Genomic DNA, 144,179 nt, shown 5'->3' with positions numbered 1-144,179 from the left:
CCCGTGAGCCATGGCCACTGAGCCTGCGCGTCGCGCGTCCGGAGCCTGTGCTCCGCAACGGGAGAGGCCACAACAGTGAGAGGGCCGCATACCGCAAAAAAAAAAAAGAACAACAAAATATCATTTGCTTTAAGGGTTGTCTTTCCAAAAGAAATTACTTTAACCAACACCAAAGTTTTAGAAATGCACATCACCATATTACCAAAAAAAAAAAAGTTTTTAAAAGAGAGTTTCAGTTAGTTTGCCTGACAGATGCTCACCCTGGAAATAAGTGTTTAATGGCGGTTTTTTCACAGAAACTATTCTGCTATCCCCATCAATGGGGTTTAGTCAATACCTCTTGAATATTTCGCCAAGTAACTTGTGAATACATTATCTTAGAATCCATCAACGTCATACCTGAAAGCTCTCAGGTATCTCAGGAGCTCCAGGCTGGATGTCTGCGCAGCTGAGCAGTCCCTGCTGAATCCCAGGTTCCTGACCAGCACTTACTGAGTACCAGGAGCCCTGATGGCCCTGGAGGCAGAGCAACAGGCATGGGGAATCCAGGGCTCCATCCATAAGGATGCACCAGATTGGGAAAACATCCTCCAGAATTTCAGTATTGATGGAATTTATGAACTGGGACTGAGTGTAGGCTAGATATAATTGGAATGCTGAAGAGATGCAGATGACCCATCCTTTGCCAACTGCCCAGACATCCTGCTCCTGCTTCCTCATCATTAAAACAGGACAATAACCTCCAACTCACAAGGCTGTCGGTGATGGCAGAGACCATTTAGCAGGGCTGTGATTAAGAACACTGTTGTCAGATGAGGTTTGGATTTTGGTTCCACCACTGTGATTCTGCATAAGTGACTTAATCCCTCGAGGCTCCGTTTACCTCATCTGTAAAATGGTCACAGTAATCTCTTTCTCAGGAGACTACGGTGGGGATGCATTTCAAGTGGTTGACACAGTGCCTGGAGCACAGTAAGTGTCTGTCAAGGGACAGTTATCATCTGGTGAAGGTACCAATGCTAGGCCAAACCCAAAAGAGGGTCTCACTTGGCAGGATTTCTCTCCCCTTCAAATTATTTCACATATGTTATCACCTGGGCACCATTTTCTTCCTCACAGTTCTCTCTTAGATACTCTCCATCTTCCTATAACAGCACAAGCTTCTTATTGCCTCAAAAAGTCTTTGCTGAAATCTTACCAGAAGCCCAGCATGATGTCTGGGTCTCTGGATAGAAAAGAAATACCAGCAGTGGCCCTGCCCACCATGCACAGAGGATATCCACAAGCAAACAATGAATGCACCAGACTGAATTGTCTTAGTAACAGCTTGAGCTGGCCACAGCAGCCTTGTCCCAAGGCAGCCCACGATTAATTGCCAAATGAATTGTGTGGGCTATAATTGCTGCCAGAAGTACGCGGAGGGAAATCTCCCTTCTGACCACAGTGATCAGGAAGAATAAACATCCACACCCTGGAGATCTGGCTGAGCCACCCGGTGAGGTCACGAAGCAGCCTGGAAGCAGAGGGCACAGGACTGGTCAGGCTCTAATCACCTGAACACTGGGGGCCCCCAGCCCTCCCCCAGTGCCTGGTACAAAGGCCCAGCTCTTCAGCTGCTCCTGCAGTCAAGTTTCCCATCTGAGGAATGGGATTTCACAGGGAGACTGGAATGAAAAGAATTCTTCCCCTATTTCCTAGTGCCCGCCCCCCCCCCCCCCCCCCCGCCCCGTCAAAACACATGCCAACCCAACTACCACAGCCTTCACCAGTGACTCTGGTATAGCTGAACCACTGGTTTCTAAGCCCCTCTTTCCTCTGTCCTATTTTTACGATTCTTTTGTGGTTCTTGCTTACTTCTCAGTCTACAGCGTGTGGTAATCATATCTAACAAATTACTGTACCTGTGGCACTCTGAGGTCGTTAGATGAAAGGAATTCAAATAACCCAGGGAGATCTTTTTGTTAATTATAACTTCAGTAGGCAGCATAAGGAAAAATTAGCTAACACCGGGGGAAGGACACAGGAAATGAAAAGAATGAAACAACTGGGCATCATTAGTAATTATTTTCTTTGAAGTCCTCATGATTGTTTTCTAACAATACGGTCCATGTAGAAGAACTTGCTATATTTTATAGACAAAACAGAGATTTATCAAAGTCTTCCATTCGTTTGATAAAAATGATAGGACTTGAGGAGATGGAAGGAGTCTCGTTTGCCTTTCTTCCTTAGATAGAAGGGAAGTCTGGGCTCATCTGGGATGTTCTTCCTAGTCATTCAGCTTGCCCTGACTCATGTCCCTCAGTGCTGCTGGGTGTCAGGGTTTGCGAGATCAATTCAGTCTTCCAGGCCAAACTCTGCCCCGGCAGGTGGTTCCCCATGGGACCTGGCTCCTCCACCAGTCCCGGGCAGGGCAGGGCCAGGTGGGCGGCTCCAGGCCTGCAGGCTGGTAGGGGCTACGTGAGTCTTGTTGCTGTGGAACTGGCGTGGCTCTGTCCATCTCAATTCCCTGACTGCTCCCCGACATCCTGCCTGCTGGGTTGGCCCAGTCTATTAAATTCACTCATTCATCAGCTAGTCATTGAACCCCTACTATATGCCACGCACTGTTCCATTGAACAAAACAGATAAAGCCCTGCTTTGAGGCAGCAAGCATTCCAAAGAAGGGACAGACATTAAACAAAGAAGAAAAACCTACGGTGTGACGGCTGAAGATAAGTACCAGGAAGACACGGAACCATGCACAAGAGGATGGAGAGGGATGGGGATGCTGGGAATGGGTGCTGTTTTACAGGACTGGTCCGGAAAGGCCTCTCTGGGGAAGCTGACATCTTAACAGAGATCTGTGGGAAGGGAGGGAGCAAGCAAGATAGCTATCAGAAAGAATGGCATCCTAGGCAGAGGAAACAGCATGGGCAAAGGCTCTGCGTCTGCATTTGCTTGCTGTGTTCCAGGAATAGCAAGGAAGGCAGTATGCCTGGAACAGAGCCGGTGAGGGAAAGGGAAAGTGGTAGGAGATGGATCAGAGAAGGGACCAGGAGCCAGACAACTTAACCAGGTCTCCGCCTGTAGCTTGGGCAGAATTCTTAACCAGCAGGCCAACTCACTCAGTCAGCAACTGCATGTTGAGTGCCCTATGCTCCTGGCTGGACCCCAGATCCCCTCTGGGCTGAAGGGAAGAACACAAAGTGATAATGGCTGTAAAAGGTAGTGGGACTTCAATTTCCTTTTTTTTTTTTTTTTTAAGTATTAGTTGCACATTTAGAGAATACGAAGATTGCAGAAAAGAGCAGAGAAGTAAAGAATCAGGTAGCCGGGATTCTAATGGTTTCCTCCACTGTTTTCCAATCTTTGTCTAATGCTGTTATAATATGTTGGTTATATATATATCTTTAAAAAGAAACTCGACCAAAAGTTTTTATCAAAATGAAATTAGAATTACACCATATATTCTTTTAACTTATGCACAGACTTTGGTACCCAACCTCAATAAGACAAGACACAACTAGTTCTTTGAAAAGCACAAACTTTCGAGTCAGTGGAGACTGGACTGATATTCCGGTTTTGCCACCAGTTGCTGTGGGGCCTCAGGTGGGTTACTCACGCTCTTTGAGCCTCAGTCTTTTCACTGTAAAATAGGTATCACATCCATAGGATTGTTGAAAAGAGTAGAGATGATGTGTGTAAAACACCTGGCATGTGGAAAGTACTAAATAAATGGTGGCTGGTCAGAGCTATTAGCAAACAGGCAAATTTGTCCAATCAACAAACACAGCCTCTCCCCTATGCTCAAGTGCTTCTGCCATTGCTGGTAACACAGAAGTAAACAAGACCGAAAACAACGTAATTTTATCTTATCTTCCCAAATTCCAATTGCCCCTAAAGACAGCAAATCAATCTAGAACTGTGTGGTTGTCCCTCTGAACGAGGGTAAGGTTTTGGAGTCCTACACGTGCTGGAAAAGTGGGCAGAATTCAGGTTCCTAGGACGCAGGGCAATGGTGGCACAGCCTTGCAGCTAACTATTTGGCTCCCCAAGTGGCTCTGTGTCTTCTTCCTTTGCTGCTGCCTCCCTGCTGCTCAGACAAAGCCAGCAAGCTCCCACCTCTGGCTGAAACCCTGGAGAGCATCACCTACTGTCAAAGACAGTGGACTCAAAACCCACCCCTTGAAGACTGGGCCTCTCTCAGCCCTGAAGATTACCTGAGGCCCCTGTTCTTGGGCTGTTCACCAGCCACATGGCTCAGACTAAAACCGCTCTGCCGTATCAGACAATAAATTCTGTTCCTGGCATGCAAGTCTAAAAGGAAAACTAACTTTTAATAAAAGCACGAAAATTCACATTGTTCTCTCTGGTAGCTTGCTTCCCAGCAGAAAAGTGACGAAGGCTTAAACAAAAGGGAGTCCCATCCCCTCAAGGAAATTCATCATTTCTGTAGAAACCAAGGGTCATTCCAGACAGCCAGCTCGGGCTAGACTGATAGGAACTACATCTCATCAGCCAACGCATGAGCACCTCTGTGAACAGATGGACAGACACTGGGTTGAGTGCACTGATCACAGCAACCCCGCAAGGCAGGTACCACTGACCCCACTGTTCAGATTGGGAAGCCAAGGCCAAGTCAGAATAATAACTTGCCCAAGTGGAAAGAAGGCAGGTAGGTTTGCGACCTATATTTTGGAGCTGTTTTTACATCTTCCTCAACCTGGTTTGACTTATTGTTAGAAACAATGGATAACTCTGCCAGAAATGTAATCAGCCACCAAGCCTAGCGATGTAGTTCTGTTCAGGAAATGGAGCTGGTTTAGACGGAGTGCCATTTCGGTGATGGCCTGTTTCTGCTCTCTCCACCCCTTCCCTCTCAGACTCAGGAATAGCTGGTGCTCACGCAGCACACTGGCTTCAAACCACAGGGGTATTCTCTTGGAGCAGCATCAGTGAATTTTTCTTACCAAGTGTAAAAGGCCAAACTGCTAGGAAAGTGTTTTTTAAAATATAAATCTGATCTTGGCACGTTATTCTTGACAGGCCTTCCTCCACTTAATATCCTAACGGAGATGAATCTTCCCTTGAACAGACTCTACATACAAATCTTTCATAAATACGTGCTCATTGGACTTGCCAGACAGGGCCTTGCACATGAGGAGCTGTTTCCTGGGAATGAAAGTCCTTATCAGGAAACCCCAGAGCTGCAAGGTTACGGGGCTCACATTCCCACCCGACCCTCTCCACCCCAACTCCATAGAGTTCTTGGAATTTTGGGGTTTGCTTGCTGTGAGAATACCAAGCGGATCTATTGTGTTGGAGGTACATTAAAAACCCGCCAAACTCTCCGGACCTAAGAGTCACTCGTGGCCAGGAGTTCTGGTTCTGGCTCTTGGGGTGGCCTGGGAAAGTCTTTCCCCCTCTCTCCGCCTCAGTTTTACCTTCTGTAAAAGGAGCGAGGTCCAGGTGAGCACTAAGGTGAGACATCTCAGGCCCGCCTCAGGCGTGACAAAAGCCTCCCTCCGAGGACGCCATTCCCTCAAAGTGCCTGCGCCGCTTGGAGTTGGACTCCGGCGGTGTGGCGGGGCCGCCAGGGCGCGTCCGCAAGCTTCGCGAACCGGGCCAAGCCACCCCACCCCAAACTACCGGAAAACAGCCACAGAAGCGACCGTCCGGGCCCACGCGCAGGCCTCGGAGTCCCACCCCCGCAAGCTGCCGACACCCCTCCCGGCCCGCCCGACCACGCCCCCGCTCCCGCCGCGGCGCGTGCAACCCCGCCCTCCCCGGAGTCTCCGAGCCTAGCGGGCGGAGGGCGGGGCGGGATGGGGCGAGGCGCGCGGGAGGCGGAGCCGAGTCGGGGAATCCTGCTCCCGGCGAGCGCAGGGCCCAGCAGAGCCGCCTGGCCGTCCGAGGGCTCCCGCGTCGGGGGCGGCGGGGAACCCCAGACACCGCCGGGCCGGGAGGGAGCCACGCGCCAAGCGAGCCGCCGCCCCCGCCTCCGCGCCGCCCCCGTGGGCTGAGGGGGGCCCGACGCGTCTTCACTCCGCCCGCCGCCAGTCCCCGCGGTCCCGCCGTCCGCTCGCCGGCTCGTCTCCCGCGCGCCATGCAGCCACCGCCTGCCCTGCGCGCGTAGGCGCCCGCCACAGGCCATGCTGCCCCTGCTCGCCGCGCTGCTGGCCGCCGCCTGCCCGCTGCCGCCCGCCCGCGGCGGGGCCGCGGACGCGCCGGGCCTCCTCGGGGCGCCCCTCAACGCCTCGGTCAACGCGTCGTCTGCGGACGAGCCTGCCGCCCCGCGGCTGCTGGCCTCGGCTGCGCCCGGGGCCCCCGAGCGCCCCGGCCCGGAGGAGGAGGCGGCGGCGCCGTGCAACATCAGCGTGCAGCGACAGATGCTGAGCTCGCTGCTCGTGCGTTGGGGCCGCCCGCGGGGCTTCCAGTGCGACCTGCTCCTCTTCTCCACCAACGCGCATGGCCGCGCCTTCTTCGCCGCCGCCTTCCACCGAGTCGGGCCGCCGCTACTTATCGAGCACCTAGGGCTGGCGGCGGGCGGCGCGCAGCAGGACCTGCGCCTCTGCGTGGGCTGCGGCTGGGTGCGCGGCCGCCGCCCCGGCCGCCTCCGGCCCGCCGGCGCCACCGCCGGGACGCCCACCGCGCTGCCCGCCTACCCCGCGGCCGAGCCCCCCGGGCCGCTGTGGCTGCAGGGAGAGCCGCTGCATTTCTGCTGCCTGGACTTCAGCCTGGAGGAGCTGCAGGGCGAGCCGGGCTGGCGGCTGAACCGCAAGCCCATCGAGTCCACGCTGGTGGCCTGCTTCATGACCCTGGTCATCGTCGTGTGGAGCGTGGCCGCCCTCATCTGGCCGGTGCCCATCATCGCCGGCTTCCTGCCCAACGGCATGGAGCAGCGCCGGACCACCGCCAGCGCCGCCGCCGCCGCCCCCGCCGCCGTACCCGCTGGGACCACCGCCGCCGCCGCCGCAGCCGCCGCCGCCGCCGCAGCCGCCGCGGCCGTCACCTCGGGGGCGGCGACCAAGTGACCCGCCCCACTCCTCCCCTTGTCCTCCCTATGTCCGCGCTCTCGGTGCCTTTCCCGCCGGGAGACTCGGCCGGTGTGCTTCGTGCAGTAGTGACCGTTAGTTCTTCCGGGGAGGGGTCCGCGGAAGAGGCCCCAGCGTGTGGGAAAAGCCAGGTTTGTGCCGCGCTTCTGGCTCCGAAAAGCAGATGCAAGCCCTTGCCCTGCAGGGTGAGATCCGCAGCTTGGAAGACGGAGAGGAGGGAAATGGGGCCCTTTCCCCTCTTTGCGTCCCCCTGCCCTCCTTCCTCCCCGCACCCACGTGCCCTATATCCATGGCAGAAAATGACCAAATCCTGTGTATTTGTTTTATATATTTAATAACTGTTTTAAATGAAAGTTTTAGTAAAAAAAATCAAATTGCTATTGCTGTAGTAAGGGAAGCTCTTTGTATCTGAACATAGTAATTGAAGTTTGTTGTTTTTTAATTTATTTAAAAGGGGGAGGAGGCATGGGAATGATTTAACACTGATATATTGTTACCGCTGAAAATGAACTTTATTAACCTTTTTCCAAGTCGATCTATCCAGTGACGTGGCCAGATGGGCATTTCTTCTTGTACTTCTGTGTTTTTTTGGCTTTTAATACAGACATTTTCCTCCAGAGATGCGTATGTGTCTTTATTTGATTCGGAAAAGGAATCCAAGAATTACAAGATAATCCCCTGAAACGTGAGGAAGGGAATCTTCAGAAAGTGAGAGAAGGGCTAACTCTGTCTCCCTTACCTGTCTGGGAGAGGCGGGAGATGGAAACCATACTACTGACCCTAATGGCAGTGTTTTTGCCTCTCACCACGCGGCCACCCCCACCCCTCAGCCTCACTGACACCGGTCACGGCGGCATACAGGGTTTTATGTGATTTATCTTTTTACGCATTTCCCTCAGGCCCTGCAAAACACCAAGTTAAGTGCCAAAACGGTGAAATCGGTAGTTCCTCTGAGCCAGGTGTCTTTCATGAAAATGACTCATTTTAAAAGGCATGTAGACTTCCTTTTCATATGTGTAACCTTTAGTATACAAACACATTTCAAAAGCTGGTTTTAAAGCCTGAGCTATTTTGGCATTAAGATTTTTTCAAGGTAAACTCTTACAGACTAATTAACACCTTAAAAAAAATTTAAACTACTTTCTCTTGTTCCATCTCCTCCCCATCCCCACTTTTGAGTGAATACTTGATAACTGTTCTAGAGCATACTGTTCTAGTGAATACTAGGTATCGTTCTTGATAGTTCTCAAAGTGGTGTCCCTGGAACAGCAACATCAGTAACACCCGGGAACTTGTTAGAGATGCAGAACTGGGGCCCTGCCCAGGACCTACAGATGCAGAAACTCTGGGGTGGGGCCCAGCAATCTGCTTTAACAAGCCCTGTGACAAATTCTGATGGGATTCAAATTTGAGAACCACTGTGTACTAGTGGAAGAGAACCTTCAAAATATGTAGCCTCCTTTTATCTCAAGATGTCTCTATTATATCAAAGAAATGGGACCCTTTTTTCACAGGAATCTGTCTGGAGGAGAGTCTGGGTCATTGCCCTGTAGCTTCAGTTGTTCCTGTCTCTTAGGGGTCCAGGATATCTCTAGCAGAAGCCAGCCTCTTAAGAGAGGAAAGCATGAGGGTGGCAGTCTTCCTCTATCTCCTGATCCAGGCATTGGAGAAGTTCAGTATAATGCAAATCCGCTAGCCTCATGCGTCACTGTAAACCTTCTTATACCCCAAAGCAAGGTAGGTTGTGAACTGCTCTTTTCTCTAACCCTGTGGTAACTAGCAGGGGAAAATCAATAACTTTCCTAACCTTGGTCAATTTTAATATAGTCATAGCATTTGTAATTCTGGAAGGCATATTAAGAATTCCTAGGACAACACACACACACACACACACACACACACACACACACACACACACACACACACACACACACACACACACACACACACACACACACACACACACACACAGTCACCTGATTTTTCCAAGATGAAAATTGAGGCTCAGGTTCAGCATTTTGCCTACAATCACACAGCTACACAAAAAAGCAGAGCTGAAACCAAACCTGGGTCTTCTGCCTCCCTGACTCTTATTTTTTCATCACCAGAAACTGCCCTTTCTAGGTGAATTAGGAGCTAGCCACTCAGAGTCTGATCCTCTGTTGACCCACCCCTGTCACTGTCAGATTCTGTGTAGTCACAAATGCAAAGGAGCCGGAGAGCATCAATTTTTTAAATGAGACACTCAGGCACTTGATAAAACTTTCTATCTATGTATCTTTACACACACACACACCTAAAACGTATTTAGATCTATCGATCAATCGTGCTACACACACACACACACACACACACACGTTGGATGATCGGTTAGTTCACTATGCTGACTTTGGCTGCTTTCTAAGAGCCAGAGCTCTAAGCAGGAGACTGCAAAGTGAGGATGGAGCCTGTGTCCTGTTGGTCTCTCTAAGTTGGAACCATCCACTGGGTAAAGGAAGTAAGATGCTGGCAGGCTCAGCTTCAGGGTCTGTGCTCCTAGTCAGTTTGATTTGCATCATCTCAGTAGTGAAACACTTCCAAAAATGCAGTTTACTAAAGTACTAAATCAGTACTTCTTTGACGGGACAGGAAGTGTGCCACTGTAGCCTGTGTGCACCTACGTGTGCAATTCCCACATTACAGTTCATTCTTTAAGTCTCCTGAGTGATGGAGGTCATCAGCCTGGTGGCCATTCCAATGTTTGGGTAGAGTGGGTCCCAAAAGAACTCAACTGGGGAGATTTAGACAAAAATACACTCTGGATCTCCATGACCTAGGAGTCATCAAGGCAGAAGGATGGAAGGAGTTAAAATGAAAGAAAGGGGGCTTCCCTGGTGGCGCAGTGATTGAGAGTCCACCTGCTGATGCAGGGGACACGGGTTCGTGCACCGGTCTGGGAAGATCCCACATGCCACAGAGCGGCTGGGCCTGTGAGCCACGGCCGCTTAGCCTGCGTGTCCGGAGCCTGTGCTCCGCAACGGGAGAGGCCACAACAGTGAGAGGCCCGCATACCAAAAAAAAGGAAAGAAAGGAATGGAGAGAAGGTCAGAGCAGGCGTCCCCTCACCTGGCCTAGCCCCTCCCCCACCGCACAGAAATGACTCGTTCATTGACAACAGGGGCAAGAAGAGGGCTGGTCTTCACTGTTCCAATTCTCTCCTTTCACTGGGGAAGAATCATCCATTTCTCAGCTAGGTTAAAAGGTTTAAAGCTACAAGGATTGGGAGAGTTAAGAGCAATATAAAGACACTGAGTGCATGGCTGAGCCTTTCCCTGGGAACACTGGGAGAAAAAGTCACTAAGAGAGGATGAGGATGACAGAGGGCAATGGCCCAGACCCACCCAGGTCGCTGTGGTCTGGCTGCTATGCTGTACACCTCTCACCTCATCCTGGGTGCTCCACAGCGCCTGTTCGGGTCATCAGCGTCCCGTCTCCTGTCTGGTCTCCTGCTGTAGACCTTCTGTTGCCCCCAGCCCCCAAACCAGGGCAGTCTCTCCTTCAGACAATGCCTTTGCTTTGCATCTCCTGGGACATCTCTCCCAGTGCAACACTTGGCTCCTTCTGGGCTGGGAGTGCCAAACCACTTAAGCACGTGGGGACCGCCTGGGAACAAACCGGAAACCGGAACTCAGGTATTTACCAGATACCACCTACCACTCTCTCTGGCTCTTCCCTTCTGGGTCTTTGGTTTTAGTGCAAAACTGTGCTGTGCAGTGTGCTCACACTAGGCATCAGCAGACCCCGAGGTCCCCCAGCTCCTCCTTGCCAACTCTTGGTTCTCTGGGGTTCTTGTTCTCTAGATCTTCACCTTCCCTGGGTCTTACCCTAAGGACAAGCATTCCTAGCAGTCTCCAGCTCTCAGAAATCTTCAAGAACCTCCCTCTTCTCTGGGCCTGCAACCTCCCATCAGCTCTGAGTAATTTCTTAAATTTACGCGATTTTTCCTAATGCCCCACCTGGCAGCTCCATCACTGGTCACCTCCTGCTGTTCTCTCCAAAGCCAGGGTCTCTGCTACCAGCAGGCCCCTTACCATTCACAGCCCTCTGCTTTTCCTCTACCTTCTTCCTGAGAAGCTGCCATCTCTCCCTCCTCACCTCTAGCTACCAGGATCGCACAGTCTGCAGCCCAGCCTTGGCATCCCCCACACAGGTGCTGAGGCGTGGTAATTTCTGCCATGCCCTGGGAAAGGCCAGGGTCCAAGCATATTTTGAGGATGATGGGGATTTACTGTGGTTCTCTGAGGGCTGGTAGCATGGCTGCTGCTCACCCAGGACAATTAAAGGCCTCTCTCCTCCCTCACCCTGAGCATTTTCCTGGTGTTCTTACTGCCTGAGTATTCCCAGAACTGTCTCCTTAAAGTACCGGGGTGAGTTAGTGTGCCTCTGAGGACCCATTATTTTTTGTGCTTTCACAGGGGCAGTGATGAAAGTCAAAATAATTGGCATCTTGATAACATCCTAAGGCCTCATTTTGACTCTTCATACAAATTGTCTCCTAGAAAGCTTTTTTGGCACTTGAGAAAATAACTTACCTTGGGGGTACCCAGCAGGCCCCACTTTACTCTGTGACCAGAATCCTTCCTGGGCCCCTGGGAAGTTTTATCAGACTTTCTGAGGGTCAGCAGGCAGGGAGGGGGTGGGGAAAAATTGCTGACCGCATAGCTCTCTAACCCACCCCGGTCTGACCCTGGACTGCAGGTGTGAACCTTGTTCGGAACCTAGAAGAGCTCCCCAACCCCTCCCAGTGGCTGTGCTACAGTGTCTCTGAGTCCCTGCTGTTTTCCCGGCAGTCCAAGGCTCCGTGTTGTTCTATCCCAGAGGATATACTTGTGAATTGCAGCCTAGCTCTTGGCCTTGTACACTTAGCCACTCTGGACTTAAATCATGATTCACACTGTGTAATGATCTAGAATTGTGATTTTTATCATTGTAATAATTTGGAATCTTATTTCAGAATATTTTATGATCATAGGAGTACCCTCTCTTGAGTTAAATGCCATATTCTTTGGTTCTCCTAGTACGAAAGATGCTGAGTTTCTTAACATTATACCCTAAATCACCTCCTGTGTTCCTAGATAATTCTGCAACCTCTAGAGGAGGACTACACTGGAAATAATAATAATAATAATCATCATCAAAAATACTATTGTTATTAATTGTTCTTTTGAATTAGAGAGGGAGAAGTAGAAGGGAAAACAACAACTAACAGGAGAGGAGACGTGAATTTAAAACACCAGCTTTAATTTTGCACAGCAAACAAAACCATAAACAAAATGAAAAGACAACCTACAGAATGGGAGAAAATATTTGCAAACAATGTGACCGACAGGACTTAATTTCCAAAATATGCAAACAACTCACACAACTCAACAAAAAAAAAAACCCCACAAATAACCCAATTGAAAAATGGGCAGAATATCTAAATAGAAATTTCTCCAAAGAAGACATACAGATGGCCAACAGGCACATGAAAAGATGCTCAACATGGCTAATTATTAGAGAAGTGCAAATCAAAACCACAGTGAGGTACCACCTCACACTGGCCAGAATGGCCATCATTAAAAAGTCTACAAATAACAAATGCTGGAGAGGGGATGGAGAAGAGGGAGCACTCTTACACTGTTGGTGGGAATGTAAGTTGGTACAGCCACTAGGGAAAATGGTATGGAGGTGCCTCAAAAAACTAAAAATAGAGTTGCCATATAATCCAGCAATCCCATTCCTGGGTGTATATCCAGAGAAAATTCTAATTCGAAAAGATACATGCCTCCCAATGTTCATAGGAGCACTATTCACACTAGCCAAGACATGGAAACAACCTAAATGTCCATCAACAGAGGAATGGATAAAGAAGATGTGGTACATTTATACAATGGAATACTACTCAGTCATAAAAAAGAATGAAATAATGCCATCTATATGGACCTAGAGATTATCATACTAAGTGCAATAAGTCAGGAGATAGCCTAATCCACCAGAGGGCAGAGAGCAGAAGCAAGAAGAACTACAATCCTGCAGCCTGTGGAATAAAAACCACATTCACAGAAAGATAGACAAGATGAAAAGGCAGAGGGCTATGTACCAGATAAAGGAACAAGATAAAATGCCAGAAAAACAACTAACTGAAGTGGAGATAGGCAACCTTCCAGAAAAAGAATTCAGAATAATGATAGTGAAGATGATCCAGGACCTCAGAAAAAGAATGGAGGCAAAGATCGAGAAGATTCAAGAAATGTTTAACAAAGATCTAGAAGAATTAAAGAACAAACAAACAGAGATGAACAATACAATAACTGAAATGAAAACTACACTAGAGGGAATCCATAGCAGAATAACTGAGGCAGAAAAAAGGATAAGTGACCTGGAAGACAGGATGGTAGAATTCGCTGCTGTGGAACAGAGTAAAGAACAAAGAATGAAAAGAAATGAAGACAGCCTAAGAGACCTCTGGGACAACATTAAATGCAACAACATTCACATTATAGGGGTCCCAGAAGGAGAATAGGGAGAGAAAGGATCCGAGAAAATATTGAAGAGATTATAGTCGAAAACTTCCCTAACATGGGAAAGGAAATAGCCACCCAAGTCCAGGAAGTGTAGAGAGTCCCATACAGGATAAACCCAAGGAGAAACATGCCAAGACACATAGTAATCAAATTGGCAATAATCAAAGACAAAGAAAAATTATTTATAGCAGCAAGGTAAAACTGACAAATAACATACAAGGGAACTCCCATAAGGTTAACAGCTGATTTCTCAGCAGAAACTCTACAAGCCAGAAGGGAGTGGCATGACATATTTAAAGTCATGAAAGGGAATAACCTACAACCAAGATTACTCTACCCGGCAAGGATCTCATTCAGATTCAATGGAGAAATCAAAAGCTTTACAGACAAGTAAAACCTGAGAGAATTCAGCCCCACCAAACCAGCTCTACAACAAATGTTAAAGGAACTTCTCTAAGTGGGAAACACAAGAGAAGAAAAGGACCTATAAAAACAAACCCAAAACAATTAAGAAAACATACATATCGATAATTACCTTAAACGTGAATGGATTAAACGCTCCAACTGAAAGACACAGGCTCGCTGAATGGATACAAAAACAAGACCCATATATATGCTGTCTACAAGAGACCCACTTCAAACCTAGGGACACATACAGACTGAAAGTGAGGGGATGGAAAAAGATATTCCATGCAAATGGAAATCAAAAGAAAGCTGGAGTAGCAATACTCATATCAGATAAAATAGACTTTCAAATAAAGAATGTTACAAGAGACAAGCAAGGACACTACATAATGATCGAGGGATCAATCTAAGAAGAAGATATAAGAATTATAAATATATATGCACCCAACATAGGAGCACCTCAGTACATAAGGTAACTGCTAACAGCTATAAAAGAGGAAATCGACAGTAACACAATAATAGTGGGGGACTTTAACACCTCACTTACACCAATGGACAGATCATCCAAACAGAAAATTAATAAGGAAACACAAGCTTTAAATGACACAATAGAGCAGATAGATTTAATTGATATTTATAGGACATTCCATCCAAAAACAGCAGATTACACTTTCTTCTCAAGTGCACATGGAACATTCTCCAGGATTGATCACATCTTGGGTCACAAATCAAGCCTCAGTAAGTTTAAGAAAATTGAAATCATATCAGGCATCTTTTCTGACCACAAGGCTCTGAGATTAGAAATGAATTACAGGGAAAAAAACGTAAAAAACACAAACACATGGAGGCTAAACAATACGTTACTAAATAACCGAGAGATCACTGAAGAAATCAAAAAATACCTAGAAACAAATGACAATGAAAACACGTCAACCCAAAACCTATGGGATGCAGCAAAAGCAGTTCTAAGAGGGAAGTTTATAGCAATAAAATCCTGCCTCAAGAAACAACAAACATCTCAAATAAACAATCTAACCTTACACCTAAAGGAACTAGAGAAAGAACAAACAAAACCCAAAATTAGTAGAAGGAAAGAAAACATACAGATCAGAGCAGAAATAAATGAAATAGAAACAAAGAAAGCAATAGCAAGGATCAATAAAACTAAAAGCTGGTTCTTTGAGAAGATAAACAAAATTGATAAACCATTAGCCGACTCATCAAGAAAAAGAGGGAGAGGACTCAAATCATTAACATTAGAAATGGAAAAGGAGAAGTTACAACAGACACCAGAGAAATACAAAGCATCCTAAGAGATTACTACAAGCAACTCTATGCCAATAAAATGGACAACCTGGAAGAAATGGACAAATTCTTAGAAAGGTATAACCTCCCAAGACTGAACCAGGAAGAAACAGAATATATGAACAGACCAATCACAAGTAACGAAATTGAAACTGTGATTAAAAATCTTCCAACAAACAAAAGTCCAGGACCAGATGGTTTCACAGGTGAATTCTATCAAACATTTGGAGAAGAGCTAACACCCATCCTCTCAAACTCTTCCAAAAAATTGTAGAGGAAGGACCACTCCCAAACTGATTCTATGAGGCCACCATCACCCTGATACCAAAACCAGACAAAGATACTACAAAAAAAGAAAATTACAGACCAATATCACTGATGAATATAGATGCAAAAATTCTCAACAAAATGCTAGCAAACAGAATCCAACAACACATTAAAAGGATCATACACCATGATCAAGTGGGATTTATCCCAGGGATGCAAGGATTCTTCAATATACGCAAATCAATCAATGTGATACACCATATTAACAAACTGAAGAAGAAAAACCATATGATCATCTCAATAGATGCAGAAAAAGCTTTTGACAAAATTCAACACCCATTTATGATAAAAACTCTCCATAAGGTTGGCATAGCGGGAACCTACCTCAACATAATAAAGGCCATATACGACAAACCCACAGCAAACATTATTCTCAATGGTGAAAAACTGAAAACATTTCCTCTAAGATCGGGAACAAGACAAGGATTGTCCACTCTCACCACTATTATTCAACATAGTTTTGGAAGTCCTAGCCATGGCAGTCAGAGAAGAAAAAGAAATAAAAGGAATACAAATTGGAAAAGAAGAAGTAAAACTGTCACTGTTTGCAGATGACATGATACTATACATAGAGAATCCTAAAGATGCCACCAGAAAACTCCTGGAGCTAATCAATGAATTTGGTAAAGTTGCAGGATACAATACTAATGCACAGAAATCTCTTGCATTCCTATACACTAATGATGAAAACTCTGAAAGAGAAATTATGGAAACACTCCCATTTACCATTGCAACAAAAAGAATAAAATACCTAGGAATAAACCTACCTAAGGAGACAAAAGACCTGTATGCAGAAGACTATAAGACACTGATGAAAGAAATTAAAGATAATACCAACAGATGGAGAGATATACCATGTTCTTGGATTGGAAGAATCAATATTGTGAAAATGACTATACCACCCAAAGCAATGTACAGAGTCAATGCAATCCCTTTCAAATTACCAATGGCATTTTTTATAGAACTAGAACAAAAAATCTTAAAATTTATATGGAGACACAAAAGACCCCGAATAGCAAAGTGGTCTTGAGGGAAAAAAACGGAGCTGGAGGAATCAGGCTCCCAGACTTCAGACTATACTACAAAGCTACAGTAATCAAGACAATATGGTACTAGCACAAAAACAGAAATATACATCAATGGAACAGGATAGAAAGCCCAGAGATAAACCCACGCACCTATGGTCAACTAATCTATGACAAAGAAGGCAAGGATATACAATGGAGAAAAGACAGTCTCTTCAATAAGTGGTGCTTGGAAAACTGGACAGCTACATGTAAAAGAATGAAATTAGAACACTCCCGAACACCATACACAAAAATAAACTCAAAATGCATTAGAGACCTAAATGTAAGACCGGACACTATAAAACTCTTAGAGGAAAACATAGGAAGAACACTCTTTGACATAAATCACAGCAAGATCTTTTTTGATCAACCGCCTAGAGTAATGGAAATAAAAACAAAAATAAACAAATGAGATCTATTGAAACTTAAAAGTTTTTGCACAGCAAAGAAAACTACAAACAAGACGAAAAGACAACCCTCAGAATGGGAGAAAATATTTGAAAATGAATCAACGGACAAAGGATTAACCTCAAAAATATATAAACAGCTCAATATTAAAAAAACAAACAACCCAATCCAAAAATGGGTAGAAGACCTAAATAGACATTTCTCCAAAGAGACATACAGATGGCCAGGAAGCACATGAAAGGCTGCTCAACATCACTAATTATTAGGGAAATGCAAATCAAAACTATAATGAGGTATCACCTCACACCAGTTAGAATGGGCATCATCAGAAAACCTACAAACAAAAAATGCAGGAAAGGGTGTGGAGAAAAGGGAACCCTTTTGCATTGCTGGTGGGAATGTAAATTGATACAGCCACTATGGAGAACAGTATGGAGGTTCCTTAAAAAACTAAAAATAGAATTACCGTATGACCCAGCAATCCCAGAGAAAACCGTAATTCAAAAAGACACATGCACCCCAACATTCATTGCGGCAATATTTACAATAGCCAGGTTATGGAAGCAACCTAAATGCCCATCTACAGATGAATGGATAAAGAAGATGTGGTATATATACACAATGGAATATCACTCAGCCGTAAAAAGGAACGAAATTGGGTCATTTGTAGAGATGTGGATGAATCTAGAGACTGTTATACAGAGTGAAGTAAGTCAGAAAGAGAAAAACAAATATCATATATTAGCGCATATATGTGGAACCTAGAAAAATGGTACAGTTGAACAGGTTTGCAGGGCAGAAATTGAGACACAGGTGCAGAGAACAATCGTATGGACACCAAGGGGGAAAGCGTTGTGGGGTGGTGGTGGTGGTGTGATGAATTGGGAGACTGGGTTTGACATATATACTCTAATATGTATTAAATGGATAACTAATAAGAACCTGCTGTATAAAAAAATAAATAAAATTAAATTTTAAAAAAATCATCAAAAATAAATGTCAGAAAGACAAATACCATATGATATCACTTATATGTAGAATCTAAAATATGACACAAGTAAACTTATCTATGAAATAGAAACAGACTCACAGACGTAGAGAACAGACTTGTGGTTGCCAAGGGGGAAAAGGGGTGGGGGAGGGATGGAGTGGGAGTTTGGAGTTAGCAGATGCAAATTAGTATATATAGAATGGATAAACAACAAGGTCCTACTGTATAGCACAGGAAACTATATTCAGTATCCTGTGACAAACCATAATGGAAACGAATATAAAAAAGAATGTAGATATATGTATAACTGAATCACTTTGCTGTACAGCAGAAATTAACACAACATTGTAAATCAACTATACTTTAATAAAAGATTAAAAAAATAAAATAGCTTTAAGAACATAAAGATTATCTCCCACCTCATCCTGCCCTCACACACAATAAAAGACCCCACATAAAGGCACAAAGGACATTAAAATGGAGTGGTTGACCTGGAGCCATAGCCTGAAGCAGGTGAAGAATGGGCCACAGGAAGGCCATCTGGGGGACCTACAACGGGATGGGCACTGGCGGGAGCACATGGGGACAACAGTTGGGAACAGATTCTGCTGGTCTCCCTCTTATAAGAGCTAACCCCTGGGGGACTTCGCTGGCGAATCAGTGGTTAGGACTCTGCACTTTCACTGCCAAGGATGCAGGTTCAATCCCTGGTCAGGGAAATAAGATCCCACAAGCTGTGCGGCGCAGCCAAAAAATAAAATAAAGAGCTACCCCTGAGTGGACAGCCCAACCAACTCTCTCCTCTGCCCTGAAACACTCTTCTCTTTTGGCCCTGGAAGGGGCTTGAATCACTGAGTTCCAAATTGTGTCTCACCCAGCCTGAGAGGCACATCCCACAGTGCCAGCTCCAGGTTGTCACCATGACCCCGTGGGGGTTAACACTGCTCAGAAAGGACAATTTGCTGTAGAGCATCATCCTTATATTCTTGCTTGAACACGATACTATCTATCCATTGTAGAAGTATTAGAAATGAGGACACACAAAAAAGAAGGAAAAGAGAACTCATCTTCCTACTACCCAAAAATAAGCCCTGCCAGCATTTTGGTGAATATACTTCCAGTCTATTTTTACACATGTATATGTGTCTGTGAGTAGTTATTTACATTAAAAATGGAATTGTTCTGTACCTGTTTTGAAAACTTTTCTTTATTATACAAGTGCTACATCATAGAAAACTGAGAAAACACCCTCCATAAGATAAAGAAATCAATGGCAGCAACAACCCCAGCATCCCCAGTGACTGTGACTAATATTTATCGACAAATGTTCATGCATATATTCTACATATTTTAACCACAGCAGGCACCTGCTTCTCAGAGGCCACTCTGCTTTCTCTACTCAGGGGTTCTTTGGGGGTCCCTCCCTCTGCAGAAGGTGATAGAGGGCTTCTCTGGGCAGTGGGTATATAAAGGCTGTATTCCTGATGTGGGTCAGAAGTCAGCTGCACAGGATATTGAAACCTATCTGAGGGCCAAAGGCCTGATGGAGATTGTTGGCAGGGAGCGGGCTGGGGAGGTCTTCTATCTTTCCCATCCCAAATCTATCATCTCCGACACATAACAAAGCAGACCAAACTTTCCACTCCGGCCGGAGAAACATCTCTACTCTGAGCCTGAGGTTTCAGATGAGGCTGATAAGGAACAGAACACAACTTTAGAGGATGAACAATGCAATTCATCTCCTCCAATCATAACCATGGAGCTGCCTTGTATTGTCTGGGTTTGTTTGATGCCTTTGGTGTGAAATGAATTCTGAGATTCAGTAAGCAAGAAGGATATTGCTCCTGTATAATGCTGCCCCCAAAGCTGTCACAACTCCACATGGCCAAGTAACAGCTGCATTCAGATGCCTCTGCTGTCGGGGTCAGGGACTGAAGACAGAACCTACCCAGAGAAAGGACAGAGCTGGGGCCAGAGGTGGGGGAATCAGCCAAGGACAAAAACCATTACTGGGTCAAAATGTATTCAGCACCACTCACAATAAATGGACCATATTAAGGCCTTCCAGGAGGGATCTTGTCTAGGACTGGGGTCCCTGGAAGCGGAGCTTGAGATGTAAAGATTCACACAAGGGATTGATTGAAGGGTGCACTCGGGAGGAAGGGAGTGGAGGAATCAGGATGGGGCAGGGAAGGAGCAAAGCAAGGATGTGGTCTCAGCTGGAGTCAGCTTCAGCCTGATCCCATGGGGGCTCTCGTGCAGGAATTGCACCACAGAGTTGTACCCTCTCTTCACTTGATGCAAAGGGCTGGTCTTTTGTCCTCCCATTTCAGTCGTTGGCCAAAGTCTGGGGGTACGGGCTGCAACACCTCCCTGGCAGCTCCCATTTAGCTTGGCCCAGTTCTCCATAGAAAGAGGCAACTGGGAGATATTAGCAACCACACCCTCAGCAGCCGGAGGATGGGTGTGCAGGCCTGTAAAGGGGGTCTGGGGTGGGACACCCACAGGATTCACTGCAGACCTCACCTTGCTCTTGAGTCCTGTACCCAGTAGTGGCAGGTGGGGAGTGAAGCTGAAAGGCACCAAGTGAACTTTAAACTCCCCGTCCCACTCGCCAGCTGACCTCCAGGACTCTGGCCTGTCTCAGATGATGTCTGGCTAGCTGGCCTTGCCTCCGGGTGTCCTGCACTTGTGCCAACTGAGGTGCAGCCAGCTCTAGCATGCTGGCCCTTCCTGATGAAGTCTGAAGTCCCTGCCATTTGCCTCTGTGTTCAAAGCCCTGGATCCCAGGTACTTGCATTATAAGGGAGGTCCCACAGTATTAGTATCAGCATTAGATACAGTATTAGCATCCCCAAGACTGCCAGGAAACTGGTAGTAACATGAGACAGGGCCCTGGGCCACCTGCTTAGGGTTCTGGCCTTGCCATTAATAAGCTGTTTGGTCTCGGCTTCCTCACCTACAGAACAAGGTTGTTGGACAAGACAAGGCCTTGGTCCTTCCAGGCCTGCAGTTTCGTGTTCTGGCTTCCCCTCCCCATCTTCCAGGCTAGTCAGACCATACCAGCTACAAAGACACACCCCTCAAGCATTTCTTCATTGTACCATTGTGCCCACTCATTTTTCTGGGTGACTTGCAGGGGAAAAGTATAGTACAAATTAGAGAAGAGGGGTTTTAAGATATGAGTGGTTTTTACCACCAGACTGTCTATACTGGCTTCTTGTGTGGGTCTAATAATCTATAAAATTATGATTTTTATTTTCCTGTATTCAAATGGCCACAGCCATGGAATAAAGGTTTTTCAAGACAATGAAGCAAACAAAAAATGAGAAATTTTTCACATTAAAAAAAATGACTTCTTTGACTTTGTGAGTTAACACTTGGTATCATACTCTAAGGTGGTCTGCACAAGGCAAGGAACAGGAGAAATTAACATGGGTTGTGCACCTACTACATGCCAGGAACTTGACCTTCCAAATCCTCACCGCAATCTTACAAGGGAGGCTATGTTTTCACTATTTTAAATATTTATGGACAGACTCAGGCTCTGGGAGGCTGAATAACTTTCACGGCTCAGACACAGGAGAATGTCACAAAGCCCACACCCCTCCTTCGAATCCACACCCCCTTGCTAAGGTTTACTCGGTTCATTAACTCTCTGCTGGAAGTTATTTTAAAACAAACAAACAAACAATTGTGAATTCATTCAACACTTGCATCCTTTTTTTCTTTCTTTTCTTTTTTTTCCCCATGTAAACCATATTTAGAAGATTTACATCTAACCAGGCATATTTTCACTTAGGATAACCAGAAGTATATTTTTAGCATGCCTTTCCAAATTAAAAATTAAGTGGTCAGTTAGGGAAATTGTCTTATTTTTTAAAATCAGAATCTTTGGTGCCAGACTAAAAAATATGTGTCGCATGGGGAACAAGACCATTCTTCCATGCACCAGATAAGACTCTGAGTTTGGGTGCAAGATATCCAGGAGAGTCCCGGGAGAGCTGGCTACCTAGAACCTGTAGACTTGGGAATGGTGAGGTCATGTCCGGCCTTCCCCACTGGGGGAGAAACCACCAATGTCGTGGGAAGCTGAATTTGGGAGCAGCACGCACACTCTACTGAGGGAGGAGAGACAGCTTGCCCTAGACATTGCTCCTGGGTCATTGTGACTATCCCCCCTACAGGATCCCTGTGGGCTCTGAGCAAAACACCCAGAAGGGGACTTCCCTGGTGGCACAGTGGTTAAGAATCTGCCTGCCAATGCAGGGGAGGGTTCGATCCCTGGTCCGAAAAGATCCCAGATGCTGCGGAGCAACTAAGCCCATAAGCCACAACTACTGAAGCCCGTGCTCCACAACAAGAGAAGCCACTGCAATGAGAAGCCCGTGCACCGCAATGAAGAGCAGCCCTCCCACTCCCCATGTGCAGCAGCGAAGACTCAATGCAGCCAAAAAAAAAAAAAAAAAGACACCCGGAAGTTGGCAAAGTTTTCCTGTAAAGGGCCAAGTAGTAACTATTTTCAGCTTTGTGGGCCATGCGGCTCTGCTGGTGTAGCTCAAAGACAGCCATAAGGAATATGTAAATGAATAGGTGTGTCTATTTATTTATTTATTTATTTTACAGTTATATATGTTATATAAAGTTATGTATTTATAAGTTTATATATGGACACAGAAATTTGAATTTTGTATACATTTATACAAAATTTGAATTTTGCTTAAATTCCATACAAAATGAATTATGCTTTTGATTTTTTTCAACCACTAAAAATGTAAAAATTATTCTTAGCTCACAGGTCATACAAAAACAGGCCCACGGTCCTTTGCCATAGTTTGCAGATGCCTGCTCTACACCATCCATCTCCCAGGTTCAGATGACTGAGGAGTCCCATCATCAGGCAGGCAGAGAGATGGAAGCAGTGTGGAAAGGAGTGTTTGCACACAGCATTTGATGAGCAATAAAGGCCATGGGGAAACTCTTTCTGATCTTCCCTGAAATGTTCATCTCATGGACATGGAAAGAATCAGAGTTCTGATTCTCTGAGTTGATAGACCCTACAACATAAAGTGTGATGGTGCCTTATGCACCACGTTTAGAAGTTCCATGTCCTTTTCTGTCTACCTGGTAGATTACAACAGGGAACACAGCAGACAACCACACACACCCCCTCTACCCCAAGGGCAGGTACCAGGCGTGCCTGACCCTGAGCATCAGACTAGAGCCTGCTTGCTCAGTGAGCAGAGCAGGCCAACAGAGGAGAGGCAGGAGCTGGCGGCCAGGTGCACTGGCATGGTGGTATAATGATGCAGCGAATTAATTCTCAAACCCTTCTGCAAAAGTCTCCTGGCCACAGAATGCCCCTCCACCTTGGGCATGCTGAGGTTGTTACCTAATGCTGCCTCTTGCAAGGGGCAATTTTTAAAAATATTATGTTTTCTTTTTAAAATTCATGCGAAATTTATCTCGTACACAATGGTTTGTTTGTTATTATAAAATTTATTTATTTAAACTGATCTGCAAATTGTTCTCTTCTGGTTGATAAGTGCTTGTCCTACGAGGAAGGCAGCAAAAAACAGACACGGGGTCCTCCAGGAATGCCCCAGCCCCAACTCATGCAGCTCCCAAATCCCTTCTAAACATAGATGCATGACTAGTGGGGTTACTAAGTTTGAATGAGCCCGCGTTTATTATGATTCACATCCACATCATTCAGGAGCCCCCAAATCACACTTAATTAGCCAGATGAGATGGCAAAATTCCCACAGACTCACTTCAGTCTTCCAGTTACATTCGGAGGGAAGCCGAAGCCCCAGCAATGCTTGACATTTCAGCTCGTTGAGTGACTCCAGCAGAACGAAGTGAGAAACAGGGCCAGTCCAGTGGGGCAGAGGCAGTGGGCAGTAAGGCCAGACTGGTCAGGTTCTAATATTGGCCCTGGCACTTGCTAGCTGCTTTTCAGGCCTCAATTTTCTTGTCTGTAAAATGGCAATAGTATCAGTACCTCTCTCCATAGGTATTGTTGTAAAGATTTTAAAAGATGACCTAGCGAAGTGTTTACTTCCTCTTCACACCCTTCCAGGAACACAGATTCCAACTGGGACCTGGCTCTGCCCTCTACTCCCTTGGGTTAAATACTTAACCTCAACTTCCTTGTCTGTAAAATGGGCATGATGATGCTTACCTTTGCAGGGCTGTTGGGAGGAAGAGTGAGCTTTAAGCACCAGGTACATGTCGGTGCTCAACAAACAGTACTAGCAGTATTATTACTCCAGGGCAGCAATCCACTCCAGCCCTGTGGACCAGCTGTCTCAGTCCATATTCAGAAAATACTCATTTAGTATTACTGTACTACATGCTAGGCAGGTCAGAGTGAGCCCTGGGTACAGAATGGAGATCAAACGATCGTGGACCTTGCCCTCATGGAACACACAGCCCAGTCTGATCACTTCCAAGGACCAAAATATTAAATCCATGCTTATGTGTAATTGACTGAAACGTGTATGTTATTCTTACTGTTAGCTGCTGTTCTCAGAAGCGTTACCGAAGAGTGTCGGTGACCAATGGTATCTTTGGTGGCCGGGCAAGCCAGGCCAGTGCTGTGAGAGGGTCATATGGGCTGGGTGCCCTCTTTGTTTCTTTCACAAGTGTTCTTTTTTTTTTTTTTTTTTTAAAGGGCACAGTGGATAGAAATGTAAGGGAAAGACTTGCCTCCATCAACAGATGATGGGATAATCTCACTTAAAAAGGAGGGAGATTCTGGCACATGCCACAACATGAATGAAACTTGAAAACATCATGCCGAGTAAAATAAGCTAGTCAAGAAAGAACAAATACCGGGACTTCCTGGTGGTACAGTGGTTAAGAATCCACCGGCAACGCAGGGGACACGGGTTCGATCCCTGGTCCAGGAGGAGGATCCCACATGCCACGGAGCAACTAAGCCACAACTGTGCCACAACTACTGAGCCTGCGTACCTAGAGCCTGTGCTCTGCAACAAGAGAAGCCTGCGCACCACAACAAAGAGCAGCCCCCACTTGCCGCAACTAGAGAAAGCCCGCGTGCAGCAACGAAGACCCAATGAAGCCAAAAATAAATAAATTTTAAAAAACAGGACACATACCCACTAGTATTATGAGGTACTTACAGTAGTCAAAATCATAGAGACAGAAAGTAGAATTGTGGTTGTGGGACTGGGAGTAGGAGAGAATGGTGAGTTGTTGCTTAATGGGGACAGGGCTTCTGTTTGGGGTGATAAAAAGGTTTTGGAAACAGCATGAGGATAGTTGCAAAACATTGTGAATGCAATTAATGTCACTGAATTATACATTTCAAAATAGTTAAAATGGAAAGTTTTATGTTACATATTTTACCACAATAAAAAAAATTTTAAATAATCATAACAAGAAAAAGGCTTACCTGACTCCATCCAAGAACTGACCATTAAAGATGGGTTTTGTCCTCTGCCCAGTGGAGTCACCTGGAAACAGCTCCTTGCCCCCAAACCACGATGCTCTTCATGGCAGCCCTGCCCAGCCCACTCCCAGGCTGCTCTCCTGCTAGTACCACATGAACCCTGTCACCAGCACTGACAGATGTGGCCGCAGCACTTAGAAGGAGAGCTGAGCAGACCCTCTATTCCAGGCTATGATGCTGGCAATGAGACCCTGGGTCTCTGGCTCCTGGTGGACAGGAAGCAGGCCCCATGGGCAGGCAAGCTCCAATATTCCATGTGGTCACAACTGGAAATGAGAGAGAGAGCAGGCCCCCAACCTTTTCCTGTTTCCACCAATTCCCTCTTCTCCTCTCTCAGGTCTAAGTGGTGCAGGAAAAGAATGATAAGGCCATTCCCTCACTCTCTCCAACCATTGAGAATTAGTCCTTTTGTTATTATTCCAAGGCTCCCAATGAGTCTCAGGGGCTGGAGGCAGCCGTGGGGCTTGGGTGGAGTTCATTATTGGGCGCAGACCGAGGGCAGAACATAAAAGATTCAGCCTTGACATTTTACAGAAGGAAACACATTTCTGCACAGTCATGGCTGGGCTCAGAGAGAGAGAGCATTTTTATTCAGGCACAGAATGAATTCTTTACAATCCTGGCACTGGTGGGAGCAGCGGTACCTGCCCACAGGAGACCAACACTGATGTCATCTGACCCAGGACCAGGGCGAGGCTCTCATACTCTGTGAGCCCCAGCTTCCTTATCTACAAAATGGGGAGCATCAAACCCCTGCTGGTAGGGCTGTTGGCACCTGTGCTCCCCATGGCACAGTCTATCTGTCCCCCTTCTAGTTTGTCAGCCACATCCCACTTTGGTGGAGAAGGGGTGGGCTACATTGGGTCACTGATGTGTACTATTATTGAGAACTATTGTTTATTGAGATGTTACTAGTGTCCCAGTCTGTTCTGAGAACTTTTAAATATGCATATAGAAGATTTTGCGATTCACCCCTCCCACACACACTGAACATTTCCACACATATTGGCCCAACTTCCAAATATCATCATTTCTGACTCTTCAGACACTGGCTGCTGGAGCCTGCTATGTGCATGCACTGAATAGGCCAGAAGTGCTAGGGAATTAAAGCACCCCAGCAGGACCTCCCCCGTAGTCAGAGACAGATGGGAATCAGTGGAAATACCCCAGCTCTATGCCCCTCAGGCCAAGTAATGCTGAGAAGGACTAAGCACCACCCAGTGCCCCAGTGGCAGAACGCCTGCTGGATAAATCACTCTTGCTGTTTTCTTCCCCTCAGCTGTCGCATATCCTCCCCAAGTGGTATTTCCTGAGATCACCTCCAAAATAAAGTACTTACATCTGAATCTCAGGATCTGCTTTTGGGGAACCCAGACTCAGATAATGCCTAATCTCATTCATTCTTTACAAAGAATCAAGGGAGGCAAGTCCCTTGATCTCCCTTTTATGGATAAGAAACTGAGGCTTGGAGAGTTCTAGTAGCTTGTCTAAGTTCCCACAGTGGTGAAAATGGGGCTTGAATTCCAGCATCTGGCTCCACTGCCCCAGGAAGCCCTCAATCACAGCTAGTCAGCAAATGTGCCCCAGGCAGTGACTTGCCAGGGAAGTCTGAGGCTGCAGGAGGCAAATCTCCACCCCTTCACCTCTGTTTAGTCTCCATCTCCAAGTGCCCCAGATGAGCAAGAGAGAATGCACTCCCATCCCTAGAGTGCCCACCACCAGGTGGCGCCCTTCCCAGGAAGCCGAGGCTGGCTCTGCAGACTCTAGACGCTATGAGCAAGTGGTCATTAGTTGTGACCCAGCTAGTTCGAAGAACCAAGGTGTCCACCTTCTGCCTCCCCACAAAAGGCAGAACCTGAATTAGGAGGCCTCTCAGAACTCCCAGGACCTCTGAGCTGTGTAGAATAACCCACAGTCATACTTCCCCAGCTGTTAGCAGTGGGAGGACAGAGTGCTCCTCTCTCCAAAGCTGCCAGGAGGGTGGAGAGTTCTAGAAACCCTCTCTGTGGTCACTCAGGGTGGCAAATCAAACTCCATCTCCACTCAGCCCTCTGTACTCTGCCTCCTCCTTCCCTGTGGCCTGTGGGTGGACCTGGGGTGTGGGGCCCATGAGTCAGGTGCAGCAGGACAGTTATTTCGGTTGAACTGCCCCTGTTCTGGTCTCTGGCCTCACCCATGCACTTGGGAGGGCAGCAGGGAGGGAAGCCTGCTCCCCATTCTCTGAGATGATCCCAACCCCCATAGAAGTTCTTTAGGATCTGGCATCAGTGTCCAGAGGACACAGTATGAGCACCCATAATGCACAGGGATCCCCCTCCTATTTCCCTGCTGCTACAGTTGTGACTCCAGACTGATATGTCAAGGGAAGTAAGTCTGGCTTCATTTTTTACTTAATAAGCTGTACAGCAGACTAACTCAAATTTCTGAGTATACCTACAGAAACTGCTCTTTTCTTTCAAATTTATTTTACTTTAAAAATGTATCACTGCACAAACAGATGGAGAGATATACCATGTTCTTGGATTGGAAGAATCAATATTGTGAAAATGACTACACTACCCAAAGCAATCTAGATTCAATGCAATCCCTATCAAATTACCAGTGGCATTTCTTACAGAACTAGAACAAAAAGTCTTAAAATTTGTACAGAGACACAAAAGACCCCAAATAGCCAAAGCAGTCTTGAGGAAAAAAACGTAGCTGGAGGAATCAGACTCCCTGACTTCAGACTATACTACAAAGCTACAGTAATCAAGACAATATGGTACTAGCACAAAAACAGAAATATACATCAATGGAACAGGATAGAAAGCCCAGAGATAAACCCACGCACCTATGGTCAACTAATTTATGACAAAGGAGGCAAGGATATACAATGGAGAAAAGACAGTCTCTTCAATAAGTGGTGCTGGGAAAACTGGACAGCTACATGTAAAAGAATGAAATTAGAACACTCCCGAACACCATACACAAAAATAAACTCAAAATGGATTCGAGACCTAAATGTAAGATCGGACACTATAAAACTCTTAGAGGAAAACATAGGAAGAACACTCTTTGACATAAGTCACAGCAAGATCTTTTTTGATCCACCTCCTAGAGTAATGGAAATAAAAATAAACAAATGGAACCTAATGAAACTTAAAAGATTTTGCAAAGCAAAGGAAACTACAAACAAGATGAAAAGACAACCTTCAGAATGGGAGAAAATATTTGCAAACGAATCAACAGACAGAGGATTAATCTCCAAAATATTCAACAACTCATGCAGCTCAATATTAAAAAAAACAAACAACCCAATCCAAAAATGGGCAGAAGCCCTAAATAGACATTTCTCCAAGGAAGACATACAGATGGCCGAGAAGCACATGAAAAGCTGCTCAACATCACTAAGTATTAGAGAAATGCAAATCAAAACTATAATGAGGTATCACCTCACACTGGTTAGAATGGGCATCATCAGAAAAATCTACAAACAACAAATGCTGGAGAGGGTGTGGAGAAAAGGGAACCCTCTTGCACTGTTGGTGGGAATGTAAATTGATACAGCCACTATGGAGAACAGTATGGAGGTTCCTTAAAAAACTAAAAATATAATTACCATACGACCCAACAATCCCACTACTGGGCATATATCCGGAGAAAACCATAAATCAAAAAGACACATGCACCCCAATGTTCATTGCGGCACTATTTACAATAGCCAGGTCATGGAAGCAACCTAAATGCCCCTCGACAGACAAATGGATAAAGAAGATGTGGTACATATATACAATGGAATATTACTCAGCCATAAAAAGGAACAAAATTGGGTCATTTGTAGAGATGTGGATCGATCTAGAGACTGTTATACAGAGTGAAGTAAGTCAGAAAGAGAAAAACAAATATATATTAACGCATATATGTGGAATCTAGAAAAATGGTACAGATGAACTGGTTTGCAGGGCAGAAATAGAAACATAGATGTAGAGAACAAAAGAATGGACACCAAGTGGGGAAAGTGGTGGGAGTGGTGGTGGTGGTGGGATGAATTGGGAGATTGGGATTGACATATATACACTAATATGTGTAAAACAGATAACTAATAAGAACTTGCTGTATAAAAAAATAAATTAAATAAAATTCAAAAAAAAAAGTATCACTGGCTGTCTTAAGTCATGTTCCCCAAGCAGACATTGAGATGAGCTTCGTATGCAAGTGACTTATGAAGGATGCCATCTCAGGGAAGCCACGATAAGGTGCCATCTCAGGCAAAGTCCCATGGAGGGCGGCTGTAGCCTGAATCCATAGAGGGTTCTGCAGTGTAAGCAGCACCTCAGAATCCCCCCGGTTCCCGCCCTCAGGGCACCTAAACAAAGCTTCCACTTCTTACACCCCACCACTCAATGGTTAAGGGCTGCCCCAGAGGGATGTTAATTCTCAGGCAATGCCTCCCCCAATAGCCTAAGACTAGATCTCCAGAGACTAGACAGGGGCCAGCTATTGGAAGTGTGGCAGCGGGGAAACACACACACACACACACACACACACACACACACACATAAAACAGTAAAAGGGATCTGAGAGATCTGAGCAGAGCATTAACATTGTCCTATAAACATGCCTTATTCCATAGAGGGTTCAGGATGGCTTAACAAAATTAGGTACAATACAAAAAAAAATTAAATGATTAATTGTTGGAGTTGAGGCCATGGGGAAACAGAGATAAAAAGGAAATATATCCAGAAGGAAACTTAGTATGGTAGGATATTTCTAGACAAGGATCACAATAACAGCACTGAGTTTCCCAGGAGCCAAAGCAAAGAGGAGAAATTAACTGAATGCAAGATTTAGGATGCCCACACAGTTTAGACACTCTTGCTGGTCCCAAGGTTAAGAATTTTCTAAGTACATAGTACCTGCATACAAGACAGTCTAGATCAGAGCTGTCCAATAGAAATACAATGCATGCACAAATGTGATTTTTAAATGTTCTAGTAGCTACATTAAAAAAAAGAAGCCCACTCAAAAAACCTCACAACAATGGGGTATGTCAAAGGGACATAGGACAAACTGAGAGAGCTTCCAATCAATGGCCAAAGCTATAGAACAATTAGACTAAGAACGTAAATTTAAAGTTGTATTGGATAATAACCCAAAGAATAAAAATAAATATCCATGAGTCCATACTGACATAAATAAATGATTGAATAAGTAAATATATGAGAAGAGACAACTCTTCCTTCCAGAAGCATTCCAAATGATCTATGCAGATCTCCACTCCCAAGGGGGTGAAGCACAGCTCCTCACTTGTAAGTGTGGGCAGAGAAAGAGTCACTTTACAGTGGAGAACCTGACAGAGGCCACCTTGGCCAGGTGACCAAGGTTTGCATTGACAATGATGGCTATGTTGACAGTATATACTCTTGATATGATATGATGAGATGGACATCTTACCTTTATGGTCCTTCTCCCCAAAACCCATAACCCCAGTCTAACCATGAGAAAATATCAGACAAATTCCAACTGAGGCTCATTCTACAAAACACCTGGCCAGTACTCCTCAAAAAACTGTCAAGATCATCACAGCCAAGGAAACTGTGAGAAATGGTCACAGCCAAGAGGAGCCTAAGGAGATGTGATGTAATGTGGTATCTGGGTTGGGATCCTGGAACAGAAAAAAGGCATTAGGTAAAAACTAAGGAAATTTGAATAAAGTTCAGTCAATAATAATGTATCAATACTGGCTCGTTAACTGTGACAAATATATCCTATTAATATATATACTTAATTTTGAAAAACTTTTTTAAATTGAAGTATAGTTGATTTACAGTATCATGTTAGTTTCAAGTGTACAGCACAGCAAGTCAGTTATATATATATATATATATATATATATATTCTTTTTTAGATTCTTTTTCCTTATAGGTTATTACAAAATATTGAGTATAGTTCCCTGTGCTATACAGTAGGTCCTTGTTGGTTATTATATCCTACTAATATTAAGATGTTGATAATTGGGAAATTGGGTGTGGGGCATATGAGACTTCTCCATTTTATCTTTGCAATTTTTCTGTAAATCTGAAAGTATTCTAAAATTAAAAGTTTATTTTAAAAAAGGAGAACAAGGTGAAATTAATTTTAATGACATTTTATTTAACCTTACATATCCAAAATATTATCATTACAACCTGTGATCAATATAAAACATTTACTAATGGGACAGCTTACGTTCTTTTTTCATACTAAGTCTTTGAAATCCACTATGCATTTTACATTTATAGCACATCTTAACTTGGATGCTAAATTTTCTCTGGAAATATTGACCATATTTAGTTAGGTTTCATAAAACTTAGAGTCAAAAAATAAATTCACATGTTCAAGTTGTTCCAAACACCATTAAAAGTTTTCCAATAACTGCATCAAATATCAGCTTTTAAATTTAAATTAATTAAATTAAATTTAAAAATTCCATTCCTTAGTCACATTAGCTCAATATCTGCATGTGGCTGATGTCTGCCATATTGGACAATGCAGGGATGAATAGCTAATTATAATACATTCCAGCTTTTCTGGAACAGTCCTAATTCCAAAGATTCTTTTCCATTGTCCATTAAGTATGCCTGGACTTGTCAGGCTGAGTCTGAATTGTTAGTTTGAAAAGCACAGTTACCATATGTGAGTAACCGGGCAGTGTTTGGAAATCTGGCATGGATCTTCCTTCACCAGAACCTCCAGTAGTGACGCTCTCCTCTGACAATTTGCTCTCCCATGTCTTCTCTCTTTTTTTTTTTTTGGCTGCATCGGGTCTTAGTTGCAGCGTGCGGGCTCTTCATTGCGGCGCGCGGGCTTCCCTCTAGTTGTGGTGTGTGGGGGGTTTCTCTCTCTAGTTGTGGCCCGCAGCCTCCAGAGTGCGTGGGCTCTGTCGTTGTGGTGTGCGGGCTTAGCTGCCCCGTGGCATGTGAGATCTTAGTTCCCTAACCAGGGATTGAACCTGCGCCCCCTGCATTGGAAGGCTGATTCTTTACCACTGGACCACCAGGGAAGTCCCACTCTGCCATGTCTTGATTTCTCCTCCTTTAAAGAGAGACAGCAGTGCCTTCTCCTATCCTATGTGGGACCACACCAGAACAATGAGGCCTACAGAGCCATTCTGGAAGGCAATTTGGCATTATGTATCAAAAGTCTTAAATATCTTCATAACCATTGACCCAGGAGGTTCCCTTCTATGAGTTTAACCCAAGAAACTAGAAAGGCACACTGAGATTCATAAGCGTACATTGTTCAAATGGAGATGAGTTTAACTGAAAACAAACTGAACATCATCTAAATGCCCAACAATTAAGTAACCAGGTTAAATAAATGGTGGCGCATCCATTCCAGTAAATGTCAGGCAGCCATTAAAAATTTTTTTTTGAAGAAAACTTAATCACCCATGAAATGCACATGAAATGAAGAGGAAGAATAGTGTCAACATTAGAGGTCAAAATAATCAATGAGAAAGAGAAGCTGTACTTTCAGTGTGACAAGTTTTTATCTAAATCAAGTCAGTCTCCCCATCTGACAGGACTACAGGAAAATCATATCATATCTAAGAAGTCAGAGCTGATAATCTGAGCAGTCCCTGACCCATAACACTTTCTCCCATTTCAGCCAGCGAAGAGGCAGCCAGATCTCTGGGCTAAGGAAAGGAAGCCAAGCCTCTGGCAAGAAATAAACACAGGAGTAAGAATGAAATGATGAGATAAAATGAGCACTTTTGTAACTGCTGCTCAGTGTAGAAATCATTGTCATTGTGGGTCTGTTCTGTCTGCATTTTAAGGCATTTACAGCACATGAGAGAATCTGATAATATTGGAGATTTATAATCAAATGTTTACAGAAGTTTAATTGATCACACTTCTATCAATGTTTAAGCATCTGGGGAAATTGGATTTGATGACTTCTTACATTTTCAGTTTGGTGGTCATGAGTGCTGTGAACATTAAGAATTGTTCATTATTTACAGATAATAAACAAAGTACACAAAGTGGTGGGTATTCTTTTCCACAAACAAAAGTGCCTCAGACATTAAAGACTGTTGTCAACAAACAAGAAGCACCAGCATACAATCACAGTAACACACACACACACACACACACACACACACACACACACACACACACGTATACGTAGAAAAAAGACTGGAAGGAAATACACCAAGATAGCACAGTGGTTATCTGTGGTTGGTGAGATCATAGGATGATTTTTATTTTCTTCTTTATACTATTGTTCTCCAAGTAAAAATAAAGTATGTTATTATAGAAGTCATGAAGGTGGAGTGTGCTGAGATGTGCAAAACACGACTGTCAATAAGATCCCCAGCAGCTCACAAGCCCCCTTTTTCCACTGGAGGCAAAAACCTCTTGTTTGTGCCATCATGGTATCTCATACTTTTCTGGTTTAAAATCATCTCCTTTTGGGTAATTACTTCATCTTTAGTCTCTCGATCACTACAAGGTTCTCCTTCCTCCTCTTCATTCCAAGATAACAGCTCGTTGCAGAGGAAGCTTACAAGTCTTCATGTCTTGTGGCACAACTGTATGCTGCCTTCGAGGTTGGAGGTGCTGCCTTGCCACCTAGGTCTCACCTGGCTCTCACTGAGGCTACTGATGCCCTGAGGCCTGCATGGGAAAGCCACTTGATCCCTGGTATGAGAAGTCCATCCTGTAGCTCTCTGTGTTTTTTGTTTTTCTGTGGGGGTTTTTTTGGCCGCACCAGACAGCTTGCCGGATCTTAGTTCCTAGACCAGGGATCGAACCCGTGTCCCCTGCAGTGGAAGCGTGCAGTCCTTACCACTAGATGGCCAGGGAATTCCCTGTAACTCTCTGTTAAAAGGTCACTTTGCTTTTGCCATGGGTGACACCCTAGAGAACTCACCAGCCAGTACCTCAGCTACTATTTGGGTCCCCCTGTGGCACAAAGCAACTTCTAGACCTCCTCCACATCTCATGCTGGACCAGACGTTTCGAACCAGGGCTGCCGTCTCAGGCCCAACCCACCGAAGCACCCCCCTCAGTCATTTCTATTCCATGGCTTGGGTGCCATGTTGGAAGCAGCGTCAGGCTGACCCAAGGGTCCAGTGAAATGTGTGAAGCCTTCTCAGGGGACACCCAGGGAAGTGCGGACACCAGCCTAGTGTTCTTGGAGCCCTTAAAACTACCGGGTGTTTCTATCTTCCCTTACCCCTGGGGTTTGATTCCGATGGGTGGGTTGGAAAGCATCAGCACACTCACAGCCTGACCCTGCCTGCCTTTTCTTGCCCTATTTCTCGATTCTTTCCCCAAGTCCCAAAATAGCTGTACTTCCTGTGGAATAGAAACTTCTCTTTTGTCATATCTGTATTCTGCCATCCTCTATGATTCACTGAATGATCACTCAGCTTCTCTCAGCTTCGGTTTCTTGATGTGTGAAAACTCCAGCCTTGGGAGTTTTTTTTTAATATTAATATGTAATGCTGGCAAGGATGTCTTCATGAAGGCACTGATGAGAGTATAAATTTGTGAAAGCAATTTGGAATGTAATTTGGCAATATGCATCACAATAGGGGTGATACATATTTCCAGTAGGGGTTGGCAACTGCCCTTTGCAGGAATGGATCCTCCTGAGAAATAGGCTTTTACTTCATCTATTACTTTCAGGGTGAACACTCAGGAAGGTGCTAGAGTTATTCTGTCCCATCCCTCGTACCTGGTGAGTAGGCAGGTAAGTGGCCAGAGTCTCCAAAACATCTGGGGTTGCAGAGGAAGTAACAGGAGAAAAACCCACTCACTCCTCCCATGAGGATGGCAGAGGGCACCTCGTGGTGCCCTGGCAGAGCCTCACTCTGAAGCTCGCATCACTTGTGGGGGGCTGTCCTCGTGGGGACTCTGGGGACATGGGAAGCTTCACCTCTCCCTTGAAGCAGGCTGCCTCCTACTTTCTGTAACCATTTCCTCCTACTTTCTGTAACCTTCATCATTAAAGAGACTTCACTTCCTTCACCCAGGTCTGCCGCATCTTTCCATCAGACACATCACAGCCTGTGGTGACATCCATGTCACAGTGGGTTCTTCACATAGGCTTCCCCAAAAGACCCTTTCGGCTGCTGCTGGAAAGGCTGTGCTTCTGTAAACACTCAGACAGGTCATCAAAATCCAGAGCTGTAACCACGGGGAAATGCTGAAGACTAGGTCTGCCCAGCAATCAAAACACCTTAATCCGCTTTCCTGACAATGCCTACATTTCCGTCGCCCTGTGAGTTTCCCAGAAATGCTTCATCAACCCCCTAAGATAAATCAGCACCTCAGATGATACATCCTGGGTCAGTGAGTATACTTCCTGGTGTTACCATGCCACATTCATTTGATCTGTTTATTGAGCAATAAATAATTCGTTGAGCACCAACTGAGTTTTGGGCCCTAACCTTTGTGGAGGATGGTGCTCACGCTAAGTCTTGAGCCCAGCTTTTTGACCACCTTGATGATCAGAGGGGAAGTGGGTGAAAAGGTGGGCAAATTTGATTTAGTCTTTTTTTTTTTCCATTTCTGAAGTGATTCTTTTCTATAAATTTATTTATTTATTTTTGGCCGCATTGGGTCTTTGTTGCTGTGTGCAGGCTTTCTCTAGATGCAGCGAGCAGGGGCTACTCTTCGTTGCAGTGCGCAGGCTTCTCATTGCCGTGGCTTCTCTTGTTGCAGAGCATGGGCTATAGGCGCATGGGCTCAGTAGTTGTGGCTCGCGGGCTCTAGAGCGCAGGCTCAGTTGTTGTGGTGCACGGGCTTAGTTTCTCCGCGGCATGTGGGATCTTCCCGGACCAGGGCTCAAACCCCTGTCCCCTCCATTGGCAGGCGGATTCTTAACCACTGTGCCACCAGGGAAGCCTGGAGGTACTTTTTAAAATCATGGAATATTAGGGTTGGGAAAGTCTTGTAAGTCTTGCCTTTCATCAGTTTGATTCAGGTCAACAAATACCTACTGAGCACCTCTCTGTGCCAAGCTCTCTGCTGGGAATCAGTAGTGTGAGAGGAGCCTGGCAGGGAGGGCAGTGTGCACCCAAATCATCAGGATGTGGATGCCGAGGGAGAGCTGCTGTGATGGAGGCGAGTCACAGGCATTAGGAGGCCCCAAAGGAGAAAGTCACTGCTTGAGAGGGGAGTTCTCAGGGGAAATGGAGGATGTTTTACCCCAGGGAGAGGGAATAGATGATCTGTGGTGTGTGTTCATAAGGGGCTGGACTTGAATAGGGCATGTGCATCTGCCTTTACAACGCCTCTGTGTGCCTCACAGACCCAGACTCATAGCAAAACCCCCAGACAGCCCTTCCTAAACCTGTGATGGCAGCAGGTGAAGGGCTGGGAAATCTGGAACCCTAGATCCAAGGACAAAGGCCAGGATGCTGGGCGGGCTGCATTCCCAACTCGGTAGCATCTCGGAAGGCCCACACATGAAAAGGAAACCAGGAGAAAGGACTCTTCATTTGCTGAATCCCCCAAAATGATTATGGCCTGCCATTTAGTATAACCATGTTTTGATTTTTAATGTCTTGCTTTCTTGCAATAATGCACGCCTATCAAAAGAAACAAGTTTGAGACTGGTTACAAAATGAAAAAAGATGCTATTTGGATAATTAAGAGGGAACAGAAGAGAACAGACTTGATTAAGCACTAATTGGGTCCAAGGCTATTCTAAACACTTGATTCATATGATCTCATTTTATCACAACACAAAGGTAAGGTATAATATTCCCCATTTTACAGTTTCCGTGAGCAAACAGAGATTCAGAGAGGTTAAGTGCCTTGCCTAAAGTTGCACAGATTAATAGTGACAGAGCCAGAATTCACACTTGGGTTTGAGTGCCACCTTCTCTGGCTAGAATTACTGCAAAGAAACGGAAACGCATGATGCGTGTGAGGCCTGGTTATTTCACGGCCACATAAAAAAGGACAAACACCCCAGGGAGGAGAGGGTGGCAGCTTAGTGTGACTTCAGGGGACCTAGCTGATTCTATGAACAGGTCTCTTCTGGCCAGAAGCTCCATGCTTCTCCATGAGCCTGCCCTTCCTCACAGTCACATAGGAATACCCCTGTCTTTCTGCTGTCCTGCCTCCAAGTGTTCCCATCTTGACCTCTCCTTTTAGATCATCCTCCAGGCTTCTAAACAGATTCTCTTTTCTGTTGATTTAAAAATAATATTATTAATAATAATGATATTATTAATAATATCATTTTTAAGGCTTTGATTCTAGGCCTATAGCATACAATTATCCTTAACTGGGCTGCATGATAATTGGTGATGATTCACTTATTGGCAATTAGGGAGTGTCCTTACATGCCTGCAAGCTTGGAAAATATTCCCTGAGAGCCTTTCCTGGTTTCCAAGTCCATTTATTATCCTGGCGTTCTCCCCCAGCCCTTTACTCCCTCTGTCCTCCCTGGTGTGTGCCTTGCTCAGATCAAAGAACTCAGGGATGTTTCAATCAGCCAGCGTCCCACAGCTGCCCTGCATCTTAGTCAGTGCTCTGATGGATTTCTGCACTCTCTTTGCTCACGAGAACTGCCAGTTCAGTGCCTTTTTAGGAAAAGATCCCTCAGCAGGAAAGCAGGAGACCTGGAGAGGTTTCCATCCGAGGCCCTGCATATTAAATAGGGCTTGGGAGGAGATGAGCCAACATGATTGAGGAGCTGGGAGAAGAGGGGAAGGGGCAGAGATTCAAGCACGTAGAAAAGGTGGCAGAAAGCTGATAAGGGAGGAAGATCCAGATCAAGGCTGTCTTAAAGGAAGCCAGCCTTGGAGGGAGACAGACTCGGAAGAATGATTTCACCCTGCGTGGAGAAGGTGGTTGTGGGTGTATTTTCCAAAGATGGGTGCAGCAAAGTCTTCCACCTCTCCTCAACCCCCACACTCTTCTAGAACCTTGCCACTCCCTCATCAAGAAGTGGGGCCTAATTCCCTTGCCCTTGACATTAAGTGACCTTTTGTGACTTTGAATTAGCAGCTCACCCTTGAAGTGATGCTACGCGAGACTTCAGAGGCTCGGCCATAAAAGACATCCATATTCCACCCGTGGTCCTCACTCGTGAAGCCTTCAGCCCTCTGGAATATTTTAACTGCCCTGAGGCCTCCATGCTGTGAGAAAGCCTAAACTAGGCCACATGGAGAGGCCACACAGAGGCCCTGACAGCACATGAAGAGACAGAGGTGCCTGGCCAGCTGCCTGCTGCTTCAGCCCAGGCTTTCTGAGCTCCGGCCACTGTCTGACCGTAACCACATAAGAGACTCAAGCCAGAAACGCCCAGATGAACTTTTCCCAAGCTCCTCACCTACAGAGATCACGGCAGGTTACAAAATGATTATTGTCTTAAGGCGCTAAATAGTGGGGTGATTTGTTACAAAGCATTCGATAGCTGGAACAGTGGTTCGGGCCAAGTTTGGATTAGACAGGAAATGAAGTGGGGAGGTGAAGTCATTGCAAATCATTTCAGGAAAGAAACGTTTGCTTGCCTTTCCTGGACCTTTCCTTAAAATAAATTGATAGAATCCTCAGCAGCCTATGACTTCAAAATGATGCTAACCTTCCTTATCGCAGCCAGATGGTGACGGACCAAGCTCCAGCAGCTTGATCACTGTGGTTCAAACTGCTACTTCTAGGCGTCCCAGAGGGGTGTCCTCTTGGTCTTGCTAAAAATGCTGCAGTTCCTACCCTCCACTGCCCCACTTCCTGCCCCAGCCCCCACTCTTCCTGGTCAGGAATCACTGCCCACAGGGCCATCTGATAACCATCAATATCAAACACCAAGGTGCAGGCCAAGGGCATACCCTCAGTGGTTCTGGGGCAGAGGCAAGGTGACAAGTCCGCCCCACAGCCAGCTCCCTGCTGTACTCCCTGGACCCTAAGGCAGTTGTGCTTGGATCCAGGGTCTTAAAAGCTCTCACTTCAGCAGCTACAGTCTTGAATCCCTTTCTCTACATGGGTCAAAGAACAGGTGCCATAACATTCCTCCTGTAGTCCTTCTGTTTCCTTCAGCCCATCCCCCAAATAAAACTCATCCCTCCTCCCCTCATTACAGATCAAAAGCTCTTATGTACCCAAAGAGATGCTGGGTGGGAGCAGCGTGTTTTTTTAGACATTGAAGCCCTGAGCAGCCCACCAAAACTGCTCTCTTAACTGGAATCATCTCAACCAATGCCCTCATCTCCACAGTGTACATCAGACCTTTCATGAGACAGAAATTAAGAAAAGGACTATTTAAATTGCATTTCAGTGAAACAAGGGTGAAGGAATGGAGACACAAAAGCTGCTAGCAATAAAACTCTTTCAGTTACAGGAATCTTTCCTAGCAGATGTTGTGGCAGCATTATTGCAAGTTTCATTCTGGACTTGAGCAGACACCAGTGCCATTATGGGAACATATAACAGCAGAGTTATTTGCAAAACACTTTGACTTAAAAATGCACTTAGGGGGCTTCCCTGGTGGCACAGTGGTTAAGAATCTGCCTGCTAATGGAGGGGACAAGGGTTTCAGCCCTGGTCCGGGAAGATCCCACAGGCCACGGAGCAACTAAGCCCGTGTGCCACAACTACTGAGCCTCTGCTCTAGAGACCGCGAGCCACAACTACTGAGCCCGTGTGCCACAACTACTGAAGCCCACGCGCCTAGAGCCCGTGCTCCGCAACAAGAGAAGCCACTGCAATGAGAAGCCCGTGCGCCTCAACAAAGAGTAGCCCCCGCTCGCCGCAACTAGAGAAAGCCCGCACACAGCAACGAAGACCCAACGCAGCCAAAAATAAAAATAAATAAATAAATAAATGAAATTAAAAAAACAAATGCACTTAGGACTTCCCTGGTGGCGCAGTGGTTAAGAATCCGTCTGCCAATGCAGGGGAAACGGATTGGAGCCCTGGCCTGGGAGGATCCCACATGCTGTGGAGCAACTAAGCCCGTGCACCACAACTACTAAGCCTGTGCTCTAGAGCCAGCGAGCCACAACTACTGAGCCCGTGCGCCCAGAGCCCGTGCTCAGAAACAAGAGAAGCCACCACAATGAGAAGCCCGCGCACCACAACGAAGAGTAGCCCCTGCTTGCCGCAACTAGAGAAAGCCTGCACACAGCAACAAAGACCCAATGCAGCCAAAAATAAATAAATTAATTAATTTTAAAAATTTTAAAAATAAATAAAAATGCACTTAAATTATGCCATGCAGACGGAGATGACTTTATACCATAGACTGGAAATCGGCTAAGAGCTGGTTATCTGAGGCAAGGTCTACATGATTAGTTGAAACCATTAGTAGAAAGGTATTTCCACCTGGGCACTGGGGGCGGTCTGAAAGGACTGAACATTTTTATAACCATGCAGAACAGAATCTGAGCTGAAATCTGCAGCTGCTTCCCTACTTAAGAGTGTCCAGAGAAAACATTAATGATGAGGAAACTACTTCTTGAGAACTTTGGAAAATTAAAGACTTGGTAAAAAAAGAAAAAGAAAAAGAACAGAAAAGATATAGCTTTAAAGATTCTGAGACAAGGAAAGACATGCTCCGTATTAGAGCAAGTCAATGGAAAAGGAATTGAAACAGAAACGTTGAAGCAGAAACAACTGCCAACACAGCATGCAAATGAGATCTTATCAGAGACTCTCCCAAGAAGCAGAGTATTCAACAGAGCCTATACTCATGGCCACTCAGATAATACTTTCCCCAGCCCCTATTTGCCTTGAGGTTTTTTTAGGGAATCACCAAAATGTCCCAACTGACAGCAGTACATCACCCCAGAAGAGAGATCTGTCTGACCCACCATCTCGTGCCTCCCCCGCCAGGGAAATGACACCCTTCTTTGGCTGTGCCCTCCTTTCCCTCTGTCTTCCACGACTCAAAGCTCAATTAATCTCAATTGTCTCACAGTGGCAGACACATGGCTGCAAGTCCAGTCACTTGTCCAACAAACTCAGTTTTACTCTGGTATCCACCCTCCACTGTGGCAGTTAGAAGATTTGTGGGGTTTGAGTCCAGCCTTACCCCCAGGAGTGAGTCCTAATTAGTCTAAGCCCAAGTTGGTTGTACCATTACCTTGCCTGTGCTTAGTTTAGACAGGAACATATGATAAAACAATTCTAATGAGATATTAGTGAGAGTTTATGGGGGTGGCTTTTGGGAACTATTTCTTTGAGGAAAAGAGACACACAGGAGGAGATGCTGCTCCCTTTTGAACGACAACCAAGTGGAAAAGGGAAGAAGGTCTGGAACCACCCAGACGGCAGATGGTTGTGGTGTGTGATGAACTCCTCCATATAACCCCTCAAGTCCATGAAGTTTCCAAACTCAGATGTTGAGAAAGATTGGGTTTCCTGTGGAAAAAGAGCGATGGGGCTAAAGTTCACATCAGGGTTTGATGTGAGGCAACACACAGACATGGAATGTGGGGAAAGAGAGCAGCATCAAGGAAAATGTTTTTTTTAAAAAAACAGTAGGGATCAGAATTTGCAGAAACGATGAGGAAAACTCTGGATTACCTAATCCACTACACAGGATGTTTAAGTCAAATGTGCCAAATCTCCAAGGGGCAGGAAGGCCCCATGGGACATTCAGATCATGCACAGTCTTGAGTTAAGCATCATGCCCAGAATGACACAGTTAGTAAGAGATGAGCTAGGATCCCAAGCCCATTCTAACTCAGATCCATCAAAGTAAAGAAACATGTCTTCCATGTTATTTTTTAAACTACTAGTATTGCCACAATATCGTCTGCTACTTTTATTATCACTGGCAATAATTCAGCTACATTCATTATACTTTCACCCATATTAATCAAGAGTCTAGGGAATTCCCTGGCGGTCCACAGGATTCTGTGGTCTCACTGCCAAGGGCCTAGGTTTGATCCCCGTTTGGGGAACTAAGATCTCGCATGCCGCGAGGCACGGCCAAAAAAAAAAGACAGTCTATTACATATGTAAGGTATTCAAAGTTGGGTTTTGGTTTTCAGATCCTGACTTTCCTCTCCTCTCCCTCTGTGATTTCTCACCAAAGGAGCTGTACTCCCCAGGAATGAGAACCGAATGGGAAATAAAGTACTACTGCATGAATACAGAGCAAGAGCCTGACAACGAGGGGGCCCAGGGGCCCTGGTTGGCCTGGAACGTGCCCTGTTTGTGACTCTTTTCCCAAGGTCAATATTAATAACCTCCCCTTTCATTCTCAAAATGCCTAACTTGGATGATGGATTATATGATGTCCCAAACGACAGCCTCAGGGACAAGCTGGTTTGGAGAAGGCAGTTCAGGTTAGTGGTCACTAAGTGGTCCCTTGATTCTCACTCACCTCCCAACCCCTGAATCTCAGATACCTGCATCTGCAGCTTCCAGCCTCAAGTGGAGAAAGTGGACCAGAAAGGGAGGCAGACCTTGCCAGGTGTGAGGTCTGCGTGGAACAGAAAGTGAAAGAGGACAGCTGGGCCTGCCCTGAGAAAACAGGTTTTTCTTTGTCATACTCATCACCCGGAGACGGAAAGGGCAAGAGGAAGTTCACTAATGTGCCCACACTTCTAACACCCAGTGAGCCTGCCCACCAGTAAAACTTGGCCCAATGGATGTCTCAGGCTCTGACCAACCATTCTGCCAATACTTCCTCACTTGGGAGGAGCTAGATGGGGAGACAGCCTAGGAAGACCCCTCTCTCCCTGTGACAGGCATAGAGTCCTAAGAGGGTGCATTCAAGATAGAATAAGGCAGGTTCCTGTACCCTAGATGCATCTATGGTGCAGCCAGGAAGTCGGAGGTGTAGATCATATCTCATTATTTTACACATTGAAGAGCTCTTGGCGCTGTATCTCTTCGCTGGGCTTCCTGACTCTATGGACATCATGCCGTTTATCTGGGGAGGGGAGGCTTGTGCACAAGCACCCAAAGTGTGAGGTGGACAGTGGGAAGAGGCCTAAGGGAGATTCAGACCCTGCTCTGGGTGCTTAGAGGTAGAGATGTCTGACGAGAAACCCTGACAGACTTCACAGAAAGAAAGGCTCATGTAGACTTGAAAGAGAGGGCAGGGCTTCAATGCATAGAAGTGGGAAAAAGGGGTTGTTCTAGACCGACTTTTTTGGTAGCAAGGGAAAAACCCAACTCAGACTACTTAATGAAAAGAGTTCTCCTACAGGAAGTACATGGACTAAACTGAAAACGGGAGACTTGGTAACTGAAACAATTCTAGGGACCTGTCCTTTCCTCAACAAATTTCTTCCTTTGCAGATTTTCTGTTTTCCCCTCTAAGCCTTCCGACTCCACTCTGTCACATTTTTTTCTTCAACAGACACAGAGCATGGACTGTGTGCCAGGCACTGTTCTAAGGGCTTTAAACAATATTACTCATGGAACCCTCCTAGCAACCCTCAGAGGCAGGCTCTATTTTCATCTCTGTTGTATAAATGAGAAATGGGGCACAGAAAGGTTCAATGACTTGGCCAAGGACACACAGCCCATGGGTGGTGGAGCCAGGACTGGAAACCAGGCAGGCCAGCCCCAGATTCTGCTCACACCCGCTGTACTCTGCTGCCACCTGGTTGGCCCAATGGCAGCTGATACCCAGTCTGGTCAATAGCCCAGGATGTGGTCTGATAGCAAATGGCTTCCCAGCAGTGTAACAGTTATTAGTTGTGCCGGTCAGATTTCCCTAGCTGCCAAGTATGAACAGAAAAGGCCAGTGAATGGAGAGGAGAGAGGAGGGCAGGCCCCATGCAAGTACCCAGATCCCAGGTGGAGATTCACAGCTCCTCCTGCTGTGGTCCCAGAGGTACTTATAAGGATTCTGGCCTCAGTAGACCCAGTTCCATGGTTTTCCCAGGACTGGATCTTGGGCTTCCCTGGCTTTCTGAGCTCGTGAATCCTTGCAGTAACTATACTTTCCCTTAGTTGATGTCATTGAAGGGAGTTTGCTTTTCTTAGAATCCAGAAAGCCCCACCTCTCCCCCTACCCTGTGAGGCAGTCGAGCCAGAAGAAGGACACTGGTCCTGGCTTGGTTATCCACTTGCTCGCTGAACCGGGCAAGTCACTTCCTCCTTCTCTCTGCCTGGTGGGCTATAACTGCACAAATGCTAAGATTTTCATGTGTTCTTCATTGGGATGGGATACGGGTCGAAGGGGTGCACTGGCTCATGTTATGTCTCAGGCATGTGAAAAATATGGAGAGAGAGAGGATAACTGTAAGACTGTTGCTGAACACCATTCATGCTTTAGAGAGAAAAAATAATAGACTGAGGGCAAGTATTAAGTTCAAAATGTGAAAGCCAGAGGGCCTCGTTAGCAGTGGTTAAGGCAATCCTCATCTCCTGTAACCAAAGGGCAGACCAAGCTGAGGAGCAGCCTTAGGCTCTAACTATAAGAATAGCAGAACTTCAGAGAAGTTGATTTCTCCACCTAGTCAAAGCTCTGGTAGGGAAGGAGTGGGACTCTGAGACCCGGGATGGGAATATCTAGGTAGATGTACTTGGAAAACTTGACCTCTGATTCTCCTGAAGCCTCTGTGCCTGCAGGGGTGGCTCACTGCCCCTTGATAGAAGTACCTCCCCTTGCTCGGTGACTGTGCAGAAGCTTCAGATGAGACAGAGGCCACACAAGACAATGTCTGCCCTCCTCAGAATCTGCCCCACCTCCCCTCCTGGCCACCAGACGTACAACTAGGGTTAACTTTTAGCCTTGCTTGAATCTTAGCATAGCTAGTTTGTTCGGATGGGGAAGTTCTGGCCACGCTAAGGAAGGAGACAGATTGTGTTGAAGGAGCTGAAGTTCTCGCCTAATATGTACGAACAGGATCTGGGAGAATATGCCTGGAAGGAGATCCTCTTGGTGCTGGATCAAGGGGGCCAGAATCTAAACTAAATAAGGAAGAGTTTGTTGATATGAGCACACTCTCCCATGACACAGGATTTAACACCCAGAGAAGGTCCTAGGAGCTTGACCTGATACTCTGCTGAGATTAAGACAGGCTGGGACCTGGGACCTGGGATCTGGGACCCTTCGCTGCAGTGCTTGCACCTGGACAAATGTCTCCTCAAGCAACAGAATATAAAGAAACTAAGAGGGACTAAAAATAACTGCGTGCATGCCCAGTTGGGGCAAATTATGAAAAACAAGATACAAAAAGATCAAAAGCCCAACTGCTGCTTCTGAAGAGCCGGGAGCAAAAACAGGGTATAGGGAGCAAAAGCAGGGTATTATCCTGCACTCACCACCACCAAAAGGGTGAGCAAACCACTTAAGTCACCCCTCCTGCCTGATCCCTGGACATACCACATATAAGGAACCAGCTCGCTCCCCCCTTGGGGAGCAAGGAAGGGAAACTGTTACCTGTTTTCACTCCCCCCTGCTGCAGCAGGGGCCCCAATAAAGTCTTGCCTGAATTTTTTGTCTGGCCTCTTATCAACTTCTATTTATTAAGGAGGCCAAGAACCCTGGTTGGTAACAAGATGACCCTTGGAAACTTGGAAAAAGCAATACCTAATACATTAAATTAGGTTGGAATGCCAAAACTACCAGGGAAGACTCTAGGGAAATGGATCAAAAGATTCAAAAAGTGGGCAGCTAGAATGGGACTAATGTATAAGACTGAAAGATCCCCTAGCTAATTGTGTTCCTTGGGAGGGCCTGGAGGTCACTCCATTTACCAAAGCAGTGCTCCGGTAAGGGGGCACCAGAATTGTTGAAAATCTCAGAGCTGGCTGTCTGTCATAGGCAGGGGATAAATGTAAGAGGAACTATTACAGAACTGGGCTCCTATTAGTAACTATGAGGATGCGGGGATCTAGGGATAGCTGAGGTCAGTGACAACACATAACCATCAGAGTCAAGGTGGGAGTAATTACCATTATGGATGACAATTTTGGAATAGCAGCCAGGGGTGCCCAACCTGCACAGATCTATGGATATGGATAATATGAGATGATGCTCCTAGTGGCAAAATAGACAGGCATCTAACAAGGGTATTGATTCATACACAAAATCAAGAGTGATCAGGATGAACAGAAGGCCAAGTTTAGCTACGTCAATATACAGTCACAATCCTTTGCTCAATTTCCAGACTTGAGCCAGTTCTTAGACTCAGAACCCATCATTTGAAGGAGATGCCAGGTCTCTATGAGGGAGAACCCTGCAAAATCATGCCAACTGAATACAGGAGTGAACCCCCGAGTCCTTCCCCAAAGGGACCCATGGATATTTACTCAGGTAATACACAATGGGAAAAGGGAAATGCCCAGATCTTTTGGCACCGAAGAGCCATCATGCTCCCCCTATGAGACTGAGGCTTGTAGGGGTCAGTTAATAAATGGAGCTCCAGCCCAGGTTCATCTCACAGTGGGTCCAGTGGGTCCTTGGACTTATCCAGTGGTCATTTCTCCAGCTCCCAATTGTTTAATTGCAATGGATTTACTTCAAAATAAATCCTCTCATTGATTCCTTGATCAGTAGAATAAGAGCAATAAGAGCAAAGACTAAGTGAAAGCTCCTAAAACCATATCCTCTCCTGACAAGGCAGAAAGTCACAAACGATATCATACTTCAGGGGGATGACAGAGATCAGGCCACCCACAAAGACGAAGGTCATCCCCAATCTATCCCCATTTAATTCGACAGCCTGGCCTCTGCAAAAGCCAGCCTGGCCTCTGACCATAGTCTGATGACAGTAGTCTACCACAAAATTAGTAAACAATAGTCATATTGCTGCTGCTAAACCTGATATGGTACCTTTATTTGAGCAGATTAACATAGCCTCTGGTAAGGGGTGTGGCAAATGCATTGTGTTCCATACAGATCAGTTTACAGTCACTTGGGACAGACAACAGTGTAGACTCAAGGTTTTGCCCTAGGGCTATGTTAATTCACCTCTGCCACAATAGAGGCTAAAGCTAGCTAGATATTCCTGAGAACATCATATTGATCTACTCTATAGATGACATTATATAAATTGCACGAGATGTGCAAGATTAATGGCAAGTACCTTGGATGCACAGTCACTACAAAGAATGGGTCATACAAAGACTCGAGGGTGCAATGGTTCTGGGACACAGGGAGACATTCTGTTCAAAGTAAAAGATAAAATTTTGTCCTTTGATCTTCTACCTGTGTGAAAGTAGCACAATACTGCATACGCCTCTGGGTTTTGGAGGTAGCATTTTGAGAAAAATGCTATGATCCATCTTTGGGGTGAAAGATGAAAACTGACGGTTATGAGTGGGGCACAGAGCAAGAAAGGGCCCTGCAGTAGGTCCTGGCTATAATATATACTTGCAGCCCTGCTTCATGGGCCATGTGACCCATAAAATCCCATGCTGCTAGAGGTATCTGAGGTAGAAAAAGATGTTATGCAGAGCCTCTGTGTGCCTCAACAAGAGATGCACAGCACAGACCCATGGGGTTCTGGATCAAGGTCATACAATTGCAGGAAAGAACTACATGCCACTCAAAAAGAAGCACCAATCATATTACTGCACCCAGGTAGGGACTGACCAAATGGCCATGTGGCAGGACTGGCCATCATGAGCTGGGTAGTGTCAGATCCACCAATTCATTAAGTGGGCAGGCCTAGGAACAATCCTTCATACAATGGAAGGATTGACATCCAGGATCAGGCATAAACTGGGTTGGAGGGGAAAATTAAGCTGCGTGACCAGGTGGCATGGACTTTCAGGCCACCCATCACTGTTGCACAGACGTCTCTCCCTCAGCTCACCCCTTTGGCCCCATGAGGGGTCGCTATGGCCAGCTGAGAGAGAGGAAAAGGCCTGACCTTGGCTGCTGGGTGATGAACTCAGTGCGTGGGTACCATACGGAAGGTACTGCTGTCATGCTAACACAAACAGGAAAGAAAAGACAGGAGAGAAAGGGAGTGTCCCTGATGGGCAGGGCTTTGGGCAAAGAGCACCTGGTCATCCATCCACCTTGCTTGAGGTACGAATGTACACAGATGCATGAGAGGTGAAGAAAGACTTGGCCAGTTGATCAGAGGCCTGGGAGGAGCAAGACTGGAAGATCAGGAACAAAGAAGTCCCAGGAAAGGCATATGGTGGAGACAATTTGTGAAGGCACAAATTGTGAGGATTTCTGTGCCACCTGTTAGTGCCCATCATCAAGATCTGCTCCAGAAGAGGCACTAAATTATTAAGTGAACAGGATGACTTGGCCAGTAGATGAGTCAGTCTCTGTCCCTGACCATCCAGTGTTTGCACCCTGAGCTCATGAATGGAGTAGCCATGTGGTGGAGGTGGAGTCTGCAGGTGGGCCACTAGCATGGGCGTCCACTTAACAGGGTCACCTAGCTCTTATCACCGCTACTGTTCCTACCTGCCAGCAACAGACACCACTGAGACCCCACCATGACAAGCCCCATCACACTTCCATCTATTCCCTCCCTTGTACAATGAGGGCTACGCTTAGCACTTCCCATGGCCTCGGGCATTATTAGCTAATGATTGTCTTCACCAGCCAGAGATTCTACACTCAGTGGTAATTACAAACTGCAAGTTATTTCTCCAGAGGCCTGCTCAGTGCAGCTCACTTTGTTTTTAAATAAATAAATTTATTTATTTATTTATTCATTTTTGGCTGTGTTGGGTCTTCGTTGCTGCGCATGGGCTTTCTCTAGTTGCAGTGAGTGGGGGCTACTCTTTGTTGCGGTGCGTGGGCTTCTCATTGCGGTGGCTTCTCTTGCTGCAGAGCACCAGCTCTAGATGAGCAGGTTTCAGTAATTGTGGCACGTGGGCTCTAGAGCACAGGCTCAGTAGTTTTGGCGCATGGGCTTAGTTCCTCCACGGCATGTGGAATTTTCCTGGACCAGGGCTCGAACCTGTCTGTGTCCCCTGCATTGGCAGGCGGATTCTTTTTTTTTTTTTTTGGCTGCATCGGGTCTTCAATACTGCACGCGGGGCTTTCTTTAGCTGCATCGAGCGGGGGCTACCCCTCGTTGCAGTGTGCAGGCTTCTCATTGCTGTGGCTTCTCGTTGAGGAGCATGGGCTCTAGGCGTGCGGGCTTCAGTAGTTGTGGCACGCAGGCTCAGTCGTTGTGGCTTGCAGGCTCTAGAGCACAGGCTCAGTAGTTGTGATGCACGGGCTTAGTTGCTCCGCAGCATGTGGAATCTTCCTGGACCAGGGCTCGAACCTGTGTCCCCTACATTTGGCAGGTGGATTCTTAAGCAGTGTGCCACCAGGGAAGTCCCCCAGCTCACTTTTTAAAAGGACAGAAAATTGTCTGCTCTCCAGGGGTGGAGCAGTGTCTGGGAAAATACCAACATGGTGGAATTAGGGGTCATTTTACCATATTCTGAAATGGTACCTTTTGAGGAGTGTTTGTGTGACTGTGACTTAATTTCCTGAAATGCATCTAGCAGGGCCTCAAATCGCTCTGTATTCCCCCTGCAGATTGGAGTCCCAAGATCCTGATCTTCATTTTCCTGGAAGGCAGAGGGGAGCTAATTGTAGTGAGAGCCCCAGTACCTGGTACCTGGTATACTCACACACGCATCACCCCGGCCTTGGGACAACTCCACAGAAGACAGATTTTCCCTGTGTTACTGGGAGGACTTGAAGTTCCAAGATGGGTAGCGACTCGCCCAGGGTCATCGGCTCCTGTGGGCCACATTTTGCCAAATCCCCCACCTGCAGAGTCACTGGCCATGGCCTGGTTCTGCTAGCAGTGTCCTCCGGCCACCTTTGGTTTGGGCGTAGAAACCCATCTGTAGTGTCATCACTCCTGTGTCTCGTATTTAGAAGCCTAGGGTTTAGGGGTTGCTTCTTTTTCTTTCAGTAGGTGAATCCCCATTTGAAGCCCCTCTCGAAAATGGACCAAATGAACCTGCTCAGAATTGAACCTCTACTTCCCCAGCCCCACACCCTTAGATTTGGAGTTCTGTTTAAAAGAAGTGCATGTCCCTAGGGCTGATGAGAACACTGGCCTTGGGACTTCCACAGTGAAAGGCAGGAGATCGGATGCAACACAGATGCTCCTGGCTCCTAAGCAGGTGGGGTCACTCTGGCCAGTTAACCCCTTCTGGGGGTGGCTCTGAGCCAGCAGCCCAGGGCTGGGCACATGGAGAGATGCCTGGACAGGGTCTATTCCCACCAGGCTTCTATCAGCATGTCCAGCCATCACACTGCCAGGGGAGGAGGAAGTGATGCCAGCACACGAGAAGGAAGACACTGGGACTCAGAGCCCCCTGTCCTCCCCGCCAACCCCATGCACCCATTCAACAGATGGAGCTCAAGTAACCTACCCCATGTCACCCAGCTGAGGCTAACGAGCAGGGAAATGGGAGGAAGGATGCCTCAATCCTAAACAAGATCCTAAAACAAGCACTTGGTGGCCTGAGTCTCTGGGGTGGGAGATATCCTGGGGCCCTAAATCCAGCTCCTAGTACAGAGCTACTCTTTGTAGGTCTTCAATAAGTGGTTAGCGGAATGAAAGAGGCCTTGAACCCTTGTGGCCAGGGCTCCTGTTCCCACAGGCTTCATATTAAGCCCCCTTGTCCCTCTTTTCCTTTCCAGATTCCTCAGCCCCTGGGGGCAGCCCTCCACCCTAAAAGAAATCAAGAGAGGGATGAGTCAGGACATTCCTTCCCTGCCAACTCACCCTGCTGCATGGGATCCGAATCAACCAACACCCATTCCAAACACACTGGTTACACCGGCCAGCCACCACCCTCATGTTGATACACACCCAGCTCTGCCTTTAAGGGTGGCACCCGGCTTGCTGTTCCTTGGAGGCCCACACCCTCTCTGCAGCTTTACCCTCTACTTTAAAACTCCCACAGAAACAGATGATCCTGGCCCCTGGGAAGCACCTCCAGTTCTCAGGAGTCAGGTAAGTGAGGACTGGTTTGTACTTTGCATAATTCTGAAAGGACTGGGGGCCGCTGTTTAAAATGAGAAACAGACAAGTCTACTATTACTGCCAGGATTGAAACCACAGTAACAGTGTAATGAAGTCCCTGTGTGTTTACTTGGCAGGGGGCAGGAATTTCTTGTATCAGAAATCCTGATTTAGGAGGAGTACTGCCACTTACACAGAAATCTTGCTCAGAGCCTCCTAGCAGGCAAGGGGAAAAGTGATTTATTATCACTTTTACTATCACTCTCATTATCAAACAAAAGAAAGTCTACCATATCTTCTCAGAGACCCAGACCCTTGGCAAATTTTTCTAACCCAGAGAGAGCCTTCAGAAAAGTAAGCATGAAGGGAAAGAAAGGAAAGCAAACTTACTCCCAGCTTTAACAACCTGACTACTAAATGCTAACCAATTATCACCTGGAGAGAGCATTGAATAAGCATGGGCAGTAGCATTCATGGAAAGTTTTACAAAATATCCCAAGTTACCTTCCCTGTGCAGTTTTAAAATCAGTTATGAAGCCTGCAAAAAATGCAAGTTTCTGACCCCAACTGTAGACCTATAGAACTGGAATTTCTGAAGGGAGGGACCCAAGAATCTGCACTTCCCTTGTATTCCCCATGCAGTTCTTGAGCACCCTGAAATTGGATAAATGATTTAGAGCTTCCTTACACTTGGAAAGTGCATTCCAATTTGGACCAAAGAGTAGTTCCTCTTCCCCGACTACTACAGCTTTGAGCAGCAAAACATGGCCCCACTGCCAGGACCATGCCAGCTATAGTGAAACGTCTGTAAGCCAAGGCTGCCTACTTGAGCTCCCCACTCCCAGCCCTGCCCTGCTGTATTAGTCCAGATCCTCTGAGATATAGATGCCAAGAGGGATTAAACATGCAAGGATTTTATCAGAGGAAATGCATGTGTGACAAGAAATAGAGAGGGAACAGAGGAGGCTACAAGGTGAGCCTGACCCCAAGTAGGGTTACCAGATTTAGCAAATAAATAGCCAGTATGCCCAGGTAAATATGAATTTCAGATAAACAACAAAAATTTTTTAGTATCAGCATATCTCATGCAGTACTGGGGACATACTTATACAAGAATTGTTTGTTGTTTGTCTGAAATTCACATTCACCTGGGTGTCCTGTATTTTATCTGGCAGTCCTAACTCTGAGCAAAGGAGAAAGGTAGGTTGAGTGGGAACGTCCTAGATTGCTGTGCTGTCTAAGGAGGTTCAGCAAAGCTACTGGGGAGTCCTTGAGCTAAAGTTAGGGGACATCCGAAGAGTCTCCCCAAAACGGGCTGGCCTTAGTATCTCTTTTGCACTCAGTATTGATGGGTCATGGGAAGTGCCATGGCCTCAGCACAAATGAGGGGGCGGAGTCAGGATCCAGGATCTGTGGCCCTGGGTTGGTTAAGCTCCCCTTTGTTGGAGGTCTTCAAGGCACATGCTCACAGCTGCCACACCCCAATACAAAGCCCAGAGTGGCAGACGGGTCAGCAGCAGCTGCCACTGGACACCTGTCTTCCAGCCCCAGCTCAACTTCTTTGAAATGAGGTCACGAAAAAACATCTCTGCCCCAGTTCCCTCCCCCTCCCTCCCGACCCCACCTCGCAGGTGCACTGGAAAGAGAAATGGATGATGTGGTCAAGTACTTCTTCATCCTCAGATCAAAGGGTGGGTGTGTGCTGAGTGGATCAGGCTTCATACAGGCTCAGATCTCTCATGGGGACTGGGACACTCTGCCTCAGCCCCACAGAGACTCCTCCCCAGCATCCTTGGCAGATGTGACCACACTGAACACCCCTTTCCCACAAAGGTCAAATCACAGGTCTTAGAGCAACTCACATCCGTCTCTGGGAAAGCAGAACGGAGATGCCTAGAGAAGAAGAGAAGAGATTTGGAGGGAAGAACCATGAGTATTACAGGTCTGGGGAAGGGTGCGTGCAGCAACAGGTGGGAGAGAGCCCCCCCAACCCCAGGGGCAGAATGACACAGGGGCCTTCACCACCCAGGGATTGAGGACAGAAGTCTCCAAGCACACCTGCAAGGTGGGGAGCAGCTGTATAACAATGCAGTGGTTGTAAAACATGTCCCTAAATTCTTTGATATTTCTCCCTCTAAAAGGCACTTCCCCTTCCACTGAGCATGGCTATACTTAGTGATTTGCTCCTAACAAATAAGATGTGGCAGAAGTGACAGTGCGTGATGGTGTGTAAGACGGGGAAATAAAAGACATCGTGGCTTCCTCCTTGCTCTCTCTTGGACTGCCTGCTCTGGGGGAAGCCAGCTGCCATTTCGGGGTATACTCTAACAGCCCTATGAAAAGCCTAGTGGTAAGGAACTGAGGCCTCCAGTCATCAGCAGTGTGAGTGAGTCTGCTTGGTATTGGATCCTCCAGCCCCAGTTGAGCCTTCAGATGACTGCAGCCCCAGCCAACAGATTGAGTACAACCCCACGACAGACCCTGAGTCAGAACAACCCAGCTAAGCTGCTGCCAGATTCCAGGCCCACAGAAATGGTGAGATAATAAATGTTTGTTGTTCTAAGCCACTAAGTTTTGGAGTGATTTGTTATGAAGCATTAGGTAGTAAATATAAGCACTGCAGTTGCAAGTTCAAATCCCAGCTCCACTTAACAGTTCTGTGTCCTTGGACAAGGTATCTAAGCCCTCAGTTCCCTCTGGCTGCCCCCAAACAGCAGAGGAAAGCCTCTGCCTGATCCCCACATCCCAGAGAGAGTGCCAACCTGGAGTCAGATCTGGCCAGGTGCCTAAGGGCAGGCAGGCGGCCTTCCCAGAGGCTGGCCAGTTCTCTTGGGGAAAGGAACTCAATCACATTTCCTTCCAAACATCTTCTGTCTTACACCTGACAAAGGCTTCCAGACTTAAAAGTCAAGATTTTGTTAACTTTGTTCTTTGGCAAGGGAATGGGTCCCGGTCCCAGCAGCCTGGGCTTCAGAAAGCACTTAGAGCACAAGCGAGGAAATTCAAGATTGCACAAATCTCCTCCAATCCTTCCCCCAGCTTCTGCCTGCTCTGCTCCTTGGGGCCGGTCCCTGAGACTCTCAGGAGATTGCACTGGAGCTGCCTCACCCTTACAGAGAGCTGGAAGGGCCTGGGAGCTCTGCATCCCCCCACTCCCCAGCAGCCTGTGACCAAGAACTCTCTACATGAGAGGACAAATACCAGCTCCTTTGCCTCCAGCTCCCAGGGCTCCCTGATGCCCAGGATCAGGCTGAGGCTGTGCTTCACCTCAACTCTCCCCCTTGGGCAGAGGGAGGGTGGGGTTGGGGGAGTGTCTCTTTCACCTCCCTCTCCTGCTTTCCCCACTGCCTGACCTGGTTCTCCTGAGAACACTGCCTTCAGAAACAGCTGGCATCAAGTCCTTGGCCAGGTTCTAGAAGAATCTGACCTGAGACTGTGAAAACACAGGACCTTCCAAGAGTCATGCAAGAGTTACCATCACTGGACACACACTTATGAGTTGGGCTGTGCCCTCCATCTTCAGAGCCAGATGTCAACAGGAGTATTTTGGGTGCCAAGTCACACCTGGAGAAATTGGGAATTCAGGAGATTAAGTGACTGGCCCAAGCCTCATGGCAAAGAAAAGTGCTGGGACTCAGTCTCAGATCTGTTCCTCCAAGGCCACACTCCTGGCTGTACCTCTCTGCCACCCTGATCTAGGCTGGTTAGGAGGTGTTTCTACTTGTTTTGTTTTTTTTTGTTTGTTTGTTTTTTTGCGGTACGCAGGCCTCCCACTGTTGTGGCCTCCCCCATTGCGGAGCACAGGCTCCAGACGCGCAGGCTCAGCGGCCATGGCTCACGGACCCAGCTGCTCCGTGGCACATGGGATCTTCCCGGACCGGGGCACGAACCCGCATCCCCTGCATCGGCAGGCGGACTCTCAACCACTGCGCCACCAGGGAAGCCCTACTTGTTTGTCTTTTTAACCCAGAAACACAGACCCACTTACCCAATTACCACTAAGACCACACATGTTCCAAAGAAGAGGCAGCCCTCAAAGCTCACCCATCAATGGCAGTGCCAGGATTCCAACCCAGAGTGGTTGGTTCCATCCCAGGCAGAGTTCTGGAGGCAACGCTGCAATGGAGCCTGGTGTAAAAATGTGGCTGGTGGTGATGGTGGATGGTTGAACACTGCCCCACAGGTCACCTTCCTGGCATGGGTAATGGACCCTGGTCGTCAGGAGACAGTCAAGTCGCTGATACACAAGGGGGGCAGGAAAGAATGTTTGGCACCCAAGCGGTTCACTGGGATGGCTCTTGGTTCTCCTGTACCCAATTTCAACAGGAAATAAACAAATGCATAGACCAAGAAGGACCTGGTGATGAGGGGAGCAGACCTCTCAAGGATGAGGGTCTCAGTTACCCCATCCAAGCCACCTAACCAGTGGAGGTGCTAGCTCAGGGTATGGGGATACGAGGATGGTGGTAGAGGAGAGGATGATGGGTATCAGTTACACCCTCAAGACCAGCTGCAGGGAGGAAGGAGCTGAATTCCATCCCTCTAAGCTTCCCCCTGTAAGCGTCCCCTGGAAAAGAGGTCCAGTGGAATCTGGAGGAGCTGCTTCTCAAAACTTATCATATGAAACTAGTGAATCTGAGTAGTGCGAGGGGCAGTGGACACTGTGTGAACCACCCAGATACCTCCTCCCTCAAGAACTGGAATCTCACTCCTCTGCCTGTTGATGGCTCCCGCTGAGTCTCTCTGGGACTTGCCTTCTGCTGCAGAGAACCCCCTTGCCCAAGGCCGAGCTCTGTTCACAAGGGCAGCCTGCATTCAGTACCTGGTCACTGTGGCCCAGCAACCTCTTCCCCATCCAGGTCAACTTGGAAGACCTCCGAGGAACCCAGAGCTCTCCATAGGCTGGACTGAGGTCTTTGTCAAGACTGAATCATTTTCAACCTTGCCCTCTGGCCAGGTCTGCTCTCTTTATCTCCTAGAGGTCTCAAGAGCTCTCTCCCACAAGACTGGATTTTGCAGATGAAACTATGCCAAATCTGTTTCCCTGGGGAGCTGACTTGAGACAGGGACCCTCGTTCAGTGAGCCTCCGCTGAAGGCTTTGGAGTATGAATCTCACCCCAAACTCAGGGGAGCAAGAAGTAGGATTTTATTTTTCTGTAACTGAACCCAACTTCCACAAAAGCCCCATTCTGCTGAGGTTCTGTATGCTTCCCCTGGTGTGAAGTCCAAGTTCGGAAGCTTACATTGGACTGAGGCCCCTTGAGAACCCTCCAGAAGTTCCATCCTCAACAGCCCCCTCAACTCTGCCCCCGCCTGGGGAGTTCTCTCCAGCCTCCTCCCTCCCTCCCTCCCAAACCCTTCTCTCTGCCCCAGATCTTTTCAGCCAAAAGTTGTGAACTGAGGTGGGGCAAATGTGGCCCATGGAATTAGCTTGAATTCTAAAATTTTAAATTAATCATCAATAATTACAAATTAAGAAATCCCACATAAAAATCCATATTTTTCTGCTTCTCGGGAAAGATTAGATGATCTGTCCTTCAGTTCCCCTGGTAACAACTTGCTGAAGCAAGAAGGAGCTGCCCCCTTTGGTAGACCAGTTGGCTGTGGTCCTTCCTGTGGTCTAGCTGGCCTCCAGCCTGTTTCTCTCAGCCTCCTCACCTGCCTGGTGCCAGGGCTTTTGTCTTTGCTGCCCCTGGGCTTCCTTAAGGACTCAGGACTGCAGCTTTGGGAATTAAGCCTGCTTTTCACTTCTCTTGCCGAGGAAATGGTGGGGAAGAGGTTGGTGGTGGTAAGAGGGAAATGCCAAGAGAGAAAGTTCCTTGAGCTGGGTCATGAAGGCTGGGTAGCAGGTGGAAAGTATTGATAGAAAGGAGAGAGGGCATCCCAGAAGATGAACCCACCTGGGTAAAGGCTGTCCCCACTGGGACAGAGTTAGGGGACCTGTCTGATTAAAGCATGGGATTGAGTTTATGGAGCAGTGGGGGAAAGGCTGGATGGGAAAATAGGGGCAGATGACAGACAGCAACCTTGACCCACCCAGATCCCAAGCCTGTGGGCAGCCAGAGGCAAAAAAATCATGGCTTCTCCAAGTGTTTTGTGTTTCTGAACAACATAAACAGGAAGCAAGTGGGTTCACACCAAACTATCCTCTGCACCCAGGTCTGCACCAACCCGAAAGGCAATTCAGCTCTACCAACAATTCTGGCTAATGTTTAGTTCAAGGCTCTGTGTCAGGCGCAAGGAAGAGCGGGGTACAAGGAAGGCCAACAGTGGTGGTTAGAAAACATACGTGCAAGCTCTTGAACATTCCTCACATCAAACGGCGAATTCCAACTCCCCTTCCCTTGTATTTGGGTCACCTTTAGTTATGCGATTCTATTCAGTAAAATACAGTGGGGATGACACTGTGTGACTTCTGAGGCCAGGTCATAAAAGGAATACAACTTCCTCCTGTCTGGCTCTCTCTCTCTATCTATCTCTCTACCACCCTGCTGTGAGGAGGCCCAGGCCATACAGAAGGAGGCCAACGGTGGGTCAACAGCCCCGGCCGTGGTCCCACCCGAAGCCAGTATCAACCACCAGAGTGTGACTGAGAGTCCTTCAGACAATTCTTGCCCTGCCCCAGCTATCACCATAAAGGTGAACAAAACATAAGTTTCGGGATGGTTTGCCGTGCAGTAACAGGTAAGTGGGCACAAATACGCAGACCCAGTCCTCGGGGGACAGACAAGCCCATCTCAGGACAACACGCAGCCAAGTACAATATCTGGCACATCCTAAATGCTCCCTTAGCTGCCAGATGTTTATTCTGTTTGTTTTCAGATGGAACAAGTCAGTTCTGAACTGGGTTTCAAACACTGTGGACACACAGACTGAGGGATGTGCAGTCCAGGCAGGGGCAGGGAAGGTCCTGCAGGGGTGAAGGCATTAGTGCCACACCTTGGAGTATGAGGAAGAGAATTTCAGGAGCAAAGGGCAGTACAGATCGCAGACACTGGGAGCTGGAAGGGGCCTTGGAGCCCCCAGTCAATCCCGGGATCCTTGGTTCAGGACTGGTGGTGAGGACCCCAGAACCCATGTCTCCAGGGCCCTATTCTGGGTGTCTCCCGTCTGCAGGCTGCCTGCACACTGTTTCAGCCTGGGCATCCATGACCACAGTTCTCTCCCTGACAGGTGTGAGGGCTTTGTCAGCTGGACCTGGTTAGTGAACTGATTGTTTTAACTGTGTGCTCTGCACTCCTTATCTCTTTTTTTTTTTTTTTTTTTTTTTTTTGCGGTACACGGGCCTCTCACTGCTGTGACCTCTCCCGTTGCGGAGCACAGGCTCCAGACGTGCAGGCTCATGGGCCCAGCCGCTCCGCGGCATGTGGGATCTTCCCGGACCGGAGCACGAGAACCCGTGTCCCCTGCGTCGGCAGGCAGACTCCCAACCACTGCGCCACAGGGGAAGCCCCCTTATCTCTTCTACTTATCTCATTCCCCACCTTGACCCCTGCAGGGCCCAGCAATTTCTATTACCTACTCAGTGCTTCATCACCCCTGGAGTAAATAACTCAGACTTCATCAGGCCCTCATTGATGAACACTTTCCTCTTGTCGTCCTGCCAACATCGGGGCTGGGTCTCCACCCGCCTTCCCTGTGAGATTGTGGCTTAGCAGGTACAACTTGAGAACCAACTTCCCAGATGAACAGCTATTTATCGTGTTTTTTAAGTTACAAAGGCAAGGTAACTACATTACAGAAAATGTTAGAAAATCAAGAAGAAAAATTATTGACGATTCCACCACCCCGCCCTGCCAGCTCATCAAGCTCATCTTTGTGTATTTTCCCCCCAAACCTACACCTTTTTTTAAAAAACCTGTTAGAGTCATATTTTACATTTAATTATGAATCCTGAGTTTTCCGTTAAATGTTGTAGCACATACTTTTGTCATAAGTTTCTTTCCTAATGAACACGTAGCAGCATTGAGCAGCTGAACCACATTACTCCACTGTTTGGCATTTAGGTGGTTTCCAGCTTTTCCCTGCAGTAAACTTCTTCCTGCCTAGAGATTTGCCCCAAAGCAGAATTCGTTTCTCAGGACAGATTCCTGGAAGAGAAATGACTGGGTCAGAGGTGTGGAATTGTATGGTTTTGGATATGCATCCCTCGTCAAATTATCACAGTGACTTTTAAAAATCTTGAATTGTGATTATTATAGTTGTTGCTGTTGTTATTATGAACATATTAGTAGATCAATGTAGAAAATCTGGAAATGTTGAAAGAAGCAAATCAAAATCACCCATATTTCACCCAGCTAAAGATAATCATTATCAGTAACATATTGGTATATTCCTTTACCATATTTGTTTTTCTTTACGTAACTTTAGGGTTTTTTTGGTTTGTTTCAGTGCATGTATGAATTAACATAATTCTGATGATACTCGAAATAAACTGGAGATTACAATTTTACTTGAGCATTACAGCTAAACATTTTCCAGTTTATTGCACACTCTTCATAAATATCAAGTTTAAGAAATACATAATTTTCCACTGGATAGATGTATCCTCATTTACTTGCCCATTATCCTATTTGGGGACACTTAAGCTGATACCAAATTTTGGCTTTTAAAAACATTTGTCATGAATAAATTTGCAAATTATGATTTAAAAAGCAATTTGTAAGTGAGGGAAATCGAAAAATTATGGAAACTCATGACAGAAGAGCTGACTAATTGGTCTTGATTGTGGAAAAGATTAATTTAAAAACGTTCCTATCTAAAAAAAAAATGGTTCTGAAGAACCTAGGGGCAGGACAGGAATAAAGACACAGACGTAGAAAATGGACTTGAGGACACAGGGAGAGGGAAGGGTAAGCTGGGATGAACTGAAAGAGTGGCATGGACTTATATATACTACCAAATGTAAAATAGATAGCTAGTGGGAAGCAACTGCATAGCACAGGGAGATCAGCTTGGTGACCTGTCACCACCTAGAGGGGTGGGATAGGGAGGGTGGGAGGGAGACACAAGAGGGAGGACATATGGGGATATATGTATATGTGTAACTGATTTACTTTGTTATAAAGCAGAAACTAACACACCATTGTAAAGCAATTATACTCCAATAAAGATGTTAAAAAAAAAAAAAACTTTCCTAGACTCATGATTGGAATTTAAATAACCAGGGGTGTTTTTGTTTTGTTTCATTTTTGACAATCAAAGCAAACCCAGAGGAAAGAACAGTGATTGGGAGTCGGGACACCTGGTTTTCTGATGGCTTTGCCTCTTGCTGTGTGACCTTGGGCAAGTCACACAGCCCCTCGGGACTGGATAAAATGAGCAAACTAGATGGTGCTGGCCCTGGTGCCCGCAACCCGGGCTGGTTCTCCGTCCTGCACCCACACCTTTGTAAACAGCGCCTTCCTTGGTCACCAGGTTTGAGTTGCCACTTGTTTCCTGCCCCCTGAGTAACAGAGCAGCCTGGGGACATGCATTGTATAGTCTGCAGGCCTCAGGGTGGGCTGGCAGCAGTGCCCTAGAGCAGAAGTGTTTGATTAACCATTGAAAACGACTGAGGACTTCCCCGGTGGTCCAGTGGTTAAGACTCTGCGCCCCCGATGCTCCCGGGTTCAATCCCTGGTCAGGGAACTAGATCCCGCATGATGCGACCAAACATCCCGCGTGCCGCAACTAAAAGATCATGCGTGCTGCAACTAAGACCCGGCACAGCCAAATACATAAATAAATGTTTTTTAAAAAGAATAATCTAGTGAAGTGGTTTAAAACAAAACGAAACGATTGATGTTGCTTCCTATGTACAGACACACTAAGATAATCAAGACTCTTGTTAGGATGAAAGAAAAAAAATCCCGAGGGCTAGAACAAGGTGATAATATGCTACTATTTGTATAAAAATACAATATAGAGCCAGATACACATATGAAAAATACATATGGAGCTCGGGACCCAGAGAGCAGCAAACGGCTACACAATGATCCGTGGCAATCACGAAAAGTGTGGATGCTTGTTCCCCAGATAATCACTTTATTTTACACATGGGTAAGAGTTTGCTCACTGAAGAGGCCACCTGGTGAATGACACAGACATGGTTGGATGAAGTGAAGCCAGTTTCCCCAAACACTTCCTGGGCCCCCAGGCTGACCTGTGGCTGAGACCTCACCCGCCACCCCATCACCCCTGACCCCTACTCAGCCCCATCAACAGACCAGCAAGGACTGAGCCCTCAGAAGCTAAAAAGAGAGATGGAAGGAGAGCGAAGGGACAGGGATACAGAGGGAAGGGAGTGAGAAAAAGAAAGAGTGGCCATCTTCTGAACAACCAGGAAGATCTTGGCAAAGTTCTGATGATGTTCCATTTAGAATGAGCCTTTAAAAAATGATATTCTTTAAAGCAGCCTGCCTCTCGGATGTCTTTCTGTCTCTTAGCAACTCAGAAAGGCAAAGGACTGTCCTGCCTGGGATGGGACCTGAGGCCCAGATGGCCCTGCCTCCAGTCCCAGCTCTGTCCTTCCAGCACAGCAACAGGTGGCCAGACCCTGACAGCCACCAGCCTCCGGGAGCACTGGGCACCAGAACCCCCGAGAGCTCACCTTCTGAAATGAGCCACTCCAACAACCTGACAAGGCATTGAAGCGAAGCCACTGAAAGTGTGAAGGCCCTGGGAGGGATGATAAGAAGGAGCAGAGTCAATGTTTCCAGATGTCTTTTTTCTTATCTGTCGGGATTAATCTTTGGTGACAGAGCAATTAAATTGGATGGAGCCCGTGGGGGAATGAATATGAAGCAAGATGTCCTGAATAATAAGGGGAGGAGGAGGAAACTGCGGAGATTGCATAGAGTGGACAGAGTCCTGCCCAAGGCGGCGCACATGGCAGCAGGCAGCGGGGACCCTGGAAGACAACCAGTCGCCTGGGGCCTGAATGCCACTCACTGCTTTTGAATCTTCAGGCTGTTATTTTGCCAGGTTCCTCTGTTCTAGGGGCTGGGCTGGTTGGAAGAGAATCACTTTCTTGCTCTCTCCTCTCCACCTTCTGGCTGGGGTCAGTAACTCCGAGCAGCAGGCCAAGGCCAGCTTGACCACAGGCCGTGATTTATTACAGAAAATTTCTCTTCTGCCCTCCTACCAACTGCCTCCTGCCACCATTAGTACCCAAGCTAGTCAGTGTCTCCAAGCCTTTTTTATTCCTGAAAAATGACCCAGGAACCAAAGATAAAAATGTTGTCTTTCTAGTAACAGCCGATGTTTTACAGTAGCTTGCCAGGTGCCAGGCCCTGGGTTCAGTGCTTTACGTGTAATATCCCATCTGATCCTCACAACAACCCTATCAAATAGATGCAATTATTTATCCCCAGTTTACTGGTGAGGAAATGGACACAGAGAGGTTAACTGACTTGCCCAAGATCACACAGCAGGCTAGATTTCAAGCCAGGCAGTCTAGGAATGTGTTTCCTTAAGGACAATAGTGCACCTCATTAATGATAAAGCTGCTCAGAGTACAAAGCTTAGATCTGTGGCCAAGGGACTCCTTAATACCTCACTCTTAAGTTAAACTGGCCTAGCCAATCAGTCATGGCTGGCTGTGCCAGAAGCGGGTGGGGAGTGGGCCCTGGGGCACATCTCACAGAGGAAGCAGAGGACATCTGTACCCCAAACTGAAGAATACCTAAGATCAAGGAGGCAGGTCATCCAAGTAGGAAGAGGTGGGGTTTGAGGACCTGGCAGGCTGAGTTTCTTAATTCAGTTTCCACTTTTCACTGGTTCTGAAGAATATCTATAGATGTGCCGTGAATACTGTATGTCCTCAAATCTCAAATACCATCAGTGTATCTGACACCATTATTGCAGGTACCTCTAAGAAGAAACATACTATTTTCTTATCTAATGATCTGTAAGATGCAACCCAACTTCAAAAATGTTAATATGTGAGAAAAAAAAAATGAGTGTCTCTGAGTCAATGAAATATGGTAAAAGGTTTCAAGGTGAAATAGGCTTGAGAAACCTTTGAGTTAATCAGGCCTCTTTATTGCCAGACTTGTCAGACCTTTTATTATGCTCATGTGTGCTCTGAGTCTCTAAGAAGGGGTAAGGAATGAGCGTTTTCCGCATGCATTGGTCCAAAGAACCTTTTCTACCAGAGTGTCCCAGAGAAAGGGCGATCTGTAGCACCAACTCAGAAAAACCTACTTTAAGGAAGAGAGGAGCATGTGGGAACTGAGCCCCAAATCCAGGAGTATTTAAATCTGAAGAGAAAAACATCAAACAGACATTGGAAGAAAAACCTCAGAAGAAGACTTTGGGAGGGAACTGAGGTGAGGGCAAGGGAAGAAGAGATGAGAGAAACATAGGAGGTTGACTCTTAAAAAGAAATCCAAGCTCCACCCTAAATGAGAGGAATTGTAACTTTCCATCACCTAATGTGGGACTGAGCCTAGTGACCCCCTTCCAGAGAGTCCTGTATGGAAAAGTGGGGGCAGGGAGAGAAACCTGATGAGCACCACCCCAGCCACGTGATCAAGATTAATATCAACAGTGATAAGTCATGTTGATAGTTGGCACTCTTGATGAGATGTGATGAAAATGTCATTACCTTGAGGTCTTCCACTTTCTTTCTTCCAAAGAAACAGAAAGGCTACCAATATAGTAGTGGAAAACTTCAACCTGGCCGAGAACAGCTACAGAAATGTGATGAGAATGGGGAAAAGCAAATTAACATTTAAGAAAGGGAATTGGTTTGGGTTCTCAAGTATTTATCCCAACTAGACCTTGTTCCTGGTAAATGCTCAATAAATATATATTGCTTACCGTTGGTTTCATTCCTCCACAAATATTTTTGAAATAGTTGTAAACACTGAGCTAAGGTCTGGGGAGATCACCCAGATAAATAAAATGGGATTCTTGCCAGCCACTTAACCAGAAACTCTGTGTTTCATCAACTGCAAGGCACATGTCTTAAAAACTTTTAACATCTCTGTAACTGCAGCACTTCTCACAGTCGTTGCCCACCAGTGGCAGCGCGGTCATCATGACTGGACACACTCACACTTGACCATCACTGTTCATAATGCATCACCTTCCATTGCATTATATGCATGGTTGGTTCTACGCATACGGGGTCTAACTATCATTTAAAATATCGTCAAAAAGATGACAATATAATTCACCGTGGAAACAAACAGTTGGCATGGGCACAGGAAGGCATGGAAACAGGGCAGTGGGACACAAATGTAACAGCCCAGTAGCAATTATCTGCCTTTAGAGGAATGACTACAATTTTGTATTTTCTTGCAAAGCTATAACCAAGTGCTTACAGGACTTAAGAAAGGACGTAGAAGAAATAGAATTCCATTAAGCTGTTTTGTCACTGAGAAGTGTGCAAAAGGATGGCAGACCACACAGCAAGCGACAATGCAAGGGAGTGTAGAGGAAACTGAGTCCCAGGGATTGATGAAGGTAATGTGACACCTGAACCACAAAAGCCGGTGTGAGCGATGCCCCTGCAACAAGGGCTGCCCAAACATCCATCCGCCAGCAACCGCTGATTTTGACTGAACTTCTACAATTCAGCCGAGGAAAGAATAAAACTATGAGGTTAGTGGAAAAGGAAAACACTACCTTGGTATTCTATGGCTGGCAATGTGCCATAGGTGAATTCACAGCATTTTTTCTTTCTTGGTTGTACAGAAACAATAATGTGTCTTACCATGGGTGCTATCTTTGATTTGCTGAAATCTATTATGTGTATTGAAGGAAGAAAAGGAACTGTCTTCATGTAGGAAAGGTTACCTGCATGATAAGGTTAGTCCTGAGGAATCTAAAGGTATCAGAACTGGGTAACACAGTGGGCATCAGTAGTTGCTAATGTTACAAAAAGGAGACAATTGGTGCCTCCTGACAGAAGCCCACAGCCCCACCCGTGCAGTGGCCCTGCTGAAAAAATCAAGCAGGAGGCAGATCGGGCTTTGAGATCCAGTTTAAAGGAACTGCAGAGGGCAAAGGAATAGGATAAACGGCCCAGTTTCTTCAACAAATAAATTTTGAGAAAAAATTAAGAGATGGGGGAATCTACTGATTAAAATGAATTTGAAAGACATACCATGAACTTAATGGTTCACTTCCAAGGAACAGAGCAGGGAAAGGGGGAGATAGTAACTTTAGGACGGAGAAGCCAAGAGACACCACTTATCCCAGAAATGAAGGTGAGCATCACCAGTGATGTCCTGTGGATGTCACCCACCCCTGATGGGATGTGATGAAGTGCTCTGCCTCTGTGCTGTCCTTACCAAAATCCATATCCCCAGTCTGATCATGAGACAAACATTAGACAAACCCAGACTGGGGAACCCTCTAGAGGATACCCGGCCAGCACTCCTCAAGACTGTCAAGGTCATGAAAAATGAAAAACTGAGAAAATGTCACAGAGCAGAGGAGTCTAAGAAGACATGATGACTAAATGCAATGTGGTATCCAAGATGGAATCTTGTAACAGAAAAAGGATATTAGTGGGGAAACTGGTGAAATCCAAGTAAAGTCTAGAGTTTAGTTAATAGTAAAGTACCAGTGTCAATTTCTTAGTTTTAACCAATCTCTCATGTTATGGAAGATATTAACATTAGAGGTACCTGGGTGAAGAGTACATGGGACGTCTCTGTACTGACTTTGCCACTTTTCTGTAAATATAAAATTATTCCAAACTAAACAGGTTATTTTATTTAAAAAAAAGGCATACCAGGGCTTCCTTGGTGGTGCAGTGGTTGAGAGTCTGCCTGCCGATGCAGGGGACACGGGTTCGTGCCCCAGTCCGGGAGGATCCACATGTCGCAGAGCGGCTGGCCCGTGAGCCATAGCCACTGAGCCTGCGCTTCCAGAGCCTGTGCTCTGCAACGGGAGAGGCCACAACAGTGAGAGGCCCGCGTACTGCAAAAAAAAGAAAAAAGAAAAAAAAAGGCATACCAATCAATTGCAATACAGGAAAGATGTTTTGATTTTGATTCAAACAACTAAACTATTAAAAATGATTTTAATGAGACAACTGTAAATTTGAACACTGACTAGATATTTGATGCTATTAAGGCATCATCATCCATTTAGTTGTAGGTGTGGTGATGGCTTTGTTGTTACCATATGATCAAGCAATTTTGCTCTGGGTACATAAATAAAAGGACTGAAAGGAGGGATTCAGATAGATACTTGTACACCCATGTTCCTAGCAGCATTATTCACTATAACTAAAAGGTGAAAACAATCCAAATGTCCATTGATGGATGAACGGATAAACAAAATGTGGTATATCCATACAATGGAATATTATTCAGTCTTAAAAAGGAAGGAAATGCTGACACATGCTACAAAATGGATAAACCTTGGAGACATTATGCTAAGTGAAATAAGCCAGACACAAAAAGACAAATATTGTATGATTTCATTTATATGAGATACCTAAAATAATAAAGTCAGAGAGACAGAAAGTAGAATAATGGTTGCTCAGGGGACGGGGGGTGGTGGTGGTGGAGGGAGAATGGAGAGAGGTTGTTTAATGAATACAGAGTTTCAATTTGGGAAGATCAGGAAGTTCCGGAGGTGGATGGTGATGGTTACACAACAAGTGCAACCTGAGCCACCTGAGGATATGGATTGGATTCTCAGCCCATTAAGTGGGGTGGGAGGGCACTGCAGGCAAAGGCAGTGACCAATGGCTTTGGTGTTGTTGGGTTAGCCCAGTCTTTGCCCGTCCAGCTCTCAAGCCAGTTCTGGACTAGGGAAGTCTCAGAACCTCGGCCCACACCCCTTCCCCATCCTCTCCTCCTTCTGAAACCATCTTCCTGTCACCAGGCCTGGTGTGACCATGGGGAGGGGCATTGGCCATTCTGGGGAGAAACATTTCAGCAGAGCAGTGGGGGTGGAAGCCAGGCTGCCAAGGTCAGAGGCAGGTGGTAGTGTGCTGAGTGGGTGGTGGGCATGAGGATGCCGGCAGAGTTGGATCAGGTTTTTTTTTTTTTTTTTTTTGCGGTACGCGGGCCTCTCACTGTTGTGGCCTCTCCCATTGTGGAGCACAGGCCCCAGGTGTGCAGGCTCAGCGGCCATGGCTCACTGGCCCAGCCGCTCCACGGCATGCAGGCATGCGGGATCTTCCCGGACCGGGGCATGAACCCGTGTCCCCTGCATTGGCAGGCGGGCTCTCAACCACTGCGCCATCAGGGAAGCCCTGGACCAAGTTTTTTTTAGGAAGGAGAGCTCACAGACTCCTGGCTGGACACCTGGCTTCCGCTGTGAAGGTGACTTGCTGTGTGACTTGACGGTGTCACATCCCGTCTCTGTGACTCCATCCAACAGGAGGTGACAACCAGATGAGCTCCAAGGCTCCAGCTCAGTGGTTATGACTCAGTTCCCTCTCCCGGGGGAAGAACATCTCTGAAGGCATTCTAAAGGCCGTTTTCCTCCCACACTCCAAGTGAAAATATAGGAAAGAAAGAAACAAGGCTGGCAAGCACAGGCCTGACGTGGGTATGGGTCATATCCGAGGGCGGTGCTCTCCAGGGAGGGCAGGGTCTGGCTTTCCTCACCCTGCGGGCAAGAGACTTACAGGGAGCTGGCTGCACAGGCTTAAAAAGGGAGGAGAGGAGAGCTCTGTCTCCTGCTTCACGTTTCCTCTTTCCTCCCCTGTCATTTTACCGTGACCTCCTAGGTGCCATGATTTGGGGAGGTGATGAAGTGCAGATTCCTGGGCTTCAGGTAACTTTGGGGTGAGCACAGAAGGTGCCTGGCGGCCTGCTGGCGAGTTCCTGAGTCACGCAGATGCACGTTCACGCAGCCCTGGTCCGCAGCATGACTAGTTGCTCCTTGAGGATTTTCCTTGTCTTACTCATCCCAGGACTGAAATTGTACCACATGGTTCCCCCTTGGGCAAATTACTTGTCAAACTGGGCTTCCCTGGTGCTGCAGTGGATAAGAATCTGCCTGCCAATGCAGGGGACACGGGTTCGAGCCCTGGTCTGGGAAGATCCCACATGCCATGGAGCAATGAAGCCCATGTGCCACAACTACTGAGCCTGCACTCTAGAGCCCGCGAGCCACAACTACTGAAGCCCGCGTGCCTGGAGCCCATGCTCTGCAATGAGAAGCCACCGCAATGAGAAGCGTGCGCACCGCAACGAAGAGTAGCCCCCACTCGCCGCAACTAGAGAAAGCCTGAGCACAGCAACGAAGATCCACCACAGCCAAAAATAAATTAATTAATTAAAAAAAATTACTTGGCAAACTAGGAACACCTATCTCATCCCCAGACCACAGCGAACTCCTCTGTTTCAAGGCTCACAAAGGGGCCTCTGCCCAAACTGTGACTGCGAGGTTTTCTCCTTGAAACAGTGGTTGGCATTACAGTGACAGTAAGGGCTGTTTGTGCACCGAAAGAATCTCCCCGTTGTTAACTTGCTTAATCCCCTGGAAAGCAAAGTCTCAGAGAAGCTGCCTCATGCAGACAGATGTTCTTTCCACCCCTCTGTTCAAACCAGATGAAGTCCTGGCCCACCAGACACTGGCCAGTCCCACAAGGCCAGGGTCTCTGCCAGACACCTGGCATGGGCCACAATGGCCTCTTTCTGGAAGCCAGGGGCCCACCCCTTTTTAAAATGAACACTTGCCATTCATCTTTTCAGGGTCCCAAGTTACAAGGAGCTCCCCAGGCTCAGCTGGCCGGGTTAGCAGGGCCATCCACGCATTCATCAGCTTGATGAATCCATTCATTCCCCAACTATCTGCTGAGCAGTGACTACGTACCAAGCACTGTTTTCAGCACTGGGAACATCCAGATGAGTAAAGACGAGACAACTTCCTGTCCTGGGGAACTGACGCTTTCGTGCTTGAATGAGATCATGAAGAAGTTGGTCTCCAGACCTCTCTTTCCAGAGTCCTCCCCTCCACCCCCACCAAGCTGATACCCTCTCCTTTCATACCAACCCCCATAGCAAAGGCAATCACAGCCACCTTTATTATGCATTTACTATGTCCCAAGCACTGTGCTAAACCTGTTACATACATTATCTCATTAATCTCTACAGCACTTTCTGAAGGACGTCCTCTCATAGCCCCAATTTGCAGGTGAGGAAACTGAGGCATATATAGAGTTGCACAAGCTGGTAGGTTGCAGAGCCTGTATTTGAATCCAGGACATCTGACTGCAGAATCGCATTGTTAGTCATTGAGCCATTCCACCTCTCTCATTTAGGTCAAATTCCTTTTTGCAGTGAATCACTTGGGTCTGCTTTCCCTTAACATTCCACGGCACCGGAAAAATATCCCGTGCTTGCCTAAGGATGAGGTTCCATTACAAGGGACTGGAAGCCCCAAATCACAGAAGCTTAAAAAAAAGTTTATTCCTCAGGGCTGCTGTGTCACTCCACGGTGCCAGCTCCTTGTCTCTGGTTGCTCAGCCGCGTGTGGCTCGAGTGCATCTGAAGAGCATGGGTATGCTGAGGTGTGGAGTAGGCACATCTTGGCCAAACACTTATTATTTGAGGATCTCATCAACAAATGTAATGACGCCATTTGATTTTATTCTGTGCAATGGTTTGCTCGGGAGGGACTTCCACAATCCTTGGCCATACATTTTACAACTTGACTCAATCTGGTCTCCAGTTTCTCTAAGCCTAGTGCACATCAACCTGGAAATTCCTTACCTCTCCCTTGAGCTGGATCTTGTGCTTCTTGTGTCCAGAGGCAAATACATCATAAAGATAAGAAAGCTCAAATATCAATGTGCAGCCCTTCCAAAGGCATGTACTCATCTGGTCATGTTTCTTGTAAAATTTGCAAAGGCATGTATTTCAACTGCAAAAAGAGTTTTCCCCCACCTCCCCTCTATCCCACCTCCCCTGATGCAATGCAGGATTGAGTGGCTATGGGCATTTTGGGATCTGGCTAAGGAGAAGTTGAATTGGAGATACATCTAATTGGGGGTTGCTAGGATATCTTTACATAATGCACGGTCACTTTCGTGTCGTTGCCTGCCCTCATGCTGTAGTAGCGGCTTCCAGGAATACTCCTCCCATCCACTGGGCTGACTCATCAGGTGAGGTGACCAAAAGGAGCAAGGTCAGAGATGGTATTATATTATGAATGTGTCCTACCGTGCCCAACCAGAAGTATGTGGATAGTGGAGGAGGAGGAATCAAAGAAGCTAGTCTGGAAAATTCTTCCAATTATCAAAACTAAAATTTGAAGCAGAACATGCAGTTCTCATCATGTCTTATCAAAAATGAAGGTTTCTATTTTCTGTCAGAAATAAATGGATAATGCAGCATATAAAATTATAAATGTCCCACACTATTTTGGTCTTTAATAAGAATCACACATATAGAATTTGTAAGAATTCCTGTATTTGTAGGGCACAACACTGTAATGTTTCTATAAACACTGAGTATTTCTATGTATGAATTCACATGTCTAAGGTGTGCCAACAAATAAAGATTGCATCTTACCTTATCTGATGCATCTTGATGAAATCTGGAAGTTCCAGAACAGATAGTACACACATCAGTGAAGCAAAATGAACTGAAGAAATGAATGAATGAATGATACAGAGCTGTACCAGTGAGTTAATTGTGAAGACATCACATTTTTTTTTTGATTTTGTGACATTTGGGGTATTTTTCAATTTTTTCAAGTTTGTGATTTGTTGTCATTTCTTTACTTATTCTAAATAAATAATCATTTTCCCCACTTGATTTTCTATTTGTAATTCTGTATTCTTTTTCTTAAGGTCATTAAGTTCAGCCCCACACACCTGCATTCACCCCTCTCTGTGTCTCATGCATTTCTTGTTTTAATTGAACACATCCTCCAGTATTTTCCTGAGAAATGTGTGTGGGAGTTTGTTGTTTGGAGGTTTTGTTGGTTTTGTTTTTGTTTTAGATTTTGAATGTCTAAATCAGAACCTTACCACTTAACTGGTAATTTGGCTGGGTATAGAATTCTTAGTTGGAAGTTATTATACCTTCAGAATTTTGAAGGTATTGCTTCATTGTCTTCCAGCTTCTAGAGTTGCTGTTGGGAAATGCAAAGCCATTTTGATTTTCATTTCTTCTCATGAGACCCTGGAAATTATCTGGAAATCATAAAATGTTCTCTTTGTTCACAGGTTCCTGAAATTTCACAGTGATGTACCTTGATGTGAGCCTATTTTATCCATTGTGTTGGATGCTCCATGAGTCTTTAAATCTGAAAACTCATGTCATTCGGGCCTGGGAAATTTCTTGAATTATATTACTGATGATGTCGTCTCTATTTCATCTGCTCTCTCTTTCTAGGAAACCCATTATTCAGATGTTGGATCTCCTGAACTGGACCTCTAATTACCTTAATTTTTCTCTCCTATTTTTTACCTTTATCTTTTTGCTTTACTTTCTGGGAAATCTTCCAACTTTTCTATTTATTTTTTAATGTCTACTATAGTTTTAAAATTTTTCTAAGAACTCTTCTGTGGGTCCCTGAATATTCATTTTTTATAAAATCCTGTTCCTATTGCATAGATACAATATTATCTGCTACCTTTCTAAAGAAGTTAGTAATTGTTTTGCTTTGCTTTGTTTTGTTTTATTCTCCTTATATAGTCTCTCTTCTCCAAGTTGCTTTTTTCTGTTTAGTTAGTTGGTTGATTTTGACTCTATCATGTTAGATGCTTTCCTCAGATGTCTTGAAATCCTACCGCCTGGTCATATTTAAATGTGAGAGATCAAAAAGCTGAATTGGTGGGGCTTACCAACTGGAAACATCATTGTAGCAATATGGTCAGCCTATTGATGGGGATAAACATCTGTATCTTTAGGTCTTTCCCCTTGAGCTGGTCAGATTCTCCAGAAGAAGACTCTTTCTATCTCCAGAATGGACTGAGACTATTGCAATCTGGGAGGCAAGTTGGGGCCTGGCGGCTAGGGAGCTCAGCATAGAGAATGCATATGTTCCTTTTATCTACCTATTTTTCAGAATGTTTCCTAGGCCTTCAGCTATGCCTGGCACTCCTCAGCCCAGTTCCCTCAGTTTTAACCTCTTCAGAAAACAATGCTTCAGACTTCTGCTGAGGGACAGTTGCCCAGCCAGAAGGAATGGAGTACAGTTTCCAGAGATCTAACTATAGTGTTTTTCAAACAGCTTTCTCCCGGGCTTCATTGTTTTAGCCTCTCCTTCACCCTCCCATTCCAGAATACCTTGTGCTGCCAGTTCCTTAGGGTTGGTTTATTGTTTTGTTTTTGTTTCTTTTTGAGAATTCTATCATATAAATCATGCTACTTCTCAATTTTCCCCATTACTGGCTTACAGTTACCACTTGTCCATCTGCTTTCCAGCTTCCAAGAGGATCCTGCTGTTGTCTTCTGTCTGTTCTCCCTGTCTTTGTAGGCTTATGTCTTTTTTTTTTATTTCCTGTTTTGTAGTTTTTGTAGGGTTTCCAGAGGGGTCAAAATTAGATAGAATAGTCTGTTTTAAAACTCATCTTTCAATGTCATTTTTCTCTGGCAACAGACTGAAGCTGCCTGGATTTCTTCCAGTTCAGAAATAACCTTTTAAAATGGACTCCTTCCATTCAGCCAAGTTTGTAAAGACAAGACATTTCCAAAATTTGGCAATGCTTCGATTACACTCTACTCCAAGAACCAAGCTATTACCTCAAGACATCTTGAATTCAACTATGTAGCTGGGTTGTCATGCAAAGGATGCTGAAGTGCCTCCCCACTTTCCTCATCTCTTTCTCTTTGCTGCCATTATCTGGAAGCATCACTAATCCTTCACATCTGAGAATTATTGACTCATGTCATTTACAGAAAGTTAGTTTCACCCTCCCAGCGAGACAAGTTAAGCAAACTTCAGAAAATTATACAGTAAAGAAATGACTTGTTCCTTAGGCTTAAAGCTGTCACAAAGTATTTCCAGTATTTTCAATTCAACACGTTGCCATTATCATCATCATCATCATATGTGGAAAACAATGGTGTTATGGATGCTAGGAAAAGATGCTGGGGTATATATGCCTGCTTAGAATTAGGAAAACAGACACAATCTGCTTTACTCTCCTGTTACCATAAACATATTTGAAAGATGTTTATATTTTCTGAAAATTTCTTTCTCTTGATGAAGCTGCCCTCAATTCCTTGGGGAGCACCAAAAGCTTTCCTACTTTTCTCATCCTCTTCCTTCCCTCTAGGCCTCAGTTTCCCCATCTGTCTGCCTGAGGCAGAAAGTGAACTGGAAGGTAAACTCTGATGTTCCCCCCAGCTCACAGTCCAGGCCCTGCCAGAGATGGAAGGGTGGGGGGGGCAGTCATGTCCGCAGCCTGGACATCCCTGCCTCCCTCGTGGACTGTGGGCAGAGTTTGCTTTATTCTCATCATTGAAGATACACAGAAGGAGGGGATGAAGCTCCTAAGAGATGGTTTCTCAGCCCTGCTCCCAATGAGTGTAGGGACAGCCTGGAGAAGCTCAGTTCCCCCAAGAATCAAACAAAAGTGGGAGCTGAACGTAGACCAATGCTCTTTCATGTGTTTTTCTTCCAGGTTGTTCTGGGTGACCCTGGCCCAGCCTCTGGCTGCCCACTGGCACAGACAGACCCAGGGGGGCCCTTGGAGTCATTTTGGCAGAACCTTGGTCTGCTAGCTGAGAGTCCCTGAACCATCCACTGCCTCTCCTTGTGGCCCTGTGACCCTGGACATGGTGTGTGGTCTGCAGGGGGTAAGGAGAATCTATAGGACCTCGGAAACCAGAGAAAGATGGCACACCAGCAGCTGGGAGGAGGAAAAGATACCCAGCGCCATTGATTTACAGCCCAACGACTGGAGTAAATGCCTCACCCTAGTACCATACATACTATTCACAACTCAAGGAAGGGGCCTCTGTGGACCTGTTCAGGTTTCTTCTCTTGGTCCTCTGCAGCCTCATGCATTTATTCACTCATTCATTCACTCTTCAAAAATGTAACAAAGCAACCCCGTTTGTGGAAACCCCTTCAGGGGCTATCAAATCCTGCCTCCATAAATTACTAACTGGCCTGGTGACCTTGGGCAGGTTGAGTGACTCAGTAAATGTTTCAACTGTTATATGGAAGGGTTGCTGTGAGCACTAGAAATACTGTCTGTGAAGTGCCTGGAGTTGGCTTCAGGCTCACAGTTTGGCAAAGAATAGCTGCAGCACCGGCGTTAAAGTCCAGCAAGCCACCAGCCCAAATGAGGAAGCAGAGGCAGAAGCCAGGACTTGATGATCCACAGACATGATCCCCCGGAAAAATGCGCGGCACAGTGGCCTCCTTTGTCGCCCGGAAAGTAAAAGGAGGCCTGACTGGGTTCCCCAAGGGCGACCTTCGCGCCCGTAGACAAAGTCTTGAGAGGAGCGCCAGCTAGCCCTCGGAAGGTGGCTACAGGTCCCACTGCTCTGGACGAGAGAGGCGGGTGTAGAGGCAGGAAGGGGAGGAGGAAAGGGAGGAGGGGACTGACCCAGCCAGCTAGGGCTCCCGCGGCGCTAGGCGGAGCCAGGGCCACTCCGGCCAGCGCTCAGGTGAGCGAGACGGGACGGAACTAACAGAAGCCCGTGCCAAGGTTGGGCCCGGGCCCGCCGCTCCGAATCACGGGCTACATTCGCTTTCCCCGCCGAGACCGAGGGGCCACGGAGCCATGGCCGGCCTGAACTGCAGGGTCACGGTCGGACTGCTGGGGGTCCTGCTGCTGGGCGCTGTGCGCCTGGCCCGCGGATGGGGTGAGTGCGGCGCTGCCAGTGCGCGGAGCGCTGAGGGGGCACTGGGCTTTGAGGGCTACACCGCCCGCCACGGTGGGGGGCGGGGGGCACAGACGGCTGGGGCCCCCCGGAAGCCCGGCTCCGGGGCGTGCCGCGTCGGGAGTGGTGGCCGTACCCTCCCGCATTCCGCGCGACCTCGCCCAGGGCTCAGACCACGGCAAGTGGAGGTGTCCCCGAGCGGGGAGCACCGCGGTGGTCGGGGCCACGAGCCGGGCGCCGTCAGAGAAGGAGAGAAGGGCGCGCGGACGCCGGGCCCGGGGAACCTCGCTGAGGTGGCGCGCCGCGCGCTCGGGGGCTCTACCTGGATTATCGATGGCGCCGGGCTGGGCGTGAGGAGGGAACTTCACTCTCTGGCGCACCCTCTACCTCAGCGCCTGGGTCAGAGAGACGGGGCGAGAAAACGGTGGTTTGGCGCCACAACATCCCACCTTTTTTCTCACCTTTTCCCCTGTCCGTCCGCTCCTTTCTCGCTCTCCCGAAGTTTAGGAACATTAATCCAAAAATGAAAGCACTTCTGTGCCGCGGAGGCTCTGCACGACCCCGCCCCTCGCACCCGTGGGTAGTGGACTTGGACAGCGGAAGGGGGTCGGCAGAGGGGGCGGTCCACAGTTGTGTGGGAATTCCGAGTTCCGGTGGGGGGTAGGGACCGCCACATCCCAGCTACCTGGGCCTACGAGGAGCCCTGTGGGCCCTGGAAGCATTAAAACCGTACTGGTCTCTTCATGTAAGAACTTGATTTGAGGCCTTTCCTGAGACTAGTACAACTTTTGTGTTTTTAAAAGAGCTATCCAGGAAGCGATTTGGGTTTTTGATTACCCTTTGCTGCATCTAAGGGGACGTTTGTGTTTGGCAGGCAGGTATATTAGAGGAAATTAAGTTAAAAGAATCGATCTAAGCAGATGAGTTGAACTTGGGCGTTCCGGCAATTGCCATCATGACAAATCCGAGACTGGAAAGCTTCCTGGTTCTTTTCTCCAACAGCAGTGAGGTGACATATTGCTGCACAGAAGATGGGACGTTGAAAATATTTACTGTGTTTATTGTAATTTGGACTGAGTTTTCAAGATTCCCTTGAAGAAAAAGTCAGTTTAATAATAAAGAGTAGAGGCTTCCCTGGTGGCGCAGTGGTTGAGAGTCCGCCTGCCGATGCAGGGGACATGGGTTCGTGCCCCGGTCCGGGAAGATCCCACATGCCGCGGAGCGGCTGGGCCCGTGAGCCATGGCCGCTGAGCCTGCGCTCTGCAACGGGAGAGGCCTCAACAGTGAGAGGCCCGCGTACCGCAAAAAAAAAAAAAAAAAAAAAAGAATAAAGAGTAATTTAGCTAATGAAAGTAGGTGTAAATGTATGTGTGAGGAAAAATAGTGTGCCCATCACACTTGAGCGCTGTCTTGAAACTCTGGGAATTGTCTGAGATGTTTCCGGTTGTCTGTGATAACAGTTGAGAACTCCTCCAGTAAGAGTATGGTGTAAATCAAGGCATCAGTGCATTACTGACAACTATGACAGCTTATCCTGAACTGGCTTGTGTTACATGTCTGATTCCTCCCTGTGGCCTGGAGAGGCTGCCGTTTTGGTCTCCAGTGAGTCCAGTGGAGTCTGTTCTTTCCAGGAAGTTCTTGACTGTTGGAGCCGTGTCTCTTGGTTCATTGTATAGATACAGGGAAGCCCAGGAACTTTCCCATTTTACCTTCTTAAATCTTTCCTGTGGTCTTAAGAAGTGGACCTGTGAGGCCACATCTCTGGGCTGAACTAAAGGTTATCCCTTTGTGGTTGGAGCAGTCACAGAGTACATTTGCTTTGCCCAGAGTCTTGGGGTTGATCTAACTGGTGGAGACCTTCGAGAAGTTAGTAGAGTCTGTCCTGAAAAGATGGAGAGAACCAGAGAGCCTAGCACAGTGGATTTATTTTATAAATCCCTGAACTCTCTTAAGACTCTGCAGAGTGAAAATGATGTTGGTGTCACTGCAGAGATGAAGAGTAAAGGAAAGTTTGCATCTTGGTGGGGTGTGTTTGTTTGAGTTTGGTATTCCCACCAGCTCTCCCACTTCTAAGAATGAAAGATTGGTTAAGTTAAAATAGCCTTGTTAAAACCTCAACTTAGGGACTTCCCTGGTGGTGCAGTGGTTAAGAATCTGCCTGCCAATGCAGGCGACACAGATTTGAGCCCTGGTTCTGGAAGATCCCACATGCCACGGAGCAACTAAGCCCGTGCTCCACAACTACTGAGCCCACGTGCCACAACTACTGAAGCCCACGAGCCTAGGGCCCGTGCTCTGCAACAAGAGAAGCCACTGCAATGAGAAGCCCACCCACTGCAACGAAGAGCAGCTGCCGCTCACCACAACTAGAGAAAGCCTGTGCGCAGCAACGAAGACCCAACACAGTCAAAAATAAATAAATTTATTTATTTTTAAAAAAAGTTTAGTCTAAGAGATTCAAGTAGGATAGCATTTAAAAAAAAAAAAGAAAACGAAAGAAAAAAAAAAACCTCAACTTAGTGGCTTTCCAAGAACCACTCAGGTACCAGAGTCTGGGTCAGTGACCCCATTCTTGCCGCCATTGTTTCTTGCCAAAAATATGAGTAGGCATCAAATGACGTGTTCACTCACCCTGGTGAGTGTGTGTGTTCATCATTCTTCAGATTCAAATGTGTAACTGGCAGAACTGATGAGTCCTCCCTCCACTCTAACCCCCACACCCACACAGACTGTTTCTCTGCTGGCTGTAGACATGTGCTCGAGTGCTGACCCATCAGCCTCAGGGGTCACTTCATATGTTACCGTTTTGTCTGCAATGACTGTACCCTGCCCCCCCACATTCTTCTAGGGGTTCTCCCATGCTATCAATGTGGCAAAAGGAAGTTGAAATTACTTAAATGTTTTAAGTAATATATATATAATTATTGTAGAAAAATTGGCAACAAATATAACAAAATATCTGTGAGCAAACCACCTTGGTCATTTTGGTGCACAATTTGAGTGTGTGTGTGTGTGTGTGTGTAAAACCAAAAATGGGACCATCCCTTTGTATAGCTTTAACTAGTCCCCTATTGGTGGACATTTAGATTGCTTTCAATTTTTCCTACTAAAAATAGAACATGTCCAGAGTTTCCCTTGTGGCGCAGTGGTTGAGAATCCGCCTGCCAATGCAGGGGGCACGGGTTCGATCCCTGGTCCGGGAAAATCCCACATTGCTGCGGAGCAACTAAGCCCGTGTGCCACAACTACCGAGCTTGTGCTCTAGAGCCCGTGAGCCACAACTACTGAGCCTGTGTGCTGCAACTACTGAAGCCCGTGCGCCTAGAGCCCCTGCTCCACAACAAGAGAAACCACTGCAATGAGAAGTCCACGCACCGCAATGAAGAGTAGTCCCCACTCACTGCAACTAGAGGAAGCCCACGTGCAACAACGAAGACCCAACGCAGCCAAAAATAAAATAAATATATATATTTTTAAAAAGCTTTAAAAAAATAGAACATGTCCAACAATAGGGGTCTGTTCAGTGAAAAGACGTTAAAAATTATATAGCACAGATTCTATAATGACATGAAGTGATATTATCTTTGCATTGCTAAGGTTATAAAATAGTGTCAACTGGATTATCCCATTTTGATATATCTGAGAATGTGTTCCTGTGGCTCTATTCTGCACATTCTTGACTATTTGCTCCAACTAAAATTCTGGAAATAGAATTGCTGGGATGAAGAGTGGAGAAGAGGTTAAGGTTTTGGACACACATGTCCATGTTGCCCTGTGGGTAGCTTGTCCTGTTGTTCTGGTGTACCTTCCTGCCAACAGAGTATGAATGCCCTTTTCCCACGCTCCCTGGGCTGTCATCATTGTTGTTTCACTAGCAACTATGGGAGAAGCATTCCTCCCTCTAGCTCAGCAAGCAGGGTCTGAACGGTGTTGGTGGGTATTCAAGAATCTTAGGAGTGCCCCAGCTAGGTGGTACTAATAGTCCAGCAGCACTTTTTTTTTTGCTAAAAACAAAAACCCAGAACTGAGTCCCTTGGCTTATAACACAAGCCTCACCTTCGATTTTGCTCAGTGGTGCTGACTTTGGTTTGGATGGAGGAGAAGGGGAGTTTGCTGGTAAGAAGGATCCATGATTGAGGTCAAGATGGGTGGGACAATGGGGGCATGATATGGGGGAGCCATAGCTAAGGCTCTCCACCTGGGTGATTAAGAAAAGTTCACACCCCTTAATTATCATTCTAAATTATAAAAATTATTCCACAATCAAATTATTTCAAACCACTTCCTACAACCTTGTAATTAGCCCATCACCTTCTCCTGGGCAGCTGGCAACATTTTAGAGAAACCAGCAAGGAGAGCCAAGTCCCCTTCCTCACCTCTTTGTAGCCTTGGGTTTGTATTCAGTATACAAGATTTTTGTTTCTTTGTTTTTGTTTTTTTATTAATTACTAACTACTACTTGTAATACCTAACACATATTGAGCTTCTGCTCTGTGCCAGCCACTCTTCTGAGTATTTTACGTGTAAGCATCTCCCACTTAACATCAGCAATTCATCCCTAAAAACCAGACATACTGCATGAGAACACTAACTGATGACCTACATCTCATTATTTCATGTGGGACAAACTATAAAAACCTACTGCACAAAACCCAAACCCCCAACAGTTTCCAAAAGCATAATGAAACACCAGAAGATACCCATATATAATTAACAACCAATTCTATTAAATGTAAAATGCATGACATCCCTTCTGGATTGCCAGACCATTTACTGTATGTGGCTCTTCACAGACAGTTGCTTTGTGTGTAATAACTTCCTGCACCCCTTTTGTTGGCAGTCGTGGCATCTCCACCAGATCCTCGCATTCTGCCTATTTTGTTTGCAACATACATTTTTTTTCAAATGTTGTATTGTGTTTGGAGATGTAAATATACATATTTCCTAAATAGACATTGGCCAAAAATAACTGTGATAGATGACACAATGTTTGAGTAATAAAAACTCAGCTGTTTCCTCTTGTGAAAATGTAAATCCAGGAGGCGTTCTTGAGTAGACCTGCTAGTCATTTAGCTCTCCAGCCTCAAGCAAGTACTCCTATAAGCCCTTAATAGAGGGGCACAGAAAGGTAAAGTAACTTGCCCAGGGCTACGCAGCAAGTATGTAGTGATGCTGAGATGGTAGCCCAGGTAGCCTGACTTCGGAACTCAGCTTCTGTCACCAGTGTGCCATGCCCCCTGTGCACAGTGGGACTCCTAAAGACAGCATTTGCTGGTCATCTTAGAGACAGTGTCTGCACTCCAGACATTTTCTTTCATTTTTTGAAAAATCAGCCAACACTTACTGAGGGCTGTGTTCATATTTGTTCTAGGAATGTGTGTTTTTTGTTTTTAAAATGTTTTTTTTTTGAGGTCACATTGGTGTATAACATTGTATAAGTTTCATGTGTACAGCATTGTATTTCAGCTTATGTATACCCTACGGCGTGCTCATCACCAAAAATTTATTTTCCGTCTGTCACCGTGCAGTTGATCCCATTTTCCACATTTGCGCCCCCCAACCCCCGACCCCGTCCCTTCCCCTCTGGTAACCACTACTCTGTTCTTTGAATCTACATGTTTTTTTTTGTTTGGTTTGTTCATTTATTTTGTTTTTTGTTTGTTTGTTTTTTATGGTCCACATATATGTGAAATCATACAGTATTTGACTTTCTCCATCTGATAGCTTAATACCCTCAAGGTTCATCCATGTTATCGCAAGTGGCAAGATTTCATCTTTTTTTGGCTGAGTAATATTTCATTGTTTGTGTCTGTGTGTGTGTATCTATCTATCTATCTATACATATATATCACATCGTCTTTATCCATTCTTCCATCAGTGGGCATTTAGGTTGTTTCCATATGTTAACTATTATAAATAATGCTGCTATGAATATCTGGGTACATGTATCTTTTAGAATTAGTGTGTTTGTATCTTTGGGTAAATACCCAGAAGTGGGATAGCTGGATCATATGGTAATGTGTATATGTTTTTAATATGTAAACAATATAAAAACTGTACTTAGAAAAAGAATTACCTGTACGTGGTAACAAAATTTCAAATAGTACAAAATGATCTGTGGCGGGGAGAGGGGAGTATGTCCCCTTCTACCTCTGACCCCAGGCCTCCTCCCAGAGGCAGCTGTGGTTTCTTGTGCATTGTTCCTGAGCATGTACAAGTTTACAAATATACATACCTCCCTTCTTTACACAAAAAGGAGCACAAATATAGTATATAGTATAGGATGTGTCCCATATGCGTCTTGATTTTTTTCATGTAGCAATCCATCTTGGTTCTAACTCCATACCAGAACATACGGAGCTGCCATGCTTTTTGACAGCTGCATAATATTCCTTGTCGTGGGAGCATCATGTTATATTTAACCAGCCACTTGTTAGTGGATTGTTTCCAGTCGTCTGTTGCTATGAACAGAGCCTCACTGACCATCTTTACAGCTGACTTTTTTGGGTATATGGACAGGTTTATCTGTAAGTGAAATTCCTGGATGAGGAGTTACTGGGTCAAAGCGTTTGTACAGAAAATGTCAAATAGAAGAAAGTGAGTAATAGGGGAAGCAGCTTGCCCAAGAGCCCAGCTAATAGGTGGTAGTGCCCTCTGTAAATCTGGGCAGTCTGGTTTCAGAGTACAGGCTCTTAACCACCCCAGGCTGCAATTTACTCCTTTCTTTATTCTTTCCAGTTGAAACTAATCATGAACTTTAGGCAAGGGAAATATTTTGAATTTCCTTTCAAATATTTACTTTCAGTTCCGTGATCAGAATGCCATGAGCACTGTGTATTGAGAAGGCTGAAGACGGGCTTGCACTCTGATAGCTCCTCATGTTTGCATTGAGGACTGATTAATTCTTTATGACCTTTTTACCTTGATAAGTCTAATAGTTAAGGTGTAACACCCTTTGAGCTGCTGTAACACAGACCCAGATGTGTCTAATGGCTCAAACGCAATAGATGTTTATTTCTTACTCACAGAAGGTCCTAAACAGGGGATCTCCTCCAAGCAGTGATATGGGGACCCAGGCTCCTTCCACTTTCTGACTCCACCATCTTCAAGAAGTGTGGCTTCTGTGTTCATCCATATCAAACTGATAGAAGATAAAAGAGCAGGAGGGGTCTTACATGGAGGGTTTTATGGTCCAGGAATGGAATTTGTTTCATATCAATTCTGCTGCCACTCTGTTGACTAAAACTCAGTGGCATGGCTCTATCCAACTGAAAGGGAGACTGAAATGTAGTATAGATGGGAACCCAGGAAGAAGTCATCGTCGCGGGCAGAGTGGTATGAGTGCCAGACTTAAGGGTCAGGACACCTGGTTCTAACTTCAAGTCTTGTCAACAGTTAGCCTTATGACTTGGGAAAAGTTGCCCTGTCTCCTTAGGCCTCAGTTTCCCAGACTTTCATGTAGGGGCTTGGACCGTGCAGAGGAACCACCAGCCCTAATGTCTTATGAGCTGATTTACATGAGAGCTGATTTGTGGATCTTCTGGAGACCCCCGAGCTATTGGAAGAGCTCAGGCAGGGTCATATCCAATCCCCATTAGGAAAGTGGCTGGAATGGTGCTTGGCACATAGCAGGCACTTAATAAATATCTGTGGAATAAACAAACGGATAATCCAGGTCAAGGCCAGTTCCTTCTAGGAGAGGGTATGAGCTTATAGACGTTAGATGACTTCTTCAAGTCACTGTGAGAAGGTGGCAAGGGCAAGAAGGTCTAAAGCCCAGGTCTTCTGGCTCCAAATCTGATGCAAATCAGACAGAAGAGGAGGAGGAGGGAAGCACAGTCCCAGTGACTGCGTGTGTGGACTGGGAAAACTAGAAAGTAGGAAAAAGAAAGTGTGGATTGATAGACGGGGCCACAGCTTTCTGTGTCCCTTCAGGGTGTGGAAGACACCTCCTTGGTGGTCTGGGTTCTCTTCCTCACCCCAGGACCCAGGATCTTCATTCTGTAGAACATGCTCATAAGTCTCTGCTGGTCCACTTCCAGGAGGAAGTGGATGGGGGTGTGGGTGGGTTTTCGGGAATGCAACCCCACTCCTGGATACTTGCAAGGGAAAAACTAGAAAATGATGGCAATACAGTGAAAGAAGCAAGGTGTAAAGTAGTGTGTGTATGTACAGTGTGACTCTAGTCATAGGAAAAAAGACTGGAAGGAAGAAGTTACACCAGAAGTATCTGCGTGAAGGATGGTTTGCTGGTAGCCGTGATGATCATGACAAGGACTTTGTATTGTCCTGCACATTCTCCCATGTGAACCACATTGCTTCACAATATCCCAGCTTGGTTCGTGTGGTTTGGATTTCTCTAAACAGTAATACTGATTTGTGATAGAATACAGTAGAAAATCAGAATTTGTTTTACAGACATATACTTCACAAACTTTTATAAAATGTGAAGTTCTTTCTTCCGTTACTGTACTTAAAAAATAATCTGAACTTTTCAGTTCTCTCCTGAGTTCAGCCCAAGCCAAGGGCACCCCTGAGAGCCTTGTTAGTCTGACTTTGCCAGGGAGAGGCTGTAGTCTTGGACGGGCCGTCCATTCTGCCAGATGGAAATGCAGCTCAACAATATACTATGAGGCCATTAACCACCTCACCCTAGACTGTGAACATCTTTAAATAATAAATTCAGAAATATTTTGAAAAAACAAATTATAACTGTTCCATGAGCACCAATGGTATAACTTTCTTTGTTTTAAGTGAAGTGCAAATATTCCCTACCCTCAATGGCAGACAACCAAAGCATTCTGGGGGAAATGTGCCACTTCTGTAAAAACTTATGGGTGCCTACGTGCTGTCTTTGGCTGGGACAATAAAAGACAGTCTCCAGAATTGAGTTCATCAACTTTCTTCATCCAAAAATTACACAGAGTTCAAGTCAGGCTGTTGTTTTTGTTTTGGGGTCTGCCCACTTGGCCATCTCCAAGTAATGTCACACAATGCTTGGAGCCATGAGGAGACTTCTCAACACTTGACAATTTGTGGTCCAGCTGAGAGCTGGGCTAGGATGGTGTATGTCCAGGCATGTGCCAGATTCCTTCAAGCAGATGCTTTATCTTCCATCATTGGGCTGGTGGTGGGGACATCAAGCTATTTCAAACAAGGATGTTTGGCTGAAACATTTTTTAACCTGATAACAACTCACAAACATTTGGTGAGAGGTCCCAGGACATCATGGAGGATGCAGAGATGGTGAGATGAAGCCCCCGAGTGTGAAGGGCAGACAGACGCCTAACTCTGGTGCACAGTGGCACACTGGCCACGGAGGAGAGTCCAAGAGCCAGCAGCACAGAGGGTGAAGTTATCAAATGCTGCTCCTCCTGCTAGAAGCCTACGCTATGCTGGAGGCCCCAGGCAGCTGGGGACACTGTCTCGGGAGGACTTAGCCTGTGGTGATGGGCTGTCTTTACCACCAACCGCCCTGCTGACAAGTCTCACTGGAGTGGGGCCCTGGAGTATCTTCGAGGCATAGACCCAATGAAAATAACGTCTGTAAATCACTCAGCACAGTGTCCAGCCTCGAACAGATTCCTCACTTAATAATTGTTATTACTTTGATCATTTGAGTTGAGCCCAAGAAGAACATTGAAATTTTCAGCAGCAGACAACATGGACCAAATTGCCAGGCCGTTGTCTGTGTAACCAGGTTGCTTTTGGGAGACATTTTGGTTGTTTCAGCCTCTGCTACTACATACTATGCTTCAGCCCCTATCCCAGTGCGGTCAGCTTTGGGCCCTTATGAGGAACGGGAAGCTCCTAGAATCAAAGCTGCTGGATTAAAAACTGCAAGAAATTGTTCTCAATGACACTAGAACATGTTTTTAAAAATTGTTTGCAGGTAAGCACCGGCGCACGCCAGTGCGTGCGTGCATGCATGCACGCACACGCACAAACACACACATTTCCTTTTAGCCGAGGAACTGACCAGACCGGTTTTATGTAACTTAAACATCAGGCCCAATTACACATGAGAAGTGAAAAGAACTTCCTAGTGGGCTTCCGAAGATTACAGCTGTCCTCGTGAGCAAGTGTCATAAACCGACACTGGGCTGGAGTGTGCCAGGCCATGAAACCAGAGCTGGATATTCTGTGGAGTCTGGCAGGGCCCCTGCTTTCATCCCTGCTGAGAGGTGGAGGATTGCCCAACTGCCCTGAAGTTGCTGACAGTCTTATCAGGCACTTCAGCCCTGGGCTGTCAGGAGCAAGTTCTCAACTTATCACAACAAAGAAGACGTTTTTTTAAAATTGTAGACAGTGCTTGGGTCATTTTGCAGAAGCCCATCCCAACACGATGCAGCCAAACCCTTGAAATAACATCTTCCAGCCTCCCTGGTCTCTGCTTCTGTGGGAATACAATTCCAGTTCCAGCCAGGAACCGTGGGACACCAAGGAAGGTATGTCCCACTGGCACCTTGAAACTCCAGATAAGCATCTTCTTCTCCTTCCCCTGGTAACTGGAGACTGGAAACAAGCCAAATGTCCATGATTAGAAGACTGGTTAAATTAATGATGGTACATCCAAACAGTGGAATGCTACACAGCCATTTAAAAGAATGGGGTGGCTCTCAGTGTACAGACATGGCATAACCCCCCCAGATATATTCTTGAGGGGAAAACACAAGATTCAGAACAGTGAGGATGGTATGCCACCCTTTGGCAAAGTGAAATGAAATAACATAGGGGTGCCTTATAGAGATATGCTTGCATATTTTACTTTGTGCTTCATGTATTTTTTATCTAAAAGTAAAATATATTTTTCAACTTTATTGAAATATAATGTACATACCATAAAATTCACCACTCAACTGCACTGTTTGATGAGTGCTGTCAGGTGGTACAACGTTTCAATCACCCTGCAAAGTTCCTCTAGACCCCTTTGCAGGCAGAGGCCCTACCCTTTGGCCCCTGGAAACCATTGAATTGCCTTCTATCACCACAGTTTTGTCTTAAAAATAGTTTTAAATTAAAAAACAAAATTTAAAGCCAGCTATGGGTATAGCAATGATTCTGTCTTCAAAAAAGTCTACAGATGCTTCCTGCAAGAATTTGGTGTATAGAAGGGATGGAGTAGAAGTATTAAGTCACTGGGAATCAAGGAACTAATGACCAAAACTGCCTTCTCCACCTGGAGCAGCTTTTCTTGAAAAACAATTTGCTGCATTTCCCAGCCCCCTATCCACTGTTAGGGCCTAGCACTGAGCAGGCCTAGAGAATCTGATTTTTGCCTAGACTGTCTTGAAAAGATCTAGCCTAGTCTTGGGTTATTTGGTAACAGATTCCATTCATTCCCCAGATGTTGGAGGCCCCTTGTGCTGGATGCTGGACATTGAGAGGTAGAAAACCCTAGTCCCTTGCTCTCTGGGGGCTCACCACCCAGAAGGGATTCAAACATGTAAACCAGGAGCTACAAATGGGTGGCCTGAGGACCTTGGCCCAGTTCTGTTTGATGTGTTTTGAAAAAAGCTGAATTACAATATATTTAGTAGAGCATGTATCCTCTGATTCAATAAAGACCCTCCTCACTATGTTGGCTTTTCTCATTTATATTACCTGCCTAGGCCCTGAAAGCATTTGAGTTTGAAACAATATGCAGTGTGGTAAGTACAGCAAAAGATGTATGTATGAGAACTGCAATAAAGGTTGAGGATGGAGAATACCTTACACAGGCAGGAAAAGAGAAGGAGGAGGACAGGTGTTCTGGTGTCTGAGGTCTGTGGAACATCATAGCAAAACCCTAAAATAGGCCCTGGAACAGAAGTATGGCTCTGTCATTCATCACCAGTAATCCCATGGTGTTGTTTTGATATTTTAAAAGTGTTAGGTCATTTGTAGAGATGTGGATGGACCTAGAGACTGTCATACAGAGTGAAGTAATCCAGAAAGAGAAAAGCAAATATTGTATATTAACGCATGTATGTAGAATCTAGAAAAATGATAGAAATGAACTGGTTTGCAATGCAGAAATAGAGACACAGATGTAGAGAACAAATGTACAGACACCAAGGGCTGGGATGAATTGGGGGATTGGGATTGACATATATACACTAATATGTATAAAATAAATAACTAATAAGAACCTGCTGTATAGCACGGGGAACTCCACTTCGCTGTACAGTAGAATCTAACACAACACTGTGAAACAACTATACCCCAGTAAAAAAAACAAATAAATAAAATAAAAGTGTTCTCCCACCATCTCTGAAAAGACAGCTTGCAAAGTGATCCTCTATCTGGAAAAATGTAATGAAGAGTAATCCTTCAATTTATGATTCATGACTGGAGACCAGCTATAGGCGCGAAGCAGAATGTAGTTTGAATGATGATTAAATGCCTCATTACTCGGATTTTCTAACTGAGTTTTGTTCCCATCCTCCTCTTCCTTCCTTGGCAATAGCACTTAGCAGCAGGACCAACTCCTGCTGTGAGGAAGGAATACGGGTCATGAAAGGGAAAGTGCTCTGAACCACAGCCTCTCTCCCTTTCAGGAATAACCATCTACTTTTTCTTCCACCTGCAGACACAATGTGCCTCCTCAAAACCCCTAGCTCAGCATTCTTGGTCCCTCAACTCAGTTTCTCACCTCCCTGAATTTATGGCATAATTATCTTAAGATCATTAGCTAGTGCCACCACTGGCACTGTCCAGGTGCCAATAGCGGCCATCTTAGTTGATGTAACACCCTCCATAATGACCATCCTTGATATAATTTCGTCCGTGATGGCTGAACACCTATAATGTCCATTCTTACTGATTTAACGCCTCCCATGTTAATACCTTCTGTAACAGCAATCCTCGTGGACATACACCTTCCATAACGACTGTCCTTGTTGACATAGTACCTTCCATAATGGCCCTCCTCATTGACATGACACCTCCTGGCGGCTGTCCTGACCCCTCTGGATGAAGAAAGCATGTGTCTTTCTGGCCCCAAATATCTCCTAGAGTGTGCAGGCTTCCTTTGCTGACCTGTTTTACCATGGGGTTACGTGGTTTGCTGGAGGAATCACTGTACTGACTGGCCCATGGTCGTTTGAGAGAGCTTCATTCAAAGACTTACTCTCCAAGTCAGGCTATGTGGATGGATCACCCCCACCCCCACCCCTGTCTTTAAGGTTGCTGGAAACAATGGTAACTAGACTTATCATGGTGATTATTTCATGACGCATGTAAGTCAAATCATTACATTGTACACCTTAAACTTACAATGCTGTATGTCAATTATATCTCAATAAAACTGGAAGAAAAAAATTAAAATAAAAATATTAAAAGATTGCTGGAGATAACAACAACAAAAGGTACTAACCCCTACTCCCTAAAACAAGAGGTTTAAACAGAAGGATGTATTCCCAGTTGGCTGCAGCCCTGGCCCCTGGGATAGGGCTGGCCCACACTCCCCAGTCCTGTCCCCCTAAGTGATCAGGAGGTTGGGTCTCTGCAGTTAAGAAGCAGTTAGACCTAGGGCTTCCCTGGTGGCGCAGTGGTTAAGAATCTGCCTGCCAATGCAGGGGACATGGGTTCGAGCCCTGGTCCGGGAGGATCCCACGTGCCGCGGAGCAACTAAGCCTGTGTGCCACAACTACTGAAGCCCGTGTGCCACAACTACTGAAGCCTGTGCGCCTAGAGCTTGTGCTCTGCAACAGAAGAAGCCACTGCAATGAGAAGCCCTCCGCACCACAACAAAGAGCAGCCCCTGCTCGTGCAACTAGAGAAAGCCCACGCACAGCAACAGAAGACCCAACGCAGCCAAAAATAAATAAATTAATTAAATAAATCTATAAAAAAAAAAAGAAGAAGCAGCAGTTAGGCCTGATGAGTGTAGATTCTTATTTAACCATCTCCCTGCTAGCTTTTTATCAGAGGAACTTGAACAGCTAATCTCTGATGGCAAGGTGAGACCATTGGCAAAGGACTCGGAACACTAAAGAAATGGGAATTTCAGTAACTTCTGAACTTCTGGCAGACGGAGAAGGGGAAGGGCCCTCATTCTGTTCGTGTCCCTGAGCACACATACAGATGGATTTTTTAACTCTGCTCCTTTGGTTCTTCCCCATCTGTCCTTGTGATCCTCAGTGACTTTCAAGTTCGTCATGACTCACACTTCAAGGTCTGGCAAAATGAATCTTTTTAACATTTCATAAAATGTTAATGTGATTTACACTGGCCCTGTGGCAATTTAGCATATCATCCTGACTTATTTGCAGTGGTCATAAACTCAGTTATATTTGTTGTTTAATTCTGCAATTCCCACGTGCAAAGTCTCTTATTATGCAGATTTCTCTACTTCTGTGAGCCTCTTTGAAATCATCCCTCCACCCAGTACAATTCCATTCCACGTGGAGTGAAATGTTAAAGTCCGGGTCTTATCGCGGCAAGAAGCCTTAAAATGGCCACAGTCCCAGAGGGGTTTATACATAGATGTGTTCATTTGCTCCAGATTGTGGCCCAGACAGGGCTCATGACCTCGTTATGCATCTCTAACATACGTCTCCAGTATGGCATGTGTCTTTGATCATAAAAGGGAAAGATACAACAGAAGGTTTGGATGGCTCCCTGCAAACCCATCACCACTTTAAAAAGTAATTCAAAGCACAAGCCCTGCAGACAGTTGATCGCTAGTGTCCACTTTGGAGAATCATTCAGTTACTTTAGAAAATTAACTTGCATCATTGCATATAAATTTCTTTCCTAGGGAGTTTGGGAATTAAGAGTAGGGAGTGAATGGATGGACACAACGGTCCCTGTTTTGATAAACTATTCCAACAAGTCAGATTGACTAAGAATGCCCATGGTTCCTTTTATTTAAAATTGCTCTTTGAACTTCATTGTCCTCTATGATTGTTCTCAGAGCTATGGAAATAGTAAACTATTTTAAAGGGAACCATGGGTCTCTCACTGAGGGGGTGAGAACATGATGTCCTTTGAGTTCTGAAGTCCGTGGATGTGACTCCCCGAAGCTGGGCCCAGCCTGGTGCATCTCTGTATGCTGGCACCCGGCCTGGAGAGCAGCTCACCGTTACCTTGAGTCACGTGGCCCAAGTCAGCCTTCATTGCAATCGCAGCACCAAGTTGTCTTCGGGCCTTCCGCTTCCGTTGTGCGTGCCCTGGTCCTCCTCCTGCGCCTTCTTCCCTGCCCTGACCCCTGCCCCGCCAGTGCAGGCCTGGGTCCCAGTTCACCCTGATGCAAGGTTGCACTTGGTCACCCCCAGGCACTTTATTTATAACTGTAGTCGATGTTCAATCCTTTCTGGTGTGTTAACTGACTGTTGCAGTGTTTTTAGTGTATGGGCTTAAAACGTGGCCCTGTCCTTTAAAGAGCCTATGAAGCTCTCGTGTTGGAATGGCAGGCTAGTTCTTCACTTGGGAGGTGCACATGCTATTTGGGGCCGGGGCATGGGATGATCCCCTGTCCTGTCACCTCCTGTTCCTCCATACTTCCAGCAATAGCCTGAAGAATTCCCCCAGCTTGGCCTAGCCCCCACACTCAGCTTCTCTGTGGGGATGCTGTGTGGGTAGCCATCAGCCCACTTCCCTTTACTTCCGAGAAAGAGAATGAAAAAAGATTTGCCCTGCTACCGCAAGAGGCTGCTTTTCCCAAGCCAGCCAGGGGAGTAAGGTGGGTGGAGTGGGGAGGGGGACAGGGTTATGGGGGAGCATTGGTGTGCCTTCTCAATCAGGTCCTGCCTGATCTCCAAACCAATGAACGAGCAGCTTTACAGCTCAGATACCTGGAAGGACAGGTGGGAGTCTCTTTCCAGGAGGAGGTATTTCCTGCCAAGCCAACCAGAGGTCTGGGTTGGGATTCTTGCAGCCTAAGTAAAGGGGAAGAAAATTCAGGAGATGGGGATTTGGGGAATTCTCCTAAACATAGGTGTGATTTCGCCCATGAATCTCACTGACAGTGGCCTTGAGAAGTGAGCCCCTCGGGCAGGGGCTTCTGGGGGATGCTTTCCTTCCAAGACCTGGCACTAGCCCTTTATACCCAGTGCTTTGTTCCAGAATTATGGCTGCTTTCCTTCTGCCACCAACTTGGCCACTTGCCTCCCATGCCCACAGTCCCCAGGCAAGGCTCACAAAGCTACAGAGCCATCGACGGCCAAACACGCCAGGTTCCCTTTCTCAGGTCCTTGCCTAGAGATGCTGCCAAAAAAATCACACAAAAGAAGAACCAGGCCCCAAACATTTGGAATTCCGGGGAACTTTAAATCTTCAGTTTAAATTCAAACCACATTTTCAAATTATTTTTAAACGAAGCACCTATTTAAACAAAGTGCATTTTAAACAAATACCTTTCCCTTTTGATATCCTGGAGATTCCCTAGAGAGCCAGCAGCTGGGAAATGTTTTATTCCTTTTCGAGTGACTGTTGATTATAATAGGCCAGTCTCATCACAAGGCTCCTGGCCATGTGTGGACTTCCCTGGGCAGGGCTGGCTCTGCTGACGAGCCATTTTTCATGTGCTGGTCTCCAGTGTCAGACTGCTCGGGCACAAATCTGGCCCTGCCTCTTACTAATCATACATGCCTGGGCAAGTTACTTGACCTCTCTGAGCCTCGGTTTCGTCATCTTTAAAATGTGGATTAACATTAGAACCTGCTCTGTGGGGTGGCTGTGGGCATTTATAAATTCTTATCAAGTGCAAGCACGGACCCTGCACATACTAAGTACTCAGTGTTATTATTAAGACTGGCCTGGTATCTAGACTCCAAAGGCTTCTCATCCAAGAAAGGCAGATTGGTTTCTGAAACAGCAACTTGCCTTGTGGTTCTTTTTGATGTGAATGTGGGAAATTAACTATTTCCAGGCAGGCAGAAGGCTGGTCTTCCTGCCATTGGTGAGACTTTCCCCTCGGTTTACCGGTCTGTAAACAGACCTGATCAAAGAGATTTAGCGTGTCTACACCATTTATTCCTCCACAGCCTGCCGGCCTTGCTGCCCCAGGTCCACTGGATTAATAACACTATGACTTTGGTAGTGTGAGAGTCCGGCACCCCCTCATCACAGCAGGCCCCATTCAGATGGGTTATGTTGGTGCTGATGCTCAGGCCCTCCGTGTCAGCCAACAACTCCAAGTACTTAATAACAATGGCAGCACTTCCTCCCCTTCTGCTGGTTGATTCCACCAGCTTTGGCAACTTACGGGAGGGCAGCTCAGTGTGGTACCCTGGGGGGTGGGGAGGGCAAGTGTGCTGAGGTCAAACCAGAATCTCCCAGCTGCCTCCTGAGCTCAGCAAACAGGGACTTGAGGTCACTTCTCTGAGCCTCAAAGGCATGCTGGAGTCACATGAGTAAGCACATGTAGAAGGACCTTAATAGTCGGTGGGCAGGGCCAGGCCAGGTCAGGGGAGGTGTGGAAAATTTAAGGAAGCTCTCACACTTGCATAATCCTGAGTGTGATGAAGTTTGCCCCTAGGCACCTTACCTGCCTCGCCCTGAGTCCAGCCCAGCCAGCCAGGACTTTAGATTGAGAGCTTTAGATTGAGAGCCTAGTTGCTGCTACAGTTGTTTCCCTACTTAACACCCTTCAACAGCGCCCCAGCAGTACTGCCCCAGTAGCAGTAGTTGTAATGTGCTCTCTATCATTACTAATATCAACAATAACAGCTAACATCGATTGACTACCTGGCAGCGTTCTAAGCACTTCATAGGTACTAACTCACTTAGTCCTTACGAGAATTCCATTATTACCCCCGTTTGCAGGTAAGGAAAGCAAGGCACAGAGAAGCTAAGGAATATGCCCAACAGGACACAGCTGATAAGTGGTACCAAGCCAGGAATTGATCCCAGGCAGTCAGATTCTAGACTATAAGCTCTTCACCACTACACAAAGCTGCTAAGATATGCTGGTCCCACTGGGTGAAGCCCAAACTCCATGGCAGCAACAAAGCCTCTTCCTGGCCTGGCCCCTTCCCCTGTCTCCAGCCTCCTCTACCCACATTTCCTTGCCCTCTGGCCAAACCAAACTCCCTGGAGTGGCTATAAGGAAGCTGTCGTCTTCACACCTGTGACTTTGCCGCTGCCGTTCTCTCTACCTATCCTTCCGACACCTGTTTCTCTATAGGCAAACTCCTTATTCATTCTTCTAGACCCATCTTAAGTTTCCTCCGTGAAATCTTCCTTGACCACCCCCAGACAGTTAATGGCTAACCTCAGCATCTTCAGAGTACCTTGACCTTTCTTGGTGCCCTCAAATTGCTGACTAACTGATGGGGTCTGATGGGGTCTGATGGAGTAGACAGACAGGCAAACGTACATTCAACTTCTGTGAATTCAGCAATTGCCTCCTGCAGGGAGTAGGCGGGAGAAATCATGCAAATGGTGTGAGTGTCCCCACGGGGTGGATGCAGGGTGGAAGGGTGAATCGCCGGCCCTTCTGCTGGTGTGCCTTCCTCCAGCTCTCATGATATGTGCATCCACAATTTAACAAATTGGATTTTGCAAACCTGGTCCCTAAAATCAAATCAGTGCTTTATCTGGTGCTCAGTCTGAGAAGCAGGGATCTGCTCCGTGGGGGAGCAGACACCAGCCACAGCCCCATGGACTCCTTGAGAGAGCGATGTGGGTCTGCAGTGTGACGTCTTCCTGAGAGAGGACAGGGCTATTTCCCTGAAAGTGATTATCTCCTTATGGGCTTGCTTTGGAATCTGACTCCCGTGCAGACTGTGACTGATCGGCCATGCTGATTCACAATCGTACTGCTTTGTTCCTGAGTCTGAGTCCTCGACATCCTGGGAATTCGTCCCATGGGTCTTCATATGTATTTCCTGGTGCCCAGGCTGTGTCCAGTCCCTGGCTGGGAGCTATTCTGCTCATCTTCGTTGGGCAGAGAGAGTGGATGAGGGCAGAGTGTCCCAGGAAACCACACCCAGCTTTGAGGCAGCAGGTTCTGACCCATCTAAGAAACTGTAAATTACATTTGTCAGTCTTTTAACCTGTATTGGACACATCTGGGAACAGATAACTTCCTGGTGAATCCCCTTCCTTGCATTTACTTCCCTTACAAAGACATAGGAGGGCGGGGAAAAGGAATAACAGGGCATTTGTACAATATCCTGTGATATGCGAATAATGAATGGTGATTAAAACAATTGGAAATTCCCGCCCGAGAAGCCGCTGGTGAGGCAGAAACACCAGCAGAAACTAACCGAGGCATCCTAATAAAGAGAGGTCGGAAGGCAGGAGAGCTGAAGATGAGAGCTGTGACTCATGTGCCCACGTGTGGTGCCTGCAAGCTCTCCAGCCCGACAGCCCATGCGCTGCTAATGTGAGGGTCACCTTGGATTTCTTTCAGCCTGTGAGATCTCAAAATCACGCCAGAATCTGGAGCTTTGGGTTTCTGGGAACTTGGGTAATAGGTCTTCCAAAACACCAGACCAATGAAATACCAAGCTCCTAGGGAAGCAAAAGAAAGAGATACTGAGAAGAAAACGCCCATCCATTTTCTTTAAATTACAGTACATTTATCAAGCACTCAGATGTGCCAGCCCGACTGGGAGATAGGGGTGGGGTGGCAGGAGGCTGAGATTTATTCTACGGGTTTGGAATTTTCAGTTTCAAGGGATGATTAATGGTGGTGAGTGGGGAAGAGGGGAAAAATGTGCAACCAAGATGTCGTTCTCAAACTCTAAGCATTTGTGATAAATAAGTTATAAGTGATTTTACTCAAGCAGTGGGGGGTCTCTCTGCTACTTTTATTACAGTAGAATAAGTGCCTCTAGTGGGGGCTCGGTAAGGAGGGTCCAGATTTCAAGTGTATACGTGGTTGAATCATTATCTTCTCATTCTGGCTCTCCCCCTCCAGCTGGTATATTTATCATTGAGGATGAGGAGGGATAGTTGAAAATGAAAGTCCAATGTGTGATGTAGCCTTGGCTGTGACCCTAGGAAACAGCATGTAATATAAATGGTCTCCTGCTGCAAAGATGGATAAGCCCTTTAGTGTTCCCTGGGCTCTGAGCCAGGTGGGCATTCTCTGGTATGAGGCACCGAAGGAGAGATATGAACTGTGGCCTGATCGTAGAACATACTGGGTTGGTCATCTCAAAGTCAGAGCAAAGAAACATAGTAAAATGTTAAAAGTCCACCCCCACGTGAGTCATTTAACCCTTACAAGGCTTCATCTGCTTTGTTTCTAAAAGGAGTTTGGATGAAAATCTGGGTTATTTAGACCCCAAATAAAAAATATAAACAACAGAAGTAGCATTAACAATTCATGAAGGAAGAATTGGCATATTCAATCATTAGAGTTGGGACGATTGGTTTGGTTTTCCATCTGGAAAAAAATAAACAAAAGGAATCCCTGCCTACCACCATAAAGGGGAAAAAAAAAGTGGTTCCGATACAGATTCCCAGGTCCCATGTTGGGCCTACTGTAACTTAGAACTTCATCATTTTTAAAGCCCTCCACAGACCACTTAGAAACCCCTAGTCTGGACTACTAACTCCCAGGGGGCAGGAACTCCAGGGCTTTTTTTGACATTAAATCTTTTGCACCCTGGATGATGCCTGGAACATAATTTGAACCTGGAAAATGTTTGAATGAATAGAAGATTTCAGATTCTAAAAGAAAAAAAATGAATTTCTAAAAAAGATTGTACATTTTTCTTTGGCTGTCATTGATAATGGAATAGATTGTCATATATGCAGAATTATTTGGGATACTGACCTGGCTGAAAACAGGAGAGAAGAACTGAACGGAGAAATTTTAGTAAGATCAACTTTTTCTTCTCAAAATCTAATTTACAGCTATTTGAAATTATTACACATACCTTGGGAGAAACTAGGCCCACCTCAAAATATTATTAAACCATATTTTAACTGTGGTCATGATTATTCCTTTTTTCATTTATTAAGTGCCACGTTGTGTAGAAATACAATCTTTCCAGCACAAGTTTTTTTCCCTTCTTTTTTATTTATTAAGGTGTAACTTAAACATAATAAACTTCACCAATTTTAAGTGCACAGTTTTGCTGAATTGTGGCATTTGTGTACAACCTATAATCACCACCATGGTCAAGATACAGAATGGTTTTCTCATCCTACAAAGTCTCCTCTGCCCCTTTGTATTCCATCCCCTCCTCCCACCTCCATCCTTAGGGAACCGCTGATCTGTTTAGGGTCTAACGCTCAATTAAAATAACAGTAATATATACACTACCAAACGTAAAATAGATGGCTAGTGGGAAGCAGCCGCATAGCACAGGGAGATCAGCTCGTTGGTTTGTGACCACCTAGAGGGGTGGGATAAGGAGGGTGGGAGGGAGGGAGACGCAAGAGGGAAGAGATATGGGAACATATGTATATGTATAACTGATTCATTTTGTTATAAAGCAGAAACTAACATACCATTGTAAAGCAATTATACTCCAAAAAAGATGTTAAAAGAAAAATAACAGTAATCCGGACTTCCCTGGTGGTCCAGTGGTTAGGACCCTGCGCTTCCACTGCAGGGGGCCCGGGTTCAATCCCTGGTCAGGGAACGAAGATCCTGCAAGCCATGAGGTGCAGCCAAAAATAAAGTAACAGTAATCATAATTGTAGAATCAGGAACTTTAAAATATTTTTGCCAAAGAGGAGAAATGACAAAGAAATTGGTAACCTAGCCAGCCAGGCTGCAACCCCGAGATGGATTACAGCTTCATTTGACAGTGAATTAGCCCCCCTGGAGACCCAGGGTTGGAGGCCACGGGAGAGCGTGCCGAGCCTTCAGAGACCCAGTACCCCAATAATTTTTTACAGATAACATGGTAAGACCTTTTTTATGATTACAGAAAGAGAACGCAAGGGTTGACATACTCAGCTCAGATATACATCTGACAACTGGGTTTCTGAACATGCATCTGGACTCATTTTTAATCTGGTATCTTAAAAGAACCCCTGGGCCTTCCGATCTTTCTCAGAAGATTCTTAGTGACCATGCTGCTTGAAGATGAAGCATTCAAGTAAAGAAACTTCTGCCTCAGAGGATGTTTTCCTTCTCTGAGGCTATTAATTAAAAAGTTCAGAGTCCCTGGTTCCCACCAAGGTTTATAGCCCAAACTGAAACACAGGAATGGTAGTAAGTCTATGAGAAACTAAATGCGGCAAAGACAAGAATGTGGAGATTTTGTATGGTGCTGTTGGGAGGGTCATCAGTTCTGCTTCCATGTGGGCACCAGGCACTGTTGGGGTCCTGAGACTACCACTGAAAAAGACAGGCAAATTCCTGCTGCCTTCCTGTAGGCAGCAACTCGCATTCTGATACTGGGAGGTGGGAACAAATAACACGGGTCCTCTCAGAGAAGAGAGCAGGGATGAAGGGAAAGCAGGTACAGGATGGCTGGGGTAGGGGTTGGGTGAGCATTTTGGGTAGCTGGTCGGGGAAGACTGCTCTGAGGAGGTGATCTTTGAGCTGAGACCCAAATAACAAAAAGGAGCCAGCTATTGCTAGAGAAAGAGCATTTTAGAAATCAGGACCAGTACATGCAAAGGCCCTGAGGTTGGTATGTTCAAGAAAGAAGGCAAAGATGGCCCGAGCACAGTGACCAAGGTGGAGAGGGGTACAAGCTGAGGTTAGAGAGATAAGAAGTCTTGCTCCAAAAATGCAAACCTGAGCCCTCTTGAAAACAAAGTCACGAAGCCAGCTGTGCTGGTGCCCCTGTGCTCTGAGAGATGTGTCACTGCTGGGCCGTAGTTGAGAATGCTTACATTTGCAAAATCGCTTCTTATTTCCTCGGATACTGATGATAGATGAGCTGGCAGGGAAGGTAGAGCTTTTCTAGCCCAATCCCCTCATTTTACAAATGAGGGAACAGAGGCCCAAAGAGGGTAAAGTTCTTCCCTCATGACCCGGAGGAAATTTTTGCATTTCATTATCACAGGTTGAGAGATCAATTTCCACCCTATATAAAGAGCTGCTGGCTGGCCGCTCTGGTGCAGAGTGAATGGTGGGGGAGAAGGGTACAAGAGGAGGTTGACAAAAATCCAAACATTTGATCGCACACAGCAGCTAGGCTGTGGGAACACAGGCACGCCCATGCCCTGAGTGGGAGGAGAAGTGAGTACAGCTCTCGAGCAGGCTAGTAGTTCTGGTAAAATGAAAGCACGAGGTTGGGCAAAAACTGGAAAGAACTCAAATGTCACTGAACAGGTGCCTGGATAAATAAATTGCAGTCTTTCCAGACAATGGAATACTACTCAGCAATAAAAGGGAGCAAACTGCTGATCCATGCAGTTGACTCTCAAACACGCTGAGCAGAAGCAGCCAGGTACGAGAGGGCGTAAGTAAGCACACCGTTTTGCAGGAAGGTCTAAGTCAGGCAAAGCTAATTTATAGTTTTCTGGGGCCAGGAGTGGAGCTCGACTGCAAAGGGTGCTGAGGGAACTTTTGGGGGTAATGGATATCTTTATATCTTGATTGTGGTGGTGTACATGTGCACACACATTTGTCAAAACTCTTAAGTAGGACCTTTTATAATGTGTGTAAATTATATCAAACTTGATTCTAAAAAATTTTTAAAGGAAGGGAAAAAGTAAAGCTTTTGGTTAAATTGCTATTTACGGGCTAAACAATTACCAAGCACCTCCATGTACAAGGCGCCATAACAGGTGCTGACCAGCTGTTGGTGCAGAACACGGTGGGACAGAGGCACCGACGCCAGCCCCTCTCTGTGAGCCCCATGATTCCCTCCGCCAGACAACTGGCCTCCCATCCTCTGCTCCCAGCCCATCAGCCACCCAGAGACCACAATCAGAACCCAAGTCAGGGAAGGGACAGTGGCTACTTAGAGGAAAAGTAGCTCTTCCTTTTGGTCTGAGAGGACCTAAAAATCCATAAAGCAAAAGGGATGGGAAGGAGATTGGGCTTGTTTGTGAATCAGGGCCCCATCCCAACTGGTGTGCACCCACCCCTCTGTTTAGTAACCAACCTCCATCTCTCTTGCTTGATAATGTTTGTTCAAATAATTTTGCTGAGCCCCAGTCTGAGGTATTAGCATTGTTTGGCTTTAACTTTCCACGTTCATTGACACAATATGTTTGTATCTAATTTCTGCAAGTTTTCCCGGCCTCCACTACTGCATGTATGTGTGAACAGGGCATATGAAGTGGCCTGGGCAGGGGACGGCAGCTCTTTACAGATAAGCATGTCTCTCTACAGAAAGATGGTTTCTGTGTGTGGACTTTCACTTACAGTCATATTGTGAAGAGATGTGGCAGTTTCTTTCTATTTAATATTGCACAGATGGGTATCTGAAAACATACTGCTCCAGACACCTAGGATGTGGTGTAGTGTTTTTAATTTTTAGAAAAAGTAATCAGCCAAATAAGAGATGCGTGTCAATGCCCAGCCCTCAGTGGCTGGGTTCTTGCCCACAGGTGAGGATAATACTTTCATTTTGCATCATCCCACTTCTCAGACCTGGGGGAAGGAACAAAGGGGTCAAGGAGGTCATCCTCCTGGACCAACTGAGGGGACGGCAGCAGGTTGGCAACCCTAAATCATCCTGTTTACTCCATTTTTCTTCCTTCCTTCAGAAACTTATGAGATTGCTCTGCCACATGGAAGCAACATTACAGTCCTCATAAAGCCTGGGGCCCCAACTCTGCCAGCGAACCTATGTCAGATCATTTCTAAAAGACAGGTAACCGCATTGTCCATCAAAGCCGGAGAGACAGCAGTCTTTTCCTTTAGCTGCCGGGATCCAGAGAATCACTTTGTTGTCGAGATCCAGAAGAATATTGGTAAGTATGCACTCATGGACTGTTTGGCCTCCCTGCCTCTCTTTTACACGCTAAGCCAGCCTCTACTGCTAGGGAGGTGAGATCTGTTCTGAAACTCCGCACTCTCTTTAGCTTTTATGTGGCCATTCACAGTTCTAAGTGCTTTACATGGTTTCAGTTTTTTAATCCTCAGAGCAGCCCTAGGAGAAGTTCTCAAAGAAAGTAACTTGCCTAAGATGGCACAGCTGGTGTGTAGCAGCAAGATGGGAGCCCAAGTATTCTGGATCCAGAGTCTTTGCCTGTAACCACTATGCCACACTGTTTTGTAACAGAGCTACGGATTCTCAGGTGATGCTCTGTCTGATGTGCTAAAAACATCTGGCTGAGCAGGAGCAAAAATCAAGGGAGTTGGAGGACAGAAGAATTGGAAGGTTGAGAAGATAAGAGTGGGGAAATGGGTCCACAAGGCACAATGGGAAAAAACAACAGCTTTGCAGGCTGAGGGAGCTGGGTTTGACTTCAAGTGCCAGGGCTACTGATCATGTGGCCTGATTGCATGGCTTCATATGAGTTACTTAACTGCTCTGTGATTTAGTTTTCTGGTCTGTAATATAAGAATCATTGTACCAACCAATAGGGGTGTTTTGAGGAAGAAATAAAATTATGGATTGAGAGTGCATGACACACCAGAATTCAACAAACTACAGATATCTGGTATTATTAATCATAATTTGAGATAGAAGATTGACATAAGACACAATAATCAGGCAGAAAGAATTAAAGGTATACTTTCCCAATCATTTTAAGGTGGCATGCCAACTAGGAACTAACAGATATATCAATAACAGTGAGAACACTATTTTGATCTAATCAAAGCCATGCTCAGAAAACTTCTTCACCTTTAACTGAAAATAAATGAATTGGCAATAGATCATGGGAGAAGAAAAAGGATAAAATAAACCTTAAGAAGAAGGAATTCATAAAAATAAAAGGAGAAATTAAAGTACTTAAAACCAGTTTTAGGGCTTCCCTGGTGGCGCAGTGGTTGAGAGTCCACCTGCCGATGCAGGGGACACAGGTTCGTGCCCTGGTCTGGGAAGATCCACATGCCGCGGAGCGGCTGGGCCCGTGAGCCATGGCCGCTAGTTAGAGTTTTATAGACTCCTATAAAACTCCAAGTAGCAGATAATTTCTATGATATTTAAACCATTCTAGAGGTAGGTTGACAAACCTTTTCTGTAAAAGACCAGAGAGTAAATATCTTAGGCATTATGTGCCAGATGGTCTCTGTCACAACTCCTCAGCTCTGCCATTACAGCACAAAATCAACCATAGACAATAGGTAAACAAATGGGCAATAAATATCCCACATTTATTTACAAGAACAGGTGTTTGGCTTGATTTGGCCATTTGCCAAACCCTAGTCTAGAGCACTGAAAGGGGTAAAGGTTCACATTTTATAAGGCTCTTACCACCCTGATGTCAAAATCTTCCACCACATAAAAAAGAAAACCATAGACCAATCTCTTATGAATATACATACATGCCAAAAAAATCCTAAGTAAAATATAAATACATCAAACCCAAAAAATTGCATTAAAAGACTAACACAACAAGAGCAGGAGAGCTTATTGGAAGATGGAAGTTTAACGTACTGCTTTGTGTGATTAGGTGAAAGGGAAGAAACTGCATTTGATCATCTTAATAGATGGTCTTAAATGTTTTTAATAAAACGCTCTTAGTAAACCAGAAATAGAGGGATGTTTTCTTAATCCAATAAATTGTATCTATCAAAAACTGATAACAGGGACTTCCCTGGTGGCACAGTGGTTAAGAATCCGCCTGCCAATGCAGGGACACGGGATCGAGCCCTGGTCTGGGAAGATCCCATATGCCACAGAGCAACTAAGCCGTGTGCCACAACTACTGAGCCTGCGCTCTAGAGCCCGTGAGCCACAACTACTGAGCCCACGTGCCACAACTACTGAAGCCCGTGCACCTAGAGCCCATGCTCCGCAACAAGAGAAGCCACTGCAATGAGAAGCCTGCATACCGTGACGAAGAGTAGCCTCTGCTTGCCACAACCAGAGAAAGCCCGCACACAACGAAGACCCAGTGCAGCCAAAAATAAATAAATAAAATAAAATTTTAAAAAAGACTTCATGCTTCCACTGCAGGGGGGCATGGGTTCGATCCGTGGTGGGGAAAGTTCTGCATGCCTTGCGGTGCGGCCAGGAAAAAAAAAAACTGATAGCAAATATATTTAACAGCCAAACATAGAAGCGTTACCAATAAATCAAGGAACAACATAAGGATTCTCACCATGCATGCTTTTGGTCACCATTATTCAAAAGTTCTAGTTAAGTATTTAATCTTAATAAATACATAGAATATATATGAAGCAAAATGTACAATCTTACTGAAAGACCAAAGAGAAGATGTAAATAAATGGAAAGATATACCATGTTACTTGATGAAAATCTCAGTATTTTTTAAGTGTCATTTCTCCCCCAAATTAATTTATGAGTTTAAGTCAATTACAATTAAAATCTCAATGAAGCTTTTACAGAGTTGAGAAGACTATTGATATACTTAAGAATTCAAAGGAATACTGTGTTGCTATTAAAAGAATGAAGTAAATCTATGTATTTGACATGGAAAGATGCCCCAGGTCATTTTGTTCCATTGAAAACAATGCAGCTTTTAGTAGAATAGTTTGTATAGTTTAATCCCACTTAATTGAATACACATAATCATATGGAGCCCAAAGTCTGGGGGGTTAAACACCAAAATGCTAGCCTTATATTATTTCTATAGTGAGTAGGGGAGGCAGACAGGTGACATTCATTGTCTTTTTTCTGTTCTTCTGTAGTGTCATTTTTTTACAAGCATGCATTACTTTTACAACCAATTAAGCCAAGAAAGTGACTGCCATCTTGAAAAAGGAGAAGGGTAATGGGACTTCCCTGGTGGTCCAGTGGTTAAGACTCAACCCTCCCAATGCAGGGTGCCCGGATTTGATCCCTGGTCAGGGAACTAGATCCCACATGCCACAACTAAGAGTTTGCATGCCGCAACTAAAAGATCCCGCATGCCGCAACAAAGATCCCATGTGCCGCAACTAAGACCCGGCGCAGCCAAATAAATAAATAAACATTATTTTTTAAAAAAAGGAAAAGGGTACCACAATCTTATCTCACAAGACACATCTCACAAGACCAGTCTCACACACAGACCACACACAGTTTACCATATAATAAAAACCCATGCTCACAATTTTTGAAAATGTTTTGAAAATAAAAATTTTAGATTATAAATCTAGACACTGGAATCAAGTTCAGTGTTCTGCTTGCCTCTTGTTTTTAAAAACCTTTCCTCAATAAACATTCTGAAAGTTTCAAAGTTTAGCTCCTCTGCAGTCATCCCTTCTTTTTTTTAATTATTATTTTTTAAAATTTTATTTTATATTAGAGTATAACTGATTTACAATGTCATCCCTTCTTGAATGGCCTCGTTAAAGCTAATGAAAGTAGAAGTCTGTGCTGGGGAAAATGAGGTGTGAATCGCTTCAGAAATTACACTTCTCCGTCCTCTGGGTAGGAATCATTTTAGTTATTTAACATTTTTGCACTGGACGGGGAGCAGAAAACTTGGAGGCATGCCCATCATTTTGACTACTCTTACTTGTGTATCCATTCTGAAAACAAAGCTCTTAGCAACAAATTAAAACGTGCTTGCACAACCTGACACTGCCAGGGTCTCATGGCTGGTGGCAGAGCCATGGCTGAGAGACAGGCCTTTTTGACTCCCGGTACTTGGTACGGAATTAAATCAGAGTCGCTTGGGTGGCCCAGGCATGTGTATTTTTTAAACGTCCTCCAAGTGAGTCTAGTGTGGAAACAGAGCTGTGAACCACTGCCTTAGTAGGGGTAAGTGATCCCACAAGAACACAGAACCCAGTAGGGCACATGGGAAGTGTAGTTGAAAACTTATGAAAGAGATGGCTTGATAGAAACAATGAAGTTTCCACGAGCTCCAAAAAATAGGTACTATCCTTACCTACACACAAAATATAATTTTAGCTGCATTTGTCACCTTGTTATCTAACCTTGTTTTATTGGTTAAGCAACGCAGTGCATTGGCAAGAACGGAAGTCGACCAAACACAGCCTGGGCTTTTGTCCTAGGAGCGTGTGCACTGCGAGCGCCACACGACTCACCCAGACTCCAGGGCTGCTTTGCAAAAATTAGGGTTTTGACATGATGACCTCAGAGGTCCTAGACAGCTCTGAAATTCTCCCATAATTCTATTTCGAGTTGGCAGTAGTTTCAAATACTCCACTGGAGCAGCAATAAAGCCTTGCAGATTATTATTACAGTGGCCAAAGTCCATTGCACCTTTCAGATTCCCTGCTGGAGACAACAAAAGCCTCACTATTAGGCTGCCTGCTTTCTCTTAGTGCCTCCCTGATAGCAATGTTTCTCCCTTTGTTTTTTTTTTGTTTGTTTGTTTGTTTTTTTGGCGGTACGCGGGCCTCTCACTGTTGCGGCTTCTCCCGTCGCAGAGCACAGGCTCCGGACGCGCAGGCTCAGCGGCCATGGCTCACGGGCCCAGCCGCTCCGCGGCATGTGGGATCTTCCCGGACCGGGGCACGAACCTGTGTCCCCTGCATCAGCAGGCGGACTCTCAACCACTGCGCCACCAGGGAAGCCCTCTCCCTTTGTTTTAAAAAGGCTTAGGAAACAAAGTACGTCAAAGGATGTCATTAAGTGTTAGCCTTTGGGAAAAAAAAAATTCAACTGCAGTGGTAATGAAACACCAGCATTAAAGCCAGGAGGCAAGAAGATGACCTTGCCTCCAGGTTCCAGCCATTAAGGGGCTGTACATTCAGAGCGTACTCAGTCTGTTGATGAGTGTGTTGATGGAAAAACCAGTTTTAAAAGGTAGAGCTTGGCGCAGCACCCTAAAAATTGAGAAATCATGACTCTTTTGGTATAGAGGAAGTAGGATATGTATGCCAAAGCACAGGCTCCACTGCAAAGGGCCTCCCTCTGGCTTTCAGTAGGGCCTGGGCAGAGATCCACCAACTGGACTAGCTTAATCTGGAAAACAGTGCGGGTCCCCCCTCCCCGACCCGCGCTATCCCAAAAGTACAGTGTTCCTATGACATTTTTCACAAGCCAAAATGGCGTTAAGTCAAAGAAGCAATTACTTGTAGGACACATCTTGCTAACGGATGTGTAAAGTAATTTGAAATAAAGCACAAATGCTCACGGACAGAGTTCAGAGCTGTAGCAGCGTGATGCTGAGATGCTGTGTCGTTCCCGGGGAAGGAGCTTGGCGGTGCCACTCTAGGGGTACCCACTGCCTCTGTAATGGCTCCCTGCAAAACAAACACTGAATGCTCTTTGCGCTTTCCACCTTTTTTCATAAATGCAAAAATTCTCTTTGGATTTATTTTGGTTAGCGGAAACAAGTACCAATGCAAGTCTTTCGTAAAAGCAAAGTGGAATAAAGCGAGCGTTCAAAAAGCAGGGGAGGGCTTCCCTGGTGGCGCAGTGGTTGAGAGTCCGCCTGCTGATGCAGGGGACGCGGGTTCGTGCCCCAGTCCGGGAGGATCCCACATGACGCGGAGCGGCTGGGCCGCTGAGCCTGCGCGTCCGGAGCCTGTGCTCCGTAACGCGAGAGGCCACAACAGTGAGAGGCCCGCGTACCGCAAAAAAAAAAAAAGCAGGGGAAACTTGTAGTTAGGAGGTGACTTGGGTCTGGTTCCCTAGAAGCAGAGCCTGACATGGGAATTCTTGTCTTTAAGTCATGAATCAAGAGAGTGCCCTGAGAAACCTGTGAAGAAGTGAGGAAAGCAGGGTGGAATGAGGACAGCAAGCAAAGATGTGGTTTTAGCTGCAGGCTGATCTGGAGCTTGAGTGACAATTGCCAGGCTGTGTCATGTGAATCAGGGATGTCAGGCTTTTCACTCCTGGGTTGGCAGTGATTGGCTGTGGGTTGACACCCCCTGCTGGGATGGGAATCAGGGGCAGGGAAACCTCTCAGGCTTTTCTGCCCCAAGGCAGCTCCCTCCAGCCAAGGCACTTCCCCAGAGAGGGATGCATCCGTGAGCCGTTGGCAGCCAACTTTCATGTAGCCCGGAGATGGGTGGGCGCCCCAGAAAACCCCCCCTCCAAAGAGTTCACTATAGGGGCTGAGGAGGGGCAGTGAGTGGCCCAGTAGCGTTTGTGACCAGATTGTTTTGTGACTGTGTTTCAGACTGCATGTCAGGTCCATGTCCTTTTGGAGAGGTTCATCTTCAGCCCTCAATGTCAGTGTTGCCCACCCTCAACAGAACCTTCATCTGGGATGTCAAAGCTAACAAGAACATTGGTCTAGAACTGCAGTTCTCCCTCCCTCGCCTGAGGCAGATTGGGCGGGGGGAGAGCTGCCCGGACGGAGTCACTCACAGCATCAGCAGCCGCATTGACACCAAGATGGTCAGGATCGGAACCTTCTGCAGCAACGGCACTGTGTCCCGGATCAAAATGCAAGAGGGAGTGAAAATGGCCTTGGCCCTCCCGTGGTTCCACAAGAGAAAAGTCTCCGGCTTCAGCATCACAAACCGGTCGTCTATAAAACGTGAGCTCGCCATGCCCTCCCCTCTGTTTGCTGAGGTTGAAACCTACAAAATCACGCTTGCTCTCCATCAGAAATGGTCAGATGTTGGCAATTGTGATTCCATCTGAATACCTTAAAGGAAGTCCCACTCTTCTGTAAGCATGTGGGCCAGTCCTGGTGTGAACCCACCCTCCTCTGTTAAACAAACCAGGTGGTGACTCTTTCTTTTGTCCTTTGTATGTGAGGCTTATTTTCAAGAAATGAAATGGGACTGGCTCTACAGACCTTAATGACTCTGTTTCTCATGTCTTTTTCCCGTCTTCTGTCTCTTTCACAGTTTCTAGAATTGTATCGGTATGCCAGATACAATTGTATCTGTATGCCAGAGCTGGCCCACAGCAGCTCATGAGTGCCAATTGTTGAGTGTCCTGGAATTTTGTGAGCTGGTATTAAACAGAGCCGTTACTAAAAATAAAATTATATAAACTTACAATTAAATAAATTAGTTTAGGAACAAAGGTAATAAGTACTCAAAACTCATTACTTCCTAGTTAATACACTGCATTTTACTATTTATGCTTTGAAGTTAGGTATGCCCATTGGATCTGTATGGTGAAAATCCTATGTGATGGTGAGAGGGCTGTCCATCTCCTTCCAACTCCACGTTCATCCATGTCCTGTTGGTAGCCTGAAATCAGCTATAGTGGGAGTCTTTACACCAAGGAAGTGGGCAGACACTACAAATTAAGGCTTTATTTTTTTCCCCCTGCTGGGTTGATTATTAAACATATACTCACACACCACTGATGTATCCTCATTCTCACTGTCTACCTTGAATTGAGTATAAACATGCCATATCCAGACCCAGTGCTCAGGACCTAAGACCCACTTTCACCTCTTCTCTAACCCCTGTCCCCACACCCATGGATGACCAGGGCAGGGTCTAATCACCTCCTATTCTCTCGTTTGGGTTCCACCCCCAACAGGCCTGTGCATCATCGAATCTGTGTTTGAAGGTGAAGGCTCCGCCACCCTGATGTCTGCCAACTATCCGGACGGCTTCCCCGAGGACGAGCTCATGACATGGCAGTTCATCATCCCCGCGCACCTGCGGGCGAGCGTCTCCTTCCTCCACTTCAATGTCTCCAACTGCGTGAAGAAGGAGGAGCGGGTTGAGTACTGCATCCCAGGCTCCACCACCAACCCCGAGGTGTTCAAGCTGAAGGACAAGCAGCCTGGGAACATAGCCGGGAACTTCAACCTCTCTCTGCAGGGCTGTGACCAAGATGCCCAAAATCCAGGCATTCTCCGGCTGCAGTTTCAAGTATTGGTCCAACATCCACAAAATGAAAGCAGTAAGTAAGCCCCACTTTCCTTCCCCTCCCCCTCCTCCAGTGCCTTCTTTCCTTCCTGGGTAGTCTGCTTGGGCTGAGGTTCCCTTCCTACTTCTTGTCTGTGGCTCTGGCACACTTGGACTCTGGACCCTGTAAGACTTTCAGGAAGTGCGTTGCTAGGCAGTGAGACCAGGTCACTGGTGAATGCCGGGCATACTGTTCCACTTCAGCACAGTAAGAAGCTAAGATGATCTTGCATTCAGGGTGATACGTTGTTTTTAATGAAGACATTGGAAGGTTACCTTCTAGAGCTCATGTCTTGACTGACCCTACAGTGTGGATCAGGATGTCACCAGCACCGTGAGCAGTGATGATAACACTTTTATTGTCTGAGTGCCAAGCCCTGCCCTAAGCACACCACTCACATGGTCTCAGCTAATCCTTATTACAGCCTTGCAGGGGAGACAGGAATTACCTTCATTTATTGATGAGAAACCAGAAGTTTCAGAAAGGTTATGGAATTAGCCCAGTATCACACAGCTTGCCAGGAGCAGAGCAATCTCAGAACCCAGAGCCCCTGCTTCTGGACCACGCAGAACCCCAGGTTCTGTGAGAATGAGGTTGTGTATCATTCCACACACATTTACTGAGATGCCGTGACTACAGCGAGGCTGTATGCCCAGGGCACAACACTGAAGGAGGCACCCGCTCTGAGGAGCTCCCTCTCACAGAGGCTCTCACCCTCAGGGTTGTGTCAGTTCAAGGTCAGTCCCCGAGAGTAAGCACCTCCTTAAAACTTACTCTCTGGGATTGCCCTTGCTTCACGGAGAGGAGTGGCAGGGATCCTGAGAAAAAGGTACAGGATGAGTTCGGAGGGGCTATTCCTGGGGCTCATCTATGAGCTGGAGTCTGTGAGTTGTGACAGGTGGTCTTGAACCAGGACATCTGTGATGTGTGCTGACGATGGGGTCTGCCCACAGAGTCGATTCTCATCCTTGTTTTTGATATTATTTACTTCCGGGAAGTAGACAGAACCAGGCAGAGAAATTGAGAATGTGAAATGGCATGGCTGATAAACACCTGAAAAGTGACCACGTGGGATCCACTCCCAGCGTTGCCCATCTGACACTGTCTTGGGAGTGCCCGCTCGGCACCCACCTGGAGCCCGGCTCCTCAGGAAGCCTCAGTTCCTTCATATCTTGACCCAAGATTCCTTCTAATTCACAATAACCGTATACAAGGCATAACTTTATATATACATGTGTGTATGTGCATGTGTGTCCACTGACACATTTTGATGACTCTATGTCACAATTTTATCAGAATGTTGAAAACAGCCATGAAGGGATTCAGAAATGGAGTGGCTTTGAGTTTTAGAAGACGCAGGGATTTGTTTATCATCTCAGTCACGGTGAAGTGCTACTGATTAATTCTGTTTCCTGTAACATCAGCTGGGTTGATTTCTAAATATAATCAAATTGTTAAGCATGCTATTACCAGCATCAAGAAGGATATGGCTTCAGTTTTGAGGTAAATAGTGGTTAACTGCACTTTAGATGTGTTTAGCACGGTCAAGGCTTTACATCAAGCATGGTTTGCATTTTTCTAGGCAAGTGAGTGAACTTGGCCAGCAGAAGTATCTTTACTTAGGCGATGCTGGAGTCCCTGAGAGCTCTGATTTCTGGACATCTCCATCTTGATCCTCTGAATCCCAACGTGGACCCTAAGTTTCAAGAGATTGCCCAAGGCTGCCAGCCCTGTGCACTCACACGTTTGTCTGGTTCTGTAAATATGTGTGGACAGCTTGTTTTGCAGGCAGCATGGCCCAGTGGTTAAAGGCACTTACTCTGGAATTGGCCTGCGTGGATTCGAAATCCTGATTCCCCTACTTACTGTGTGAGCCTGGGCAAGTCACTTAACTCCTGTGTGACTCAGTTTATCTTCAAGTAGAGATAATAGGACTGTCCTCGTAGGGGTGTTGTGAGGAGCAATGAGGTGGCAGTGCCTGGCAGATAGTAAGCACTCTTTAAATGTTATCCTGCAAGGCTCTAGGTCAAGGAAGGGATACAAAGTTGAAAAAGACACAGCACTGGTCTTTAGACATTAGCCTGTAATCCAGAAGACAGATGAGACTTATAGGATGCAGGAGGTCACTTCCCAGAAGGAGTTTCTTCTTTTTATTTTCTTTTCATATCTTGTTGATTTTATTTTAATAGTTGCAATCTGGGTACCCTATTGGTGTAACATTTGGTCTCTACATGGGTGGCCATTTCTCCACGGGCTCCTCTGGGGATGCAGCGGATAGTTGTAGGTGCCCAGGACTCTATACACTGTGCATCACTGGGATGGACGGAGTTCTCCAGGGTGGGGTCTCCGTTCTGTCAGCCGATTCTGTCTGTTATTTTCATTCACTCTCTTCATCAGCTGGTGGTAACAAATGCTGTTGGTCTGGTTTCTCTCTTGTACTTTCTTGCACAGATGATGGATGTTTCAGAGGAAATTTTGGTGGGCATCTCTACCCACTTGGCTCTCTTCCATACCTTGGCACTGTCTCTGCACTTGTATTGGCAGGGGTCGTCCCCTGCGTCCTTTCCTGAGTGCTTGTGGTCGGCTGTTCCCTGCTTGTGGTTGGTTGTTCTGTGCTTGTAATTGGTTGTTCCCCAACTGTGGTTGGTTGTTCTGTGCTAGGGGTGGTTGTTCCATGCTTGTGTTTGTTTTGTACTTATGGTTGGTTGGTCCATATCTGTGTTAAACTCCTATGGTTTGCCAGCAACTTCAACCATGCCGAAGCCTCCCAGTGGTCTGCGCCAGGGTTCCTGATCTCCCTACATACACCTTCTCCTAGGCAGTGAGGAGCCACACTCTTCAGCTTTGCTTGGTCCTCAGGTCACTGCTCCAGCCAATGGTAGTCCTGGGATGGCTTAGTCATCACAAAACACCCCTCCTAACACCCTGAGGGGTGGTGAGAGGAGGGAGGGGGATGCACAAGGAAATTTCTGTGGGTGATGAATATATTCACTATCTTGATTATGTTGATGTATATACAGGTGTGTATATAGGTTCAAAACTAGGCAAATATACACCTTAGATATGTACAGATTATTGTAATTCAATTATTGCTCAGTAGAGCTGCTTAAAAATTATGTTCTCTGTAAGAAAACAAACAATTTCGGAAAGAAAAGAACAATTTTTGGTGAGGGAGAGTAGTTTATTACTGACATTGTTTAGAAATCCTAGAGCATAGTGACAATAAAAACAAGCCTGGATTTACTCAGATTTATTATTGTTTTAAAATTCTCTGTTCCCCTTTATTCCCTCACAGGGAATGAAATATCCCCACTGCCCTGACCTGGATAGGCCACTGCATGACTCCAAGTCACTTAGCAAGAAGGTGTCCTAATCTATGTGGGATTTGTGGCCTCCAGACACTGTTATGGAGGCTGGGGTTGGTGATTTTTCTGTACGGCGAGTTTTTGTCCCTTCTGAGGGTCTTTAGTTGTTTACAGCATAAGGTAGGTTACAACACACACCACTAAGAGGTAGATGGCTGGAAGCAAATCATCTGTGTGCCTTTTTGGTGGGTGCCCTGCCACCCCAAACACATCATGCCTCTCCTCTGGGCCCCCTCTCCCCAGCCCCAGCAGTAGTGCTGAGCCCTTTTTCCTCCTTGCACAGGAGATAAAGTGTTAAGGGGGAATTTGTCTCAGGTGCTCACTGCTCACCCAGTCCTTATTCCCAATGTCTGGCTGACTTTGGACATTGAAGGACCCAGTCTGGTCCTCCACCTCGAAGGACCCCACCTCCATTCCTTGTCACACACCTGCCTCTTCCTTTCTTTCCTCCCCATCAGCAGAGAACTTGTGACACACACTCACCCCCTGGATGAAGGAGCCTTTCACAAACTGTCAACTTTGTTTTAACCCTCCCTGTTAAAGATTCAGTCTCTGTGGTTGGCTAGCTGGGCCATTGGAGACCAGCAGATAGCTCTGGAGTCCCTGGCTTTGCTCTGCACTTACTGTCTGTACCAGTCGTTACTTGGAGTGGTGGATTTTTCTTGGGTCTCTTGGTCCTGCTCTGGCTGATTTTGACTCATTTTCTTATTCAGACTGTGGCAAGAGACTAATATTGTTGGAGTCTTACTCTCGGGTTTTCTCAAACCCCCTTGAAAGGGTCTTTTTACCTTCATGGCTTTCTTTTGCACCTGGAAAGGCAACAGGGTGAGCCCAGAGTGGCTTTGGTTTGGGGGAGGAGGATGGTGACTGAGTGGAAACGGAGGCTTCATGAGAAGGGGTGTGCATTGAGAAGGGGATTTGTACCCAGCAAGGACAAGTTCAGAGGCTTAGCGGGGGAGTCTTTAGGAAAAAGCGGAGCATGAAGAAGGCATTCTGACATTGCCACTGTCTCTGAACTTGGGTTGACAGGGGCTCTTCTTTCGTTCCTTTCTTTGGTGCTGGGAGTGAGTCGTTGTACATGTGTGTGCAGGTCCCCTTGGTCATAGCAGAGCCTCCCATTGCCTACCCAGGGAGACTGCCCTTCTCCTATGTCAATGACCCCTGGACAGTGAGGCTCCACACCCTTCAGTTTTGCTAGGTCAGCAAGCACTATCCCCAGCCAGTGGTGTCTAAGGGGTAGGCTTAGACTAAAGAAGGTGCCACTCTTGACACTTCCAGGGTGGGGCATGCTGGGAGGCCTCGAGATTGTGGCTGGAGAAAGGGAGTGTTTCCTCAACACCCTCTAAAGACATGTCCCAAACTGACCTGCCACCCCTCCTCGTCTCCCCACGTTCAGTCCCTGTGGTGCACGTGGCAGGGAAAAGGGGATTCCTCCAAACAATTTCCCACGGCCACCCCCATTCAGTGGTTCATTCTGTTGTCTCCCTCCCCATCACTACCATGTCTCGTTTATCCATCTGAATGTCTGTGTCCCACTAAACTCCCAATCAGGCATCTTGTCTTATTCCTCTCTTTTCCTACACTCAGCACAGTTTCCAGCGCATTCCAGGCCCTCCATAAACACTGTCGCACTAATCTGAGGAGGCAGCCTCTTGTCCAAAGTGGCTTGAGAGCCAGATGCACTGCCCAAAGGCACAACCCCTCAGAAGGGGCAAGGTAGATGGGACACAGTGGGAGCACTAGGAGCCTGGCTGCTGGGGGAAGCAGACAAGGACAAGAGCATCAAAAACAGAGTGGAGGCAGAGCTGGGAGGGTTTCTCAAGCCAAAGAGGATGGCTGTCACAGCAACCATGCAAAGTCAGAGCCTCACCAAGGGTGGAAGCAGCTGTCAGAGGCACCCTGACCCCTCAGCATGCACAGTAGGACCTGACTACAGTGGGCCCAGACTGAAAAAAAACAAATTCTGAATGTGGGCAGCAGGCAGATGTTACCTTGTACCTGATTGTCTCTCCCCCCACCCTACTCTCTACTCTCTCTCTCTACTTTGCTGACAATATCAATTTAGCTAAAACTAGACCCAGGGGACTCCTGCAGAGAATATCTTTCCATGGCTTGAGCACAAGTGTCCTGTGTCTTAAGATGAGTAATGTACAAGCTGCTCTGGCTGATCTGGCCAGCTGTGACCAGATGTGTGAGCATGGATGGCTTACGTTGCCCAAAACGTGCAGTTCAGCAATGTCAGAGAACTTGATTTACATTTGTCTCCACCCAACACATCTTGTTTTTCAGTGCTCCATAACGCACTCTCATCTTTTCTTTTTTTTTTTTTTTTTTGCGGTACGCAGGCCTCTCGCTGTTGTGGCCTCTCCCGTTGCGGAGCACAGGCTCCGGGCGCGCAGGCTCAGCGGCCATGGCTCACGGGCCCAGCCACTCCGTGGCATGTGGGATCCTCCCAGACTGGGGCACGAACCCGTGTCCCCTGCATCAGCAGGCAGACTCTCAACCACTGCGCCACCAGGGAAGCCCCTCTCATCTTTTTTGATGGTACAATACTACCATGCCATACCTGGCATTATTACCACTCCATTACCTGGAGATATAAAAAAAGATTTTGGTCCTCTTGGAGTTTCATCTAATAGTCACCGTAGAGAGAGAACTTCTCTGTTGTCCCACACAGCCTGTCTCTCATTTTCTGATATTATTTCTAAAAGGTTCAAATGGCCCTGCTGATAACAATCATATGAGTTAATAGTAGTCTACCTGTCTATGTTACTCCCTGTAGTGGGAGCAGACTGCTAGCCTACTACCTTTTGCATCCTCTTCTAGCTTCTGGAAGATACGTTTACTTGCTCTGAAAATACCAGCAGAATGAGTGTATCTTCAAGCCCTGTAGGTTTCTGGGTTAACATGATTCAAATAAGGTAGATGGATGTGTTTCCAGAATGTTATAGCAGATACTTCCAGTAACTGATCTGGGTAAATGCTGGTTGTGGAAGTAGTTGCATTGCTTCTTTTTCAGCTTTTATAACCCCCCAGAAGCAACCTGGAGCCCTTAACTAAATGTTGGCGTTGTTTTTGTTTTTTCTTGGGTAACTCCTGCTCTGTGAGTCTTTATTTACTTATTTTTGGCTGTGTTGGGTCTTCATTGCTGCATGCAGGCTTTCTCTAGTTGCGGCAAGGGGGGCTACTCTTCATTGCAGTGCACGGGCTTCTCACTGCAGTGGCTTTTCTTGTTGCGGAGCATGGGCCCTAGGGTGCGCGGGCTTCAGTAGTTGTGGTGCGTGAGCTCAGTAGTTGTGGCTCGTGGGCGTAGTTGCTCCGCGGCATGTGGGATCTTCCCGGACCAGGGATCAAACCCATGTCCCCTGCATTGGCAGGAGGATTCTTAACCACTGCGCCACCAGGGAAGCCCCTCTGTGAGTCTTTAATTTGTCCTGGAAGAGTTGACACATTGTGGCCTCTGACTTATCCCCATGGATAAGTAAGAAATCTCAGGAGTTCCTTGGTGGCCTAGTGGTTAGGATTTGGCGTTCACTCCCTTGGCCTGGGTTCAGTCCCTGGTCGGGGAAGTAAGATCCTGCAAGACTCGAGGTGCGGCCAAAAATTCTTTTCTTTCAAGAGAGAGGCAAAGGGAATCTTAGGATGATGGTACAAGGGGACCCAAGACCATACCTGGGCCCCTTTAGATGAGAGCAGTTGAGAAGGCTCTGGAGAGACTTTTCAGAAAGATAACTTGATGATATACCTAATGTTCTCATAGGTATTGAAAGGAGATTTATACAAGTGGGGGAGAGTTTGGGTGTCAAATTACTGATAAGTACATAGAAACTAAGGAAATGATTTAAATGGCAATAACTAATTCTAGGGAAATAAAATCTTGTGCAAGAAAGAGAATCAATAGCATGGAAATAACGTAACTGTGTAAACACTGTGTTACTATTGTTTACATAGGCATGATAATGTCAACACAGAATAATGATCTAACATTAAAAATATGATGGTAAAGATTGGGAAGATGGGTGGATAGCAAGTGTATGGTTTGGATGTTTGCTGGGCATGTGTACTGTGGGTGTGTGTATGTTGTATACGAGGTGTGGGGTGTGGGCAGGGGGACATGAGTGTGGGTGAAGGAGAGGAAATCCTCATCTTCTTTTGTGGGAAACCAACAAATAATACCTGAAACAGGCTCCCCTGGTGGCTCAGTGGTTAAGAAATCAAGCCAATGCAGGGGACACAGGTTCGAGCTCTGGTGCGGGAAGATCCCACATGCTGTGGAGCAACTGAGTCCGTGCGCCACAACCACTGAGCCTGCACTCTAGAGCCCACGAGCCACAACTGCTGAGCCCACGTGCCTAGAGCCCGAGCTCCACAACAAGAGAAGCCACTGCGGTGGGAAGCCTGCGCACCGCAACAAAGAGTAGCCCCCGCTCACCACAACTAGAGAAAGCCCATGTGCAACAATGATGACACAACGCAGCCAAAAATTAATTAATTAATTAATTAATTTTTAAAAAAACCCTGAAACAGAAATATCTAGAAGCAGCAATAGAAGCATGTTGTTGGGTGCTGTGGATGTAATTGTAAAGAGAACCTGCTAAAAGAGTTGAAAGTTGTTATTCTGGGGAGTGGTCACAGTGGGGAGGGAGTTTTGTTTTCATAACAAACCTTAGAAAACTATTTGATTCGTTAAACCAGTGGTTCTCAGCCAGGAGCAATTTGCCCCCCAAGGGACATGTGACAATGTCTGAAGACATTTCTGGTTGTTATAATGGAGGGCCATAGGGGTGCTACTGGCATCTAGTGGGTGGAGGCCAGGGATGCTGCTAAACATCTTACAGTGCACAGGACAGCCCCACAACGAAGAATTACCCTGCCCCAAATGTCAATAGTGCCAAGCCAGAGAAACTCTGCTTTAAATTCTGTGCGTGCACTACTTTGATACCGTACAAATTAGGAAAGAGGGAGCGGGTAGGGAGCCTCCTGCAACCTGTGATTGGACCTCGATAAGGGTGAGTGGGGTTTCAGAAGCAAAAGGGCTCCTAACACAGCCAGGGTAGGGGTAGGGAGGGTTTCCCAGAGGTAACAACAAAGATTTTTTTTTTTTTTTTTGCGGTATGTGGTCCTCTCACCTGTTGTGGCCTCTCCCGTTGCGGAGCACAGGCTCCGGACGCGAAGGCTCAACGGCCACGGCTCATGGGCCCAGCCGCTCCGCGGCATGTGGGATCTCCCCGGACCAGGGCACGAACCCGTGTCCCCTGCATCGGCAGGCGGACTCTCAACCACTGCGCCACCAGGGAAGCCCAACGAAGATAAATTTTAAAGGACAGTAAGATATGAGCTGAATGTGGGGCTAGGAGATTGAAAAGCTAACCATTTTCTAAATCAAATCATATTTAAGTTAACAACATTAGCATATATACTCCAGCTCTGCGTATGTCATCTCTCTGATTAAAGCACTATTAGAACTTACAGTAAAATTTACCTAGACATAAGCAATAAGAACTAAAGAAAGGAGTCAGCAGATGTGACAACCATAAGACATTTCTCTAATTTTGCTCCTAATTTGACACTGAGATCCCTGGCAGCCAGTTCAAAAGGAACAATTCTATTAAGTATATGGTTTCTGTTACCAGGAAGGAGGAAGCCTAGCAGACTCTCTTGGGAAACAGAGCTTTCCCAACTGGCACGGGACTTATTTATTCACTGGAGCTGCAGGCAGAGAGGCTAAGATACCTGATAGACAAATCGGCAACACCCATGACTTGCAAAGGCAGCACCACCTTGCATAGGCATCTTCCTAACTTGATGGCTTCTGTAAAAGCAGAACGAATGAAATTAAAAAGCAACTCAGTAAAAAGTGATTTCCAAGGGTTCATAGTGTAGAGCCTTCTGGGGATGACATTATAAAGTCAAATGACTCTTTTATAAAGTAGTCTGGTAATCCATTCTAAAAAGTTGAAAAAATATTCCTATTCTCTCACCTAACAATCAGTTCTGGGATTTTATCCTCAGGAAAAGATAGAAACTAAACATGCACATGTGCTTATTAGAATCTTTTACTTCTAGTGGCGCAATCATAGAAGTGACCTAAAAAAACAATAATTGGGCAATTTTTCCAAATTATATAAGAAATACATACATATTTTCTAACTAAAAATTCAAACATCACAGACAAAGCTAAAATCCCCCCTGACCATCTGTATTGTCCCTACTTCCAGGCCCCCCTCCTAGGGTAACCACAATTATGGGTTTGTTATATTTCTCTCCAAATCTTTTTTCTCTTCATTTAAATATTAAGTACATACATACATAAGTATGTACATGTAGAAATCGCTATTTCATTTTACATAGAGACTTTATAATCAAATGGTGTCATAGTCTAAATATGGTTCTACAACTTGCTGTTTTACCTGATACTATATCTTGGAGGTTCTTATATCAGTATATTTAAATCTCCCTCATTCTTTTCAACTGCTGCGTAATATTCCATTGGTGAAAGTTTCATGGTCTGTTTAACTATTCCAGTATTACTCTAGTCACTGTCACAGCACTGACATACACATGAGGGCATATATACGCATGTCACACTGCTGGGTTATAGGGGTGTAGGGTTTTTATTTTTATACTATACACTTTCTTTTAATTTGCTTTTCTCTGATTATAAGTAGTATTACAAGTGATATTAACAACACTTCATATTTTGGCTACTTGGACATTTATATTTCCTTTACTGTGAACTTCTCCATTATTCTCTGTAGAAAATATTTTCTCCCAGTGTGTCCCTTGTCCTTTAAACATTATTTATGGTACCTAAGTCAGAAAGATATTTTAATCTTTATTTATTTATTTTTTTGCTTTTATAATTTGTGCTTATTCCACATTTATAAAGATATTCTCTTTGTTTTTATTTTGGTGACTGCTTTGAAGTACTAGTGTAATTTTATTCTTTTACTAATGGGAGAGACCATTCTCCTGGCCCAGCCTATGGAATACTTCATCTTTTTGTCATTTATTTGAAATGTAGCATTTATTAGAGATTAAATTATAATATCTATGGTTCCATCCTGTCTGTGAATCTTGTATCCCTGCACTAATACCAGCTGTTGTTAATTACTCTTCATAGAGGGAGAATATTTAAATAGGTGACGCTAAATCTCCCTTAGATGACTAAGATTAATGAATATTTTAAAAGCTTAGTAAATATGAAAACTATATGGTAAAATAAGTGTATCTGCATAAAATAATGAAGTAAAATCTGAGTATAAAATTTTATATACGCCATACTGTTAAATAGGCGAAAATATGCATGCATACGCACAAGGACTAAAATGAGTTTGAAGAAATGAAAGCAGTTACATAAGGATGGACAAAATGCAGTCCACTGACTTTCTTTTTAAATTTTGTTTCAAGCTATCGTAATGTTTTCTTAATAATAAAAAAATTTCCCAGTGTCCCCCAGCCATGAGAGATTTTGTGCTCATTTTTGCCATCTCACGGGGCTCATCCTGATCCATTCTTCATGCCTGTTTTCTGTTTGTGGTTCCAGATAAAACCTACGTGGTTGACTTGAGTAACGAGCAAGCCATGTCACTGACCATCGAGCAACGGCCCGGCAAACTGAGCCGCAAATTTGTCCCCGGCTGCTTCGTGTGTCTGGACTCTCGGACCTGCAGCACCAACCTCACCCTGACAGCTGGCTCCAAACACAAGATCTCCTTCCTTTGTGATGATCTGACCCGCCTGTGGATCAACGCCGAGAAAACCATAAGTACGCCCCTGCCCCTTCAGTGTGCTCCTCCCGGGCTGTGGGAGTTCTCCCCTCCCTGCCCTGTCTTAGTGGGGTCCACTGGGTGGTTTGTAAATAGTATGATCAGAAATGCCCCCGGCAGTGAGGGTGAGCAAGGGCAACCAAGAAGCACAGAGCAAGGTGGAAACACACCCACTTTGAGACCAGCAGCCTCCGTGGGAACATGCATCTTTCAGAAGCAAGTGGCATCCGCCGTGTCCATGCTCACGTCTCCTCTGTCCAGCCTCCAGTCTCCCTCCTGTGAAATCTCGTAGCCTTCCCCAACCTCCCCCATGCGCATGCCCCCTGCTTCCACGCTCACTGCTCACTTGTCTTCTGTTGCATGAGACCAAGTCTTGAGCTCAAAAACTTTGGCTTCTTCCATTTTTTATCCCTTTAGCTACTAGCCATGCCCGACATGTGCTAGTCACATAGAAATGTTTAATCAGTGGAGGGCAGCAAAACCAATAGTCACCTCCTTGCTGGGCCACCATCATCTCTGATGTGGATGCTCTTAGGGTCTCCACTGAGGCAGTAGCTAAAGCCGCGAGAGGCAAAGCAGCCAGCCCGAGGCCACCCCATTAGGAAGCGGCAGATCTGAAACGCCAGCTGAGATCTCTCCAACTCTGCTCCCAGCTCTAACCACTACGCGAACTGCCTCCCCACAGGCAGGGACACTGGGCAGCAGGGCTGGGTGAAGGGAAAAACCTGTACCCTGCCCACGTGGCACTTAGCATCTAAGACACAGGTTGTCTTAGTTGAGAACTTGAGCAAACAAGAAGAGAAAATTTCAACCCTGAATACTCCCCAGAAGTTGTTCTGCCAGTTTAGTGGAGAGTAAGAATGCAAGAGCAGGAGGGAAGCTAGGAAAGGGGCGTCAAGGAGGCAGGAGCGCAGGACAGAGCAGGAGAGGAGAGACCAAAGGGAAAAGCGAGAAAGCCTCGGGCTGACTTGAGAGCTGGAGAGGATGCACTTCCGGTTTCCTCCCAGCCTGGGTACCACGAACCCCTCTTTCGTAGGCTGCCTGGACCACCGGTACTGCCACAGGAAGGCCTACTCGCTCCAGGTGCCGTGGTACATCCTCCAGCTGCCTGTGCAGCTGCACGACTTCTCCTGGAAGCTGCTGGTGCCCAAAGACAGCATCAGCCTGGCACTGGTGCCTGCCCAGAAGCTGCAGCAGCACACTCACGAGAGGGTTTGCAACACCAGCTTCAGCTACCTCGTGGCCAGTGCCGTTCCCGGCCAGGACCTTTACTTCGGCTCCTTCTGCTCTGGAGGCTCCATCGAGCAGATTCAGGTGAAGCAGAACGTCTCAGTGACCCTCCGTGCCTTTGCCCCCAGCTTCCAGCAAGAGGCCTCCAGGCAGAGCCTGACCGTGTCCTTTGTCCCCCACTTCAAAGGTAAGGTGGTCTTTCACTCTCTCCCCATCTCGATGCCCTCTTAGCCTTTCTTATGGGGACACTTATCTTATTTTGGTTTTCTGATCGTCTCAATTGTCAATTTGAAGAGAAGGGATAGCTGAGTGGGCTGTTCCTTATACAAGATGATGAGTCCTAATCCTGACTTTACCATTAACCTAGTGTGGAAAATTCCAGGAGTTAGAAATAAGACTGTCTGACAGTGGGAGGTGATGGTTGGTAGGCAGCAGAACAAATAATCAGGTTCAAGGCTTTTTTGGAAGCAGGCAGGGCATAAATGAGAACTAACCAAATATTCCCAAGTCCTGGATTCTTGAAGTGGTAACATACAAATCCTTATGCAGATATTTTTATGATTCTGCTTTGACAATTCAGAACGCAGTTTGGAGGGCACAGAGGAAGGAATACTGGGAGAGAGATGAATCTCTAGAGCGTTCTTCTGCATGAGGGAGCAGACCCCTCCTGGGAGGCTAGTGTATGATCTTCTCAGGCAGCAAGTGAGGTTTAAATTGGTCACAACGGTGAACTCTACATTGTTGATTTTAAAATTCACAGTCACCACTACAAGTTGCTAAGTTAATTTTTAAAACTGACCAAGACCTTAATTCAAGGTTTACCCTGTAATTTTGTTCTCAGAGGCATGAGTGGGAGGGAAATGAATCTGGCCGTAAGATTAAGGTCATTCCACGTTGCCTGGTATCTCCAAGGTTACCAGAGAAACTCCTTCTGGGGAATCTTTGAAAATAAGACACACCATCCTCAATGTGGAGTGTTGGGGTTTTATCTCACCTGAAGATAAGGAGTGGATTAGTTGACATGTCAGAGACCCTTTCAACTTTGCAACCAGAAAGAATTCTTCCCAGAACCTGAAGTTTTCTAAATCTGCAAAATAGAAATCAGTATACACCAGTCCCACCATGGAGCAGGGCGTTGGATAGACATTAGCTCCATTGAGGGCATTTCTGAAAGGAAGCTGAGACAACCACCAGTTTGGCAAACTGGCCTGTTTTGTGTTTGTTTGTTTGGTTGGTTGTTTGGTTGGTTTTTTCAAAAGGCCCGAGAACCTAATCTGAGACTCTATTCCTTTGCTGACCAATATGGTAGCCACTGGCCACACGTGGCAATTTAAATTTAAATTAATAGTAAACAAAATTAAAAATTCAGGTCTTCAGTCACACCAAGCACGTTTCAAGTCTTCAACAGACACATGCGGCTGTGGCTACTCTCTTAGCCAGTGCAGATCCAGAGCCTCTCCATCATGGCAGGAAGCTCTGTAGTCTGGACAGTATAGCATCATCTCCTCCACCCTCCTATTCTCTCCATCCTGATTGAGTGAAACAACATCTGAGTGGATTCTCTTCCTTTTCCTGCAGAGGAAGGTGTTTTCACAGTGACCCTGGACACGAAAAGCAAGGTCTACCTGAGGACCCCTAACTGGGACAAGGGCCTACCATCCCTCACCTCCGTGTCCTGGAACATCAGCGTGCCCCAAGACCAGGTGGCCTGCCTGACCTTCCTCAAAGAGCGGACGGGCGTGGTCTGCCAGACAGGGCGTGCGTTCATGATCATCCAGGAGCAGCGGGCCCACACCGAGGAGATCTTCAGCCTGGAGGAGGAGGTGCTGCCCAAGCCAAGCTTCCGCTATCACAGCTTCTGGGTCAACATCTCCAACTGCAGCCCCATGAGCAAGAAGCAGCTGGACCTGCTTTTCTGGGTCTCGCTTACCCCAAGGACCATGGGTAAGGTCTTTCGGGGGTGGTGGTGGATAGCAGTTGGTAGCTGAGGGATCAGGAGCAAGACTGGAAGGCACGTCAGAAAGCATGGATTTGAGTCCTGGCTGTCCATGTATCAGTCAGCTGTTGTGTCAATAATACTGTATAACAAACCACCCCAGAACTCAGTGGCTTGAAAACAGCCATTTGTTATTGCTCACATGTTGGCTGGGCAGTTCTGAGCTGGGCTTGTCAGGGTTCATTCACTCAAGCACCTGTGGGCAGCTGCAGGTTGGTTAGAGGACTTTGTCAGTCTTGGCCGGGCACTCTCACATGTCTGGAGCCCAGCCAAGATCAGCCGTGATAACTGAGATTCCTTGGCTCTCCTCAGCATGGTCTCTTATCCTCCAAACTGGGGCCTGTTCTCATGGCAGAGGCAGAGAGATCCAAGAGAGGCTGGGGGAAGCATGCAAGGTGTCCTGACGCTTAGGTTAGGAACTCATACCCTGTCCCTTTGACAGCATTGGTTTGGTCAGCCCAGATTCAAGGGGTGGACAGGTAGACTCCATTTCTTGATGGGAGGAGCTGCAGGATCACACAGTAAATAAAGGACATGGGTCAGGGCAGGGGAAGAATTAGGGCATTTTGGTAGTCAATCTACTATTAACCTCTTTCTGACATAGGGGAAGTCTCTTTACTCCTCTGATCTTCCTCTGCAGAGAATAGATGATTGTAACTACCCCATAAAATTATCACTGGGGATTCAATGTTGGTGATTAAACTGTGAGGACCTGGAAAGTGTGACACAGATACATGATGCTGGCTTTTTTTATTTAGTCCAGTGAAACATTAGAATCCTTGAATGCCCTCAGTCGTGGGCCTCAGAGCCATGATGAGGATTTTGCCTTTATGCCCAAAGTGGTAGTATCCACTGAAGAGTTTCAGGCAATCTGTGGTGGGGCCATGTTAGCCCTTGATTCCAAGATAGTCACAGAGCACCACAGAGTGTTGGAACCACGGAGTTTTTTTCCCCAGCCCCTTCCCTTCTGGGTGGTCAGATAGACTGTGTGTCCACCCAAGGCCACACAGGTGGTTAGCAGCAAGAGAACCGACGGGGACCAGAAGCCACAAGTGAAAAGCTCGCCCACACTCTCAGATTGGCTCCTGAGTTTTCTTCCTCTCTTACATTCATTTTCTGTCATTTATTTCTAGTCCTATTTTCTCACAGTCTCACCTTTTGTTTTCTTATTGAACAAGCCAGAAATTCTAAATCCTGGTTTGGTGCAGGGCTCTCTCTCTGATATATTTTCTTTTTCCTTTGTACAACTGTAGGAGAAGGACAGCACACATGAAACAACCCTCTCCTTAACTCCTTCACCTCTGACTTTTGACTCCTTGCTTTCTTCTACACCCCCTGCTCTTCTCTCCTCCAACATGGGCTGTGGCGATCAGGGGAGCACAGCTGGGATAGGCCAGGAGTAGCCTTTGGAATAGATCTGGTAGGTCCCCCAGTTTGTTTTAGTTATCTTTCACTGCATAACAAACTATTCCAAGATTTAGTGGCTTAGACAATAACCTTTTTTTTTTGCTCACAATTCCATGGGTCAGGAATTTGGATGGAGCACAGCAGGTGGCTCATCTCTGCTCTAAGATATGAGGGGCCTCAGCCAGATGCCTTGAATAGCTAGAGGGGGGCTGGGATGGTTCACCTTTGCTCACTTTCAAGGCTGGGAGCCTTGGTTTGTCTTCCTCATGGAGTCTCCACATGGCTACTTGGGCTTCCTCACAGCATGGTCTCAGCATAGTCAGACTTCTTACATGGTGGCTGGCTTTTCCTCAGGAAGCGCAGGAAGCTGCCAGGTTTCTAAAAGGTTAGGTCCACACCAGCACAGCCCATATTCAGGAGGAAAGGAAACAGATTCCCCTTAAAGGGAGGAGCAGCATGTGCGTACGAGGAGGGAAGGAATGGATGGTAGCCATCTTTGAAGACTGTCTACTGGAGTTCATCACCAGCCTGACACCAAGTGTCTCCCCATTCTCCTCCCTTGTGTCTCTGTTCACAGACCTGACTGTCATCATCCTCGCGGTGGTGGGAGGTGGCGCCTTACTGCTGTTTGCCCTCGGACTCATCATTTGCTTTGTGAAAAAGAAGTAGGTGGAATTTCTCGAACTGTCTTCACCTGAGCTGACACCTCCTTACATCACACAGACCAGAGCTGTCATTAATTATTGACTTTTCCCCTTGCTTTCCATTTTCCCCCGCAAAGATCAATGTTAAATAATATTGCCAGGGCGGGTACTTCCCTAGCAGTCCAGTGGTTAAGACTCCGTGCTTCCAGTGCAGGGGGCGCCGGTTCAATCCCTGGTCGAGGAACTAAGGTCCCACGTGCTATGCAGTGCGGCCAAAAAAATAAATATTGCAGGGGGTGAATTCCCTGGCAGTCCAGCAATTAGGACTCCAACCTTTCACTGCCGAGGGTGCGGGTTGGATCCCTGTTTGGGGAACTAAGATCCTGCAAGCCACCTGGCGTGGCCAAAAAAAAGAGAAGTGGAAAATAAATAATATTACTGGATGTGAATTATGCTTGGAGGGGGAAAAAATCCCCTACCTAGTAGGAAAAAAAAATACACATGCGGTGACATTTTAGCCTGCAGTTTTACGCAGCTGCCTCAGCATAAGTCCCCTGTGAATCATTTACTGTCTGCTCATCAGACTGTGGTCCTCACAGGGGTGATCTTGGCAGGAAAACGCTCCCGTAGACCCTGCCAGACCAGGCCTGTGAACCCGCTCCCCCCGTCACCTTGAGGAAAACACACTCACGCTGCCCAGCTTGTTCTCCTCCAGTTTCTTAAACAAACTGTCTGTTTTATGCTTGTTTATTGGCCTCCAGACAAGCATCAGAAAGCCAGCCCTGTGGGCAAGAGGAAGGAAGACCCAGTTAACTGACTCAGTCTCACCTTCCACCCCCTCAGGATAACAGCTTCTGTTTTATGAGAGGAAAGTGTTGACCTTTTTAGACAGAGTACATGCTGCTGCCAGATTTCATCAGTTCTGCTCCTATTTCTAATTAAAGCCATGGGGGCGGGGGGAATCTATTTCCCTTAGCAAAAAACTAAAAAAAGATTTTTTTTATTAACTGGGGCCATGAGCAAACAATTGAAATTGCTGATCAGAAATGTCTCTACTGATGAGGGTGGGTTGGCAGGTTCGGGGGAGGCGTCTTCTCTGTGAAATGTGATTGCACACATCTGGCATGAGGGAAAAGGACTTCTTTTAAAGAAACATCATTGTATCACTCCTCTCAGGAAACTTTCCTGTCTGGGGTGCACAGTATGTTCCACCCAGATGGGAAAGCATGGCATTAACACTGGGCCCCAGGTTCCTCATCAGGAGGGAATTGGACGAGGGGAGGGGCCAGCACTTGCCTCCATCCCTAAAGTGCCCCAGTCCCGGCCTGGGAATTACCAGCCCCTGCCTTGCTGTGGGGGAGGCCACCGGCTGGCAGGTTTGCATAAGGCTTGTCTGTCCCCAAGTTGGGTTGGGAGGGAGGACGGGTTCCTGCCATGAGAAGGAGGGCAGACAGTGCCGCTGAACTTGGTCATGAAGCATGTACTTCCTGAGGGTCTCCTGGGCCCTAGGAACCAGGAGAGGTGCTGGGGATACACAAGACACAGTCTTTTCTCCTGCCGTCTATGGGGGCAGAGGGACTAAAGAAGCAGGCAAATAAGGAGGCGGTGTCAGGACAGTGTGAGAAGAGCTTGGTGGGGACAAGCAAGGTGCTGTAGGAGCACATGGGCGGAGCATTGCTACAAGGCTTCAGGCTGGAGGCCTTGCAGCCTGTCATCCTGGCCAGGGAACCCAGTGTTACAAGCTACATGTACTAGATTTATTTTTATCTGAGAAAAGTACAGGTTCACAATGAGTGAACCGCCAGCCATGCATTATGTGGTCCATTATGCTAATTGAGCTACTGTCCTCCATTTGAATCTCTGGTCAGCTAAAAAGTCAGCATCCCCTGCTTTTCACTGGTGGAGATGGAGGGCGAGGCTTTGTTTTCCGAGGCAGGGAGTGCAAATGCCCATCCATGTCCAATACCAAAGAACATTACAAACCAAGCATTAATGGTGTTAGGGAGGAACCCGGGCACCCCAGCCTGACTTTTGTCTTCTTTGTAGCTCTTTCCTCTTTTGGAGGTTACTGCTGAAGGGACTGGATCCCTCTGCTGATGCTGAGTCCTACTGTCCCCAACTCCAGCTAAAAACTAAGATACAACCTTCCTGAGGTTGTATCTGAGTGTCGTATGCTATCATTTAGAAACTAGATGGTCGTAGTTTGTGCCCATGCAAAACTGAGATGAAGCGTTAGCTACAGGAAAGAACTCAGAGAGTTATAGAAGGTTGACCTAGGTACACCCGTGCTTGATGTGGTTGGTTTGGGACACCACCTGTCTCTGCTAGGAAAGAGAGGTTGTCAGATGTCTCTACCTTTGGATACCACGCAGGTATCAAAGCAAACTCAGGCACAGAGGGTGTTAACAGTGCCCTCTCTAAACCACTCTCTGCTCCTGTTTCCACCTTAAAAACTGGAGACAGAAGCTGGTCCCTTTCTAACTGTTCGCTGAGGACAGCAGTTTCAGTTTCAAACGCTAAGCTATTTGAGGGACTTGGGGGAGACCCAGTCAGAACCCTGAATGATCTTCATTCCAGTAGGGATGTACAGTTGGTGAGCCTCTAAGATCGTTTTCTTCCTGACTTCTGTCTTGTTCCTTTCCTCAGTAGGAAAAAGAAGATCAACAAGGGCCCAGCTGTAGGTATCTACAATGGTAACGTCAATACCCAGATGCCGATGCAGCCAAAAACGTTTCAGAAAAGACGGAAGGACAACGAATCCCACGTGTATGCCGAAATCGATGACACCATGGTGTATGGGCATCTGCTGCAGGATTCCAAAGGGTCCTTCCTCCAGCCAAAGGTGGACACCTACCGGCCCTTCCAGGGCCCCACAGGGGACTGCCCTCCCTCCCCACCCCGCATATGCTCCAGGGCTCCAACTGCAAAGTTGACCGAAGATGAGCCATCCTCTGGCTTCCTTTCTGAGTCTGAGAGCGAAACGTACACCTTCTCCTACCCCAGCGACAGGAATATAAGCAATGGGAACACAGACCCTCCCTTGCTAGAAACCTACGAGACCATGGAGCCTGGGGAATAATTTGGACCCACCCCTAAGACTTGACATAAAGCAGGGCACTGAGATGCCCTTTAGGGTTCCCACCCAGAAATCCTGAAGAAGAGGAATTCTGTGGAAGGATAGCAGGAGGTTTTTCTGGATGCCACCAACTTCTGATTTCCAAGTGGACTCATTCCAGTGCTGAGACATTGAAAATGATGAATTGTGATCTGGATACAATCATCACAGTGAAAGTCCTTCTAAACTCAGGTTGGGTTGTAACCAGTCCATAATGAGAGGGGAGAGGCTGAATCACGCAGGACAGGGATGCAGTGAGCCCTGGATTTGGATTTGGATTTGGACTTCTTCAGGTTGACCGTGCCAACCCCTAGGAGCCCACGGAGACCCGTGCTCTCACTGGGGTCCCCTGGGTGGAAATGTCAGTATGCTTTATTATATTTATTTGGTGGTCCTGTGTATTTAAGAAGTCAATTGTATAGCCATGCAGCTCTTTTCACCTGACGTAGTGACAGCTCACGCTAACTGGTTAGTTGGCTGGGTTTTGACTTCTGCTCACCACTAGTTGTGCTTGTCCCCTGGGAGGTGGGAATAATTTGCAGTCTGTCCAGCCAGAAAAGGGTGTACGTGTTTGAGGGTACTGACGCACATCTGCTTTGATAAGAGACTTGCTGGTTCTCTTGCTCTGTGTGTGGTTATCCTACCATAGAAATCCATCTTGAGTCTCATTGTCCTTTGACCTAGAAGTAAGAGAAATTTCATGGAATTGCCATGTGTGGCTCTCCCAGCTGCAGCAATACTTTAGCATCTAAATAGAAATTTAGAGAGTATTTTCATCCTCTAAAAACATTGAAGGATACACCAAAGGGTGGCCGCCTGTATTAGTTTCCTAATGCTACTGCAACAAATTACCACAAGCATCGTGGCTTAAAAGAACGCAAATTTCCTATCTTAGGGCTCTGGAGATCAGAAGCACAAAATGGGTTTCACTGAGCCAAAATCCATGTGTCAGCAGAGCTGTGCTCCTTCTGGAGTCTCTAGGGGAGAATCCATCTCCTTGCCTTTCCCAGTTTGTAGAGACTGCTCACATTCCTTGCCTCAGATGGTGGCAATGTGACATTCTTGCTTCCCTCTTTTACTGACAAGGACCTTTCACTTATAAAGCCCGGCCGGATAATCCAGAATTATCTCCCCATCTCAAGATCTTTAATTACACTGAAAAGTCCCTTCTGCCCTGTAAGGTAACATATCCACAGGTGCTGGGGATTAGGACATGGACCATTATTCTGCCTACCACACCTTTCCTGCCCCTGCAGGAGAGACTGGAGAACGATCCAGCCTACAGGTGTGTTTTGTTTAGCCTGTGCATCTTTTTAAAGAGTTAGTCACCAACATTTAAAATTATAAAATGTTTACATAAAATTCTGGATCAGAGGGTTTGGCCATGCTGCGGCTCACATTCTCACCGAGCAACAACCAGCTGGAGTTGAAACGCAGCTCATCTTTAGATGCGGCATCTGGTTCACCAGTTCACCACAGGGCCCACCAACCCTGTCACCTCACACACTGAGGCTGAGGGTCTGCTGCTATTGGTCAACACCCTGCAGAGTTGCTTCTCATAATGAAATGGAAAGTTCAAGACTCATATCTCATATGAAATAAGAAGACAATTCTTAAGGCTGATGGGTGCTTCAGGAAAGTTTCTTTTACACACAGCCCACATCCTTCATTTATACTAATTACCAGCCCAGCTCCTGTGGGCATTTGCCTTCGTGGCCCCTGTTCTCATCCGGGAGGAGAAGAATTGTGTTATGGCTTGTCAGTACAGTCCCAGGTCGATACTTCTGTGGCAAAACCTCCTTTAAAAAGTAGATGTAGGGCTTCCCTGGTGGCGCAGTGGTTAAAGAATCCTCCTGCCAATGCAGGGTACGTGAGTTCAAACCCTGGTCCAGGAGGATCCCACATGCCACAGAGCAACTAAGCCTGAGCGCCACAACTACTGAGCCTGCACTCTAGAGCCCACGAGCCACAACTACTGAACCCGCATGCCACAACTACTGAAGCCTACGCGCCCTAGAGCCCGTGCTCCGCAACAAGAGAAGCCACTGCAATGAGACGCCCGCTCACCATAACAAAGAGTAGCCCCCGCTCGCCGTAACTAGAGAAAGCCCGCGCGCAGCAACAAAGACCCAATGCAGCCAAAAATAAATAAATTTTTAAAAAATAAAATGAATGAACTTTTAAAAAAAAAAGAAAAGTAGATGCAGGTCGTCGTGTTCAGTGACTTCACCTTGGAAATACACTGCCCAGACTTGTCCACCTGCTACTTTGCCTCCATGAAAAGGAGTTTTGCAATCTCCTAAATGGTGTGTTCCAGGGTTTTTTTAAACTCTTTCCAGGAGGAGGAGTATGTTGGGTTTTTTTAAATTATGCCTTCGGTGCTGACAGTGACACCTTTACTTCTGAAAGGCTGGCTCTGCCCAGGGACCCTCAGCGTCGACCTGAGATGCTGGCAAACACCCTCCAGGAAGGGCCAGAGGAGGGCTGTGCCTTCCTTCCCTCTGCTGAAATTGCATCAATATTTAAAATCATCGTTGCGGCCCTGGCCCTCCATTCTCTGCCTTCTCTGACCTCCTGGCTGCTTCTGACAGTCACTCAGTCAGTGCTCTGAATCCCACCCTTAAAGCAGGGCTGTCATCACACGCCACCTTTACTCACAAGGGCACCACGTGGCCATTTTCTTTTAACCGAGAGCTCAAAACTCCAGGCCAAGTTGCTGTCTTCCTGAGACCTCAGGTAGATTTAATGTTTTCCAAAGACATACCTCCTTGAAGGGGCCAGCCCGACATACCCCTGGCTCTTTTCTTTAAAGCCCAGGCCCCACTTCTGTAAAATATTTCAGGGTCACTGAAAACCAAACACATTTGTTGAAGCCTAGCTTGTGCCAGCACAGTATCCTCCACGCTGGGTCTACTGATGCCGGGCTGCCCTCACGCCCATCCTCTGTACCTGTGACAAAGCCCGACTCAGACAGGACTGGTTAATGCTGCAGTCATTTTGCACGGGAGGGCGATGTCTCAAGGAAGAGTCAAGGGGGAAAAGCATAAGTCCATGGAACATAACCTGGGTCAAGGCTGGGACTGATCTGTGTGGATCTGCAATGCTTAACTCAAAATAATTTATTTGTTGTATATACTTTTGAGGCAGCATTTTATTCATTTCCTACACTTTTTTAAATAAAGAGATATACAGAAAAAAAGGCATCAGGTTGTTTAAATGCTTTGGCGACCTGTCCCCTGGTTCAGCTGAGGCCCTCATTTCCCAGGTTCAACATGGGCTCAGCAGATTCCATCTTCTCTATGTGTTTATGGTCCAGCAAGCTGGACTCCGGGTTGCCAATGAGTGACTGAGAGGCCAGAGTTTGTTCTGTTCTTGTTGAGGCAACCTGAGCCCCCTTGCCACTGACTGCTCTACACCCAGTGCAGGTCACCAGCCACCGGAAAGGCAGTGGGAGAGGGAAGCTCCAAGCGGGTCCCCACCACCTGCCATGCACTTGGAGGGGAGACCCAAGTACACGGAGGAGACCGGGCACGGCTGTGTAACAAACCACAGCAGACCTTAGTGACTTAAGAACAATCACATATTTTGCCACAAACCCACGTTGAGCAGGGATCAGCAGGGATGGCTTATCTCTGCTCCGTGTGGCCTTTCTGGAGCAGCTCAACTAGAATCCACTTTCAAAATGGTGCATCACACAGCCGGCAAGTTATTGCTGGCTGCCAGCCGGGAGCATTGATTCCTCATCATGTGGACCACTCACTCCACAGGGCTTTCTGGGCTTCTTCACAACACAGAGGCTTGCTTCCCAGGGCGAGTGTTCCCAGCATCAGGATGTCAGAGCTGCTAGTCCCTCAAGGCCTGGGCCTGGAAGCTGGCACAGTGTCACATCCATTCTAGCCTATGGGTGCGTCAGTCTCAGAGCCTCAGGTTTAAGGGGATGCATATATTGCATCGTAAGAGCATTAAATTTGTAGAGAAGTGACAAGACAAAGGAAAAGTACTTTGAGCTTCTAGGAGTGAGTGGCAAATTGTGAAAAGGTAAATAAACGGGGGGAGTTAATGGAAAATACGGGTTTTCGCAAGGTGTGTTGTATAGATTTCTCTGCTGTCATCTCTGGGCTAAGAGTCTAGAGTTGTCTCTGTTGATTAAAGAATCAAACTGTCCTTCCCGGTAGAGAGGGAGAGGACAGAGAATTTTTCTTGTGTCTGTTTCTTCTTCATTGCCTTCAGCTCAAAATGATCCTTACACCAGGCTTGCATGTTTTGGGGTGGGATACTCTGAATCCCTCATTCTCCCATTTGAAACATCAATAAGTTTCATATATTAAAAGTTGAATTGGCAGCTGTGCAGAGAGATTTGGGTTCGAAGTATTGAAATAAGAGATCTACAAAGGTGGAAGCACCATAGATGGAACAAGGGGAAAAGAGCAAATCTAAGTATATTGCCCCATATCTTACTGAATCAGTCTCTTAGACGTGGGAGTAAGTCACCCTGGTGAAACAGTTGTGTTTCATTTCAGGAAATGGTACTGCAGGTGGGAGCAGGGTGCCCACTTAAGTTAAGCCTCTATATAGTGTGAGCAATCAGGCACTTAATGAGGGACACTTCTATAGAAAATGAAGGGGGGAAAGGGCTAATGGTTAGAACAAACTGTAACCTCAGTTTTTGAGTCCAGAAGGTAGTTAGAAGATTTCTAGATGTTGGGCTCAAAGCATTTATTTATTTATTTATTTATCTTCCAGTTTTATTGAGATAATAATTAACATACAACACTGTATTAGTTTAAGGTATACAGCATAATGATTTGACTGACATACATCATGAAATGGTTACCACAATAAGTTTAGTGAACATCCATCATTTCATATATATACAAAATTTTAAAAAAATTTTTTCTTGTGATGAGAACTCAGGATTTACTCTCTTAACTTTTGTATATAACATACAGCAGTGTTAAGTATATTAGTCATGCTGTACATTACATCCCTAGTACTTATTTATCTTATAACTGGAAGTTTGCACCTTTTGATCACCTTCATCCAACTCCCCCCTCCCCCACTCTCCTGCCTCGTTCCATAACTTTTTTTCTTTTTTTTAACATCTTTTTTGGAGTATAATTGCTTTACAGTGTTGTGTTAGTTTCTGCTGTGTAACAAAGTGAATCAGCTATACGTATACATATATCTCCATATCCCCTCTCTCTTGTGTCTCCCTCCCACCCTCCCTATCCCACCCCTCTAGGTGGTCACAAAGCACCGAGCTGATTTCCCTGTGCTATGTGGCTGCTTCCCACTAGCTATCTATTTTACATTTGGTAGTGTATATATGTCCATGCCACTCTCTCACTTCATCCCAGCTTACCCTTCCCCCTCCCCGTGTCCTCAAGTCCATTCTCTATGTCTGTGTCTTTATTCCTGTCCTGCCCCTAGGTTCTTCAGAACCATTCTTTTTTTTTTTTAGATTCCATATATATGTGTTAGCATACGGTATTTGTTTTTCTGACTTACTTCACTCTGTATTACAGACTCTAGGTCCATCTATCTCACTACAAATAACTCAATTTTGTTTCTTTTTATGGCTGAGTAATATTCCATTGTATATATATGCCACATCTCAAAACATTTTTAGATGGTGGAGTGAGAATAGCAGTGCCAAGCCAACGAATTTCCTAGTTTGCAATTTGAATGTCTGGTGCTAGCATCTACATCAGCGTCACAGTCACAGATATTCCTCTGTGCAGAGCATGGAGGTGTCCAGCTGCACTTTGCAGGGTTTCTCCTCCTTCTGCTGCTCCTTCTCCTTTTTTTTAGACAGTCCTAATAAGGATCTGGACAGCCAGGTTTTAGTTCTCAGTGACACCAAGTTGGGAGGGGGAAAGGAAAAATGGAAATGTTAATTACTAAAATGCACAAATGTTAGGAGCCAGTTTAGCAAGAGGTCAAAAAGCTCAGAGACAGTGAGCATGGCTAGAATTTGACAACCCACAAGAATACACTATATTTTTTCTATTGACACATAGAATTTCTCTCTATAATTATCCCCATTTCTATCAAAGATAATCAAAGAATATTTTGTTTGAAATATATAGTCTCATTAAATTGGGCCTAATCATTTACATAAGTGCAGCATGAGTAGTAACATTTATCCCCAGACTGAAGAGACCTCAGAATTACTAAGAGGCAGCTGTGAAGCACCACCTTGTGTACCCTAACACGCAACCTAACTTCTCTGAACCAAAATTTCCTCAACTGTAAAGTGTGAATCCTAATACCTATTTAACAAAGGTGATGGCCAGGGTGGGGAGAGATGATGTATATGACAATGTCTGGATTTAGTAGCCACTCTTCATTACATCTGCATTGAAGAGAAAAGAATATCGCCCATAGTCTGCTCATCTGGCTTGGTCTCATCTCCAGCAAGCTGGTTGTCTTTTCCTGTGAGCTGACAGTTCTCTAGCTAATTGTGTCAAATTCAAAGATGCTGTACACCTCGTTCTCTCCAAATTCATTTAGCTGTCAGCTCCAGCAAGCTGGCATATGATCCTACAGCATTTGTGCAGCCCTGGAAAGAGATGTTCCTGGGAGAAGCATTACAGCATGAGCCGTGTGGGCTCCACAGCCAAGGAACTGGGAACTGCGGGGTTTCATTTTCTAACATTATTGCAGTATGTTAAGATATTTGGCTGCCTGTGTCTGAGGCAGCCCTGGGTCTTTGGGCCTGCCTGACCAGGCACCCAGATCAGAGACGGACCCCAACAAACACATGTGAGGGGTGCGGCATTCCCTATCGCCTGAAGTAACCATAGCAACGGTTCAGTCTTTTCTCCCTGCTCCACCCTGACCCGCAAAGGACACCTTTCCTCACTGACAAGAGACTGGGCAAACAGTACCACTCCTTTAAAGATGGTCAGAAACTCATCACTTCTTCTCCAATGTAGAGCTAAGTCAGTGCCACTAAATAGCCTCTAAGCATTTGAAAAGTTTCAAACAGAAGTTTGAAAAAAAGCTTGTTAAACAGAAACTGTGGACAGTGTTTGCCTTCATGGAAGGAAACTGTGACTGGGAAACTTTTCCTCCCCATATACCCTTTTGTAGCTTTTGAATTTGAACCATGCAAATGTACCTTATTTTAAAATAAAAGAAAATGAAAACAAAAACTTTAAAAAAAACTTGTCAAAACTCAAGATTCTTTGGTGGTTTTACTCTTCTCAGCCTCCTGTGTGTGCAGTTTTTCAGAGATTTTAAGCCTCCCTTCTCCCCTCCCCACCCCCCGGTGGTGAGACCAGTTTGGCCATATTTCGTGCCCCTCTGGTCAGAGATACCAGGTTACTCCCAGAGAGGCTAAAGGCTGGAAAAGACTGGAAGGTGTGGTAGCTGCTCAAACACCCTAGAAGGCTCTTCCACAGCACCTCGGGGACTCCATTCCTCAATGCTGATACTCCCAGGCCAAGAAGTCCTCCGGGGGTTGACAACCAGTCCTGGGAGAGGAGGTGTGGAACTCTCCCCTCGCCCATCTGGAAAGAGGAGTCCCGGCATCAGCTGGTGAAGTGACTTCAGCCCCTTCATTGCCCAGGATGTTCAGATCTGCCCTCTCCAGGATCCAGGCCGGAGGGACTAGAATCCACTCAGATCTTAAGCCCAGGAACTAGGGTTGGGAGGGGGTTGGGTGGCTCCTTGGAGTTCAGGGAGAGAAAATCATTTTGTGATACTTAGTCTTTCGAAAGGAAAAAAATATTTTTAGCCAAAATCCAAGTCCATAGCCCTGTGGGAGTGAAAGAGCCATTATGCCTCAGACTTGGATTCAGTGTGTACTTTGGACCCTGGGCTGGCTCACTGGGTCTCAGGATACCAGCAGGGGCCAAGTCCGTTGTCGGTCCCTTTCTTTTCAAGAGACACTAATTGCTTAGCAGCCTGCCAACTGCAGTGTCACCAGAGCTATCTGCAGGCTGAGCACTTTCCCCACCCTCCACCTGGGGGGCTGGGGGTGAACCTGCCCTCCAACCTCCTCCCAAGGCCACCCCCATCCAACCCCATCACTGGTTGCAGGCACCACCCAGGAGGCCCCTGCTGGTATCCTGAGGCCCAGTGAGCCAGCTGATGGAAGGATAATTGGGAAATGTGTTCTTCAGAGGTGATCCTTTCCAATCAGGATTTAAATCTTCCTCACTTCCTCTTGAAAAGCAACCCGGTGATATTTCTGCAAATAACAGTCTCTTTGAGAAATAGTGGTAACATAGGTACTTCCAATAATGAAGATAAAAACCCCTTATACCTTTTAAAAAAGGTCTAGTGTCAAATCAGTCCACTATATCCAGGATGAAGTATTTTCAATTATGTTTTCCTTAAATAACATGGGTAACAAGCTCCTTTTGAGATAATAAAGACTTTGTCTTTGGTGTTAAAAAAAAATTAATCTATTTTCTCCAGGCCAGGGACATCAGTTTTTCAGATGAGAATTTACACTTGCTACAGATGCTGCAAGCAGACTTCTTGCACAAATAGATCAAGATGTTTCTGTTTGTCTTCAGATCCTTGCCAAGAGTTGAGCAATAATTGAACATGGCATCAACTCTGCTTTGATCTTCATGAAGAATTTCAGTGTGGGTAGCACTCAACTGTGTGGTATTCATTCTGCTGTGTATCCAGTTATTTCAATGTACTCATTAAATACCTACTATGCGCAAGACAGTGTGCTAAGGCTGAGTGCTGGTGGAGAAGCTGCCAGGTAAAGTGCTATGAGGGAGGGTTGGGACGTGGGGTGGGGGAAGGGAGGAGATTACAAAACTTCCATGGCAACGTTTGCTCATTCATTCAAAAAGCATGGCACCAAACGAGGTGCTGGTTACCTCGATTCCATTAGATCCTTTCTTGAGTTGTTAAGACACTTCTAAACTGAAAGAGGAATGAATGTGGGGCTTGGCTGGAGAGGCAGTCATAAAATGTGATGAGTTCTTTGCCAATTTTTATTCAATTTTCCCAATTCTGACCTTTTGTTTCTAGCCCTGCTCCCAAGGCAACAGACCAGGTTGCAAGTATTTAGCAAACAAGCTACATTAATCTGTAAACTAATTAAAACATATTGTGATGATTTCTCAGCAATATTCTTTAACCCATAACCTTCATTTTGGATACTGGAAAAGAAAACCGTGCACTCTATTGTGGCCCTCAGGAACACTTAGGGCTGGAGCAGCTAGAAGGTAATAGACTCTGCACCTGTAAGACATAGGTCATCTCAAGATTTACCCTTGATTCCAAACCTCTGCACAGAGGACTATTGTTTCTTTAGGAACAGCAACCTAATATTTTCTTGCCTGAAGGAGAGATGAAAACCACCATATTCAGGCTACTGAGGAATAAAAGGAACCAAACAGGCTCAGTTGGGGAGGGTGGCACCTTGGGGCTTCCTGGATCCAACTCACCATACCCAGAGTTTGGGATAGAGAAGGGTGGGCCCTTCTATGATGCTTTGGTCTCATCTCAAGTTTCTGAATTGCCATTTTCCAGGTCCCCTTTCCCAAGTTCTTTGAGGACCCAGAAAATTAGAGAGAGAGTTTTGAAGATCATGGCTGTGCTAGGGATGAGGTTCTGCCAAACAAACACTGTCCTCCTCTCTGAACAGCCGCCCTAAGATGCTAGATAACGGATGACATGAGAACATAGGAAGGAAATCAATGAGCTTTGTCTCCTCAGTTGGTCAAATTCTTCCAGCAAATTCCTGTGAAAGGGCTCTTGTCACAGGGGACCATTAAATAAAGGACTGTTTATGCTCAGGGGGCCCCTTCCTCCCTAAGGTGTTCAAGGCCTGCCCCCAAAATGACAGCAACAACAAAAATCCCCACCCAAGGATCCTGGGTTACCTCAGCTCCTAATCCTTCCAGATCTTTCTAGTTTAAGAGCAAGCGCTCATCCTGGAGCTGTGAGGCAAGGGCCTGAGGCCAGACTCATCCCCCACCTTCCTTCCAACCCATCTCCCAGGAAAGGATGAGGCCCATCTTGAGGCACACTTGTAAACCAACTGCCCTGGCCTCCCGTCCTCCCTTCCCGCTTCTAAGACATGATTTTAAACTATGTTTAAAGCGGACCAGGTGAGGACAATTAGGGCAAAAAATACCTAGGCCTGAGGGGCCCAGAGGGTGAGAAAGACCCTTGAGGCCCAGAGGAGAGTTGAGGGAGCCCGAGGTCCAGAGAAGGAGGAGGCCCTGAGCGAGGTAGGGGGAGGGGAGGGCGAGGACCAGGCGAGGTGTTGCGAGGGGTGGGGAGTGGGATCAGGAGGGCGGTTGGCCCAGTTAGCGTCCTGGTGGCGAGTCTGGACTGCCTCCGTCCAGGCCGCCTGCTGGTATCCTGAGGCCCAGTGAGCCAGCTGAGAACCAGGAACCGCACTCTGTTCAGGGTGGAACAGCACGGAGGAGGCCAAGAGCTCTGCCTCACCAGCCTGCAAGGAACCTTCCCCATAGCTTCTGGGTACGGGTGACGAACCTTGGACCCTCATCAGAGCACAGAAGGCCGTGAAAGCCAGGTTTAGGGCCACCAGCGTGTGAGTAAGGAAACTGCAGGATCCCCAGTCGAGGGCATAGGCACGTCATCCATGAGACTGTGCCAAGGGCGTTTCTGGTTAACATTTTCACCACTGAGGGCAAGAAAGGTTGCTCCATCTCGCTTAAGGCCCCCCTTTGCCTTTGGAGCTTGCATTTCCCCACCTGGGGCCTAGATCCTCCCCCAGGTAAAGCACACAGCTAAAAGTGGCAGCCGTGTGGTAGAACAGGTGGCTTAAAGGCCGTCTGGCTGGCAGCACCATTCCACACAGGCAGCCTCCCTGCAGCTCAAGCTGACTTGGCTCAGGTAGGATGCATAGAAAACCTTCTGCCCACCTTTCGATTTCTTCTCTTTGCGATCACAGTTCCTTTAGTCTGGTCCCTCCTAGAAGCATGAATTTTCCTAACTGGTACCCTCTACTTCGGCCCACAAGTTAAAAGTTGAGCCGTTAACTTTGGCCTTTTAAGTCTCTGGAAGGCGACGATCATTACTGGTCTGTTTTTGCTCCTGAAAGACATGTGCGTTTCTTTCTTTCTTTTTTTTAATTTATTTTTTATTGAAGTATAGTTGATATACAAAATTATATGTTATAGGCATATAATATAGTGATTCACAATATTTTAAGGTTATACTCCATTTATAATTATCATAAAATATTGGCTATATTCCCCGTGTTGTACAATATATCCTTGTAGCTTATTTTACACCTAATAGTTGGTACCTCTTTCTCTCCTACCCCTTTATTTCCCCTCCCCCCTTCCCTCTCCCCACTGGTAACCACTGGTTTGTACTCTATATCTGTGAGTCTGCTTGCTCTTTTTTTTTTTTTTTTTTCTGTCTGCACCATGTGGCTTGTGGGATTTTAGTGCCCCGACCAGAGATTGAATCTGGGCCCTCAGCAGTAAGAGCACAGAGTCCTAACGATGGGACCACAAGGGAATTCCCTGCTTCTTTTTTGTTATATTCGTTTGTTGTATTTTTTTAGATTTCACATATAAGTGATATCATTTGTCTTTGTATTTGTCTAGTATTTGTCTTTCTCTGACTTATTTCATTTAGCATAATACCTTCTAGGTCCATCCATGTTGCTGTAAATGGCAAAATTTCTTTTTTGATAGCTGAGTAGTATTCCATTGTATTTATATACCACATCTTCTTTATCCATTCATCTGTTGATGGACACTTAGGTTGCTTCCATATCTTGGCAATTGTAAATAATACTGCTGTGAACATTGGGGTGCATGTATCTTTTCAAATTAGTGTTTTCATTTTTCCTTGATATATACCCAGGAGTGGAATTGCAGGGTCATAAAGTAGTTCTATTTTTCGTTTTTTGCGAAACCTCCGTACTGTTTTCCACAGTGGCTACACCAATTTGCCAGCAGTGCACGAGTGTTCCCTTTTCTCCACATCCTCGCTGACATTTGTTATTTGTATTCTTTTTGATGATAGCCATTCTCACAGGTGACCTGTGCGTTTCTAAACTGATGACTGCTCAGACATCAGACTTAACTTTGCAGCCCTGTGAAGGTTCAATGTATTTCCACTTGTGTATGATTTGTTCAAGGGCACAGAGCGAGTTAGAATTGGAACCCTAGTCAGGAGATTCATCTACACCTCGACTCTTTGTACTGAGACCTTTTTTCTCATCATTGTCTTGCCTTTCATTTCTTCTCCTTTTCTTTCATTGGCTGGATCCAGCACCTGTGGACCACCTGTCTATGCCCTGTAGCCGAAGACCACTAGGAACAAAGTTGGATTTACTGATTTGTTGCAGTGAAGGAGGCTGTGTACATGCATAGATGAGGAGTCATGGGGCCTCTTAGCACAAGGGACTTGTAATAGAACTTGCGCTTGTGTTGTGATGTGGGGGAAGTTTTAAGGAAGCAGGGGTTTGCTCTGGATTGGATGTTATCAGGAAGCAGGATCGATTCTATGCTCAGGAATTTAAGTTTTTATATAGAAGGTGAGACAAAGGCAGCAGAGCTAAAGCCGTGGTTGGTGAAGGGACAGCTGTCATTTGTGTCAGCTGGGGCTGGGTGATTTCTGTGGTTTGCACAGTGGCTTCATATTTGTCTGTGCTCAGACATGACTACAGAATGGTGTTTGTCAGCCTTGTCTGAGGTTGGTGATCTGTGAGACTGGCTCTGTTCGACAGCAGAATGTTGCAGCCTAGCTGAGTGCCTGATGGTAGGGACTGTTTCTCTCTTTGTCATTACAAAGGCCAAGCCTTGATCCTCAAGTTCCAACTTTCTTTATATCCTAGTCTCATATCTTCATGGTGGGATAGAGGTCCTCACATTTGAAGAGGAAGAGGAGGAGGGATGGACGAGAAGGAGGAGAGGGATTTCCTTGGGGGTGGGGGGTGAAATAGTATCTTAGCTTAGAGGATTCATATCTTTGTCACCTGAATGGATCCAGGGTTCTATTCCTCTACCTGGATAGAATGATATTCCAAAGCCATGTTGAGGGGGCAGGGGAAGGAATTAGGGTAACAGTGGTGTGCAGGTGTCCCATGAATTATTGGAGGAAGTTCCAGGTAGAGGGGCGGGGAAGGCAATAAGAAGTGGCCGTTCTTAGTACAGAAATCCTCACTTAGAAAGAGTGGATACATGTGTAGGTATAACTGACTCACTTTGCTGTACAGCAGAAACTAACACAACATTGTAAATCAACTATATTCCAATTAAAAAATTAATTAAAAAAAGAAATATAATCCACTCTTCTAGGAAGCATAGACAGGATGATTGTACATCCCAATTTTCTGGTACATCCCTGATTTTAAGTAATATAACTGTTCGATTACCTCGGATACAGTTTGGCTACATACTACATTGCTCTATATAATTTTTTTTTTTTTAGTGGAATTTAGGGGAATCCATTACATGTCAGATCCTCTGAGAAGCAGACAGGAAAATGGGATTTGAAGTGCAGGAGATCGATTGGGGGAAACACCTGTGAGGGCTCAAGAGCCGCAGTCTGAAGAGAGCCCTCTGCAGTACAGGGCTGACCCTGTGTAAAGAGACGGGGGAAGAAGGACTGGGTAGGAAGAACCTCAGACCACAGCACAGTTCTGAGAAAATCGTGGCCAGGCCTCTGGGGAATCCCGAGGCTAAACTTTCCCCTTAGAGGGGTCACCTCTCTGGCGGGAATAGTTCCGTGCTGGTGCCCCTGCCGAGCTCAGTCACTGCCCAGAGGCAGCCAGCGAAAGACTGGCCCCTGTAACTCCGGGTGGCAGCCAAGGTTGTCAGTCAGCTCCTGCTCTTGGCGGCAGGTTCTGTTAGAGCCATCTGAGCAGCACCCTCGATGGCCATATGTTTCTTCCTTCACCAATACCTTTTTTTTTTTTTTTTTTTTTTTTTGAGTCATTGAAACAGGTCAACTCCTCCTAGAAGCAGGAGCCGAGACAGGATTAGACATGCAAGAGATTTGTTAAGGGAAATGCCTGTAAAGGATAAAAGGGGTAAGAGAGGAGGGGAAAAAAACCTATACGAGGGGCTTCCCTGGTGGCGCAGTGGTTGCGAGTCCGCCTGCCGATGCAGGGGACAAGGGTTCGTGCCCCGGTCCGGGAAGATCCCACATGCCGCGGAGCGGCTTGGCCCGTGCGCCATGGCCGCTAAGCCTGAGCGTCCGGAGCCTGTGCTCCGCAACGGGAGAGGCCACAACAGTGAGAGGCCCGCACACCGTAAAAAAAAAAAAAAAAAAACAAAAACAAAAAAACCTATACGAGTGTGACTTAAACTGTAGAGTGCTGGCGAATAAATACTTTCATAGACGTGTTTTGTTTTGTTTTAAGCCTCTGTTAAGTCATATGTCCTGAATTTTGGCTTGGGAAATACGGTTTTCTTATACGTCGTGTAAAGTAAGCGATGATACTGGAATTTAGGAAGTGCCAACAAGGTGACGGAGGTAGAGCAGAAGAAGTGTGCCTTCCGCAAGTTCACCTGCGGCCGCGTGGACCTCGACCAGCTACCTTACACGGCCTGCGCGCAGCTGACGCAGCCGTACAGTCCGGGTCAGCGGCGGCAGCCGCACAACGTCCTGCGGAGGAAGCAGCCCTCGAGTGGCTGCTGAAGCGCCTGCGCGAGGCCAAGAAGGCGGTGCCTCCCACGGAGGAGCCTGAGGTGGTGGAGACGTGCAGCGCGGCGTGATCATCCTGCCCAAAATGGTGGGCAGCCTGGAGGGTGTCTACAACGGCAAGACCTTCAGCCAGGTGAAAACCAACCCTGAGATGACTGGCCACTACCTAGGCAAGTTCTCATCACCTACAAGCCTGTAGCACGCCCTGCCGGGCACGGGGGCCACGCACTCCTCCCGCTTCGTTCCCCTCAAGTAGCGGGCTGGCCAATAAAGGCACAGACTTCTCTCTACAGAAGAGAAAGAAAGAAATTGGAATTTAAAGCACCAAACAAACAAGGTCTGGCTCAACTGTTATTTTATTTTCACGGCTTCTTTCTGTGAGGGCTTTCCAGGTACCCTCTCCCTTACTGCTTCTCAGCTTCTCAACAGGGGGTGGTTTTGCCCCGCAGGGGACATTTGGCGATGTCTGCAGGTATTTTGGGCTGTTATAGCTGGAGCCCGTGTTGCGGGAGAGTAGGCTCTCCTCTCATTGCAGAAAGAATTCAGAGAGGAGACAGGTCAAGAAAGCAAAGCGAGGATTTATTTAAGGGATGGTAGGCTCTCAGAGCTGAGTAGCTGCGCTGGTTTCTTGGCAAGCCCGTTATGTGGGGTGTAGAAATGAAGGGGTGGGATATTCATTGGCGAGGGGGTAAGGGAGGGAGGGGGAGGGGGGAGGGGGAAGGGAGGGAGGGGGAGGGGGGAGGGGGAAGGGAGGGAGGGGTTTGGGGTCATATTCCCTGATTTTCATGCTAGCTCCACCTTGCTGAGGGGAGGAGGAATTTTTGTCCTTATTTAGTCTTTTTTTTTTAATTTTAGTTTATTTTTTTATACAGCAGGTTCTTATTAGTTATCTATTTTATACGTATTAGTGTATATATGTCAATCCCAATCTCCCACCACCACCACCACCACCACCCCTTGTCCTTATTTAGTCTTGATCAGAAGTGTCATGGCCTCGGTGCTTGATGGGAACTTCTTATCTGTAAAGTTTTTTTGTAATGAGAGCATAATGAGCAAAAGGTTACGTTCGGACGCCAGAGATTCCCGCCTTTCCACACCTTTCTTTGCCTCCAGGACACTTATCACACCAAAATGTGTGGTTTCCTGTCAGTCCAGAGGTTCCTGCTTTTCTTTGTCTGCCGGAGGAGCCCCCCTGCCCCCCACCGTTGTTTACACGATGTATGGTTTCCTGCCATTTGGCCCATGTCCCCGTTTCTCTGTTCCCATCTAGCTATCTGCCTGCTCTAACATTCCCACTTCAAGGAGTCTGAACCCTTAAAATCTTTTAAGGGGCAAAGGGTTGATGGTCCATCTTCTGTAACTGCTTCGAGTGAGCACGGGCATTGTCCCTACCTGTGGGTCCAGAGCTCCTTGCTGTCTGTCAGAGATAGGGATCTCGGGGTTGTTTACAGTGGTGGAGATGGAGAGTGGGGAGTAGATCCAGTGGCTGGTGGCAGTCCTCATCTTCAGGTGAGATGGGTTGAAATCCCTGCCACATCGTCATTTGAAGTGGGAGTTTTCTGAAGCCATGAGTTTTTTTCCCTCGACACCTCAGGTTTCGATACAGCAGCTGTAAGAGGGAGAAGTTGGAGTATATCTGAATACAGTTATTACTTATATTAAACATTAGTCTGGAATATTGTCCAGTCCCTGTGCTGGCCTTCTCTTGTGTATTGTTAACTATTATTGAATATTATGCTTTTATTGTGAGTTTTAGTTTTATTTATTCCAGTCACTAGGTTCTTCCACCAGGTAGTGATGTTCCCCACATGTTGGATATTGGCAGTCTGGTTGGTGACTGTCACCCAACTGTGATTACTAAAAGGTAGAGTGTGATTGTACTGTGTTTCATTAAGCCATCCTAATTCTTGTCCCTGAATGCTAACAGCAGTAAATAACAGAGGCTAGCTTTACCTAAAAGATGAAATACCCTTCCCTCTGATTTGGAGGAGGGTGTCTGTTCCAGAGAGTTTGGCCTCCAGTTGGTTCCTGCCCCAGTCCTTCCTTACCGCACTGGGTGGTAAATGAGAACCCAGAATATTTTGCTGTTAGCGCCACCATGTCCTTCAAGGAGGCAGGGAGTCCCAAAAGACGTAGGTCCTTTGGGGAGGTACAGCTGCGGGGGCAG

At 46.3% G+C, this 144,179-nt stretch overlaps 2 protein-coding genes, 1 non-coding gene and 1 pseudogene across 3 annotated transcripts; all 4 read left to right on the top strand.

Moving 5' to 3' along the window:
- The first annotated feature begins 5,836 nt into the window (after positions 1–5,836).
- On the top strand, positions 5,837–7,646 carry TMEM158 (transmembrane protein 158). Its single transcript, XM_060021404.1, has one exon. It carries the CDS (start codon positions 6,132–6,134, stop codon positions 7,011–7,013), a length of 882 nt encoding a protein of 293 aa, XP_059877387.1. The 5' UTR covers positions 5,837–6,131; the 3' UTR covers positions 7,014–7,646.
- A 67,310-nt stretch (positions 7,647–74,956) lies between these two features.
- On the top strand, positions 74,957–131,545 carry CDCP1 (CUB domain containing protein 1). Its single transcript, XM_060022327.1, has 9 exons — positions 74,957–75,138; positions 99,721–99,927; positions 106,171–106,533; positions 107,499–107,867; positions 118,785–119,006; positions 120,044–120,424; positions 121,816–122,181; positions 124,218–124,305; positions 126,931–131,545. The coding sequence occupies exons 1-9, from the start codon at positions 75,057–75,059 to the stop codon at positions 127,361–127,363; spliced, it is 2,511 nt and encodes an 836-aa protein (XP_059878310.1). The 5' UTR covers positions 74,957–75,056; the 3' UTR covers positions 127,364–131,545.
- TRNAG-UCC (transfer RNA glycine (anticodon UCC)) lies at positions 96,614–96,686 on the top strand. Its single transcript has one exon. It is a non-coding gene; the product is annotated as a tRNA-Gly (tRNA).
- A 9,828-nt stretch (positions 131,546–141,373) lies between the features above and the next one.
- LOC132432894 (small ribosomal subunit protein uS19 pseudogene) lies at positions 141,374–142,268 on the top strand (annotated as a pseudogene).
- The last annotated feature ends 1,911 nt before the right edge of the window (positions 142,269–144,179 follow it).

This window comes from Delphinus delphis, chromosome 10, assembly GCF_949987515.2.
Source record: "Delphinus delphis chromosome 10, mDelDel1.2, whole genome shotgun sequence".
In the NCBI taxonomy this organism is placed as follows: Eukaryota; Metazoa; Chordata; class Mammalia; order Artiodactyla; family Delphinidae; genus Delphinus; species Delphinus delphis.
The sequence above is the reverse complement of the archived record's forward strand: the minus strand, read 5'-3'. Positions and strand labels throughout refer to the sequence as shown.

Excerpts from the sequence above, each read along its gene's own strand:
- TMEM158 (XM_060021404.1), top strand. The coding sequence starts at position 6,132 with ATGCTGCCCCTGCTCGCCGCGCTGCTGGCCGCCGCCTGCCCGCTGCCG.
- CDCP1 (XM_060022327.1), top strand. The coding sequence starts at position 75,057 with ATGGCCGGCCTGAACTGCAGGGTCACGGTCGGACTGCTGGGGGTCCTG. Across the intron at positions 107,868-118,784 it reads ACATCCACAAAATGAAAGCA|ATAAAACCTACGTGGTTGAC; the intron begins GTAAGTAAGCCC and ends TTGTGGTTCCAG. Across the intron at positions 124,306-126,930 it reads ATTTGCTTTGTGAAAAAGAA|TAGGAAAAAGAAGATCAACA; the intron begins GTAGGTGGAATT and ends TCCTTTCCTCAG.